This window comes from Malaclemys terrapin, chromosome 13 (assembly GCF_027887155.1).
Source record: "Malaclemys terrapin pileata isolate rMalTer1 chromosome 13, rMalTer1.hap1, whole genome shotgun sequence".
NCBI classification, from domain to species: domain Eukaryota; kingdom Metazoa; phylum Chordata; order Testudines; family Emydidae; genus Malaclemys; species Malaclemys terrapin.
In genome coordinates this window covers 21,708,628-21,830,523 of record NC_071517.1, presented here as the reverse complement: position 1 = coordinate 21,830,523, position 121,896 = coordinate 21,708,628, and the positions used below count along the sequence as shown (strand labels likewise).

At 45.8% G+C, this 121,896-nt stretch overlaps 1 protein-coding gene across 2 annotated transcripts; it reads left to right on the top strand.

Annotated features, from left to right (window-relative positions):
* The first annotated feature begins 1,681 nt into the window (after window positions 1–1,681).
* Window positions 1,682–60,198, top strand: CDRT4 (CMT1A duplicated region transcript 4). 2 transcript variants are annotated; one of them, XM_054046676.1, is made up of 2 exons: window positions 1,682–1,890; window positions 58,081–60,198. In XM_054046676.1, exons 1-2 carry the CDS (start codon window positions 1,782–1,784, stop codon window positions 58,554–58,556), a joined length of 585 nt encoding a protein of 194 aa, XP_053902651.1. In that variant the 5' UTR covers window positions 1,682–1,781; the 3' UTR covers window positions 58,557–60,198. The 2 variants fall into 2 exon arrangements, 1 of the variants encoding a protein (XP_053902651.1); XR_008446884.1 differs by lacking the exon at window positions 1,682–1,890 and adding an exon at window positions 21,843–21,903 and having other exon boundaries at window positions 58,081–58,152.
* Window positions 60,199–121,896: the final 61,698 nt, after the last annotated feature.

Genomic DNA, 121,896 nt, shown 5'->3' with positions numbered 1-121,896 from the left:
AGGCCACATTGTGCTAGGTAATGAAAAGACAGCCTCTGTCCCAAGAAGCTTGAAATCTAAACAAAGGAGCAGCGGGTGACGTGTCTTGGACACCATCATAGAGCCAGTCAGTGGCATAGCTGGGAACCCCTGCTCTGACTTCTAGTCCAGTGCCCTAGCCACTGAGACACACTGCATAGTATATCTACTTTATAGATGGAGAAACAGGCACAGGGAAGTTTGTGTGACTTACCCAAGGACTTCACAATGAGTCACTCACAGCACGTAGGATTTGTGTCTCTGCTGAACTGCTTTGGACCTGGTCCTTCAGCCCATGGGTCAGTGGGACTGTTCACAGTGCTGGAACTTGGCAGCCCTAACACTGACACACACTGCACAGCGCTTCCACGTGGGCGTAACGGCTGCCTGCTTCCGTGGAATGCCAGCGTTCAGTGGCAGCTGTGAGGGCGTTTGGCCGCACGTGTGGGAGTCTGGGAAAGGGAGAGCAGTGCCGACCCTGTCGCCAAAGTGCACATAGGAGCTGGGAGGATCCAAGGCAATGGCATCGGAAAAGTGCCAAGCTCCCAGGAATCAGGGCCTGCAGCAGAGCCAGTCTCTGGGCTGCCTAACAAGCATGGCAGGCCTGCAGTAGACCCTGAGATGTGGGAGGGTCCCGGAGCTCAGGCTGCAGCCCGAGCCCAAATGTCTACACTGTAATTGATCAGCCCTTTAGCCTGAGCCCTGGGAGCCTGAGTCAGCTGGCATTGGCCAGCCGTGGGTATCTAATTACAGGGTCTATACCCTGAATCTGGCTCTGAGCTGGGGCTCCAATTCCTGACTCATGACCCTGCTCTAAGCACCAAACATGACCATCCGCATCATGGGTGGTGCATGAGTTCTCCCTTTGCGCAGGTTAGCCATGCAGCCCTGCTCCTACAGCTCCTACCCCCCCCCCTGTCTGCCGGAGCCCCAAACCTTCTCCCAAGTAGTCTGAAAAAATCCTATACTAATTGTCTCAAGCCAGGCACCCAAAATTAGTGGATAGTTTTGACTTTAATCTTTCTGTGCCTCAGTTCTCCATCTGTAAAATGGGAACAATACCATCCCCACAGCTCACAGAAAAAAAGCAATTACTATTTGTGAAGCACTTGGATACTATAGTGATGAGTCATAGGCTGGGTCTACATTTAAAATGCGACAGAGGCACAGCTGTAGTGCTGCAGTGTAGACATGACTGCGAAGGGGGCGGTTCTTCAGTTGCTGTGTAGAGCCACCTCTCCGAGAGGTGGTAGCTAGGTCAATGGAAGAGCACTGAATGAGGCCAAGGTTCTGTGGAAGAAATATTATGTGATCATGTAATTAAAGACTATCATGCATACACCCAAGGGGTCTGAATTAAAGTTGCACAGGCAATCTTCATTCTGGCATTTCCTAATTTTTGAGTGTTTGACTTTGCAACATTAATAATGGGGTGGGTGGGTGTGGTGGGTCCCCCTCCCCTTGTATAATGTGTGTTTAAAGTCTGATCCAATACCCACTGCAGTCAGGGGAATGACTCTGATGAGCTTGTGTTAAGGCTTTGTGCCTGGTGGTGTACAAAGTAACTACCACAATTCCCTGTGAATGGTAGTAATGTGATGTCCCTATAGTAACACACATTGTTTACTGGCGCTTGTACAACTTCCTTCAATCTGCTCTCGGCTCAGAGACCTCTGAGAGAGGAAAATAGCTGGAAATGTTTTTGGTTGCATAGCAGTCTGTGATCAATGTTTTGCACCCCTCCTGCTTAGTGAGAGACAGAAATGGATGTTTTTTTAAAGGAAATCTTGGAGCCTTCTCAAAGGGATGCGTTCAACCACCTGACACAGATGGAAATGGCCACTGCTTACAACTTTAAGAACTCACTGAAAGGTAAGATGACTGCACTGTGGGTGATGTAGCTTGTACCTTCCCCGGTTCAATTCTGCTGCCATTGAAGTCTATGGCAACGCTCCCTTTGAGGTCTGTTGGAACAGGAGTGGCCATGCAAGCTCAAAGGTTAAATTAATCTACTGCTGAGCAAATATTGAAAAAAACCAAGCCTTCTAAAATGCAGTCAAACTTAAATAAAGCCACTTTGACTGTGCTCACTCCCCTTGTGTGCTCGCTTTCCACAGATACTCTACTGCTCACAGTTTACTAGTATGAATACTCACGGAGTGTGAATGTTAAGCAATGATCGGGGTTGGGGGGGGTGGTGGAGGAGGGGACACACTGAGATTGCTCAATTAAGGCAAACTGCAAAGAATGGGGCAGACAATCCCCCAAACTGGTGGTTATTCTAATACTCAGATTCACCAACCCAGCAACAAAACAGCTTCTACAATACCTTACTGGTTACCCAGAAGCCAGAAATACAGTTCCTTTAAAGCACCCAGTATTGAGCTCCCACCCAGACAGCCAAGTTAAATATGATGAAGATGACTGAAAATCTTGTTCATCATATAAAATGTTCTACCAATCCCAAAGGACCCACCAGGTCAATGAATATTTCAGATCTTACCCAAATACATGCTTCCAACCAATTCTTATTAACTAAACTAAAATTTCTTTAAAAAGAAAAGAGAGCTTATTGGTTAAAAGATCATTCTACATACAGATATGAAAAGAGTTCTTAGGTCAGTTTCATAGTAGAGATGGTGAGCTTTAGAGTTGCAAAGAATCCGTTCTAGAATCAGTTCCATAGGTTATATCCATAGTCCAATGTCCAATATCCAGGCTATCCAGAATGAAACTGGAGACCTCAGTCTTGTGACTCAAACTTCCCCTGATGAAGCTTAAGCAGATCTGAGATAACAGGATCAGGGCCTGAGAGTTCTTTGTATAGTTGTCTAGCAGCCTCCTGACAGTGTGCAGTCCTTGGGCGAACAATAGTGGCTTTGAAGTAACTTCCTATTTCCTAAGGCCCACCGGTGATTAGTTGCATGGATTAGCATAAGACAATTGCCCATCTCCTGCCATTTACAGGTAGTTTACTACATACTTCAAAGAGAAATGAAGACAGTGATATCACTACATTCACAGTTCATCTAAATGTTAACATCTCCTTTTGATCTCTGAATTAAAAGAATACAGTGATAGACAGGAACCGTTTTGGTTACATTGTCAATCTGAAACAATATATATGATTGTAAACACACAAAAAACACAATCATCCTCTACTAACGGTTGAATCTGGGTCAATTAGCCTGCTAGTTGTGTAACCCTTGTTGGCCCTGTGTCACATAGGCTATGTCTATACTTAACATGCTACAGTGTGCTGCTTTAGCGCTTCAATGTAGACACTCACTTCAGCAACTGGTGGGTTCTCCTGCCACTGCAGTTAATCCACCTCGCCGAGAGGCGGTAGCTCGGAGAAGAGATGAATTCGTCCATTGACCTAGTGCTGTTTATGCTGGGGTGGAGCAGCCCTTAAGCTCAACTGCTCAAATATTCACCAAAAACAAATTACAAAATATAGAGCCAACCAGGGACAGTGAGAATTGTTCACTGTGAACTTTTCCCTTGACTGTGCCCTTTGAAAGTTGTGCTGTTGTTTGTTAGTTCATTCAATCAATCAGGGAATTAAATCAATGCCATCTGACTTACGGAACTCAGCAGGAAGTTTGAATATGCACTAAAAGCTATTTGGAAATTATCTGCAGACCTATCATTATTCACTGATTAACTTTGTGATTCATTTCCAATATTCCGGGGAATATTGGAATTTGTTCATGGACAATTAAACAGAAAGAGGCGAAATTGATCAGATAAATTGCTTGTCACAAATCATTTGCCCACTTGTAAATTCTGCCCTCTGAAGTCCCTACTGTGTGATTGTTCCTGAGTGGAAAAAATTGGGCCCAGGAATTTATCTTATTCTACAGGGTTTTGCCAGTTAGGATCCAGGGGCGGCTCTATGTATTTTGCCGCCCCAAGCATGGCAGTCAGGCGGTGCGCCTGCGGGAGGTCCGCTGGTCGCGCGGATTCGGCGGCATGCCTGCGGGAGGTCCGCTGGTCCCACGCCTTCGGCATACCCGCCACCGAATTGCCGCCGAAACTGCGGGACCGGCGGACCTCCTGCAGGCAAGCCGCCAAAGGCAGCATGATTGCAGCCCTCACGGGGACCGTCAGCCCGTCCCCCGTGGCTTGCTGCCCCAGGCACGCGCTTGGAGCGCTGGTGCCTGGAGCCGCCCCTGTTAGGATCACAAGGTGTGTAACTTCCAGCAGATGGCATGATTTCAGTGTAATTCAGTATGTCTCAAATGAGAACCTAGCCCAAAGGTGTTTAACATTGATTAGTCCTCTCTCTAAGCAGGTTTAGTATGAACACAGTAGTGGTTAAACTTATTTTCACTAGGCAGGGTTACTGTCTCCCTAGCTAAGTGCATTGTTTTGTAGTTGATTCAATCCAGGGAGTCATATATCAACCCGTTATCTGTTTATTGCATGCTGTAAGAAGAGGTGCAATTGTTCTTTACTGGAAATCTGCTCCGTTGGCTCTCAATGAAATTGGAAGTAGGGATGGTGCCAGAATCTCAAAGCAAAGCATTGAGCTGGCAAGTCACCCACTATATGACTGCCATGTGCTAGGATTGATTTCATGGAAGGACAGATGCAGCCTGGCTTCCATTCCCACCGAAGGCCTTGTACGGCCATTATGTGGTTACATACCTCTGAGAATGTGGACAAAACTATTCTGCAGAGCTGCCAAGTTGCCCTGCGCTACAGAAACAGCAGCAGCATCTCTGCACAGTCTGCTGGGCACAGGATTTTGAAGTCAGCTGTTGATAGCAGCTTTTAGAGGAATGGCTGGGGGCGGGAGTGAGGAGAGGGGAAATCTGTTGTATTTGGCCATTAATGTCATGAAGCTATCCGTCCTAAAGAGAGGTGATATTTCACAGTGAGTACTGGTATTCCAGAAGTGGAAGAACACAACATAGCAAAATATGGGTGTGTGACTTATTGTTTTCATTTAAACATGTGCAAATACAGCCAAACGAGTGATGTTTGGACATCTCTACTCCAGACCTGTCTTCTATCCAAACTACTGTCTCAGCCTGTCTCTCTGGCATCTCCTTGTGGATGTCTAGCTGTCAGCTGGAGTTCAAAATGGCTAAGATTGCCTCTCTCTCCCCACCCCAAGCTGTCCCACTCCCTCCTACTGTGGATAATACCGCCATTCCACTTGTCACTGAGGCTTGTAACCTGGGTGTCATCTTCGACTCGGACTTCTCTTTAGGTCCTCACAGCCAGGCTGTCTGAGTCTTGGAGATTCTTTCAGTAGGACATCTAAGATCTGGCCTTTCCTGTCCATCCACACAGCCAACGCTCTCTTCTCCTGGCTCTCAGCTCGCTTTTTCATTATTGCAGCAATGTTCTCTTCGACCTTGACAAAGGCTGTCGTGTGCTGCTCATATCATTTAGAAAGCTGCTCCAACAGTCATTTTCCTTGCCCATCACTTGGACTATGTCATTCCTCTCTTAATGTCCCTCAACGGGTTCCCCTTTCTCTATTGCATCAGACCTATCTCCACCTACCTATCATCTCTCATTGGTTACTGAAAGGTCGGCTCCTGCTTCTGATCACCCGGTCATGATGCCAGCCTCCACTGCCTGCTTGTTCAGTGTTCAGTCAGGCACCTTTCTGCTTTCTCCGATGCTGCCCCACACACTTGGGAGGCTGGCTGAGCATGGCCCTTAGACTCTCTGTGCCTCAGTTTTCCGTCTCTCAAATGAGGATAATAGTATTTCTTCACCTGTAATTTGTCTATTGGGAAGACAAATTCATCAAAGATTCTGAGGCACTCAGACACTACAGGAATGGAGGCCGTATCCGGCCCTTAGATATCCAGAATGGCGCGTGGGTGGTAGTATACTGTCAACGACTGATAGAGAGTCAGAACATCAGCCCTGGAAGCTCATAGCAGCTCTAAAGCCAATGTAATGGTCCTTTGAGAATTTCTCCCATGGTGGGGCCATCCTCTGCGTGCTGCAGAGGTGCTGTGTAAAATAGTCATTTGTGAGAGGCTTAGAAGGAGACCAAATGGTGTGGGGGCTGAGTAATGGTCTACAGACCCGTCAGTCTCTCGGTCACTAGGGTGAATGCTGGGGACTAAAAGTAGTTACTGTTCAGTATAAATGAGTCTGTGCAACAAATTCAACCCTCGCCTAAGTCATCATCAGTAGGAGTTACACCCGCATGCTAATGTTACTGCATGCTTCAGAGCAGGCTGTCAGCTGGGGGGATTAAACCCAGGACTTGTAGATCTAAATGCACGAGGCTCTACAGCCACAAGTGAAAGAGCCAGCTGTGTTAGCCCAGGCTGTAGCAGCTCTCTGTGACCTGAGCGCCACACAGCGTGGGTGTGGGTTACACCAGGGATGAACTTGACCTTCATGGTGTGTGGGTATCTGCATCATAGAGCTCACTTCCATGACTGGCACTAACTAATACCCTTAGTCTCAGCACAGAGGGCAAGGGCTGGTGGTGACTGGCCAGCCCTGGTGCCGATGGAGACCGGGCAGTAAGGTGAGGATTGCTAATACCTGTGCTGAGGACAGAAGGCTGTTTGGCACCCAGCTCCCATTGACCTTCAATGAGATTTGGCCACATGGCAAATCCCAGCCTAGATTCACCAACAGCTTCAAAAAACGGAGAGCCTAGTCCAGTTTGTGTCAGTGGAATTAGAATGAAAGGAAAACTCCATGGAGGGCAGCTGAGATGAGGGAAACAAAGAGCAAAGGGAAGAAGAGCGAGAAGGAGTGTAGGACTTTCTCCAAGAGATGCTCGTTAGAAATTGGATAGATAGGTCCTATTGGTCCCTAGGAAGGGTCAATGGAAACAGAAGGAGGAACTCTCACTCAGGAGACCACTAACAGCACAAGACGTGATCCTGAGCCATCAGGCTAACGGGCTGCTGCTCAAGGCAATTCGCTTCAGTACCAATCAGTTCCCTTTCCCATTAATTTACATACATGATTTAAAGCAGCCCCACCTGTGGCCTTTTCTTTTAGTGAGTGCACATTGCAACAGTGCCTGGATGTCGTGTGTGTGTGTGTGCATGCACCATGCAGCAATTAACCCCAGCTTCAACGACGCAAGCACATATCCTAGAGGTATATCTAGGAGTAACACCTAGAAAGAGGGTCACAGTCATTGTACTGTCCATAGGCACTTTGGTCTAAATCCTCTCCCCAAAGCCCAACTCACTTGGCTGCACGCTCGCGGACTGGAGGGGGGAGGAATCTTTCCTCCCAGAAACCATGCCGCAGTAGCCCAGCGGTGAGTGTGTGACAGGTCCCCCTCAGTCCCAGATCTGCAGGGGGTATGAGTCTAGCTGTGGAGCCTTGGCTCTTTAACTGTAGCAGCTCATGCTTGTAGCCATGAAGGTTCCTGGTTCAATCCTGGTGTGTGGGTCAAGCTGGCAGCCATCACACCACTTTGCAGCAAATACTTCAGCCGAAGAGCTGGAGTAGTGGCTGCAGCCCCTCGCTATGGCATGGGGAAGGAAGGGGGGATCCACATAATAGCCTGTTGTCTACTCCTGCCCCCAAAGAACCACTGTGCGTGGCCACCCCAGGAGCCCCCCTGGAGCTGGGCCCTGTGGCACAGGAAGCATGCCTCCCTGGCGGTTCCTGCAATCTAGCCATGCACAGACGCAGCAGATCTGCAGGGTTTGCTCCCCCTCTCCTGCTGCAGAAGGGAGCAGGAGTTGGGCTCTTTACAATTGTGGGACCAGCTGGCCGAGGAAGGCAGAACCCAGCCCCCTTCCCTCATGAAAGACAGGCTGTCTCCAAAATCCAAACAGCTGGCAGCAGAGCAGTCACGCTCCGGACATCTTGAGGTGGGTGGGGCGAGTTTCTTTTCGACCACTTATTTTTCTTAGCTCACGTCGTACTGTACGCATCCATCAGCCTGCAGATGTTTCTGTTGCCACCCACGTGGTAGGGGTTATAATAACATTGTCTGAACCCTCAGGCTCAGCGACCGTGGGCTGCGGAACACCGCCTTAGAGAAAAGGATGCGCTTATAAAGCCAGCAAAGCCATTGGCATTCACTTAGCACGGCCAAACTTTACGGCTTCATTTGACAGGGAAAAACACTGGCTGGTCTGCTTGCCATGCGGCTTGCAATATCTCCCTAGAGGCGAGGTGTGCATAATTGCTAGGACACAACAGAGAGTCCATCTCCAAAGCCTTGCTGACAACCACTGACCGTCAGAGTGCTGGAGGAGGCAAATAACGTGTACCGTATGGAGAAAGATATTTGCATATGTTGTTATAAGCTTGGAGTCCTGCCCAGGGGGACACAGAAAACAGATGGTGCTAGTATTGTGACCTTGCGGCTAAGCTATAGGCCTTCACTGCCAGCCCCCTGACATCAGTTTCCTTCTTACACGGGAGGGCCTAAGCAGTCTGGCTCTCGGCCTGTTACAGAGGCCACAAGGCTGTAGCTAGTAAATTGAGGCACGTTTACCACAGCTTTGGTCGGTTCAGCTAAAGGTTTATGCCTCATCTAACAGAACTGTTGGGCCAGGTTCTCTGCTGCATGCAGAGCCAGATGCTATCAAGGAACGGGTTAATACTCCCTCATTCTCTGCCCCAGCCCTGCCACAGGCCACAATAGCCTGGGGGCTGCTCTGTTATACCAGCTGGGGACCATACACCAGTTGGAGTGCAGTGTGCTCTTCTGGTCTCCTCCTATACATTCCACCCCAACACACACTATAGACTTATCGACTTTAAGGTCATACGGGACCATCATGATCATCTAGTCTGACTCCCTGCATATTGCAGGCCACAGAACCTCACTCATCCACTCCTGTAATAGACCCCTAACCTCTGGCTGAGTTACTGAAGTCCTCCAATCATGGTTTAAAGACTTCAAGTTACAAAGAATCCACGATTTACACTAGTTTAAACCTGTAAGTGACTCATGGCCCATGCTGCAGAGGAAGGCGAAAAACGCCAGGGTAGCTCTGCCAATCTGACCTGGGGGAAATTTCTTCCCAACCCCAAATATGGCCATCAGTTAGACCCTGAGCATGTGGGTGAGACCCACCAGCCAGACACCTGGGAAAGAATTCTCTGTAGTAACTCAGAGCCCTTCCCCTCTTGTGTCCCATCACCAGTCATTGGAGATATTTGCTGCCAGCAGTCGCAACTGCGCCACATGCCATTATAGGAAATCTTATCATACCTCCCCTCCAGAAACTTATCAAGCTCAGTCCTGAAGCCAGTTAGGTTTTTTGCCCCCACTGCCCCCCTTGAGCGGCTGTTCCAGGACTTCACGCCTCTGATGGTTAGAAACCTTCATCTAATTTCAAGCCTAAATTTGTTGATGGCCAGTTTATATCCATTTGTTCTTGTGTCCACTCTGGTGCTTAAATTAAATAACCCCCTCCCACCCTGGTATTTATCCCTCTGATGTATTTATAGAAAGCAATCATATCTCCCCATAGTCTTTATTTTGTTAGGCTAAACAAGCCAAGCTCTTTGAGTCTCCTCTCATAAGGCAGGTTTTCCATTCCTCGGACCATCCTAGTAGCCCTTCTCTGTACCTGTCCCACCTGTGTTGGGGCTGCAGTGAGGAAGCATGCTCAATGAAGGACCCTCAGTTCTTGAACTCGCTTCCACCGCTGCTTGAGCAGTGTCTGAAGTGCATGAGTGTGAACCAGCTGGGGTGTAGATTCTAGTGCACATCAGCACATTGCCCACCAACTGTCCGTGTAAACCCTGCTGGTGTGCACTAAAAGTTCCCTAGCATGTGCTGACGTAGTCCCGTTTCACAGTACTATATCGATGCACACTAGGGAACATGTACTGCGCCAGCCAGGTCTGCACAGACCATTAGATCACGGCACGCTATTGTACATTAGAACTCACAGCCCAGCTGGTGTGCACTAAGACATGGGGTAGCCAAGCTCTGAGTTTGTTGGTCTATCTAATCAGACCTTTTCCAAAGGTGTCGTGTCTAGGAAAGATGGCTGTTTGGGAGGAGGCTGTTGGTTCCTTTAGTTGAGTGTCCATTTTGTCTTGTATTAATTAATGATGCCTTTGGTATATCAGCCTACAGCTGGTTGGGACTTGTATTCCTCCCTGCACCCTCAAATCCTGACAAAAATGAAACCTTTTAGTTTTCTTCTAAATGTTTCCATCTCAATTTTTGGAGGTTTATTTGAAAAACTGAAAAGTTTCTTGTTTTTTGGCAACTGAATTTTTTTTAGGGGTTGGTGTTTGAAAGAAAATCCCCAAATTTTAGATTTTAGTCATTAAAAAAAGTTGTATAAATTTCCATTTTGTTGACAAGCCACTTTTCATCAACCTCCCCCCCCAAAACCACAAATACACCCCCCTACCCCCCAATTTCAACACACAATTTCCAACCATCTACAATAGCATAAAGAGATCTATAAATGGCGTCCGTCCATTGTGAGTTCAGGAGCATCTTTTCTGGTCTTTTTACTCACATTTTATTTGTTCCAGGAAGTGGTGCAGATGCCAGAGAGGTGACAATGCCTGGATGATTGTCACTCACATGATCACTGCTGGCTTCTTGAGTATCTATCTTCAGTGGGTGGAATACATGAATTCAATTAGAAATGACTGACATTTTCCTTGTGACTCGAACACTTGCCAACTTACAATGTGCTTGTTAAGTGTTTGAAGCACACGCTCCTGGTGGAATAGATATTTCATCAAGTTTTCCTGTTGGGATTAGGTCAAGATTTCTCTGGGCTGGATTAAATAGGGAAAGTTTCTAACGTACTCACCTAAGCCATACTTCCCATCTACACAGCTATTTATACCAGTGCTAGCTGGGCGTGCAGTGTCTGAGCTCTACACGCTTCCATAGATGTACCCTAAGTGGGTGCTGGAAAGTAATATATTGAGGAGCTTGGAGACAGAATTTCTCTATCAACAGAATAAGTAAAGCTTGAGGGAACAGCAGTGCAAGGTTCTCCACACACTACTGACCATCTGCCTCAACCCTGACCTGGAGAAAGAAGCTCAAGGAGAAATGTTCAGTCATTGGTCTCACTGCTGAGACTACCTAGATGGGAGGATGGGTTTGGCAAGGTGGACATCCATCTGTTGAAAAATGGACCAGGACCTTGTATTTGTTATTCCACATGGGCCATCAAACGGACAGTCGCAAACAGACCTGGCTGAAAAAATGTCTTTTATTTCCCAGCGAAACATGTTGAACGAAACATTTTTATTTGAGATTCTTCAGGGGGTCTTTTGAAACTAAACTAAAAATGTTGTTCCATTTTGATTCAAATTGAAATTTTTGTTTCTTGTTGTTTTCTGAATACCAAACTGAAATGAAAAATGCAGTTAGAAACCCAACAAAGGTTTTGTTTAGAAATTTCCTATAGAAAATATTAGTCAAAAATGGCCCTTTCTTGCCAATATATATATATACAATATATATATTTTTTGGATAAAATTGCATTTTTCGGCAGAACATTCTTTGGGAGACAAAAGATTTTGATCAGTTTTAGTAGGAACTTTTAGTCACGACTTAACTAGATGGGATTCAGGCAAAGGTTTTATGTCCCATTACCAGAACCTGTGCTGCACCCTTCAAAAGCCTTTCCTGGGGAAGTGCTGCGTGTCTTCTGAGGAAGAGCCAGAGAGGGGAGACTTGGTAGATTGGACAGTTGCCTCGTAATTGGTGAGAGCCACTGATTCACATGTCTATAGCGATGTGAGCATGCATGTTTCGGCTTCATCAGACCACACACATCATTCTTTGCAACACATCTTCAGAAAGCTGTAGAGTAGCCCTATGGAGACAAGGCCTGGGAGAGCAGGGAAACACAAAATCAAGGGTAGGACTGGTCACATTTCAGAAAAGTTCTGTGGAGGGGAGTTGCCAGTATATACAATGTAATATGTTACTGCGTTCTATCCTGCAAAGTCAGGTGGTGGGAATGGAAGACATAGTGGGGCACATATACCCATGAAAAGTCTTGGAGGGGTAATTGTCCCCCTTGCTCTATATCAAATGATGCCCCTGGAATAGGATGCAGCCAAACTTTATTTTTTTAATTGGTCTTCCTGGTGCATTACAAAGGCAGAACATCTGACGTCATTAAGCAATTATTCCATTTCAAGACTGTGCAGGAAACACTTTGACCTTGCTTTTCATGTTCAGTCTTTCATGCCAGGTAGCTCAACTTGCCAAGGCACTTAAGGTACAGTAGGATCTGGCTTCACGCATAACTTCTCCATGCGTGGGAAGGTTGCTAAGGAGATATGGGTGGGGCGGTAGCTCTCCAGAACTCAAAAATTGTCATGTCTTCTCAATCTCACTGGTTTTCCCAGTCTCCTTTCCAGCCAGGCCCATTATGGTCATGACCCATTAAGCCCCATGGAACTGGTGTTTCATCACCAATATCCTGTCCTTATGACAGTTGTAAAGCAAATGGCTCACGTCGCCCAGAATACGTTTACTAGATCGATGTAAAGTAACGTCCTGACTGCTGATCCTTTGTTTGTGTGTGTATGGCACGGCAGGCAGGTTTGTTAAGAGGAACAACACTGCCCGCAAATAACAGAAATTAACCTTTCCCCGCTGTCTCTTGGGTTTCTTTCTGTTCAATATAGAAAAATCTCATGAGCCCTTCCCCAAAATTAGCTTCAATAAGCGTAGAATATGTATGATGAATGTCTCTGATTAATGTGTTTTATTACAAGTGCATTTGAAGACATGAATAATGTATATGTACTGGAGATGTACAAAAGTTTTGTACAACAAAACCAGGCTTGGGAACTTGAAGCAGATTCACTGATGAGTTTCATAGACTTTTGGTGATCCTGGCCTGAAGTCCGAGTTAAACTTAGGCTAATTTTAGCACATGTGGTCCTGTCTGGAAACCGTTTACATTGTGTTTTGCAAAGAGGTATGGACTGAGAAGCTGCTGGCTGTATGTGAGTTAGGTTTAGTCCAGTGTCTGGAATTGATGCTGCTGAAACCTTAGGAGCTAGTCTCATGAGATTTTGGCCCCAAGAAGCAGAAACTTCACCAAACCAGCTGGTCTCACAAAATCTCATCATCTTGGGTGAAAATCATGCAAGAACCCTTATTTCCAGGTACTCAGGGGCACATCTATGCTGGAATCAGAAAACAGGACACTGACCAGTTTCATCCAAGTTTCATTTTCAACCCATCTTCGGTTTTGTCTGATTCCACCTTGACACAAAACCAAAACTGGTGCTTCGGGCTGAGTTTTTAGGTTCATTTGAATCCCAGGCTCAAAGTCAAACACAAAGGGGCCAGAGCCTTAGCTGCAGTCAATAGAGCTGTGCTGCTTTACCCCAGCTGACGGTCTAGAGGGGCAGACTCTCCTCTCCTTCATGGAACTCCTTTGCTTCACACTGGTGCAAGCCATTGAAATTAGAGGAGAATCTGGCCCAGAGGGGGCACAGAACACACACATGCATACTCTGCAAACACAGATGCCTGTATATTATTCATTGTTAGGGTCTCATTGTCCTGCCTTTACTCGTACTGAGTAGTACCTTACTACGAGTGGTCCCTTTGGACTGTGTGCACTAAGGGACTAGTAGGGATGGCACAACTGGGCCCTAATGAAGGGCCATTCAGGAGGTGTAGTAGACGTAGCTCTCCATAAGACACAATGTAGTTCCTTCCCCTTTGTTTCATATTAACAAAGCATTCTTGGTCATGTCATACTACGTGTGCATTCTAACGTACATGACAATAGTCCCTTGTTTTTGCTCAGCGTGACGCCCTGAAAGTTCACAGGCTGTTTCTTACCAACCCATGCAAATGAAAATAAGAGCTGCTAGTAGTCACTGAATTCTGTAAACATACTAGCTAATGTCCTACAAGCTAAAAGAGACCCAGACTTAGGGTCAGGACAGACTGCTGTCAGTGGCCAGAGGCATGGGCGCCAGGTTTGTATAATTTTTGGTGGTGCCCAGAATGGGTCCAAGCAGAGATGTCCCGTCCATAGGATGGACTGGGGCAACCACCCCGGGCCTCATGCTTTGGGGGGGCCCACAGTTCAGGGGGACACAGGGTCCAGGGTGGCCTGGGGGATTAGTGGTGCCAGCACAGGTCCAGGGTGGCCTGGGGGACCTGGTGCCAGCAGCAGTGAGCGACCCAGCTCCAGTCTGCCCCCGCTCCACCCTCTCCCCACCCCCATTCCACCTCTTCCCCCAAGCACCCGCCCTGTCTCTTTCTGGCTTCCGCTCCCTCCCCTGAGTGACACCAGGAGCCGGCGGAGTGGGGTGGGGCCGGGTCACTCGCTGATGCCAGCACCAGGCCTCCCGCTAACCTCCAGGGCCACTCTGGCCCCCGTGTTCCCCTGAAGCACGCCCCCCCACAAAGCGCAGTAAGCCCAAACATTGGTGGAGCCGGGCCCATGTTTCTAAGTATTGGTGGTGCACAGGCACCACGGGCTCATGTACCTCATCGGCTATAGCCAGAGGGACACGTAGGCAACCTTTGGTGAGCTAGCTTTTCCCCATAAAAATGTAAATAAGGTTAAGTTATCCTGGAACACACCGGGACCCCATTTCCTTCACATTGGCTCTGGCACCATTGCATTACGGCTTGGATCCCTCTCAGCAAAAGTTGCTGAGCTCAGGGTAGTGCTGGCTCTGCATTCCTGGATGATGAGTGAGGGGTTCCAGTGTTTACTTTGAACACTGTTCCCTGTGTCTGAATCCACCGGGTGTTAAATTCTTCCAGATTTCTGGCTCTGTGCTGCAACTCAGATGTGGCAAGGAAACCGTTCTGCTGCAGAATAGGGAGGTCTCTGTATGAGCTGCTCAGCCGACTGCACCCTGATGATTCTTTGAGTGGAACACAATCGAGAAGGGATTCATTTAATTCTGTTATGCTCAGAGGCTCCATTTACCATTACATTTGTAAGGGGTATTGGAAGTGCATAGCTGAAAACAGGATGGACAAATCCCTGTAGAGAACGCACTATTGCAGAGTTCATTGATAGAGAAAGCTCAGAGGTGCTCACAGTGATTGTTCTTGTGTAGCGAAAGGCAGTATTTGGGAGGTGGTTTCTAGTGTCTTGAGTTTTACATTCAGACAGATCTGTCTTTTCCAGAGGAGAGGAAAATACACTGGAACCAACCCCTCAATGTGGCCCCTAGACTTTTGGGGTCTGAAATCCAGAGGCAAATATTGTGACTTGAGTCCATATTTCATAGGTTTGGGTCCTTGCGAGGGAATCAACAAAGACTCTAGTCAAGATTTCCAGAAGTGATCAATGATTTTGGAAGCCCAACTTCAGACACCTTAAAGGGACCTCATTTTCAGTAAGTGTTGAGCCCTCGCTTTCTCTCAAGTTGAGCAACCCAAAATCACCCGTTGCTTTTGGAAATGTCAGCCAGTATTTTCATTTGTCAGCACCTCTTTTCTGAAGCACTCTGTTGTGCTGTGTATAAAAATGCTGTTGTAAAATATATTGTATTGTGCTGGACTTATTTTAATTCCGAACACCCTATCATCCAGCGACAGGGGAGGAAGTGTAGGCTAGTGCTTAGAGCAAGGCCCTTGCAAAAAAAACTCCTGCATTCTGATTCTGGCTCTGCTTTGACTTGCTGTGTGACTTTGGGCAAATCATATAACATGCTTGGCCTCAGTTTCCCCATTTGTAAAATGGGAATAATTATAGTAACATTTCTGTACCAAATGGAGGATGATGTGAGGCTGAATTAAATGTATGTAAAAGACTCTGAAGATCTCTAAGGAAAGGCCCTGGGAAGTGCAAAGTGGTACTTTGTTGGTCCAGCCAGGAAAATGGCAAATACTGCAAAAAGAAAAAACTTTAACTTTACAGAGATATCCTATCTCCTAGAACTGGAAGGGACCTTGTAAGGTCATTGAGTCCAGGCCCCTGCCTTCACTAGCAGGACCAAGTACTGATTTTTTTTGCCCCAGATCCCTAAATGGCCCCCTCAAGGATTGAACTCACAACCCTGGGTTTAGCAGGCCAATGCTCAAACCACTGAGCTATCCCTCCCCCCTGAAAAAAAAAATCAACAGTTGTTCAAATTTGTAAACAAATTCAATTCACCTCTCTGTGCCTCTTTTGTGTTCATTTCCCACAAATGTTCTGGCAAATAAGTTTCCCAGCAGAAATGTTTGGTGGAGCCAGCAAATTTTTAAGTGACTACCTTAGAGAATATTTGCAGAAAGCTAATTTAGCATTTGTAATGGCGAGTATTCACTCTGGAAGCTTCCATCTGAGAGTCACGTTTATTCGGTTCTGCAACAGAAACATAGCAAGTGATCTATATGTCCAATCAAAACCGCTCAAATATGATGTATCTGACCAGAATGACTCAGAATATTGAATACTCACAACAAATTGCTGCAGGACAATCTATGGACCTAGAATCATCTGAGGAAATGAGTATGTATCCACGGGGCAAATGCACCTGAGCCCATCATTGATCTGATTGCAGATGGTTTGTAAGAGGCAACATTTGTCTGATAAATTATTATGAGTAGTCCTAAACTCTAGCTATAGCCCTTCCAGCTCTCTCTCTCTCTCTCTCATTGTGTGTGTGTGCGCGCACATGTGCATGTGTGTACATGCATGTATATGCTTTGCTTCTTCCTGTCCCCCTCCTTTCTCCACTGGGATCCGCGTCCTTGACACCCACTTTTGATGCCTTGGGTCCTTCATGGGGTTACACGGTATAAGCAAATCTTTTTTTGTTCAATCCACACATTCAAAAAGTTTCAGAGAGTTGCTGCCACCTATAGGCTAGAAAAAATACAGTAACAGAAGCATGCAGGCAGCTGCCTACTAACTTACTGGACAAGGACTGCTGATTTAAAGCTGGGCTTTTCCCGCAGCATTATCAAAGGTGGGCAGGGGCCAGTAGACAGGATGATGGGTACAAATGTGGCTCTCAATAGCTTCCCTAGGAAGCTGGGTTCTTTCATTATCCATCTTCCTCTCTGTCTCCCTTTCCCAACAAAATTAATTTCTCATAAGTGGGCAGCAAGGCAGAGATTGGCAAAGAGCCAAAGAAGCTCCACCTTTCTGGAAGCTTCTTCTTTTCTTTTCTTTTCTTTTCTTTTCTTTTCTTTTCTTTTCTTTTCTTTTCTTTTCTAGAGTTACTCCCTTCTGAGGGTACAGTGACATTAATGAATGGAGTCTCACTACCTGATTGTGCGCTAGGAAAGTAACACTAGCCCCATTTTACTGGTAGGGAACACTGAGGCACAGAGAGTTGCCCACGATCCTGCAGCAAATACGTGGCAGAGCTGGGGCTGCCTCTCAGCTAGGGGTGCTGGAATGAGGAGTGCTGGGGGTGTGGCAGCAGCCCCTGGCTTGAAGTGGTTTCCATCATATACAGGGTTTACAATTTTGTTCAATAGCTCTCAGCACCCCCACTATGCAAATTTTTCCAATGTCACGGCTCTCAGCTCCATGCCTTAACCACAAAGCCAGCCTCCCTTCCTTCTGATCTGATACTCTGCAGAATCCCAAGGATGCTCCCATCTTCCCCACTTTACTCCCCCAAGCCTGTAGATAGATCCTTGTGCCCTAGCCACTGCCTTTCTCTGCAAGAAGTTGACGCCATATTTTTCAAAACCCATCAGCGCAGCTCTGTGGTGCAGTCAGCAGGGGACACTGACGAGTGATGTGAGACAATCCCTTTATCTCAGAGACCCAGGGCTGATCCAAAGCCCATTGTGTTCAAGAGAAATCTTTGGATTCACTTCAGTGAACCAGCGACAACTCATAATTTATCAGACAAATGTTGCCCCTTGCAAACCATCTGCAATCAAATCAATGATGGGCTCAGGTGCAGCCTTGAGAGATGGGATTTGGAAATGACCCCACATCTCTCCCATAGCATATGCATAAAGGAGTTCGCCAGACTGGCTCAGACCAGGGTTCTGTCTCATTCAGTATCCTGTGTCTAACAGTTGCTTCAGAGGAAGGTGCAAGAAATCCCCACTTCATGGATAACTAAGGCGAAACCTGTGAATAGAGGAAGTTTCTTTCTATCTCCTGGCAGTTAGTAATTGGCTCATGACCCAATCTAGGAGGGTTTATACCCCTTATCAAATGTTTTCTTGTCAGCATAGCTGTGGATGTTCTTGTTATTTATATAAATGTCTTATCCTTTTTTGAACCTTTCTAATTTCTTGTCCTCTGTGATATAGTGTGGCAGGGAGTTCCACAGGCTCAATATGCATTGTGTAAAAAAATTTTTTCTGTTGTCAGTTTCATACCCCAGATTAGGCCATGGGCCCTTTATATCTGTAGTGGTTCAGTGGCACTATGCATCTGCCATCAGCATCCTACAATCTTTAAAATGTTTTAAATGTTTAAACGTTTAGTGCACACACACAAAAATCGAGCGTGGAGAAAATGCACCATCAGTGAAAAAGTCCCTCCTGGCCCCAGTTAGGAAGTTTGGTGACTCCCAAGAGCAAAGCTGATTAACTCTCCTTTCACTTATTAAATTCCATATAGCCATCCAGATGGGAGGAAAATGGGATAGCCTGAATCTGGTATTCTGGGCCCTGATTCAGCAAAACATTTAAGCATGTGCTTAACGTTAAACATGCTTCAGTGATCTGGGGGGTATGTGCTTAAAGTTCAGTTTGTGTTTAAATGCTGTGCAGAATAGGGATGGGATTATCCACGTGCTTGAAGTTAGCCATCCGCTGAAAGGCTTGATCTTGATCCATCGAAGCTGATGGAAGTTTCGACAGGATCAAGCCCTAAGCGCTTTGCTGAATTTGTCTGTCATGATCAAAGCTTTGAAATAGCCATTGGCTTGATGCACAAAGCTGAGTCCTGGATTCAAATTTACCCAAAGTTCTGGGTTGTTGGTTTGGACCAGTCTCTAAGTAGGAATAAAGCAATTCATAGCTTCTGGTATCTAAGGGAATATTGGATCCATTTCACAACACGTGGTTTCTGTATAATTTATGGTAAATCCATCAATGCTTTTGATGCTCAGTTACCAAATTTTATCATCAGTCAACTGAGGTCAAGAAGAGCACAGCGCATATGAGAAAAAGCACTGTTGAGTCTTCAGTGTCATCTCCTGAAATAATAAGAAAAACTTTCTTAGCCCTATCTTCACATAGACAGGCACAGAGTTGGAGAGAATTATCTGCTTGGGGCAAAATTATTGTCTGGCCAAGGATAATCTGGGACAGCAATTATTAAGGGGACCAAGCAGTAGTTAGTTTTCGTGGTCTGACCCTTCCCCCCATCAACCCAAGCTGTTTGTGCCCAGAGGCATCAAAACCAAACTCCCATGTCTGGGATCAAAGGAAGGATTTAGCTATGGACCAGCTGTTAAAACATAATAGCGGAGAGTTCTTTTTTGGTGCACCCCTCTCCTGTTATTGGGGCCTGTGCTTCCTGCACACCACTTCAAAATGCACGGCTGCTTCCATATGCTCTATTTAGGCCAGGGGCCTCTAAAGCCTTGGAAAATAAGGTAATTAAGAGGCTACCTTAACTAATCACCTTCACACATATCAATCGCTGGGCTCCTGAAAAAAAATAACATCAGCCTAACTCAGGGGTCGGCAACTTTTCAGAAGTGGTGTGCCGAGTCTTCATTTATTCACTCTAATTTAAGGTTTTGAGTGCCAGTAATACATTTTAATGTTTTTAGAATGTCTCTTTCTATAAGTCTATAATATATAAGTAAACTATTGTTGTATGTAAAGTAAATAAGGTTTTTAAAATGTTTAAGAAGCTTCATTTAAAATTAATTTAAAATGCAGAGCCCCCTGGTCCAGTGGTCAGGACCTGGGTAGTGTGAGTGCCACTGAAAATCAGCTCGCGTGCCGCCTTCGGCTTGCGTGCCATAGGTTGTCTACCCCTGGCCTAACTCAACAACTGCAGCTACTGTGGGGCTTTTCTACCTTAAGAATTTAAAACAACATTTATCCTCTTGTACAGACTGGCTCCTTGACTGGAGTGATGGCATGGAGATGCATGGAGAGAAAAAGGAGGGGCCTGCAGAGGCATAGATGGGAAAATGGAAACAAACGCACAAATTCCTTGCAGCTTAAACTGCTTCAAAAGCCCTTTGAGTCAATAAATGTGACAATCCATCTGGATAAACTGAACAGAATCGTTCAGCCTAAGGGAGGTGTCTCAGCACTGAAATGTGTGACACGTAGACAGCACAGATCCCTTCCCGAGCTATATTTGGGGTCATGCGCACGTATGGTTTCCCTTTATGCCCTTGCTGTTGTTTTCTATTCTTGTTTGTTGCTTAAGAGCGACGGAGCTGAGAGAGCTCCTTGTCGGGTTGTACTGTGTTTCCCAGAGGCGGGATCAGGGGAATGTTCTTTTCCCCTTGGGAAGATTAATTGATGAAGTTGACATTCCTGTTCTCAAGGCTAATTCGTCTGGCTACTGAACATTCCTGCTTCACATGTTTAGCATGACAGGCCTGTGTTATGGCCTCCCAGTATCGTCCTACTAAAAACAGACTCACACGCAACCCTATGGCTCACATTTCATACTACAGTCCAGCTATCCTGTGTTACGCAGTAACACGCACACACAGATTTTTAAATGTGTGCCTCTCGGGATCACGAGGAATATGTCAGTGACGTATGGTGGACTTTCCCTAGGTATATGTTGACGGTGATCAGAAGGGCAGCTAAGGAACGCTGTCACCGCTAACCAATGGGTCATTTCAATGAGCTGGCAGAAACCTCCATTGCTAGCTCTGGGCCAACTTCTGATACCCTTATGCATATTGAGTGAAATCCTGGATCCAGGGAAGTCAATGGCAAAACTCCCACTGGCTTCAGTGGCACCAGGATTTCACCTACTGAATAGCAACTTAGTCTGTAAAAAGTCCTGTTGACTTCAAGTTCTCAGAGAGATAGGTACTGCCCAGTGTGAGTAAGGGTAATAGAATCTGGGGCCCTCTGAAATTACCTTGATGGCAAGAATCAATCTGGAGATAACGAGGCTGATTCTTGCCTGCATATTTATATCTGCCTCTGGAAATTTCCATTACATGCGTCTGAAGAAGTGGGTATTCACCCACGAAAGCTTATGCTCCAATATATCTGTTAGTCTTAAAGGTGCCACAGGACTCCCTGTTGCTTTTTACAGATCCAGACTAACACGCCTACCCCTCTGATACTTTAATTCTGAATGAGGGTGTTCACACAAGGGTTTTAGAGAGTTGGCGATGCTGCCTCAGTGAAATAGAAATTGATGTGTTTGGTAATGTTACACCCGCATCCTGACATTCTTGGTGCTTCGTTGTAATATCTCACCACAAGGACCTCACCACAGCTCTTCCTCCACTGCCACAACAGGAGATGAAAAAAACACCTTCAAGGCCCAGTGGTGAATGAGCGGTGGGTGTCATACACCACTGAGTGCAGTGGTTTGTCCCCCTCTAAGGGGTTAAGGGAGCACATATAGAGGTTGAAGTTCTTTCAGCCTTGGATAACAGAGGTGTGGCTTTTAGCTCATGCAGTAGAGGCACAGGCATTTAGATGCTGAGATTTGGAGTTTGATTCCTACCTTCGATGATACACCCGAGATGTTAACAGGTTAATGTTGCCAGCAGTCTCCCGGGCACAGCTGTAGATTAAAAAGCAGCTCTGTTGCAGCAGGTGATGAAAGCAAGCAAAACAGCATGCTGGCAAGAGGGATTTTTGTCTTTGTTGTGAACCAATCAGAAAAAAATAGGCGGTGCAAATTTCACTTCCTGTGCAAAACTATTTCTGACACTCAAGCTGCAGTATTGTGTGCACCTGCTTCGCCCAACGGCCTGTGCGAGCCACCGTAAAAATTCCTTCCTGCTGGGAAAGCCGAGTCAGAACACCAATGGATGTTGCTCCCGGGCCTTGAGCAGAGGCAGAATGAAAGAGGTGGCATTGTAAGTACATCTCTCTTTAAAGAGCAGGAATCTCTGGCAGGGATCTTACCCAGCTGTCCTATCATAGATTCATAGAATATCAGGGTTGGAAAGGACCTCAGGAGGTCATCTAGTCCAACCCCCTGCTCAAAGCAGGACCAATCGCCAACTAAATCATCCTAGCCAGGGCTTTGTCAAGCCTGACCTTAAAAACCTCCAAAGAAGGAGATTCCACAACCTCCCTAGGTAACCCATTCCAGTGCTTCACCACCCTCCTGGTGAAAAAGTTTTTCCTAATATCCAACCTAAACCTCCCCCACTGCAGCTTGAGACTATTACTCCTTGTTCTATCAGCTGGTACCACTGAGAACAATCTAGATCCATCCTCTTTGGAACCCCCTTTCAGGTAGTTGAAAGCAGCTATCAAATCCCCCCTCATTCTTCTCTTCTGCAGACTAAATAATCCCAGTTCCCTCAGCCTCTCCTCATAAGTCATGTACTCCAGCCCCCTAATCATTTTTGTTGCCCTCCGCTGGACTCTTTCCAATTTTTCCACATCCTCCTTGTAGTGCGGGGCCCAAAACTGGACACAGTTCTCCAGATGAGGCCTTACCAATGCCAAATAGAGGGGAATGCTCACATCCCTCGATCTGCTGGCAGTGCCCCTACTTATACAGCCCAAAATGCCGTTAGCCTTCTTGGCAATAAGGGCACACTGTTCACTCATATCCAGCTTCTTGTCCACCATAACCCCTAGGTCCTTTTCTGCAGCACTGCTGCCTAGCCATTCGGTCCCTAGTCTGTAGTAGTGCATGAGATTCTTCCTTCTTATGTGCAAGAATCTGCACTTGTCCTTGTTGAACCTCATCAGATTTTTTTGGCCCAATCGTCTAATTTGTTTAGGTCTCTCTGTATCCCATCCCTACCCTCCAACATATCTACCCCTCCTCCCAATTTAGTGTCATGTGCATCCACACCTCCTACATTTGAGTCTAATCAACTAAGCGTAGCATTGCTGCATGCCAAATAAAGTTACGTGAGTGTCAAAGTCTGGAGCTGAACTGATTTCTTGGGAAGCAGAGTGGAAAGAAGTCTCAGGGGGAATCCCAACACACTAAAGCACTCTGTAAAAGCAGGCACGTTTGACACTCTGTCTTAGTCCGACGAGAAGGAACTGAGAGCTGGTCACCTCTGCAGTCCTATACATCCTTGCTATTGGGCTAATCCATGCACAGTTTTGCTGTGTAGACATAAATGAAGTAAAAGTCTCCTGCTCCACCTGTTTCCTGTCCCTTCTGGCCCATTTCCCTTCCACACTGCTAGCCAGAGCAGCAGTGGCCTGCTGGGGTTGAGCCCCTTCAGCTGAGCCTGAGGGCTATCCAGGCCAGCCTCCAGCCTGATTGAGTTCAGTACGGTCGTGGTGGGATCACCTGGTTTGCTGGAGGGAGCCAGCAGCTTTTAAGCTCAGCATCAGCAGTTGGTTGCTGGCTGCTCAATGCTTCTGCCCACAGCTGTGAGCTTTCCTGCTCCCGCCCTGCCCCTTCCTTGTTCCCTTCCAGGCTCCTGACTCCAGCTCTGAACCGTGGCTGTGGTTTCTGGTTTCCGACTTTGGCTCTGACCCTTGTTCCCCAGTTCTGGTTCCTGGCCTCCTCAGCCTGGTTCTCACTATTGAACAAGATGGCCAGTACCTGCCTCATAACATGGCCTCTCAGCTCTGCACAGTGATGCACCACAATCTGACCTTCAATGGTAACCCAGATGCAGAGAAATTAGGTGCCTTGCCCAAAGTCATACAAGAAGAGCCAGGAATAGAACCAAGATCTACTGAGCAATATTGGTGGTCTGTGATAGGCAGGCAGACTAGATGGTCTGCTGGTCCCTTCTGCCCTTAGACTCTATGGGTGGGCCTACACTGCGGTAAAACACCCATGGCTAGCACATGTCAGCGGACTCGGGCTGTGGGGCTATAACATTGCAGTGTAGATGTCTGTGCTCGGGCTGGAGCCCAGGCGCTGAGACTCCACAATGGCCGAGGGTCCCAGAACCTGGACTCCAGCTTGAGCCCAAATGTCTATACTGCAAGTTTATAACTCTGCAGCCTGAGCCCTGCACGCTGGAGTCAGCTGACATAGGCCAGCCCCGGGTCTTGTATTGCATTGAAGACATACCCTGTGACAGCAGTTCTCAATGAGGGGTACCCATACCCCGAGGGGTGCGCAGAGGTCTTCCAGGGGGTACATCAACTCATCTAGATATGTGCCTAGTTTTAGAGAAAGCACTAGCGAAGACAGTACAAACTAAAATTTCATAATGACTTGTTTATACTGCTCTATATACTATACACTGAAATGTAAGTACAATATTTATACTCCAATTGATTTATTTTATAATGATATGGTAAAAATGAGAAAGTCAGCAATTTGTCAGTGATAGTGTGCTGGGACACCTTTGTATTTTTATGTCTGATTTTATAAGCCAGTAGTTGTAAATGAGGTGAAACTTGGGGTACGCAAGACAAATCCAACTCCTGAAAGGGGTACAGTACTCTGGAAAGGTTGAGGGTCACTGCCCTCTGAGCCCCAAACTGTGACTTAACCCCAAGCCTATCCTTCCTCTCTGCCACATTTTGCAAGGAATTTTTTAATTTAGACCATTGATATTAAGTCACAAAGAAATGTAAAAACCCACAAATGTTCTTTTTCCGATTTAGTTGCTAGCATTTCTCACAGCATTAGAAATCATGCAGGCAGACATGGCACAAACAGGAGCAACTTGTGACAAAAGCCACATGTGGCGTCATGCCCCCGGCTATGGAAACCGACACGGCACGCTTGGACTGCTCGTCAGCAGAACTAGTGGGAAAAAGGTTTCTTTTTTCCATGGAAAATTTTGACTTTTCTTTCAAAAAATGAAAACATTAAATGAAAATGGAAAGTTCACATTTCTTGGTTTGGGGTTTTGTTTTGCTGATGAAAAATTGAATTTTTCCAGTTTGGGGGTAAGGGGTTATTTCTTTGATGAAAAGATGACGGTTTCCATGGAATCCAGACACTTTCCATGAAAATGTTTCTTTAGTCACAACCCTGAAGTTTTCCTTCAAATACAAATTTTTAACCAGCCCTACACATTGGCATTATTCACCGAGGATAGGTCCTGATACTGAGTGCATTCCATGAGCTGCTGGGGAATGTTCATTCCAACTGAAGTCATGAATAATGGCTAAAAGATGTCTCTTTATTCATTTAACTCTGAGAGTTGTCGCTCTACTTTGGAAGCACAAGGCACAACCTCACGATCAAGTGTGTATGTGCGTGTGTGTATTTCACTAGCTATTGCGCTTCAAGGGAAATTGAAGTGTTTGGTTGTGTCAGATCCACATCCTGATATTCTCAGTCCATGCAAAGAGTAAAGAACAACTTGAAGATTGGACAAGCCTTTTTCTGGAGCAGGGAAGGTTAAATGGGGGCTGGAGTTGCTATTCTGAATTACGTGACTGAATGCTGATGACTAGATGAGTAATGTATCAGAGGGGTAGCCGTGTTAGTCTGAATCTGTAAAAAGCAACAGAGGGTCCTGTGGCACCTTTGAGACTAACAGAAGTACTGGGAGCATAAGCTTTCGTGGGTAAGAACCTCACTTCTTCAGATGCAAGAGAAGAAGTGAGGTTCTTACCCACGAAAGCTTATGCTCCCAGTACTTCTGTTAGTCTCAAAGGTGCCACAGGACCCTCTAGATGAGTAATGCACTGCATCACAGTTTAACATGACTTGGTCTGTGTGTGTCTTTCCTTTTCAGAGAGCAAGAGACTTAGTACTGATAGGGCCGTATTTTTTAAGATTAGGGTCTGACCTAAGAAGACACCTACATTTAAAGTGGAATATCAGGGAACACAAGGGTTTGAATTATTTGTGGGATAAAGTGGACCTTGTTTCCTTAGTGAAAATCCTCCTGGCCTATCAAGGGAAATAAAGTGACTTGTAAACATGTCATCCACCATACTTCTAAAACAGTTTATTAAAATTGTTCTTATGGCAGGACACAGGGGTCTCTTTGAGATCAGGGGCCCATTTTGCTGGGTGTTGCACAGACAGTCTCTTCCCCCAAAGACCTCAGTCTGTAGAGATGAGACAGTCAAAGAGTGGGAGAAAGAAAGTCTCATTAACCCCATTGTAGGAGCAGAGGCAGGGAGAGATTAGGTGACCTGCCCCATATCACACAGGAAGTCCCTGGCAAAGCAGGGGTTTTATCCCAGGTCTCTGGAGCTCCGGTCCTGAACCACCAGACCATCCTCCTTCTCTACAATATAGTGTAATTTGAGATGGCCAAAAACAGTGGGGACACTCAGCTCTAGATCCATCCTTTGCAGCAAGACCATTCTCTGAGGGCTAGGTGGTGCCCTGAGGGCACAGCCCTGTTGGGGAGGAACAGGAAAGGCACACAGCCAGGGGAGAATGAGAGAACCACAGAAATGTCAGGCTGGAAGGGACCTCAAACGGTCAACACATCCATCCCCAAGGGCTGAGGCAGGATTACGCATATTTAGAATGCCTTCCACAGGGCTGTCTGGTGGATGGGGGAGGGCACAAACTACTACCCCCATGTGAGAGGTGGCAGCACGCTTCCGCCTGCTTGACTAGCCATCTCTGCCTGTTCTCCATCTCTTGCACCTCACAGGGAACTGGAGTGCTGCCCTTGTTGGACCCCAAGTGCAGGGTCTGCAATTCTGCCTGGCCCCTGGGCTCTCCCTCCCACACCCCCATGCCCCATAGTGCACCAGTGTAAGGCCTGGTCAGAATCCAACCCCAAGCCAAGTGCCAGAACAGAACATTGCACGTGCTCAGCGCGTCTCTGGGAACAGCTGCCTGTCTTGCCTCAGGGCACTCTGCATAGCTCCGTTGGTTCTCTGTTGCTGACGGGCTCTCATGCAGCATTCTGTGCCATCTTCTGATTGGCCGACAACAAATCCAAAACAGCCACCACCCACCAGCTACTGTATCGCTGACCCCAATGTGCCTGCTGGGGTTTATTTAAAGGACATTTTCCCCACACACACCCCTGCCACAACTGGATAGTCCACCCTGAGACTGCGCTATTAGCTCCCAGTCTGGAAAAACCCTTTCTCTGTGCACTGGGTACATTGTGTTGGACTATCAGAGTCTGGAGGACAAAGCAGGGGAGAAGAGTCTCTTAGCACAGTCAGGGACTCTCAAAATCAAAATTCCCAGCTAGAATAAGAAGCTTAGCAACTACATTCCCTTTAGGCTGGGGACTGAGGCCAAGTTAAGGACAATCACACACACTGTTGTGGTCTGCAGTGCTAGTCTAACCAGTGGAAACCGCTAGTTAGCCCTGCCAATCACATCCACTTCATTTTCTCTGTCTAATCAATATATAAATACCCAATGTGCACGTTGCTGTGGCATCACCATCAAGTTTGGGTCAGACCAAACTTGCAAGGGAATTGCTAGACGTGCTGCGTATGAACTCCTGCCCCAGGCTTCCCAGCTTTGCATGCGAAACAAGAAAACGTGAAAGGTCAGAAAAGGGGAACATCAGACAAAATGAAGGCTAGGAAGGATTTCTCCAGCTGCTAAGCAGGCGACAGCTAGCTCAGGTTTCCTGGTGCAATGTCTGAATTATCACTCAACCCATTCAGCACATGTCTAGATTTGAGCTCATCTAAGCAAGTTCTATTTGAATGAACTCAGCCAGAACAGGAAGCCTAGACAGTGTTATCAAGCTGAGTTTGGGTCCCAGCCACCGCATATTAACACTGGGAATTCTACATCGTTCTGTCTGAAACTCATTCACTGATTGCTACTAACTCCCATACTGTCTTCTTTTTCTTTTTTTTAACTAGTGCATGGGTGGGGTAGGTTGTAATTTGCCTTCATCTGAAAAAGAATATGCCATTTTCCTGAATAACACACTTACTTGGGTGGGGAATTGTGCTGTGATTATTGGTATTCGGAGCCATCAAACCAGAGAAAGAGACTCCAAAACATCCTCTTAGTTCTTGTGGGGAGCCTAGGCAGGAAGGAAAAGCAATAGTATTTGTTTATCTGGTTTTCTCCATGATAGATAACACATTGACACAAAACCTCAGCATGCCAGAAAGCTGCCAACTAAAAACAGGCTTATTGTTCCATTATACCATGAAAATAAATACAATGTCAAAGATATCAGGGTCGTTTTGAAAGTGGCACATAGGTGCTGGAACTAGACATGTGGGGGGTGCTGCAGCACCCCCTGACTTGAAGTAGCTTCCATTATATACAGGATTTACAGTTTGGTTCAATGGCTCACAGCACCCCCACTATAACCATTGTTCCAGCCCCCCTGAAGCGGCAGTTATGCTTCTGAAGCAAACGTGATTTAAACATTTATCAACACCCAGTCAAATTATTTCACAAGGGCAGCCTAATTATTTTATTCACCCTAGGTCACCCAAAATGCCCTTCATAGGTCTGTCCTTCCGTGGGCTTATCCACCAACTTATGTACCTCTTCAGAGTGGTTGGAAAACAGAATTTTCATTCACAAGAAATTCTGACATTTTGGGGAGAAAAGTTTGTTCTAAATCAGAACGGAAAGCCAAAATGTTGCTGTTTCCCATGAAAGGAAAATTCCCCAAAATTTTTGACTCAGGACCACTGAAATGTTTCATTGTGATAATGTTGAATCATTTCGTTTCCATAAGATAAAAATATTTCACTTCAGTAATGTCTAAACATTATAATATTGTATAAATATTGAATGTAATATATAGAATATTAAATAGAATATAACCAATGAATTTAAATGAGAAAGTCCAAACATCACCTTATCAAAATGAAATATGTTGACATTACTGAAACAATATGAGAGAGTTGAAATGAAAAGTGTCACCGCACACTATTACTGAAAAATTGTTTACTTTCTCATTTTTATCATATAATTATGAAGTACATAGATTGGAATATAAATATTGTACTTACCTTTCAGTGTGTAGTATATAGAGCAGTATAAACGAGTCATTGTCTGTATGAAATTTTAATTTGTCCTGACTTTGTAGTGCTTTTTATGTAGCCTGTTGTAAAACTGGGCAAATATCTAGATGAGTTGCTCTAGGAAGACCTTTGTGTACCCCCAGGGGTACGTGTACCCCTTGTTGAGAACCACTGAACTAGACTATCTCAAAGTGGCCCTACCTATATGGGCATGTCAAGAATTTAGGACTATGGGTTGAGGTTTTCAAAGCACTCTGGGGCATTTAGACATATCTCTTAATTAATAATAATGGAAGCTATGAGTCTAAATCCCCATGACTGCTTTTTAAATCTTAGCCATAGAATCTAGTTCTCCCCTTTACACCAGATTTACACTGCTCTTGCTCCATTGATTTTGGTGAAGTTATTCCAGATTTACACACTGATTCATTATGGTATAACTAAGAGGAGAATCAGTCCTATTATCTTTTCTGCAGAAGGATCCCAATACTGTTATTCTTTCCTTACCAGAGATCTTAGTCCAGCCCGTGCTTTGCTGCACATTGGGCTACCCACATTTGCCTGTCAACTGCCCTTCTCTCCGAAACTTCCCATTTCATGTTGAGGTGTTTGATGTCGTTCAGAACTGTTCATTTCCATATTATTCATGGTCTTCCTCTCTTTCTTCTTGTGTTTTCTGGCTTCCATTCAAGGACAGTATTTGGCAAGCGTTCTTTTTTCCATTCTCAGCACATGTCCCACCCACTGATGTCTTTTTTTGTAGATTATTTGTGAGAGGGCACCTTGTCCAGTAATTTTTCTGAGTTCATTTGTCTTCCTATCTCTATATGTTATTCCCAATATTCCTCTCAGACATTTGTGATGAAATGCATCCAGCTTTTGCGTATCTTTCTTGGTAAGTTGCCATGTCTCACTGCTATATGTTGTGATGGCGATACCAATTGCTTTGTACACATTCAGTTTTGTCTTGAGGGAGATGTTTTTGAGTTGCCAGATGTTTTTGAGTCTTCCAAATATAGTGTTTGCCTTCCCAATTCTTATTCTTATTTCCTCGGAACTAGTACCATCTTGGCTGATGGTACTTCCAAGATACATAAAATTGTCCACCTTCTCCAGTTCTCTTCTTCAATTTTGATTTCTGTCCCTGCAGTCCCCATTAGCAGGACTTTACATTTCTTTGTATTGTATCTCAAACTTATCTTCTCCATTACTTCTTTTACATGGTTTGTGCATTTTTGTAGTCCGTTGGCATCTTCACCGATAAGAGCAATGTCGTCAGCAAAGTCTAGGTCATGTAGGCTTGAATTGTTCCATTTTAGGCCATATATATCACTGTCACATTGTTTTAATCCATAGTCGATGACTAGCATAAACAAAAAAGGAGACAGGATGTACCTCTGCCTTATACCTGTCTTGATGCTGAATGGCTTATTCAACCATTTTCCATTTCAATGCAGCATTTTGATTTGGCATAGAATGCCTTCATAATGTTAATTAATTTTGTTGGAATTCCATATTGTTCCACAATTTTCCACATTGTTTTCTAGGGTGCAACCATTCCTTCTACCAATTGAGAGAATGGGGAGCTCATTGGAACCCTACTGCCCACCCACGGGGAGGAAAAGAGCAGGGTTACTCCCCATGTTTCCCCTTCCCCAAATGACAGCCTGTCCCCCTTTGGAGTCATTGAGCTCAGTGGGAATTTTGCCCTAATATCAACTGGATCAGAACTGAGTAAAGATGGCAGGACTAGGCTCTAAAATAACAACAGGGCCAAAAGACTGCAGGTGACAGTGGTATAACTGAGAGCAGACTGTGGCCCTCCGACATGACTGGAACTTGAGCATCAGGAATAACAAACAATCAGTACAGCTGGAAAACCACATGGCCAGAGCCTCAGCTGGTGTCAAGTGGCTTCAAGCTAATGAAAGTAGCAAAGTAATGCTGATTTACACTGATTGTGGATCTGGCTTTGAATACTTTAACCACATCTAATTTTTTTTTACAAATGTCAGGTGTTTTACATTCACACCTTCACTTTGGTCAGTGAGGTGCACACAGATTCCCCCTCTTTGGTTAAATATTTGACACAACCAAAAATCAAACTGATCCTACCTCATCCCCCCACCATCCATTGTTTTGAAATAACTCAACAAAGAACTTTTCTGTCAGCAACTGCGGATTTCACAGGCATCACACGTATGAGCCTTTTCAGAGGAAAGATGCTGTTCATTTAATTGGACAGATAGGACCAAAGTTTACATTCTACAGCTGTTCTCTGACCTGTGCTATACAGGAGGTCAGACTAGCTGATCACAGTGGTCCCTTCTGGCCTTGGAATCTATGAACCTGATGGTGACTGTTTACAAGTGCAAAGTGTGAGCCAGATCCCCAGCTAGTGTGTATCGGCATTGCCCCATTAGAGTGGTGCTGATTTATAGCAGCTGAGGGTCTGACCCATATTTCAGGTCACATGTTATGGTAATGAGACTGTTCAAAGATACTGGCTGATGGAAACCAAATAGTAAACATGCCGAGGGGAGGCCTGTAACGGGGGTATGTGGTTCTCTTTTCCTCTTTGTAGGGAGCAGGGAAATGTGTTTTCTATTTATCCTGGTGCCTACCCCATAAATAGTATTTGTACTGTGTGTATACCACAGACAGGCCTGAGCCATTGAGTTCAGAGCTACATCTGGATCTGGACTTTCTCTGCGTTCCAGCAAGTCCCATCAGGGGATTAGATCTGGGCCCTTCTCTGCGTTGGATTGGGGAGAAAGCACATCAGACCAATCTGTTTCTAACATGTAGAAGTGGCCCAGTGTCACAATCGTTGCAATGGAGGGGGATTCCCATAGCAGGCTGCTCAGTGGCTTTGGAGACACAGCCTGCAGCGGGACATGAAGGTTGTGACACTGCCATAGTTGCAGCTCCCAGAGGAGGAAGCATTGTGGCAGAGGCTAGGAAAGTGCCTTCAGAAGAGCTGGGGGGTGCACACCTCTCATGGTCACTACTATCCCCTGCCTGGCTCCCTCCCTCTCCCGTGGCTCTCCGTGTCTTCATTCATATGCAGTATTCCTGACTTGTGGAGCCATCACCTCTCGAGGTATGATATGATCTTCCATAGGCCCCTTGGGTTAGAGATCTGCTCAGCTCTAATTGAAAAGCCCAAGCTGGACCTGAGCACAGCCAACCTGAACCCACCCAAGAGCGCTGAGTCATTTTCAGAACCAACCCAACGCTTCCTCCTGTACCTGTGTCAGCACTGCCGCTGCCTCATCCTTAGGGTTCAGCCTGATGGGGGCTTCCTGTTCCTCATGCCTGTGATCCACCTCCGGCTGCCTCCTGCCCGTGGGGTCAGAGCAGTGGTGGCTCCGTGCCCCACTCCTGCTGGCTGCCGCCACCTCGCTGCCCTGTGTGGGCTGCGGAGTGAGAGACACAGCAACTTGTTGGCAGTCCATGCAGCGCAGCGAGGTGGTGTTGGCCAGCAGGAGCAGGGCACATGGCTGCCGCTGCGCTGACCACCTGGCAGGAGGAGGTGATCAGAGATGCCCCGACCTGAGCCCGATGCTTGTAGTTGGATCTCACTGGGGTTGGGTCAGGTTGCAAGACTCTACTTTGGGTGCCTGCTTTTATTGGCATCTTCCCCCCTGCCTTTGTAGCGTCACTCTTCAAGGGAATCTTATTAAGTCTGATGCCAGCAAGCATCTTTTTGGAGTGGGCTCTCTGTGTTCTCCCCTGATAGGAGTGGAGTCTTTGGGGACTTTCCATGACCAGTATCAGTCTTGTGCTCAGGCTCCAGAATGCAGAAGCCTTAGGACCTGTGGTATTTGGCTTTCCCAAGCCCATTGGGATGGACTCTGACTCATTTACCCTGGGGTAAATCTGGAGTATCTTCACTTATTATCAGATTCTGACCCTGTGTGTATATTGCTGGATGTCAAAAGCCAAAGAAGCCCTGGTACAGTGCTTCGGTGGCAGCAATTGACTGGGATCCCAGCAGCAAAAGGCAAAGGAGAGGAGTTAACCAAACCACAGGTTAAGGAACATGTTCTATTCAAGGGATGAGCCAAGATATGCATGGGTCTAACTTTGTCCAGTTTAAATCTCTTGAGCACTGAGGCTTCCATCGCCCCCAAGTGATGCTGACCAGCAAGGGGGAGATTGTGATGGAGAAACCCTCGCTGAGAATTTCCTGTCTCTTTCATGCTTCTCAACCTGAGCTCGGCATTTACAAAGCTTTTTGGCTGTGGGAATAGAGTGAACTTTCGACTCTTTCTGACTAATACTTAAGCCGTTATCCCTCCCAGCCTGTACTGACAGCTTGGTTTGCTTTTTCCTTCATTTTCATGATCTCATCTGATAATAAGTATGATCCTTACCAAATGCGAGACAACGGCATGATGATGGTAGTGCTTTCTAACCACCAGCCTTCTAGCCACTGCCTCGTAGGTAACATGGTCATTAGCAGCTATCTAGAACAGTGTCAGGGCCCCCATAGAAACACAAGGGCCTACTCCCTCACCCCAGGAGAAATTCACTGCTTCCTGCTCCTGGGGATCCATGAAGGCATAGGGCCATCTGTATGGAAACCCTGTGCTTCTGCACTGGTTTCTGTCTTCCCTCATCCTCCATCCTGCCATCCAGCCTCCTGGAAGTATGGCTCCTGGAGGGACTCCCCAGTGACCTCTGCCCATGATCCTTTTAAATTGGGGATGGGGCTCCACCATCTGGAAGGGGAAAGCTGGTAAGTGAGGTAAGGATGGTTTTGGGGGCACAGACGATGCTGCAAACTGTGATTAGTACTTAGTCCCTGCCCCAAGGGGCTAAAAATCTATCTTCTTGTTCTGTGTTTGTACAGCGCAGAGCACAATTGGGCCCTGTTCCAGGACTGGGGCTCCTAGGTAGAGCAGAGTTGGAAAAGGTTCTCCTATCTTATGAGAATTTTTGAGATTTAAAAAAAATTTCCATCTTGAATCAGGTCAAAATGTCAAAATCAAATTTGCCACGAACTGCTAATCCGAAAAGAATTTCGGGTTGAGTCAACCAAAATGTTTCATTTCAATTGCAACTTTAAAAATACATATTTTGTTTTGGTTTTTGTTAGGATAAATTAACTAAAATTTCAAAAAGGAAAGTCATTTCCATGGAAAAATGAAAGTTTTCATTTTGAAAATATTGAAATGGGATATTTTGACAATTTCAAAACTTTTTTTTTAAATTTTTTCCCCCCAAGTTGGGAAGTTTTTCAAAACCGAACCTTTCGTGTGAACAGTTTCACTTTCAAAGAATCGGTGTTTTCCTGCAAAAAAATACTGTCAGAAAATTCCCAACCTCCTAGGTGCTATTGCAATACAAATAATAAATAATCATTAAAACAACTCTGGGTATCCCCCACATATCCCACAGCCCTTCCCCTTTCTGTATCCTGCAGCCTGAACCAAAGACGTTCCCATGAATGTTCTTTCAAGAACCCCTAGGAAAGGAGAAGCAAAGCTGCACGTATCTCCCTTGTGGAGAAGGAGTGGGTGACATCTGAATGGAAAAAGCCTTTTAGGACTTAGCTACCTTCCTGCAAATGCAGGACCATATTTCTAGGTAATTAACCAGCCTGGTTAAAAGACACTAGCAAAGGGATTTCCCCAGGAAGCTATTACAACCTCCCACCTCATTCAGGTTCTTCATGATATTCAGCCCAAATTTTCTTGGCCTCGTTTCTTCCAAAGTTTCACAAGATTGTTGATTATTCCTGAAACAATTCTGCTCCTTCCTTGGGATTTACACTAGTTCCTAGTACCGGGCATTACAGTAGGATCATTTCCACACAGAACATGCCTAAGCACCCATCGACATGGTGTGGCAGGTAGGGGATCTCAGTGGTTGGGCTTTATGTTCACATTCTGCTTTGCGGCATTCTGCTGCCACTGAGCACTGGAAGAAAACCACACTGCTAAACTGATGGTTTACACAGCCCTGTTTGGATAGTCCCATGGTTAAATCTCAGGACTAAGACCGGAGAGAGCAGGGATCAATTTCTGGCTCTGCTACAGGCTTCAGGTGTGACCTTAGGTTCTCCTAAGAGTCATTTACTCTGTCTGTGCCTTAGTTACTGGTCTGTACAATGGGCATCATAATGCTTTCTGTCTCACTTGTCCATCGTTGAGAATGGGAGCTTGTTGGAAGTAAGGAATGTCTCTCACTGTGTGCACAATAAGGCTCTCCTTTGATTTTGCTTGTGTTATGGCTGCAGTCCCTTGTAATTGCATAGCCATCTGTTTGAGGTTTTCCTGTAGCATTCATCCCCATATAAGAGCAGTCGCTTCAGTGGGCATAAAACACGTCCTTTTAATTAATCAGGAAAAACTCAGTTCTCAGTCTGGATACCAAATGGCCTTGGTGGGCCAGATTCACCTCACACTTACTTTAAAGAGTCTTTATTTTGGAGGAGGTGGAAAACATTGTATTAAAACAAGACAATTTTCAGTGAAAAATGAGCCTAATTTCAAGGACAAATGGGCCAGATTCTGAGCAAAATTATGTTCACAGCAAAAAGTAACATGGATTATATGATTTGTATTTGTGTTCATTATTTGGTTTGTGGTAGTACCTGAGGCCTCAGTCAGAGATCTGTGCCTTACTGTGCCAGGCACTGTACAAACACACCATAAAAAGATGGTGACTCACAACCCAAAGAGCTTACAATGATTTGGTAACCTCTCACAGCCACAATTACAGTAGACCCTCAGGGTTACGAACATCTCGGGAATGGAATTGTTCGTAACTCTGAAACGTTCATAATTCTGAACAAAGCGTTCGGGTTGTTCTTTTCTGAACTGACCAGTCAACCGCACAGCTTATTTGGAACCGAAAGTACACAATCAGGCAGCAGCAGAGACAAAAAAAAAAAGAAAAAGAAAAGAAGAAGAAGCAAATACAGTATGGTACCGTGTTAAACGTAAATGACTAAAAAAAGGGAAAGCAGCATTTTTCTTCTGCATAGTACGGTTTCAAAGCTGTATTAAATCAATGTTCAGTTGTAAACCTTTGAAAGATTAACCATAATGTTGTTCAGAGTTACAAACAACCTCCACTCCCGAGGTGTTCATAACTCTGAGGTTCTAATAAGACTGGGGCTTTTCAGCTTGGAAAAGAGACAACTGAGGGGGATAAAATAGAGGTCTATAAAATCATGACTGGCGTGGAGAAAGTAAATAAGGAAGTGTTATTTACTCCTTCTCATAACACAAGAACTAGCAGTCACCAAATGAAATTAATGGGCAGCAGTTTTAAAACAAACAAAAGGAAGTATTTATTCAGACAACGCACAGTCACCTATGGACTCTTTGTCAGAGGATGTTGTGAAGGCCAAGATACTAACAGGGATCAAAAAAGAACTAGATACATTCATGGAGGATAGGTTCATCAATGGCTGTTAGCCAGGATGGACAGGGATGGTGTCCCTAGGCTGTTTGCCAGAAGCTGGGAATGGGTGACAGGGGATGAATCACTTGATGATTACCTGTTCTGGTCATTTCCTCTGAAGCACCTGGCATTGGCCACTGTCGGAAGACAGGATACTGGGATAGATGGACCTTTGGTCTGACCAGTATGGCTGTTCTTATGTTCTTATGTTCTACTCTAATACAGCAAGTGAGAGGGAGAAGGTAGCCCTGTGCTAGCTTTTTAGCTGTCACTTTTTACAACCATACTACTATGGAAATGATTCTTCTTTTCCTAATATTTACTGTGGGCCGCATTTCTCATGCTGCTGTCACATGCAGTTACAAAAACATTCTGCAATATTCTTCATGCTGAATTATGGTGAATGAGAATGCTCTGATTACCAGAGGAAGCCAGCCTGTAATGTGACTAGTTCCAGCTACATTGCTGCAATTCGGCCGTGCTAAGTCAGATCTCTGGTCTAATGAGGGGATGATGCTAAGTTTTTCTCAGTAGTAACCACCCCCTTGAAGTGTTGCCCAGGAGTTTCCTGGTTTCCAGTGCAGATTCTGGCACACAGGGGTGATAGGCAGTCACATTCTGCAATAGCTGATGTTTCTGAGTGGCTTCTGTGGTCAGCCCCAGGTAAAGTCCAGCCAAGAAGTAATGAGAAAATGGCTGGTTATGGTTAAGAATGAATCAGAGAAGAAAGGGGGCAGTTTTCTGCTCCCTGCATAGATCAACAAATGTGTTTATGGCCATCACTGTCCTCTGAGAATCCGAAAACAGAGATGTGTCCCCCAGACTGCGAATGCCTTTAACAAAGAATGAACAGATGCCCACAGCTGATGGAGTGGACATCAACACTGGCAACAAGAAGCATCTCAAGGAATTGTCAATCAGCCTCACCTCTGTCTTGTCTGGGTCCCTACATCTGCCAGAAAAGTGGAGAGCAAGGAAACGGGGCTGATGGAAAGGAGTCATAGAGTGAAATGTCACTTGCACGGTGAGCCTGCTGTGGTCCATACTGTCTTGTTCTCTCCCACAGTGCCAGACTTCACATAAATGAAGGACAACTGGGGATGGCAAGAAAAAGTCTTATGGCCCCCTTAGCTGAGAACTCACTGGAATCTCTCCAAGAGAGGAATAAAACTGTCCCGGAATGTAGAGAGATGGTTGGCAACCAAGAAAATGATTCGGCAAAAATTTCACTGGTGTTCCCAGGTTGCAAGGTTTGAAACTAACCAATTGTCTGTGTTTTCACAACTATTTCTGCCATATCTTTTACCAGAAAGTTCCTTTCCTTAAAAAAACCCCAGTTTTCTGTAAAAAGATGCAGTTTTCAGAAGGTGAAAAATTTCAATAGTAATCAGAATCATAGAATATCAGGAGGTCATCTAGTCCAACCCCCTGGTCAAAGCAGGACCTATCCCCAGACAGATTTTTACCCCAGTTCCCTAAATGGCCCCCTCAAGGATTGAGCTTACAACCCTGGGTTTAGCAGGCCAATGCTCAAACCACTTAGCTATCTCTTTATTTTGAAAAGTAATTTAAAGGAAAACTTCTATAATGTGGATACTTTTTCACAAATAGTTTTGGTTTTGAAAAAAGCCCATTTTTTGACCAAGTCATTTTTGTATGACAAATTTCTCTGGGCTCTAACTTTCTGGTTAGTAAGGTCCAATATTCTATGGCATGGCGTTAGAGCGGACAAAGGCCTGAATCCGGGACTCCCACAGCCTGATTCTCCATTGCTCTGTGTTTCCATGATCATTTGCACCAGAGCAAATGAGAGCAAAACCAACTGTACTGCACAGCTATTGGATTATTACAGCCCCTTTACACTGGCGGAACAGCTACCTGGAATGATGGGACATAGAGAATAGGTCCCATGGCCTCCAGCACCTGTCGCCAGTTTGCAATTCAGCACCAAAATGAATTTATGAAAAAAAAATAAGAGACATTGGCTGCTCATTTCGGAACAAACAGGGTTAATCACAGTCTGAATCGGAGCGGTATTATAGAGGCTTGAAAATCTGGGATGTATTAAAGCTAATCAAACTGGGAATTAGGAGGAAGAACCACGTCCAGCCAGTATGAGAGTTTTCTCAGGGCTCTAGAGCCCAACTTCTTCAAATGAAGCTCTGATCTGAAGTGGCAATGCCAGAATTTCTAACTGGGGCCTCGGGGAAATGAAGGATGAACAGGCTGATCTGTTTGAACCACCATGCTCGCCTAGCATGTAATTTTTAATGCCTCGATGTGCTTTCCCTGCTTGTTCCCCAGGCTCACAAAGCACCCATTGTTCAGCCTGCAGCAGCACTTCCTCTTTCAGATTGATTAGAAATTGTGCAGTCGCTTATTTTTTGTGGTCTCACGGCCTGATGGATGGGGAGGTTAGTGGCTCTGTAACACAGCAGAATAGCCCCTAGGTATATAAACTGCAGTGGAATGCCAACAGTCAAAAGCCAAGGAGACTCACTTCCTGAGCTTTGGGGCCCCTTGATCTCCTGAGGGAAGGAGAAGGAGTTTTCCACCTCTCGGTGATCATTTCCCTCTGTTGTGCTGCTTGGACTGTCCCCTTACAACAAACTGTGCCATTTGCTTTCCATTGGGGATACACCCCTCAAGTATCCGGGAGACAGCATGGCCTGCCGGTCAGAGGCTAGGATTAGATAGGTGTACTTGGTCTAAGTTTACTTGGTCCTGTCTCAGCACAGGGGAATGGACTAGATGGCCCCTCAAGATGCCTTCCAGCCCTTCATATCTATGATTATATGAAACCCAGGTTCCCCTCCCAGCTCTGACCATGTGACTTACTGTTTGACCGGGGCTAGTGACTCAGTTTGCCTGTCTGTAAAATGGGCATTATAAAATTGATATGTGGCTGTGACTGGCTTAATTAGTATTTGTAAATTGATTCTAGGCCCTTAGATGGAAAGTGCTGTAGAAGCGCTTGCTATTACCACGTGTTTCAGAGACGCAGACTCACAGCTAGACTGGAGAGTATTATTCCGCTAATTCCTTCTGCCTTCTACCAGGCTTAACTGAGAAAGTGAAATGTCAGGTCATAGTGTGGCCACGCGCCAATCACTCCAAGTATCATGTGATTCACTCAGCTACAAACACAATGCATTCCATTGTCCTTGGCATCTGTAGTCCCCATTCGTATCGTGCTGAAACTCAATTACTAACTTTTCACTGGCACTAGGGTCACAATGAGCCCTTACTGTAAGAATGGTGTATTTATTTTCAGTGTGTCTCCAGCCTCGTGTATAAACGCTATCCTAAACTGACCTTGTTTGCTAATAGCTTTCCTTGCTATAAGTGTCCAGCATGGAAGCAACAGAACCGCCAGGATGCGGCGCCATCCAGTGGTGAGTCAAGCGCCCCATCACGATCTCCAAGAGACATCAGGATGAGTGGCAGGGTGGAGTCCCCCCTCTGCTACCTTGTTCCAAACTCTTACAACCCTGAGGGAGGCAGGAACTCAGCCAGGAATCGGTCCAGTGCACAGAACTCTCTGTGCCCTTATCAGCGTGGACAGAAACCCCGTGTCGGCGCACAGGGCCGTTAACAGGAGCACGGCATATCCATCAGCCACAGTCTTGACGGCCTCTCCAGCCTCAGCCCCTTAGTCCTGGATTAAGGCACCTCCTTCTCTTTGGGCAGTGGCTGATTCCTGCATGCAGGAATTCCCACACTCAGGCTGCTCCCTGGGCCTGTCCCTCAGCCCAGAGCTCGGGCTCTCAGACTGCTGGGCCCCTAGCATGTCCCTCTCCTGCAGCCTGCACAGCTCTTTCTTGAACGGCATGCCCCTACTCCAGCTGGAGGAGAGCTGGCAAGATTTCCTGCTAGCAACCTACTCAGCCAGAGCTGGTGGGAGGGCAGAAGGTGAAGAGGCCAGCTTTTCCAGTCTGCCTGCCCCAGACGACGCAGGTCTCCAGGGACAGGGCTGCCATGTACTGATCTGAGCTGATCTGTGAAGTGGGGGTTCCTGGGTGATTTATAGCCACTTCTCCTGGGTGCCGCTTCCTTGCTTAACACATTTGTTGTACATTTACTACCATAGAGCAAACGCGTGTGTTGTTATTTATACCTCCATTGTAAGTGCCCTAATGGGATAGCCTGAGTCACACATACACTAGTGTACTTTTTGTCACTTCCAGAAGACCAACTGAACAAAGGGAAGAGAGAGATTGTTTGGCTGCACTCTAAGGAGTGGGATCTAATAGGAGAGGTGTTTGATATGGGATAGAATTGGATGGATCTAGATAGCATAGATCAACATGCAATAGGAGCGAGTAGAAAAATAAGCCCCATTTTACAGAGAAGTAATCTGAAGCAGAGAGTGCATGTGACTTGGCAAAGGCCAGCGGATGAATCAGAGAGGTGATAAGAACGCAGGAAGGCCTGGCTCCCAGTCCAGTTCTCAGACCACTAGACCATGTCAGATGCAACATGACAAAACATTGAAGGGTAAGATTTCAAAAGTGCTGTAGTGACTGAGGATTTAAAGTCCCCTTTCCGTGAGACTTAGGCACCTAAACAACTAGTTCACTTTTGAAAATGGGACTTAGGCTCCTAAATCACTTAGTTGCTTTTGAAAATGCTACCCTATAACTCTGAAGCCATCTGGTCTGGCTTACACTAGATGGTCCATTAGAACAGACAGGTGGCTGGGACAACTGGAGATTCCATAAACCATTGAATCTTTGGCCCGCCCCTGCTCCAACCTTGTGCACTGCTGTGCAAGAGATCCTGGCGAATGGGGCTCTGCACATACACCTCTTCCAGGGTCAGGAGCAAGACTGGCTCCTAAATGAATATCTCCAGTGCATTCATTCTCTTCTTTGCCGAGACTTTACATTAGCCATAGGGTTAGAGCTCAGCAAGCACACCCCACTGCCTGAAACAAGTCTAGACTCCCAAATCCGCTGTCGGCCAAACTCGCTGGAGCTCCAGAAGATGCTCAGGGCTTTGGAGCAATAATGGCTTTGCCTGGGTGGAGGCTGGTGGGGGTGGCAGCTAAAAGAGGCAGATACAGAGTCATATGCAAACATCTTGGCCTTTGCATCCTACTTTGTCTGTCGCTTTGGAGCACAGGACATTGTGTCTTGGGGAGAGAGAAAATCCACAGAAATTCCACAGACCCTTCCCTGGCCATCAATATGGTTTCTGTGTGTGGCTGTTATTTTGCTTCTCTTATACAGTGTGAGGGGGAAAAAAGGTCCCTTTGTGTGAGAACTGAAAGAAATAGTCCAATCCCACAGCCTGCCTGAAATCTTAATGTCAACTATTTGTCTCCTTGTGTTTTCAGATAAACAAGCTCTTTCCCTGGTATTTCTGACCACTCCCGGCCACTCCCCGAAGTTTTTCTCTTTGCTCTGTCCTAGAGGGCACTGGCTCACCACCAATGGGGATCGGAAAGCTGTTGCTGGCAGGGCCTATGCTGTAGTAGGATAAGCCTGTGATATGCTTTAGGGTCTTCTCAGGGCTGGTGCAAGGAAGTTTCGCGCCCTAGGCAAAACTTCCACCTTGCGCCACCCCCCCACCCAGCTAACCCCGCCCGGGGAGCCCGTCCCAGCTCACCTCTGCTCTGCCTCCTCCACTGAGCATGCTGGCACCGCTCTAATTCTCCTCCCCTCCCAGGCTTGCGACACCGATTGGAGGAGACTTAGAGCGGGGACTGTGTGCTCAGCGGAGGAGGCAGAGTGGAGGTGATCTGGGGCGGGGAGTGGTTCCCGTGTGCACTCCCCCTGTTACTGCGGGCGGCCCTCCGCGCCCCCCTCCGCCCCAGCTCACCTCCACTCCACCTCCTTGCCTGAGCGGGTTTTTAGGCGCCCTCAACCACTAGGCACCCTAGGCGGCCGCCTAGTTCACCTAGTGGTTGCACCGGCCCTGGGTCTTCTCCGAAGCCCACTCTGTCAGTGGGAAGGCTCCTGTCAGCTCCAGCGGGCTTTGGAGCCATGCCCTTTGGGGTTATTTGGTTCTGTTTTTAAAACATCAGGAGTGAAGTCCTGCCCCTGTAAGAATCAATGGCAAACTCTCCATTGACTTCAACAGGGCCAGGATTTTTCCCTACGTTTCAGATGGAAAGATACGGGTCCAGCCAGGGAACAAGACTTAGTAGCAAACAAGGAGGAGTGAGAGTCAAGCTCAGTTTGAAGGAACATGAACTGCAGTCACCACCTGTTTCTTGATTCAAGGGACTGATGCTCATTTTATACGCAGCTGATATGAATCAGCACAGCCACAGTGAAGTCAAGGGAGCTATTCTAATTGATGTCCAGTATCTCTTTTGACCATTCATTGGACATCAGACAGCACCCAGTCCCTAGCTAAGGTTCCCAAACAAAACTGGGTCAGAGCTTCCTCTGGTTTAAGTCAGTGCAGGAAACCAATGGAGCTACATTGATTTGCACCAGCTGCTGGTCTGCCCCTTCCGTTGTAGCTCCTATTTATACCCGCTCAGAACTTTCTGAAATGTTCCAGGAGGTTTCCATGCATGATGTCTGCCCCCATTTCTTTCCTCTCTCTTTTCTTTTAAAGCAAAGAAATTAGATACAATCCCCCTCCCACAAAGTTAATGCAGTGGCACGGCTGCAAAGCAAGACTAATGGATGTCATGAAATGCAAAAGTCAAGGTTCCGTGGCAACTGTTCATCCAGGTGCATTGCACAGGTGCATTTTTAAATGTTTCTTGTCTTCTAATGTATTAACGGGTAGATTGTAAAATATGTCCCATCAAACACAGAGGATACAGTGCATCCAAATTGCCATTGCTGTCAGAACTTTAACTTTTGCATTTCTTGATGTTTTCCAGTGTTAATTTTGTAAACCTAATGGCGCTTTGATATGGGATATTTTCATATGGGATATTTCTGATGGTGGTTTCTGGCCTTAAACTCTATGAAATACATAGTTTAACAGAGTTTAAGGCCAGAAACCACCATCAGATTATCTAGTCTGTCGTGCTCACGAAAGCTGCTGGAATTAAAGAGGCATAGCTGTGGAAGGACTCTATTGTATTCCGGTTCTTACCCCGTCTTTATCATGGTAATAGCAGAATACCCTCCGGGTCCGGCGGTAAGCGACCGATCTTCTGGGTCTTGTTTAGATGTGATAAATTGATCCCGGATTGATCCCGGAAGTGCTCGCCGTCGACGCCGGTACTCCAGCTCGGCGAGAGGAGTACGCGGCATCGACGGGAGAGCCTTCTTGCCATGTCTGGACCCGCCGTAAGTTCGAACTAGGGTATTTCGAATTCAGCTACGTTATTAACGTAGCTGAATTTGCATACCTTAGTTCGAAGTGGGGAGTTAGTGTGGACCAGGCCAGTAGTGCATTAAGTGACATGACTAACATCTGCCAGGTTAATGCTGGATCGCAGCGAATTGGTTTCATATAATCACAAGCCCGCCTGGTGATTATGTTTCACCAGTCAGATGCTGATTTGCACTAATGGGCCTGATCTAAAGCACACTGGAATCAACGAGAAGAAGGGTTCCCACTGAACTGAGCAGGTGTTGAGACCCTTCCAATAGGAAACCGGTAAAGAAAGAAAATATTTGCCAGGCTGTTGTCTTCCTATATTAATTTCTCACTGTGAGCTCGGACCCCAGGTTCAGCATTTTCCTCTTCACTGGGATGTGATGCTGGGCAGTAGACACACAGTTTCTCCTATGCTGCTTTGTCTGTCATCTATTCCTCCACTGGATTTTGTGAAGATCACTTTCTGTCCTCGTTACACAGCTTCCCAATTCACACTCATGGACAGGCGTTTGGCTGTGAATCAGTTTATGGAGAATTTCAAGCAGTGAAATCAGATGTATGAATAAAGGGTTTTTTGTTGCTCTTATTCCTTCATCAGCTTTATTCAGTTTCAAGCAATACTTTTAAGAGTTGCCGCTATATCTGGGTTGGCACTAAAAGGGTGGAAGCTTATCCCGTTAAAGTCAATAGCAAACTACCATTGACTTCAATAGGACCAGGATCAGATGCATAGGGAATTTCTTGTCAGTAAGATTTTAAATTGGCTTAATCTCCTGAAAAATATTACTGACATCCCTTTGTACACTGCTGAATTACAGAGGCAGAAAATGCATCACCTTGTTCTTGGAGTTTCATATATTTTGTTCAGGAACCTTGACGGGGAAAAATGAGCAGCTAAAACATTGCTGTAAAAACTAAGAACCAATAAATATAATCTCATATCTAGAATGAAGAAATGCTCCTGGGAAGATGGGTCCATTATATCCTCTGTAAAATCTAATCTATCCATCCCATGTTCATCATCAAGGTAGCTGCATCCGCACTTCAGAGAGTGGTTTTCTCCAGGACTGAAAGCATTGACAGAATCACAGATTTTCTTGCCTCTTTTGTCAGTTCTGCTGCAAGGCCTCACCCAATTTCTCACCCCTGCGGTACACTGAGGAAAACAAGGGATGTTTCCAGGATCCCAGAGGAGGACCAAATGGTTGGACCTAGGGCAGGAAGAAAGAAGTGAAGTGAAAGATCTGGAGTAAAACCACAGTTGTCACAAAGTTTGATCACATTTGTGATCTGACTGATATTCGCCATGACTCATCAGTGATTTCTCCTTCCCTACAATATTTCACAGGACAACAACTCCTTTCCTAGAGGCTGATCTAAAGAAACTGATTAAATTAACGGGTCCCTGAGTGGGTTCAGATGGGGGTTGAGTGCTTATCTGAGTTGCTTTGATCTGGCAATTACCTGGGGATTACCTGCATGCTCCAGCTTTGAAAAGATTGCAAGAGGAGATGTCCTAGCATGTTTCAGTATTTGTATGCACCATATATGGATTAATTCACAGGAATTATAGATTTCAATTGGATTTAAAATATAATGTCAATGAAAGACATTATGGCCCCAATCCAAAGCCCACTGAAGTCAATGAGATTTTTTTCCACTGCCTTTAGTGGATCAAGCCCTATATCTGAGCACTTTTGCAGTGTAAATGTTTGTCTCTCATGCAATCCATTAAAGCTACTCAAAAAGCAAATGTTTTTCATTAGTCTGATTTCTGATTCCAAAGCAAAACTAAAGTATTTCTCCCTCCTCTGCCCCAGTCTCTGGAGACCTGAGCTCTTTCTGATTAGCAGATCCAAACCAAGTGAATATAGAAACCACATGGGGAAAAGTAAAATAAATAAGAGATCAGCATTTGGGAGCCAGCAGTCCGTCAGAAGGGAGCAGCGAGAAAAACTGTAACTTAAACAAAAGAGTGAGCGAAAACTAGTTCTAATTATTCCAAGGGGTTTTTTTTAAACAAAAGCTTATTAGTTTGCAAAATTCCCCTCTGAAATTTCATTTCCCCCTCATTTGCTTTTACTACATGTTCTGGCCACTGTCAGAACAGCCTGATTTATAACTGACAGCTTTGGCTATTTTTCATACAAGCTCTCTCTAAATATAATAGTGTGAAAATTGTCCCACTGCCAGGAATTCCTCTTAGAATTATAACTTGCAGCAGTTGCAGCATGCAGAAAAGTGTCAGTAGCTTTATGATTTCAATGTTTTTCATAAAAAGCAAAATCCTCTTTTGGGGGGGAAATTGTTTCTCTTATCACTTTGATTACATTGACTATCTCAACATGTCCTGGGAAAACAAATCAATGGGTGTTACTGCACTGGTTCCTGCTGCCTGCAGTGCAGATTTTAGATTACAGAGGAAATGTTTATTGACCAGGATTTTTTATCTGCAGTTTTGTTCCTTGGGCTTCATTCCCATCCAATAGTCTCCTGAAACAGCTTGTAAAATAAATCAGCAACACAGACATGATACATAATGTGGTGTTTCTGGCTACAGGGACTACAACATGGAGAGCAGTGTATAGACAAAAAGAAGAACAGGAGTACTTGTGGCACCTTAGAGACTAACAAATTTATTAGAGCATAAGCTTTCGTGGACTACAGCCCACTTCTTCGGATGCATCCGAAGAAGTGGGCTGTAGTCCACGAAAGCTTATGCTCTAATAAATTTGTTAGTCTCTAAGGTGCCACAAGTACTCCTGTTCTTCTTTTTGCGGATACAGACTAACACGGCTGTTACTCTGAAAAGTGTATAGACAGGCAGTCAAGTGCTGCATTTTATTCAGTGAAATTTCAGCATTGGCCAAAAATTCGCTTTTTTTTTTTTTTTTTTGGTCCGGGATGGAAACTACACAATTTTAGCAGTGAAAAGCGTTGTCCACTGAGAGACATTTCTCCACCAATGATGCTGGCAGATTTCTCCATCTGTTCATGAAAAGGGTCTCCCTGTTTGTCTGCAACAATTGCTGGTTTTACAAGGCTCCACCATTGTTTTCATCTCTTTTTGTCAAAATTAGAGCGAGCTCTGAATCTCACGCCTTGAATCAGAGCACCCGTGAACTCTGGAAGTGTTTGAGCTGGACTTGAAATGGACTGCTCACATTCCAAGGTGTGGGAATATTTCTTCTCGCTTTTAGTGCCTTTGATTTTAAAGTATCAGAGGGGTAGCCGTGTTAGTCTGAATCTGTAAAAAGCAACAGAGGGTCCTGTGGCACCTTTAAGACTAACAGAAGTGCTCCCAATACTTCTGTTAGTCTTAAAGGTGCCCCAGGACCCTTTGATTTTAAACTTCCTAAAGAGCCTCTATTCTTGCTGGCTCATGGAGCCATTGGTTTGATGAGGAGCTTTGTGGAGATGATCACAATGGGCCAGATTCTGGGTGCTTAGGTGACACAAAACAGCTGTAAACCTGATTTGGTAGCAGATTCGACTGAACTGCTTGTTGTTTTGTATCACCAAAGCAGTGCAAAACAATTGGGGTTTACCAGTGAAACTGGCCTAATAATGGCCAGCCTAGTAACACTGTATCCAAACTTCCTAGGAGTAGTTGAGTGACAGGCAGACCATAACAGGAGGTTCCTAATTTGAATCTGCATTGGATAAGACTGCAGAAGTATGGATGCTTCCAACAAGTTCCTTTGCTATGTCTGTGTGCCTGTTGCACACTCAGGGTCAAATTGTGGGTGTGCAATGTGTGGGTGTGTACTGTGTAAGGAACCTTCCTCCTTTTGCACACCACATTCAAGGCTAGAGACAAATTGCAATCTCTGCACTATGCTAAGCTCGGAGGCTGCTCTCTGCCAGCGCCCTCTGTGACACAAGCCATCCCACGAGGGGTGTGGAAGATGCTCCATGGTCCCCTCTGTCCTGGCCAGCAGAGCTCACTGCTGAGGAGGGGAGCACATACCCTGCCCTCCTAGTGGTGTACTCCCCTTGAGCGCCATGGAGCACCAGGAAGCGCTGTCCTTACATCGCACACTCGAACGCAGTGTCTGTTTCTGTTTGTTGGAGCAAAGAAGCGAGAGTTCCAAATTAAAAACCTGGATCCAAGTATCTGTGAGCAGTGGGCAAGTCCCGGCAGATCCCCCAACCTGCATTCAAACTCTGGCTCATCCCTAGAATAAAGATCAGAAGACTGGGATTTGAGTGCCTGTGTGAAATGGACTCAGCTGGGGGCAAGAGGAACCCTTCAAGCAAACTGTTTTCTAAACAGAGAAAGAATCTTCAGTGCCCATAAGGAGATGTGTTTCCAGGAAGACCAGCTAGGGTATAAAATCTAAATCCTTGCAAAATGCATGCACATGCATTTAGGAACCCATCCTGCTCCCACTGGGTCAGGGACAAAACTTTGATGGGACCAGGATTGGCTAAAGCCCTTCAGGGTGTGTATGAAATTAGGTAGGTTTAGTTTGCTCAGAGGTTGAATTTTTGTTGCAAGCCCGGACTTCACGTCCCCAGTTAAAAAGTCTGGCGAGTTTCTACCTGCCCTGAAGGCCAATGCTCCCCAGGCCTATTATTAACAGGAGCTGTTCCGTGCGAGGGAGGCACAAACCTTCCATGCCACATTCTTCTTTGACAGGTTACTCCTGGAGATCCTCCATCTGCCAGATTGGCTGGGTGCTGCAGGAGAGGTGCCTTGTGCTGAGCTCTGGCTCATAGAGTTTCAGTCAGTTTCCTAAATTATTCAATTTAAATACAGGGGAGGAATGGGGGGGGGGGGAAGCTTCCCAGGAGAATAATAAACATCCGGGATAGATCCCTCTGTTTGGGAGAGATATTGAAGAGCATTTCGCTTAACTTTGCTCCCGCTGAAGTCAATGACAGCTTTGCCTCCTGCGAGTTTGACTTCAGTGGGCACAGAGTTAGGCCAGCACTGAGCGCTTCTGAAATCCCATTCGGTATGAATGCCGGGGAATGATACTCTCCTGAGCCTTCCCTGGAACCTTCCCCTGGGAAGGAGTTCTCAGGTCTGATTTCCAGGGCTTGCGTTTTCAAACTACGTTTTCAATAGCGCCTAAGGCTCCCAGCCTGAAAGTATTTAGAGATCTGACTCCCATTGATTTCAGTGGGAGTTAGACACCCAGATACCTTTGAGCATCTGGGCCTAAGTAGGGTGACCACATGTCCCGATTTTATAGGGACAGTCCTGATTTTGGGGGCTTTTTCTTATATAGATACCTATTACCCCCCACCTCCTGTCCCAATTTTTTACACTAGCTGTCTGGTCATCCTAGGCCTAAGGGACTTAGGAGCCTAACTCCTACTGCTTGCTAACAAGCCTTGCTGCCTTTGCGTATATCCATTTCATGGTCTCAGTGTGTTCAACCAGGTTCCGCTGCTGTCTTTAAATCTGGGGCTTTCCTGGGGTCACGTAGGAAATGGGGTAAATGCTTTCGGGGACGTCTCTTAACCTGTGAGATTTGATTAAAGAAACTGGCCAGAGACCTGCAGGTAGATTCCCAGAACCACACCTCAGTTTCCCACACTGCAGATATCACCCAGGGGAGGGAACTGGGTGTGGCCATGGGACCCATCGAGATGAGGGATTAGGATACTTGAGTATGTGCACGGGGAGACTGAAGGCAAGGAAAGTGAATTGGAAGCAGAGAAAGGATAGAATTGGAAGGAGGAGAGGAAGAAAGATGAGGCTTGGAGGAGAGAAAGAGAAGGGTGGGATGGAGAAAGAGGTAATGGAGACATAAGTTGTGGGGGAGCAGCTGAACTCAGTGGCTGTGGTTTATCCCAACAGCCAGGCTTTTTAGAGGTTTGATTCTCGCCGATTGCCAGACAGCTGAATGAAATGTTTCTGAGGACAGGACATGAGAACATGGGCCTTATTTCAGCTGTGGGGTGCAGTGGATCACAGGCCAAACCCAGCCCGTGGGCAGAGAGGCTCAGCGAGGATGCTGGGAGTGACCCAAATGAATATCCTGGCAGCAGTCAATGGGATTCCCCCAGCGCCGAACCAGCCTGAGCTTGCATTAGCAGTGTGTGCTGTGCTGGGCAAGGGTGTGTTGCTAGAATCCGCTGTAAGGAGAGAACGGGAAATTCCCATCAGGATGTACCTGGAGAGCTCCTGCCAGTGAAAAGCCAGCATTAGCATGAGACAGGAGACAGCTCTGTTAGGCTGCCCCGCCCCTTTGAGTAGTTCGTGAACTGTAGGGTTACCATATTTCAGCAAGCAAAAAAGAGGACGGGAGGAGCCCCGCCCTAGCCCCGCCCCTGCCCCTCCCACTTCCCGCCCCCCCAGAACCCCCAACCCTCCCCCCGTTCCTTGTCCCCTGACTGCCCCCTCCTGGGACCCCTGCCCCTAACTGCCCCCCAGGACTCCACTCCCTATCTAAGCCTCCCTGCCTCTTGTCCCCTGACTGCCCCAACCCTTATCCACACCCCCACCCCCAGACAGACCCCTGCGACTCCCACGCCCCATCCAACCACTCCCCACCCCCTGACAGCCCCCCCCCAGAACTCCCAACCCATCTAAACCCCTCTGCTCCCTGTCCCCTGACTGCTCTGATCCCTCTCCGCACTCCTGCCCCCTGACAGCCCCCCCCAGAACTCCCAACCCATCTAAACCTCTCTGCTCCCTGTCCCCTGACTGCTCCGATCCCTCTCCCCACTCCTGCCCCCTGACAGCTCCCCCCCAGAACTCCCAGCCCCCACCCCCCTGCTCCTTGTCCCCTGACTGCCCCCTCCTGGGACCCCTGCTCCTAACTGCCCTCCAGAACCCCACCCCCTACCTAAGACTCCCTGTTCCTTGTCCCCTAACTGCCCCCTCCTAAGACCCCCCCCAACTGCCCCCCAGGACCCTACCCCCTACCTGTACCCTGACTGCCCAAAACTTTCTCCACTCCCCCCAAAAAGCCCCCCCCCCCGTTTCTTGACTGCCACCTCCAGAACCTTCCTGCCCCCTGGCCCCCTTACCCTGCTGCTCAGAACAGGGTGTTGGGCTCTGTGCGAGCCAGACACGTGGCTGAGCTCCCCAGCACAACAAAACCCGGTCCCTGGCCCTGCACAACAAAACCCGGTCCCTGGCCCGGACCGGGCTGCAGGGGAGAGCTGCCCTTGTATCAGCACAAAGTGCTCTCGCTCCCGTTTTGCTACGCTGCATGGCAGAAACCGCTCCCAGTTGCAAAAGGGGAGGGCTGCACTTTGTGCTGATACACTTGCTCAGAATGCAGGGCGGATCCGGCTCCTCTACAGCTGCTATGGAGTCCAGCCCGGGACTTTCCTGCAGCCCTCCCAGCCGCTCGCTCTGCTCTGCCGGGGGAGGGGGGAAATCCCGGACATTGTGAGTGTTTTACAAATTCCCCCGGACGCTATTTTTAGTACAAAAAGGAGGACATGTCCCGGTAAATCCGGACGAATGGTAACCCTAGTGAACTGTTTAATTCTTGGGCAGCTACAGAGAAACCCCAGGCTGGGTTTACTAAGCACCTTCCAACTTCAGTGGCAGACAGGACTCCTGTCCGTGCCATGGGAAAAATCTCTTCTCCTAAATGAGCTCTGGGATGCATCACCAGATGCACCACAGAGGCAGCCCTTGGTAACAGCCACTCGCACAGTACATTTGTAGTGGATCACAGAGCCTTTTCTCTGTAGGCAGGGGGTTCAAATCCAGCCCAAGCTAGTAGCCAAGTCCAAGATGTTACCAAACTGATGGTTCTTCAGAGCCCTCCTTCACTTCTCCCTTAGGTGCAATCCCTCCAGCCCACCCTGAGCATAACCCCCCCACACTTAGCCCCCAGTCCTTCCATGACCCTGTTTCTCCTCAATGTGTCCCACACCAATGTATCCCTTAGCTAGCACCCTGGTTCATGTATCTGGTGTCCCTGGTGGAAATGTATGGAGGGACCAACTTAGAGTGACCAGACATCCCAATATTATTTGGACCGTCTCAATTTAAGGAGCTTTGTCTTACATAGGCAAACATTACCCTCTCCGACCCTCAAAAAAGAAAGTATCCTGATTTTTCACACTTGCTATGTGGTCACCCGGGGGGGTGCCAGCCTCTTCCTGGTGGGGAGCTGAGGTGGGCTAGACAAAAAATTGGGAGAGCTGCGCTATACATCTTGTGGGCACACATACTTTTTTTTTAACAATGGGGGGCATGGAATGTACTCTGGAAGGGTATGAGTTGCCCAGCTCTGAAGGCAGAACAGACAGCGGCGGCTGCTGGCCGGATACTCAGTTCTGAAGGCAGCGCTGCAGCCAGCAGCAGCACAGAAGTAAGGGTGGCGATGCCATACCATACCACCCTTACTTCTGTGTAATATTTGACCTTTGCTCTGGAAGGGGTGGCTGGGGGGGGGGTAAGGCAAATTTTGGGGTGGCTATAGCCCCCGCAAGCCTCCCCAGCCAATGCTGTCCCTGTGGTCACCCTAGACCAACTGCCAGGAAAAGTTATGGAAGCCTTGAGGAGTCAGACTGGGAATGGGTGTGGTGTTCCAAGCAGTCAGTGTTGTTCTCACTGCTGTCCAGGCTTGGAATGTAGCTTGTGTGTCATTTTGGTGGGTGCCAGTGCAGCGAGGACTGGAGGTGAAGGTCGGAGGAGAAACAGCTGGGAGAAACACCAATGATATAACAGAGGACAGAGGGGAGGTTTGGAAATCAGACCCTGAGGCCTCATCCCAGGTTTGTTTCACCTTCACATGCAATTCAGACACACACACACACAGAGAAATGGAAACATTCTCACTGGCCAACACCAAATAGCCTTAACTTTGCTTTGTAGCAAAACATTCCCAATACCTACAAAAATCTAAACCAATGCTTTCAATCTACAAGGGATAGTTCAGTGTTGAGTATTGGCCTGCTAAACCCAGGGTTGTGAGTTCAATCCTTGAGGGGGCCACTTCGGGATCTGGGGCAAAAAATCAGTACTTGGTCCTGCTAGTGAAGGCAGTAGGCTGGACTTAATGAGCTTTTAGGGTCCCTTCCAGCTCTATGAGATAGGTATATCTCCATATATTTATTTTGATTATAACTTTCTTTCCTAACTGTGCACAAAAATGAAAATGCCTTGCTCTTTCATCACACAGAGTGAAGTCTATGCGCCTATCCAAAGCATATGCAATTGCACAAAAGGTATTTTAGCAATTCAAGACTATAGGCTCTTTTGAAAACCTCGGCCAACATAAATATCATACAAACAGCAATGTTTTCCCTCTGATCAAAATAATTCCATGCAATCCTAATTAAATATCATGAGATCCAAAACTAGTATATGCACATATCTTCCTATCCCTAACTCTTACACATGACCATAAAGTTATCTATCCCCTTTACATCAAAAGAGAATTTGGCTCGATACAGTTTTTGGTTTAGTGCAGCTCAGATAAGTTCTCCTTTAAAAAAACAAGATAAATGTAATTGAGATGTGCACATGCCAAAGCCAAGTCTCATTGCTGTAATTTTTGTCCTTCCTTATTCCATCCCCAGCTATGGCTCGTTGCTTTCATTTGTTGCATTGTAAATTCCCTGAGGCAGGAACTATACCATGGCTATTTGTTCAGTCTTCAAATCCTCTCTCACATTTTCATGGGGGCTCTACAAATAACCTAAAAATAATCTGCTCTCCTTACTTCACCCTCCCACGGAGATCTTTGAAAGAAGGGCCCGTCGGCTGTCTCTTTACAACACCTACAGTGTTACGTTTTGATTTGCTTTGGTACTACTGTACATAGCGCTGACTGTTTGTGGCTCTCTCTCCAAGATGCTTGGAATGCAGCTCACAGCTGTTTCATCGCAGAGCCTGTGTTATGGGAACAGACTGTAAGTTTTGGATGTGCCTGTGTGGTGCATGGAGTTCTTTTCCATGGCCTTTGTTATTATTGTATTTAATTTACAGCTCAGTGTTGCGGAGTGGCTGGGTGCAGGGCTTTCAGCTAGAGTATTAGTTCTTCTTTTTCAAGACCTGATCCCTAGCCTATTGAAGTCAGTGGAAAGACTCCAAAGCGTTTTGGATCAGGCCCTTACTCCTTGAGCCTTCAAACACAGAATCATTGTTATTGCCTTTGGTGCAAATCCTTCTGCTACACAGTGGACCTCAGTCTGCAGGGCTGTCAATGCAACACTATATACATACACACAGTTTAAACACATTTTCTGTTGTGCAAATGTATCACATGCAACCACTGATTAGTAGCCAGACTCCTTGCTAGCAGATGCCTTTTGGTTTGCAAAATGAAGGCTGAATGGAGTTGCTTGGTGTTGTTTTCCTGGCTACATACCAGGCCAAAACTCTCATAAATAGAGCTGTTGGAGGGGGAAGGGGGGAGGAATGGGATTGTCCTTTTATGGGAAATTTCAACATTTTGAAATGACTTTCTGCTCAGAAAAGGAACGAAAAGTCAAAATGTCAAACTGAAAAGTTTCAAATTGGATATATTGGAATGGAAAAAGTTGATATTTTTCATCAATACAAAACAATTTGATATATCACCCTGACTTTTTTTTATTTTGGAATAGACAATGTCGCTTTGTTTCAAAAGGGTGATTTCAAACAACAGTTTTTGTTTTGATTCACCTGATCAGAAAATTGAAAATTTTCATCAAAATTGACATTGTGCTGTGGAAAATTTTGATTTCCATAAAACCACATTTTCTGACAGGAATTTTGTTCTGAGGAAAATTTTCATCACCTCTACTTATATATTGGTGGAGGAGCTTGCCTGTCTCCACACCATCTGTCTCTGTAGTAGCCCATCACTGTGGCATCTGAACAATAAGAGAGCAATTGGGGAGACCAAAGCAACCTCAACATTTATTTTACAAGTCCTCCTATTGCGTAAAGTATAGATTACTTGAACCTAGAGCTGAGCGAATAATTGATTTTTTGGTTCAGGGCCAAACTGGAAAGAAAAAGTGGTTCAGTTCAAACCAAAGCTGATTTTTTTTCACCAAAACCAAAACAATTGAAAAAAAACCCCTTTGTTTCAGGATGAACAGAAAGGTTTGTTTGACCCTCACGTGATTTTTTTGAGGGGGTCATTTAGTTTTGGGTCATTTTTGAATACCTCCCCTTATTTTCAATTAGCTAAATTTTGTAACAAAATGCTGTTTTTGAAATGAAAAGTCAAAGCATTTCATTTCAAAATGGTTGAAACTAAATGTTTCGACTTTTCGGGAAAAAAATTCCATCTTTTTTTCAGCAAAAACTCATTGCCAAATTCAATCTGAATTTGTGAATAGTTTCTATGGCCTGAAAAATGTATTCTTCTGCTAATTTACTATTTGCCCCCCCCCCCGTCTTTTTTTTTTGCCCACTTCTAGTTGATCTACTCACATTAGCCTCACTAGTGCTACCGAGAGCCACATCTGTACATCAGAGGTAAACTCAGCTCATGTGGTAACTACATGGGGATTCCACTCAGAAGCACTAAGGAAAATGCCTGCAGTAGACCTTGGACAGCTTAGTAATGCAGGGAAGGGAAGAAAACCTACAACACATGCCTTTGGGATGTAATGAAAGATTCTTCTGATTCTAATCAGGTGACTGAAATTAGTGTCAGCATTATCCCGATCAGAATGGGATTGCTGACAAGCGTGGAGAGAGCCAAAGGAAGGGAAGGGAGCAGCGGGAAGCAGAAAATAAAAGAGAACAGCAGCCAGTTATCTCAGTGACTTCCATGTTCTCCAGGGTGGGCAGGAGTACAGCATACATAAGAGCAAATTCCAGACTCTGTGCACCCTACATGAGACAGTATGTCACCAGGAGCTGCAGAGCAACAGAGCCAAGCAGTCCAGAGGTTGCAGGAATAATTATACAGTACAACTGCTGTTGGATTCTCTAACATTCTTGGAGCTGGGAATGCACAGAACGTGGGTAGGTGCTGAGCACTGAAAACAAACATGTTTTTTTTCTGGCACAGTGCTGTTCTGCCAGCAAAGTGAGCAGACGATAAGCTTGAGCAGAGCATGGTTTCCATTAATAATTAGGCATAGCAATGTTGCTTAGTGGTTAGAATAGATGACTAAGAGTCAGGACTCCGGAATCTGGCCCCAAAAGAGCATCATACAATCATGGAGTGGTGGGGAAAGGATCCCATTAGTCTGAGTTGCCTCGCCCGTCCCCCTGCCCACTGCACTCTTCTTGCCAATGGTCCGTTCTTCAATGCTTAGGCCAAATCTAGTTTTAAATATTGCTACTGTAGAAGCATCCCCCATTTCAGCGGAGTGATTATGCCACAAGGCAGGCCTGGTCAATGGCACCTTTTCCCAGCTCTCCATCCTCAATGACTTGCTTGTTTAACCAAGAGCAGGCTTTATCCTGTAAATATTTAATGGCTAATTACATAATTGTTGTGATTTATTATGCAGTGCTAGTAAAGATAAAGGCGATTACATGCACGCAGGAAATTCTATTGCTGCTCGTGGGCTGTGCAATTCTTAAATGAATAATTGCTGCCAGGCAAGAATGAGTTGCTTTTATGACAGGCTTTAAATTCAACACTAGAAGGGAAACGAAAAGTCTGATTTCTCAAGGCATGTTTGATGGGGCCATCAGGCCTTTTCAGCGACTTTCTTTCTTCTTTGGATTTTCTCTCCTATGTGAAGCTGAATGTGCACTGGAGAGTCTAGATCTGTCTCCTCTGCAGTTCAAGCTGCGATTGCAGCATAGGTAGGCATTCCTGGGCTGGCTTGACCCATGCTAGCATGGCTAAAAACAGCCGAGTAGATGAAGCGCAGTGGGCTTCAGCAACACAAATAGGTACCAAGGGTCCCCGGCGTGCTGGTACAGCCCATGCCACTGCATTTACATGGCTATCTTTAGCTATGCTCAGGGGCATGTGCAGGGGGCGGGGCAAGCAGGGGAATGGGCCTTCACAATTGGCAGGGGCATAGAACTCCTCTGGGGCTCGGGCGGGGAGCGTGAGCTCCACCAGCTCTGGGGCTGCGGGGGGAAGGAGGGAGGGAGGGCCAGCTCCATTGGCCGCGGGGGGAGACAGCTTCTCCAGGTGAAGGGGACGTGGATGGGGGTGGGGGTGGAAGAGGCAGCTCCTCTGGACACAGGGGGCACAGAAAGTGCCCCTCCACAAGCAGCCAAATTTTTATTCCTGTGCATGCCCCCATGCTAGTGTAGGTAAAGTTAGCACAGGTCTGTCTCTTCCAGCTGCAGGATAGATATATACTCTGACTCTAATCTCGCTAGTCATATCTATAGCTTCTAAAGCTTTTTGTTTTGTTTGTTGAGATACCAGAGGAGAAACTGTGTCTAGTGGTTAGAACAGAAAACTTGGGAGTTGGGAGATTTTAATTCAGGGATGGGCCCTGCTACTGATGCTCCGTTTGACCTCGGGCATGGGACAGCTCTGCAGAAAGGCTAAATATTGTTACGATTTCATTTTCTTTGCCTTTTTCCTTTTTGTTAATTGATACGTGAGGGTTCCAACTTGACCTCAGTTCCATATTGCTCTCGAGAGAATGCTGTTTGGAATAGTGAGAACAACCCATGCCTTCAGTGAACAATAACACCTAGCTCTTACATAGCACTTGTCATCAGTAGATCTCAAAGAGCCTTACAAAGGAGGCGAGTGTCATTATCCCCATTTTACAGAAGGGGAAACAGAGGTACAGAGCTGGGCAGTGACTTGCCCAAGGTCACCTGGAAAGGCAGTGGCAGAGTCAGGAATAGAATCCAGGTCTTCTGAGTCCCAGTCCAGTGCTCTAGCCATTAGGTCACGCTGCTTAGATGGTAGAGTGATAAGTGCCTTAGATAGGTAGCTTATTTTTAACATAATTAAGCAAGGGGCGATAGGCCCCAGCCGCTCAATTGTTTCCTAGGGCACAGCTGCAGTCCCTATGTTCTCCTGAGTGCACGCCTGGCTCTCTGATACTGCCTGGTAGGTTGCTGGACAAACCAAAGAGAGTGGGGAAGAGGTAGGGCCTTGGCAGAGCTAACTGGCCATGATGGAGGGGAACTTGCGCCCCCCACCCCCAGGGGTGCTGCAGGCAGGAGCACTCTCCCTTCATGTTGGGCAGCTCTGGCAGATCTTGTGCCTTCTGCTGCTCCCACTGAGACACGAATCTGCCTCAGTAAAGGTGCAAAGGAAAAACCTTCCATGCCCTACATGGGACCTGTTATCTGGTGAGGGTCAACCCTGCTGCAACTCAGGTACCAATGGCAGTACCAGCAATGGGAATCTTGCAGCAGAGTAGGTGCTGGGCATTGCACTGTTTGCCCTCCAAGCTCTGCTCACTCTGATTGGTTTTGTCGGAGTGGTGGGCTCTTAGCTCTGGCAGTTGTGGGTGTTGCAGATGAGCGCACTGATTTCTTTCCGTATTGGAAACCAAGCCTTTCCTCTTTGCACCTCTGGGAGTGCTGTGGTGAATTCAGGCCTTTCTCTGCTGCCTCCGAGGCAGTCAAAGCAAAGCAGAATGTAACTAGCTGTGCTTGCTGCATTCTAAACTTGTCCTTATCTCTTGGGTTCCAGAACAGAGTTTGTTCTCGGCGAATATCGGCCTCCCCAGCCCTTTGATCCGCCGCTGCCGCCAGTGGCCAGTCTACACCACTCTCACGTCTCCGATGGTCAAAATGCTAGTTGAGCAAGATGAGCTGAGGAAGGCTGGGTCCCAAGGAACATCTGAGGAATGCAGACAGGGAATGGGCAGCAGCAGGAGCAGAGGGGGCCACACACCAGGACGAAAGCCAAGTGATCAGTCTCAGGAAGCAAGTTTTACTGGGACAACCCAAGAGTCGTCAAGGACAAATGAAGATAGCAGCCCCCTTAGGATTGCCAGGGGCTCTCCAGCAAACACTGAGGGCTTGTTTTTCCAGAGTAGTTCATCCTCAGTGGGCCCCCCAATTAAAGGCAATAAGGTTATTTTCTCCAGTAAACCCCCCTTCCGTGTGCTACCATATGGCTCCCAGATGTCTCCCAGCAAGCAGAAATCAACTGCCTGCAGTTAAAAAAATAGATCTCAAGTGTTCTGCTTCACCACTCTGGACTGCATTAAAGTTCATCTGCAACTAACTGTTCAGGGGTTGGTTTGGTTTTTAATCATATCCTTAAAAGCCCCACTTGAACTCGTTTGGACGATGGCATGAAGGGTAGAATGATGCTTACGCAGCATACAGAATGCTGTCTTAGGAAATGCCCTACAACGGGGTATAATGTAGAACACAGCATACAAATGTTTACGCATGTGCACACAGATCTACACGTTCTGGACCTAATTCTCTGCTCCCTTGCACCATGTGTCCTCATTTGCATCCCCACAAAGTGAGCGTAAGATGCTACTATTCCAATCTAGCAATGTTTTACACTCATTGGACTGGTGGAACTGACTTTTCACTGGTAGGTTTGAGTAGGCAAGGTAACGGTGAATCAGACTATAATGATCATAATAATTAATAATGAATAGTGTAATAAACTGGCTCTTAGAGTATTGACTTTAGGCGAATACGGCAAGCCTACATTAAAGCACATCAAAATGGAGTGAGTCCAGCAGCCCATTTATATATTTATGTGAATATCATCCTATAAAGAGTCAAAGATTCTCCATTGCCCTGTAGCTTGTGTGGTCATTTATGCCAGAGCAAAGTGGGTATAAGATACTACTTAATCAGAACAGCCTGACTCTCATTTACATTAAGGCCACTTTACATCACTCGGGCAGTGTAATGTGATGGTTGGTTACACTGCCCAAATGGTGTTGAGTGGCCTTAGTGCAAACGAGAATCAAACCCAGCCCCTTTGCACTGGTGAAAATCACTAGCACAGGGCAGGGCAATGGCTGATCAGGCCCGTATTCACTCCGTGTCACGAGAACAGATGTTCATCTTGTGACGTTGCACCCCATAATGCTTTATAGAAATATGCTTATGAATGTAAATATGCCATAACTGGAATATGTTTTATGCTACATATGCCATGTAACATATCTTTGCAAAGGTTATGATCTACTGAATATATTCATCCTATTTGTATGCATGTATCATTTTTGTATTCGAAGTTATGAATACTGGCTGTGTACTTGTTTGATTTTAAGTAGCCTCAGTGAAGTATTTGGTCAGCTTCTTGAGAAAAGACTATTCTCAGTAAGTGTCCAGGCAAGAAACACTTAATCTGACAATAGACTTTGATGGACACCAGTCCACATCTGAGCTTTCCTGGGAACATTCCTGTAGAGAACTAAGTCATGCATGGACATGTGACTTGCCCAGGTGACTCCAAAACTCCATCTTGTAGAGGGGATTCTACACAGGGGGATGGAGGGGTTTCCATGCACAAGCGAGAAACTATATAAAGTCCTGGGAGACCCCTCCATTTTGTCTTCAGCTGGCTCAAGAGGTAGCCTCTCCACCCCCAAAGGATACCTGAAAGAAACTGGAACAAAGGACAATAACCACAGGTGTGAGACTGATTGCTGGACCCAGACTAGAAGGAGGCTAGTCTGTAAAAGAAGCTTATTGGAACACCTCTGAGGGTGAGATTTCATCTGTAAACACTTTCTTACTGTATTAGGCTTAGACTTGCGTGTTTTATTTTGCTTGGTAATTCACTTTGTTTTGTCTGTTATTACGTGGAACCACTTAAATCGTACCTTTTGTATTTAATAAAATCACTTTTACTTATTAATTAACCCAGAGTATGTAGTGATGCCTGCGGGGGGTGGGGTGGGGGGCGGGAAAGCGGTGCATATCTCTCTATCAGTGTTATAGAGGGTGAACAATTTATGAGTTTACCCTGTATAAGCTTTATACAGGGTAAAACGGATTTATTTGGGGTTTGGACCCCATTGGGAGTTGGGTATCTGAATGCTGGAGGCAGGAGCACTTCTTAGAACTGTTTTCAGTTAAGCCTGCAGCTTTTGGGGGACATGGTTCAGACCTGGGTCTGTGTTTGTAGCAGGCTAGTGCCAGACACGGCACTGAAGTCCCAAGCTGCCAGGGAAAACGGGCTCAGAGGTAGTCTCGGTACATCAGGTGGCAGTTCCCAAGGGGGTTTCTGTGATCCAACCCATCACACATCTCTGAAATGCTCCCCCGCAGTTCTAGTTAGTTATTTTGCACTGAATCCTATTTTGGGGTGGTGGTAGCGGAAATGAAAGATCTACCTCCCAGTTCTCCCTGCAACCTGGGGCTCATTGTAACTACTGACTTAAACCACTTTCTCCATCATCTTTCTTCCCTGGAGGAATGGGCTGCTAATTCTGCAAATGCAGGAAACCAGAGCTATTTATAATCAGCTCAGCAAGCAGAAAAAATACAGTAGGAGGCTAAAATCATCCCTAAATCCCAGAAATAGTGGCTGAGGTGACTGAAAAACACTTTTGTTTTCCTTTTGCATGAGTGTGCGTTTGTGCATGTGCGTACACTCGTGTGTGTGTTTGAATTTAGTGCTGGTGAAAGGACATAGCAAGGCATCCATAGCAATTGAGTTCTCTTCAGACAGGAAGTGTGGTCTAGTGATTAGAGTGCTGGATTGTCTGGGACCTCTTCTCTGCTTTGCTGTTGATTCTGTTATATTTGCAGGTCACTTAAATTATCCATGCCTCAGTTTCCCTGTCTATAAAATGGGGATCACAATATTTAACTGCCTGACCGGAAAGTTGTGGAACTGATGGAAAACTTTCCGACAGAAGTTTTCTATTGGAAAATGCTGAGTCATTTACATCAAAATGTTTCATGGGATGTATTGGCTTTGTTGAAATTTTCAACAAAAAATATTCAAACTTTTGTTTTGATAAGGTGGAAGCATTTTGTTTTTATAATATAATATAATATAATAATTAATAGGGCTTTTGTTTTTCTGGGTTTATCAATTTCATTGGGGGGGGGGCCATTTTTAGCAATTTTTGATTTTTATGTAGCTGTCCAATATTCGGTGTGTGTTGGGGCTTTCTGCTTGCATATGCTGTGTGCAATGAATAATCTCTTGGTAACGTTCCCCAGTGCGCTTTAACGAGGCGCCGTTTCAAACAGCGCTACATTAAACCACACTGGGGAACTTTCAGTGCGCACCAGCAGAGTCTGCACAGACCAATTAACACACAGCACATTAGTGCACTTTAGAAATCACACCCCTGTAGTCCGTATTACTGCTCTGTGCAGACAAGATAAAAATAGCCATTTGGGGGGGTTTTCTAATGTTTATTGGATCAACACTGCTTTCTTTGTGTGTGTGTGTGTGTGTGTGTATGTGCGTGTGTGTGTATGTGCGCGTGTATGTGTGTGCATGCGCACCCAGGGTGATTTATCTGTGTTTATTGGCTAAAACCTAAAATCAGAAGCCCTAACTAAATATAATATAATATAAAAGTCAAAATGATAAATATGAACCAAAGTGCTTCAACCTTGTTGGCATGAAACGTTTCAATAAGGCTATTTCATTATTTCCTAAATTCAGTTTTTCAGAAACTTCATGTCACGGGAAATTTGGAAACTTGGACTTTTCATTCTGAGTTGGGACGAAGGGAAATTTGGAAACGTCGGAATGTCTCACCGAACGAAGTTTCAGCCAGCACTATCCATTAGCATTGCTTAAATACTTTGAAGGCCTGATCCAAAGCCCTTTGAAGTCAATGGAAGGACTCCCGTTGACTGCAATGATTTTATATTGGGGTCTTCCATCTTTTAATGAAACTTGCTACAAGAGGGCAAGGTTTTATTATTTATTATCCAGAATTGGTAGGGCTCTGCAGCAGCAGTGTAAGCCCCTCCATGCTGCCCCATCCTCCGTGTGGACAGGGGATAGGTTACGGTTGTGATTGTTAACCAGGATGTCAATTAGGGCCAGTTAAGTTGGTGTGTTTTGTGCTGTGGACGCTTATCCTCTGGCAACTGGACTGAGACCTAGTAATGATTTTTCATGTAGGCCACTGAACTGCCATCAAAGAGTGACAACTTTCTGTGAACTTACAGCCATATCCTAAGCTGGATACAAGCTCTGGATTCTGCTACCAATTCTCTGAGCCAGCCAGTCCCTCTGTTAAACTTTAGTTCTGGTGAAAACCTCCAAACGGACAGGCCTGCAGGCTGTAGTTCACTCTTGCTCTACAGACCAGACTCAGCCCCGACAGAAACAAAGCTTCCTCACACCCCACCACCATCCTGCCTCAGATTTGGACCTGGACAGATGGCGCCTTTCACAGAGGAAAGGGGAATTCACTGCCTGTGCTTCCTTAGTTCTTGGCACCTCTGCTGAGATTGCAAGTAAGAGTGCTGCTTGGAGCCAGTTATCATGGCAGTCTGTGTGGGGTGGACACCAGTTCACCAGGAACTGACAGAAAACTACCAAACAGAGAATGTAGGCCAGGATTTTCATCTGTATCCAAATCCTCCTGGAGTTGGGCAACCGAACGCCTTAGGCTCCTCTGAACATCTCAGCCTTATTTCACAAAGGCCACAGACCAGCTGTCGGATAACAACTTCCAGTTCCTACCCGCCTGAGCTGGCTTTGAATTAATGATGTAGAGGTGAAAAGTCCCATGTTCCTGTTACCATTCTCCTGTTCCAGCCAGGCCTACGTGGTAATCCACACAGTCTATAATTCACTCATTCTATATGCCTGTGTGTATGTAGTAAAGTGTAGTCCACTGGTTAGCACAGAGACTTAGGAATCAGGAATCAGCGGTTTTATTCCTGGCTCTTCCACAGCCTCTCTGGGTGAAAAGAGGCAAATCATTTTGCCGCTTTGTGCCTCAGTTTCCCCAACTTTGAAAGAGTGCTAACAATAATTAATAATTAACCTGCATCTCAAGAAGGCCCCACTTCATCAAAGCACTTAAGTACGTGCCTCCCTTCACTCATATGCTTAAGTCCCACTGAAGTCAACGGGACTTTGGCACGTGCTAAGCACATGCTGAATCAAAGCCGAATTCATTTGTGTGTGTAAAGTGCTTAGATAGCCCCAAGTGAAAGACGAAATAGAAGTGAAAACCTGGGGCATAACATAAAATATAGGCCAAATGAAAATCTGGACTTAGACAAAAGGAAGAGGAGACATACCAATCTACCAGCTTTTCCCTCTGTGCTGGATGGGTAGTGGACAGAATATGCAATTTAAAAGAAAAGTTACTGTTTAATGAAGAACAATCAAAAGTCCCTGAAGCCATCGATATATGTGGCAGCACCAGTCAGTTATTGTAATATAAAATCAGGGGCCCCAAAGCTAATTGCTGCTCTAAATGACGCTCATTATGTTGTGACTGCTCCTGGCTCTGGTATATTGAAAGCAGATGTTCATCTCATTAAACAGATGTAAGCCAGGTGCCGCCTGCCTTGTTTCAGTGAAATACTGGCTGATTTCACATAAAGGTGAGTGTGGTCAAATTGACACTTACACACCCCCAGAGGCAAACAGCAGGGATTTGGAATGATGGCCACTGGCTTTTATTTAGGACCCAATTTGGGTTGTTAGTGTTACTTTGAGAGCTGGTTGGCACTGAGGGCTGGACACAGATGAAAGCAGTTTATAGCTTCCTGGTTCTAGGCTGCAATAGCTGAGGCAGGATCTTTGCTGTGCTCTCAGCTAAAAGTAATTACATTGTGATACTGAGCATACCCCTTGCACTTTCTTTGTTAGGCCCTCGCAAAAGCAAGCGACCCACTTGTGTGCATGCAGACTCTCCGGGGGTGCCCACAAACTGGATAGCGGAGCCATGGATGGCAGCTCCATCTAATGATGGTAACAATTAGAGTGGTGTGGTTGTGGTGCTCAGGGAATATGGAGAATGTATTGTCAGTTTGGGTTCAGGTGGGGTTTGTAGGCCTGGGTTTCACTTTGTTTTTTATTCCAACCCATCCAAAATTTCAACATCAACCAGTCAAAAAAGCCACATTTTGACTAGCTTGGAGTACAAGTCAGGTGGAATCTCTGAATTTGGTGTGGTTTCTGGCCAGGACCGGCTCCAGGCACCCGCCTACCAAGCATGTGCTTGGGGTGGCACCTGGAGGGGGGCAGCGCTCCGGCTGGTCGGGGAGAGCAGGGCCGCGGCTGGACTAGCCGCCCTCCCCTGCTGCGCTCCTGGGGAGGGGGATGGCGGGAAGCTTTTTTGCCTGGGGCGGCAAAAAAGCCAGAGCCGCCCCTGTTTCTGGCTTCAACTACAAAGCAGCCTGCAGTGTAGTCAGCAATCCATATCATGTCACAGGAAATCTGTGAGGTCCCAGATGGCAACCTAGCCTTGTCTACAGTAGAGAAATTTCCTTCTAGGCTAATCCTGATTCACTTGGTGTTGGCAATCCTGGGAGCCTAGGATCCATGGGCCACTAGCAGATTCAAACACCACATCTACAGCTTGTCAGGAAATGTTTTCAAATGATTCTGCAGAAAATATGCTACTTTTTTTGTTTTAATTGGCTTGGGAGGGGGCTTCACTGAAGGGGGGGGGGGAAACAAAACCTCCTCTCCAAAAGCAAACGGCAACAGACATTTTGTTTTCAGTTTGCTTGGTGAAAACCATTTCTTGTAAAAATGCCCATTTTGTGGGGGAAAAAAAAAACATTTTTGGAGGGTGGGGAGGAGTTTTGCTGAAAGATTCCCCACCAGCTCTAGTTGTGTCATCTAACTATGTGCAGAGAATGATCTAACTGGTACAATGGTGACAGCCCACTTCCACCAGCCTTCCCAGTGTTTCTCACACCAGTAGATTGCCAACTCTTTGGGGGCAGGGTGTTTTTGTTCTGTATTTGTACAGCACCTAGCACAGTGGGGTCCTGGGCCATAGCTGGGGCTCTTAGGTGCTACCATAATGCAAATAATAATAATAATAAAACTGAATACGTGTCACCAATGGAAGGACATTTCTGCCAAATGTCCCTAGTGTGGACAAGACTAGAGGGAGCCACAGGGTCTGTCTGTGGCCATCAGTCTCATAAAGAATCCCAATTTGTATTCATTACAAGTGAGTTTTGTCTTGACTCTTCTCTACCAGGAGAGAGATTACACTCAGTCCAGGTTCACTGGCTTGCCGAAAGGTTTCTGAATAGACCTTAGGAAAAAGACCTCAGAAAATATCTCACCTGCCAATAGAAATCTCTAGTGAGAAATCTGAACTGATCATTTAAGATGCTGAACGTTCCCCGTTTTCTCATGTTTTCAGCTTTTAAAGCTGTGGTTGTCCTGATCCAGAGCAAATCCTGGAGATCACTTAAGAGAGTGTGTAGGGGAGGGCTTTGGAGCTGTGTATGCAGTGCTTTGCTTCCAGATTTTGAAGATAGTTATCATGACTGGATGGTCCAAGACTTAGGGTGTGTCTACACTTGGAGCTGGGGGTGCGATTCCCAGCTCCCGGAGATGTCCCTGCACTCGCTCTGATCTAGATCGTGCATAATACAGAGTGTAGCCGCAGCGGCGTGAGCAGCGGGAGGGGCTAGCTGCCCCAGGTACAGACCAGTCTGAGACCACGGAGGTACATGGGGCAGCTAGTCCTGCTGCTCATGTTGCCATGGCTATGCTATTTTTAGAGTGCTCGCTCGGTCACAGTTCGCATGAGTATGTCTCCTCGAGCGCCTCCTTATAGCGGGTAGGGAAGGGCCACCTTGTTAATTAGCTTGGAAAGATTGAAGGGTTAGCAATAAGATACTTCAATGCCTTGCCATGTGGGGGTGGTACCTTGGGCATCTCTGAAGCATAGCCATTCCCAGACGAATCTCAGGTTAGCTGCACAACTGTAAAATTTCCAGCTGGGAAAGGTGAATCCCTCATTGGCCATATAAGAAGCCAAAGCACTAAATAGACTAAGCCTGTGTCCTTGTGCCTTGTCTGATAAATGACGTACAGTGCAATTTTTCCTATATCAGACTGGAGAAATTACTGGTGAGACTAGAAGCATGAAACTTCTTGAGTTAATAAATGCAGCCACACAGAGATAAAGGGAGATGATGCCACCTTGAAGGTCTAGTTTCAGCTTACAATGTGAAGGAGGAATAGATTCACCATTATCGATTTAGTTAAATCAGGTGTATTTTATGCTAACTACAAGTGATAAGAACCTTAATTTTGGCATGAAGCAGGGTTCATTGGAGAAGACTGAGTAAGGTGCTTTCTTACCATCTAGCTGGAAATCGGAGTCATCCAAGATGGAAAAAGAGATGAGAATGGAACCAAGGCTTGCACTTAGCTGAAACCAGGCAATGTAACACCAAACCATTTAAGCAGCCTGGAGTTCAGCCAGATGACCTGTGGTTAGTCGGACTCATCTCTTAGAAACCCATATATGTTGATTGACGCAACTGGAGACAGTGAGCTAGGCAAGCGCGGTTGCTATTTGGTTGTATCTGGTGTGATAGCCTGCATGAGTATTTTCTCCAAGAATTACAGGTCCCCAAAGGGAGTAGTTCAGCATACTCTAGGTTAGAGAAATTCTGAGGAAAGAGGTCTCTGAAAGAGGATAAGGAAGTAGGAGAATTTCTGGGATGGCGATGGGCTCATGGTAGACTAAAAATAACTAATTCCACCAGCAAACTAGGCCATGGGATTTTGAATTAGTCTCTGTAGCTAATCCAGGTCTTTATCTTTAAGGGCAAGAATGTAGCTGGTCCTGCCTGGATATGAAATGGAGGGAAAGGTTGAAAAAAGTTGTCTTCCCTTTATGCCCAGCTCTCTAATTGGGAAACCTAAACCTAGTGTTGCATGGACACCTTTCAGTGCAGACCAAGCCAGTGAAAATTCAGGCTTTGGGAGAGGTATGGGGAGATTGTGAAAAGCCACGTCATGCCTGTTCTTCAGGTTCACCTGGCATTTTTCACAGGAACAAACCCACCATTTTCACACGTGAATTCGTCCCACACAAAAGTTGGTGGCTCTTCTCAGGCTAAGTGGCCATCTTTTTTCCCGGCCCCTGAGACTGTGCCAGAGTGCTGCTATGCCGTTCCGCGTCTGCCTCCGTAGGAGCTTGGTATGATGTCAATGTTTCGAGTGGGTGAAGCAGAGGAGGCAAAAATAGACGTTCAGACATTTTTCCAGCTCTGCCTGCTTGAAAGGGAATATTTATAGTTCTGTGCATAAACACAAGCTCTCTTGTGCGTCCGCTACCAATGGCATTGTGCATGTCTTGCCAGAACATTATCTTGTTATCCCATCACACACTTGCCTTCTCATCTAAGGCCTACTCTGAGCCCGTTTTTCCTCACCGGCAGTAGGAATCTTTGCAGGTCCCTCTTCCCAAAGCAGGCTGGGCAGCATTGCTTTGCAAAGGGTGCTTCTTCTTTGGAGCGGAGTACCCATAAAACTCCATTTTTAAAAACATCACATCAGCGGCTTCATTATGGGCTGGACCCTATGAGGTCCTGAGCACCAGCTCTGCATTTCCCCTTTTGAGGCATCCAAAAATGGAGGTACCCAAAGTGACTAGGCACTTTTGTGAATCTTGACAATCTCTGGAGAGCACCTGGTACCAAACAAGCAGATGCAGCCCCTGTGACCCCAATCTAATCAGGAAGAACAATCTGAACAGAAAGCCACATACTTTGGGTTGATTTTTTAATTGCGACCACAAGATGTGACTCGTGGTCACTAAGCCGAATAACCGTACAGAAGCTGTCATGCCTCGTCTCAATGCTGCAGTGGTTATGCAGGAATGATGAACCCTAATGTGGATTCAGTGCTGATGAAAGAGGGTGAACAGATATCTCTGCAGACTGACATTTTCTCTGCATGCACAGGACCGGCACAGCTCAGGCCCCAGTGGTGAAAGCTTTTTTCTTCTCACGTCCGAGTATCTCAAATCCTTCAGTGCCTGTACATATGAGACCAGAGCCTCAGCTGGTATGAATTGGAATATGGCCAATTATTTTATATTAATCTGTAAATGAAGAACTGTGATCTACCCACCTACATCACTATAGTGTCTCAGTGCCTGCCATGTAAAATCATTAGCAAAGTCCCTGGTGGATTTCATGGAGTCTGTAGCACTTCTCCCTTTATGGGTTCAGAATTCTGCTTGGGGTAGATGGGGTGTGAGGTTTTTTTTTTTTTTTTTTTTTTTAAGGGGAGATTGGGAATGAAACGGGAGTTTGAATTATGAGCATCATGTATGTGGAAAGGTTTTCTCAAAGAGGAAGACTTTGCAACGTTTCCTGACACCAGTCAGACTCTGGATTGGCCTGATCTCCTCTGGAAGCTTGCCCCATTGCTGGATTCTCTCGACCCACGAGGCTTTGTCCGCAGCTCTCCCATGCTTTGTCCTGGGTGCTCTGATCTTCATTGTCCCAGAGGAGCCTAGTTGTTGTCAGGGTTCATAGAGCGAAATCAGTCTTTGAAGTTGCTGTAACCCCTGACTCATGCAGGCAAAGTGCGGAAGGAGCGTATTTGCAGAAGTGCTGGAAAAATTTGTATAGTGGGGGTGCTGAGAGCCATTGAACCAAACTGTAAACCCTGGATATAAAGGAAACCACTTCAAGCCAGGGGCTGCTGCAGCACTCCCTGCACCTCTAGTTCCAGCACCTCTGTGTATTTGGGAAGCAGAGTGTGATGGCCGAGGCGAGGAGCTGAGGCAAGCCTTTCCTTGTTTGGAGGAATGTACATGGTACTGCTTTCCAAGGCAGAGCTAAAAAAGGGCTTGCCTGTCTGATGCATCCCTTCTGTTTACTATGCTTGTAACAGCTGATCCCCCAGAACGAGGGGAAGGAGGGTCATGGCAAAGCGAGGGAAGATGAGACTCATTTGGTAAAAAGATGTGTAACTTCTCCAGGCAGTTGCCAGGTCAAACTGCTGCCACCCACAGCACTGTACATCCAAATAAAGCAAGCGGCACCTCTCCAGAGGCAGTCCTGGCATTCCTCAGGGAAGCAGATTACAGCCCTAATGTCAAGGTTTCTATTACAGCGGGCACAGCGGCATGCAGGGGAACAGGCTGTCAGATGCTCGGCATTCTTTGCCCTCCCAAATGGAGGAAGTTGTAGGAGATGCACGTGCTGTTCTGTCCTTTATCCATACCCTGTTCCTTGCCCAAGCCTGGAATCTGGGAAAGGGACAGAGATATATTACCGGGGGCTAGATCTACAGCCCGTGTCCATTGACATCAGGTTGATTTACATCAGGGGAGAAATTCCTGTGCTCCCTGCACAATCAGAAACGGGGAGGTGTTATTGGGACCTCTAAATGCCAGCAAGATCTGGAGTTTAAAACAGCAGGGGAGAGAAGGAACATGCCAGCAGACGTCTGTCATTATCAACAGAGATGATGGACCTGTTCCTTATTGATCATAGAAGCAGTGTGACGCATACCCTCTCCTCACTTCCCCTGCACCCTCCCCCGCAATCCTGGCTATCTTTGTCCTGCATCTGGCCAGGCCCCTGTCTAGCTGTATGTGGTCTGCGACGGAGAGGGCAGTCATGCCATAGAGGACATTAACCCCATGCAAGTAAGGAAGGGAATCCATGCAGCAGCCTGTCTGCCTAGTTAACCACTAGATCATTTGGCCCAATGGCCCTTTCTGCTGGGTTAGGATTGCTCCATAAGTTGCTATTGATTGGTTTCTATAAACAACCCCTCTGACATCAGCAGGTGTCCAGGGTGACCTGTGATGGCACTGAACAGAGCCATAGAGTAAAATCGCCTTTGAATTGCAATCACGGTTCTCCATACTGGGTTTTGTCACCCAGTCCCACCATCGGCACATACTGGCCCTTTAGCAGAGTGAATGGAATGCCGCGCTGCTGCAGCTATCAAAAGAATTCCACCCTCCATATTGGCGCCCCGGGCCCTGTTTTTGCAACCTCAGGAGATGGATGGCATTCCAGCCACCCGCAGAAGTGATCCGTCAGCTAAAAACAGCCGGAGGACCGGGTAGTGTGTAAATGAGCTGTGTGTCTGGCTGTTGCTGCATCCTACACTTGCTGCTGCAAAGCAGAAAAGGGAACATAATACATTACGTTTGTGCAAGATGCTTTGTTTCTTCCCGGTCCAGTAGGCTGGCAACTGAGGCCGTTTTCTTTTCTTTCATGCACTTTAGACTACACCCTAGCTCCAAAATATATATTTATTAAAAGAATAAACAGATGATTCTTCTTGCAAATTAAGGAGAGGGGCTATCCTGAGTGGTACTGGGCACTTCCTAGAAGGTGCTGGCCACTCTCACCGAAGGCAAGGGAAGAGGAGGGGGCTCAACCCACGGCAGCAACAAGCCCAATGCCTTATTTCTACTGTTTATTTCCTATCATCCTAGTTAATGAAACCCAGGGGGTTATTTGTCTGGATGCAATCAGATGTCAGCTGTGCAGGGAAATTGACCCAGGCAGGTTGCCAGTGTATGGATCGGGTTACAGGCACCTTGTCTATTGCACCGCCCAGCTATGCAGGGGCATCGTTGCATCACCATGCAGAGGGGTTGGAGAGTGGGTCAGTGGCAAACCAGCTGGGTACTGGACTGCTCTCAGCTACTCTGCTGCAGAGTCTGAGGCTCTGTATTTTGGGGGGACTTGGTTAATGCTTGATTTTAATTGATCTAGATGTAGGTCTGGGCCAAAAGCTGCTCTGAAGACCCCGACTTTTGGGGGTGCTGGTGGCTGAGAACCTGAGCCTGAATCAACATTTTCTCTCTCAAAGCTCAGTTCCACAAATCCTGAGTGTGAAGCTGTTTCAATGGGGTCCTGGGTGTGAATTACGCAGCCCAGGGCCATCTCCGATGCTCACCTCACTGGGCCTTCCTTTCTGTCTTGAAAGGAACCCATTAAAGGGTTCTGCCAGCTTGATTCCTGGAACAGTCTAGCTGTCTTGTATCAAATTGCCATTGATCTCTTACATATGGAAGTGGCCTCTTCCTCTTAGCCGATGCTCTTATTAGGGCCACTGGGAGCATGTAGCGTCTGGGCTGAAATACGCCCCCAGCACGTAAACTCTGTCTGTGGCCTTAGGAGCTATTCTGGGCTGCCAGCCAACCTCCTGAGGATGGATTAATGGCAAAGTACAATGAGCAGAATGAGGGCTCTCACGTCTAATGGAGAGCTAATCCATAGCGAGCAGAGTGCCTGACTGCTGATTCAGATCCTAATGGATAAATAGGAGCACTCGCTGCACTCAAGTGTCTAGACGGAGCAGGGCACGCGTAGAGAGGTGTTGCTGGGAAAGGCCAGGTGACTTGCCGTGGAGAAGTGTGGCAGCATTTCCACTAGAAATCCCCCTGGCTTGGGGAGTTTATAATATAATGTCCAATATAACGGTGCAGAAATGACTGGGTGAGGGGCCATGGCCTGGATGATGCAGGAAGTCAGCCTAAAGGATCGTAGTGGTCCCTTCCAGCCTTAAAAAACTCTGACTCTATGGATAATTGTGATTCTAATGATCTGCACTTCCTAAGTCTGAAGATCTCAAAGTGCTTTCCAAATAAGTGAGCAAAGCCCCACAGTTGCCCTTGGGAACTGGGATATGATACCCACCCCTTATGGAAAAGGATTATAGGATTTAATACAAGATGGTCACCTTTCTATAGGGTATTTTTTTTAATGCTGCTGTAGAACACAATGGAGAAATATATCCCTACTGTGGACTTCTACAGGAGGGTCCCAAAAACTCATCGAGAGGATCTCGTATATTATTCAGTTCTGTAGGCTTTTAGAGTCATTTTGTCTTAGAAACCTGCTGGCTTCCTTTCTGAATTCAACTTCTCTGCAAAGGTATTTTGCAGTTTCAGCTCAGCATTTCAAATGCTGGGTAAGTTCTGGGTGAAGGCTCATGTTCCCTATTTTGTCTGAACCCCTTTCCTTGTCCCCCAAAGAGACTATGGCCCTGTGGTTAAAGCATCAGCTACAGAGGCACTTGAACACCTAGATTCTAGTCCTGGCTCTGTCATGGACTCAATTTCTCCATTTGCAGCTGGGCAACCCAGGGGTACAATTCTGGCCCCATTGACGTCAATGGGAATTTTGCCACCAGCTTCAATGGGGCCAGGAGCTGATTCCATGTTTCTGAGCAGCATTAAAGGCAGAGGTTTGGTTTCATTTACTCTTTGATTTATATTTTCCTATAGAGAGAAGAATTCCCTGGGGTGAAACTCTCCCTTCTGCAGTTGGGCCAACAATACTTCAGTCCTACTCGAGCCTAGACCCCCCCCCCCCCCACAAAGGGGCAAATTTCACTCTGTTTTTGTTTATACAGCGTGACGTTGAGCTGATTTTTACGCTAATCAATGCCGGCTCTGAATAGACTCCACCGCAGATCAGCTAAACGCATCCCCATCCTCTTCCCTCGCCAAACAGACCGCAGCTATCCTGTGTGCAGTAGTGGAAAAAGCCCCTTTCCAGGAAAGGGTTTGATCCTACTGAGGCGCTGATGGCCACCTGGCAGCTGTTGGAGTGACCTTCGCTCCCATGGATTTCAGCACCTCCCGAGAGGCACTCAGCGCTGGGCAGGATGGGGCCCTAAGTGAAAGAGAGGCCCAAGCCACAAAGTTTGGATCTAGGATGTGTTCACCTGATGTGAACTTTCCCCAAGTTTGCAAGAGTTCAAATTCAGGGCCGTGGTTCAGATTTATCTCTAAACTCCGATGTCCCGGTGCTGAGCACGGAAGAGAGAGAAAGGTTACATTGATATTGAACATCAGTGTTTATGAATATAATAGCCCCAATTCAGCAAAGCACTGAAGCGCATATTTAGCTTTAGGCATGCGTGTAGTTTCTTTGAAGTCTATAGTATTTAGGCATGTACTTAAGTGCTTTATTGAATCTGGGCCTTAGAGAACAGGAACATTACATCCAATCCATCATCTCAGCCCTACATGAGAGTGGGGGGGGGGGGGGGGAAAGGCAAATGAAAACACTTCTCTTCCACTCTGAAATCCACTCCGCCAATGCCGCTCCGTACATAGACTGTTGCAGTTTCATGCCATTCGTTGGGGGGATGTGACATGCTGCGCAAAGGGGATGAAAAACAGTGTGCAGTACATTTCATGCAAACAATTGCCATCACTTCGTTCTGCGCTATGTGTGGATATAGAAATTTAGTCTCTCATCAAACATCCATTTGCATGCCAAGAAGGAGCGAGATGTTCCAGGTTTTCAGTGCAAATTAATGTACATCACAAAAGCATTTTTAAAAATAGTCTTTCTTGTTTTGTTTTATTGCTGAACAGTAGGACAATTTTGAGTGGAGACCCATAACATCTTGCAGGTTTTACATACATTTCAACCATTTTGGAAAATGATTAAAACGTTTTTCAAAAGTTTCAAATTTCTCAAAATTTTAATTTTTCTTTCATGTTTTCTTGCTTTGGAGACTTGGGCTTCTGACCGATATAAACACCACTCGGACAAATCTAGTGCTTGTAATTTCTAAGCAGGGATAGTTAATCTTCTATAAAAAGAGGCTAAGGCCTTGATCCCTCCATGTGTTTAACTTTACGCGCATGAAGCTTCCATTGAAGTCAATGGGACTACTTACCTGGGTGAAGTTAAGCAAGTGCCTATGTGTTTGTAGGATCAGATATTATCTTGGGTGCTTATCTGAACTGAGTCCCGAAACGTCATCTGACCGAGGGATGGGTGACCCCTTCAAGCTCACACTGCCTTTATCACAGGCAAGTATCTGAGAGTCTTTTGCAGATAGTAATCCACATATCTTCACAACCTCCTGTGAGGAAGGGAGGAAAACAGAGGTGCAGAGAGGTTCACTGGCTTGGCCATGGTCACACACAAGTCACCTCTGCTTGGTCCCAGTCTTTTATCAATAGGATCACAGAAGGTTTTGTCCTTGTTGCTGGGATATAGACGTGAGTCTGTGGTTTCCCCATCTGCTGCTCCACAGGAGAGGTATAAACGTTCACTTGTGGGTAGAGCTGGTCAGGAAATGATTTTTTTCCTTTTGGAAAAATGTCAGTTTTTATTAGAAAACCCAAATAGGTTTGGTTTAGTTTAGCTTTTGGCCATGGAAAATGTTTTAATTTGGGAATTTCTTTCTTTCGGTGAGAACCTAAATGTTTTCACTGAGAAATACCTCACCAATCTACTAGAATTCTTTGAGGGAGGTCAACAAGCATGTGGACAAGGGGGATCCAGTGGATATAGTGTACTTAGATTTTCAGAAAGCCTTTGACAAGTTCCCTCACCAAAGGCTCTTAAGCAAAATAAGCATTCATGGGATAAGAGGGAAGGTCTTTTTGTGGATTGGTAACTGGTTAAAAGATAGGAAACAAAGGGTAGGAATAAATGGTCAGTTTTCAGAATGGAGAGAGGTAAATAGTGGTCTCCCCTAGGGGTCTATACTTGGCTCAGCCCTATTCAACATATTCATAAATGATCTGGAAAAAGGGGTAAATGGTGAGGTGGCAAAATTTGCAGATGATACAAAACTACTCAAGATAGTTAAGTCCCAAGCACACTGCAAAGAGCTACAAAAGGATCTCACGAAACTGGGTGACTGGACAACAAAATGGCAGATGAAATTCAGTGTTGATAAATGCAAACTAATGCACATTGAAAAACACAATCCCAACTATACATATAAAATGATTGGGTCTAAATTAGCTGTTACCATTCAAGAAAGAGATCTTAGAGTTATTGTAGATAGTTCTCTGAAAACATCCATTCATGGTCAGCGGCAGTCAAAAAAGCGAACGCAATGTTGAGAATCGTTAAGAAAGGGATTGATAATAAGACAGAAAATATCATATTGCCTCTATATAAATCCATGGTACGTGCACATGTTGAATACTGCGTGCAGACGTGGTCGCCCTATCGCAAAAAAGATATATTGGAATTGGAAAAGGTTCAGAAAAGGGCAACAAAAGTGATTAGCGGTATGGCACGCCGTCCATATGAGGAGAGATTAATCAAACTGGGACTTTTTGGCTTGAAAAGAGATGACTAATGGTCTGACCCAATATGGCCATTCTTATGAGTTTTGAGATCTAGGGATGAAAAGTGCTATATTAATGATTGAATATACCTGTATCTGCCACTGGTATCAATAACCCATCCTCGTTATATTATTTCCCACTATTGATGAGTCAGTCTTTCCATCGCTCCTTGTTTGCAAACACACCCCACCCAGATGCATGCATGCAGTTTGGATGAGCAGGCAGAGATGGTTTGAATAGACAGTGTTGGTTAGGCAGCTTCCATTGAAGCAAACAGGGTGGCAGGGATTGTTCATCAGGATTCAAACAAGGCAGGAGGGGAGTTTTCATTTATAACTCAGTTTGCCCTGTCCTCGGCAGCCAACGCACACAATAAGACAGGAGATGAAGCCACTCTGAAACAGGAGCCTTTTTCATTGACATCAAGGTAATTCTGTAGGTTTCAGTGGCGTGTTTCCTGATCCTTACTAGTGTAAATGTGATCAGAATTGGGCCCTTCGCCTCAGACTCCAGCAGTAGCATTAATGAATGAGCAAACTCAATGTCTCTACAGGAGGGTACAACAGGGGATGAGCAGCTGCCGCTTTTAGTTCGGCTTTAAATCCTGCCCCCTTTTGCTCCACCCAGCAGTCTGTCTGATTGTCTTAAGGAACGACTTGCTCCTCTGAGGGAAATGTGCTGGAACATTAAGGCCTTGCTCCTACAGCGGCCTGGCCCTGGTGGCTTCCTGGTGTCCCACTGAAGTCAGTCAGGCTCTGCAGCAGTGCACAGATCTGCTCAGTGGATCGGATTGCAGGAGTGATGTTTAAGCTCCTTAATTACAATGGCTATTTCTGACCCTGTAACTGGTGGTATTTGTTTTACTACAAAGGGACTTCCTTAGGGACACAGGCAATGCAACAGGCTTGCGTTCAAGCCAATGAAAATGGCTCCATCCTGCTCTGATCCTGTCTTGGAGTCACAGGTACAAGAGTGGGAGAAGTAAATGTTCAGAGAATTTAGGTTGGAGCTGGAGTGGGTGATGGGCAAAGGGTTAAGGGACATGATGGGGATGCAGACCTAATTATTTCTAAGCATCCCCTCTCCCTGTAGGTCGGATCTGCTGCTTGCTTTCGAGCAGTAAAGGGATTTTGCGTCGCTGAAGAAGGTGGGGTAGGGAGAATCTGGTGGAAATGCAAAATGTAGGGTTAAAAATCAGTGAGAGGAAAAATGTGTCTAACAAGCCAAAAGCAACTTTGAGGAGATTAGCAAGCACACAGAGAGGGAAGGCTCAGCGAGAGAAATCCCATAGCCTCATTGGAGAGAAACCGATCCCCTCTGTGTGGGTTTAGAACAGCAGCCAAGCAGGAATCAGATAAGGGGAGGATTTTCCTGTTTTCATAGCACAACAGAGCAATGTGGAAACATTAGAAGCGGAGGAGGAATTTACCAGGGTGAATTTAACCTGGCTAGGGTTCCTGGTTGCAGAAGCTGGAAATGGAGCAATCCAGCTGTTGGCAGATGAAATCCAACTGTCTTGTGTGGGACTGAACCTCGTTTTAGTTCTCTATTAAACTCTCTCTCTCTCATGCCGCTATCCCCATAGTACCTAGGCAATGTGTATAATTTAAAAGGTGTAATTTCCATGTTAAATGACCATACTGTCCACTCTTCCCCTATTATTCTGTTTTCTTCCTAAGAAATTTTATTTTATTCTGGTTTGAATAGAATGTAAGCACCATTGTGATGAAGTGTACGTACCCCACACCAGGCAGGAAGGGGTTTTAGAGCAGCGTTGGGCTCAGGCAGCCCTGTCCCGATGCATCTGCGAGGCATACTAGTGTCGCAGAAGGATACTGACTAAGGAGAAGCCAAGTTTACAAGGGCCAGACCTGGGAGGGGGTCAGACCTCTCCAGACTAGCTCCCAGGGAGGAGCATTGTGGAGGAAGATGCTGACCGATGGTTCCTGTGAACCCTGCATGACAGGACACTGAGCCCGCTACGGCTTGTCAGGGGTCCCTGAAGGGAGGAAGGCCAGGGATGTGTTTGGACTATTTTTTGTGTCATGCCTTTCCTTTGTTACTGTTCCTCTGAGGCCTGAAGAAGGCCTAGAAGCAGGCCACAAGAAGAAGAAGCCCAAGGAAGAAGCTGGAGCTCTAAAGTAGCAGACCTTGCCTGGTACAGGGGTTCTGGGCTGGACCCCATGGCAGAAGGAGGGATTGGGTTCCCCTACAGGCCACCAAGCAAAGGCCTGGTGAAGGCCCTGGAAAAGGGTCCTAAGGCCTAGTGGACCTAGAGTCTAGGGTTACCATATCTCATAAATAAAAAAAGAGGACCCTCCACGGGCCCTGCCCCCGCCCATTTCCCCACCCCTAGCCCCGCCCTAACTCCGCCCCCTCCTCCCTCCCACTCCCAGCCACGAGGAAAGGGCTGCCGCAGTGCTACCGGCTTCAGGGTTTGCCGGGCAGCCCCCAGACCCTGCGCCCCCAGCCGGCGCTTCCCCAGCGCAGCTGGAGCCCGGGAGGGGAAGCGCCCAGCCAGGGGCGCAGGGTCTGGAGGCTGCCTGGCAAACCGTGAAGCCGGTAGCGCTCGGGCTTTGGGCAGCCCCTATGCCTCCAGATCCTGTGTCCCCAGCCGGGCACTTCCCTTCCCAGGCTCCCGCGGCGCAGGGTCTGGAGGCACGGGGGCTGCCCGAAGCCGGTAGCTCTCGGGCAGCCCGGCTCTTAAACAGAGTCGAAGAGTCGGGGAGGAGCAGAGCCGCCATTTTCCCGGACATGTTCGGCTTTTTAGCAATTCCCCCCGGACGGGGGTTTGACTGCCGAAAAGCCGGACATGTCCGGGAAAAAGAGGACGTATGGTAACCCTACTAGAGTCAGGCTGGAGCTCTGGCACAAAGCTGCTGAACTGTTACTGGACTCGACTCTGGCTTACTCTGAAAGGGGTGAGGCTAAAGAGTGACCTGGCCAGAGGGTTGAGTCATAGGACAACAGGGACCATCACCAGACCTGAGCAGCCAAGTGGAGGGGCTACAGAGAGAAATACCTTAGAAGGCAGCACACTGGTTGGTGAGTCGCCTAGTCACAACCACGTTATCCAGTAAATGCCTGGGAGGTGCCATGTGATGTTGTTGCTTAGTGTACAGGATTTACTAAGTAAGTACATCCAGGAACTGGTTGGCTCAAGTACTACGTGCATCTCTCTGAGTCTCTCTCATCTAATTCATCTGCCAGTCTTTCCAAAGTGTGTGTAGCTATGGAAAAGCCTACTGCAGAGCGAAATTTTACTTGTCCTGGTGCTCTGTTCTGCTTACAGTGGAGTCTAAGTTCATTGAAATGTGGTGGTGCAATTTGGGATTTTCTCCCCATGTACCACCCCTGGGGATTGTTGAGCACCTGCAGTTCCCATTCATGTAATGGGAGTGTCTGGTGCTCAACATCTCTCCAGGGTTTGGCCCTATAAATGGAGTTTCACTATAACCAAGTTGTGGGTGAAGTTCTGAAAATGAGTGGGCAAAAAAAGGACCATAGGAAGAGAGGCCCTTGGCTTTTTGTCTCATTAAGGTATGGAACTTACCTGAGGCGATACAGTAACCTGGGTGCAGAAAATGTACCCAGGATTATAATGGATGGATGTCACCCGTGCTGAAGGTCCATCAAATGTCATCTGCACAGACAGCCCTTGGCAGAGTGGAGAAGCTGTAGTTAGCCTCCACACCCTATGTGCACAGGGGAGTAAGACACTGTGCTGGCTCACAATATGTTGATATGTGGAGGAGCACTGGGGACAGGCTGAGGAAGAGAATCGGTGCTGCCTGATGGCCTGTATACAGGGTGTGGATGAGAAGCAACCATGCTTCCATCCAGGGAGTTAGAGCAGTTGCAGAGGGTTGGAGCTCCACCCCCTTGCCTTCAGCCCCAGTAGAGTTCCTTTTCCAAAGGGGAGGATGAGGGCAAATTCCGGCCTCTAGGGGTCTGCCCCTCGGGACATTAACGTTGATGTCTCCATGTGAGAGGGAACATGTTGTGCAATGGATAGTCGAGATTCAAGCTGCACTGCCAGTGTTCAGAGCACCCCGCCTGAAAGGGGATACTCCATGAACTCACCACCACGTACTTGGCCAAAGAGTAGATCAAAACCAGATGAAGAACAATTCTGAAATAATGATCCCCCAAGCCCCTAGCTGAAGCTGGGATTATGTGTGTTTTGGGTCCGAAGGAAATCCCCTGTCTGCTGTTTCCCTTTGCCAGTTCTGAGCTGGGATGAGATGTGGGGTGTTTGTATGTTGGGAAGCGAGAGGTTCCCTGGGCGGCCGGCTGGAGAAGCCGCAGTCTGCTGGCCCCTGGCAACTGGTGCTGCTGGCCCTGGGCACGCCCCCCCACGCTCCCCCGGTGCTCCCTCCCCAAGATTTAATCACAGGTATTTTTAGTATAAGTCATGGACAGGTCACCAGCCGTGAATTTTTGTTTATTACCCGTGACCTGCCCATGACTTTTATTAAAAATACTCATAAGAAAATCGTAGCTTTAGTTATTAGCCACAGCAGCATGGGGAGCATGCCAGCCCATAACCCAGAGGTCACAGAGCTGAAACCATAGTCTGCTTCCTTTCCTTGTCTCATTGCAGTGAACTTTGGAACGGATAATCAGAGTGGAAGAGAAAGGGGGGTGAGGGTCCGATCCTGAAGCCCTTACTCAGTTTTTCCTCCCCCCGCACTTAAATCAGTGGGGCCCTCTCTCCACTAGGTGAGATTTCCATAGTTGCCTAAGGACTTTGGTTGCCCAATTCCAATTATCATGAATTAGAAGTGTGTCTAAATCTCTTAGGTAGCTTTGCAAATCTCAGCCCATAAGCTTATGTGGTTTTGACACCAGGTATATATATACTAGGGAACTAGAGGGATCTTTATGGAAGAAAGAGAGGAGGAGCTATTACATGTTTATATAGTACTCTAGGGATACCATTTTCAAAAGTGACATAGTCACTTAAGAGCCTAAGTGTCATTGCTAGTCACAGTGCTTAAAGCAGTCTAAAAAAGTGGTGGTGGTGGTGGTGGGGGGGGGTCTATCATAATCTGGGAGCAGCAGCCTTGGTAAAATATTGCTTAAAGTGCACCACTTGGTGACCTGGTTCAATTTTAAAAATATATATATTTTTGCCAGGTCTGTGACCGCTTGCACCTCCCACCCACACACTCTGTAAACACAGGGAAGTCAATATGATTTAAGCTTCTAAGAGCCCAAATCACTTTTGAAAATGGGACCTAGCCTCCCACATGACTTAAGCGCTTTTGAAAAATCTTACTCAAAATAAATATCTCAGTTTAGTCTTTCAGTCAAATCAAAACACCCAACTTGCCACCCAGGAACCATATTTGGAAAGGTCCTTGGTTTGGGCTCTGTGGACCATACAACAACCTGTATGATGAATAAGACCCTATCATAACACGGCTATGTCAGAAAGTAGCGTGAGTGTTGAGGGAACACATTCCAATCCTGAAGTCCCTATGGAGGTGAAAAGTCTATTGAATAAGGCCTATAAGGTCCTATATAAACACAGACACCCATGATAACCACTACATAAGAGGTACATCCAATATATAGCTACCAAACATCAGCCATCCACTCTGTTGATGTTTTCCCCCACCCCATCTGTCTGGATTTGGTTTTCTGGTATTGCCCGTCACCATAGTAGCTAAGACATTTTGGCTCTTAATTTTGTGAATGGAGGTACTGGTTACGAAAAGGAACGACTGAGAATCCTGACATAAGACAGACATAGCAGACAGGTGTGCGAGTTTCTTCTACATTGCTCTGTCAATTCACTGCAGTCCTGACCTGCAGCATATCCTGCTATTCTTGTCCTGGTCTGCTCATGGATAGAGATTGCCAGATGTGTGGTCGTTTTATGACGTGTGCAAATAAAGATCCACCAAGCTCATTTTTTCACGCAGGCAGGACTGGACCTCAGGTCTCCAGGATTTCCACTGCAAACCCTGATAAAGCAGAGATGGACCCCAACTGGGAAGTTTGGTTTCAAATCCAAAGTTCCCCAGAATGAAGGGACTGGAGTTTGGATCCTATGTTCTGAATTGGGTCTGTCTTGATTTTTTCTTAATAATTGATGCATGTTGAGTTAGTAAACATGAACACGCTCTATTAATCCAATGTAAAGAATGACGCAGAGAACAACTACTTAAAAATATACAGTATTACCATGAGGGGCCATATTGTGAGTCCATTACTTGCACTGGTGAGGAGTTACACTCACAGTCATCCCAGTGGCTGGTAAATATCAGCTCAAGGTTGGAGAAGACCAAGGGGACTACCTGAGTGAGCAATTGCTCACCAATGGGAGTAAAGTGTCCACAGGCTGGTTTAAATGACCTTAAAATAAAAGATGATGGTGATGGAGTGTAACCCCATCCTCGCTCTGAAAGAGTGAATTGGAGCAGGAGAGCCCAGTTAGGCCACTCGATGGCACCTGGAAGGCAGGCCAGGCCTAATTAAAGAAGAAGTCCAGCTGGGCAGGAACTGGGTGGGGCTATAAAGGCAGGAAGTCTGAAGCAGAAGGGGGCAGCAGGAAGAGTGGGAAAGGAACTTAGCAACCCCTCTCAGGATGTAGGGAGGCTGTGGCAAAACTGGCCAGGTAGAAAGAAGGCTTTTGTGGTGTCCCCGAGACCAGGGTAAGAAACAGCTCCACCAGAGAAGGCTGAACCTAAGAGTGGAAGGTGATTTTGGAGGAGCTCTGCAAGAGTAGGACTCTCATGCAGGGGGCCTCAGGGAGTGGCCCAGTGCAGGGAGCCACTTGCAGGAGCCCTGAGGGATGGCTTGTGGTTGGTAGGAAGTCCAGGGAGGCCGTTGCAAGGAGTCTGAGGGAGCAGATCTTGGTTGCTCGTTACAGGGTCTCTGGACTGGAACGCTGTGCAGAGGAAGGGCCTGGGTTCCCCTGGGAAGGTAGCATGACGCCCCTGAGAAAGAGATATGGACAGCTGAAAAACCCTTAGAGGAGGGGTATAAGGCCCACAGGGCCCAGAGCTGAAGGCAGATGACCAGAGATAAGGATTGAGACTATTATTGTGTTGAACTGTGTTACTCCGAAAGGGGTGAAATTAAAATGTGACCTGGCTGGAGGGCCAAGTTGCAGGAAGAGGCAGTTCACTGCAGGACCAGAGTGGCTGTCAGCAAGGGGCACTAGAGAGAAAAGAGTTGTTTCGCCATGCCCAGAAATCAGGGGACATGTCTGGTGAGTGCACTCGTCTGCAACACGACATGTTGCAGCACATAGCTTGGCTTCTGTGTCATGCTGGGTGTGTCTTTGTGGCCCATCCACAGGGAAATACTTAACCCAGCCCCTGTCTATGGCAGGTTTGCACTCATAGGATTGACCACAGCAAGTATACGTGTTTTTTTCTGCTGACTGAAGCTGAGTTGAACACCGTCACGTTGTGGTTGCATCACCCTGGCACCAATCTATTCTCACTGGAAACTATAAAAAGCCTGACACCAACTAAAACCACAGCTTAGTTCTTGGAGTTCATTAAAAGGAAGTTTCACATCATTCACAAATGCAGGGCGGAGAAGTAAGGGGTTCGATGTATTCGTTGGGTGGGTTTGAGTTGCAGGAGGGTGACAAAGTGTGGGGGTCAAAGAGAATGACTAGGTTAGGATGTGTGTGTGGAGGGGTGTTTGAGAGGGACTGTGTATTCGCTATTTTAAACACTAATCTTCAAGCACAATGTATTAGTGGCCCTCAACCTTTCTCTGTGGCCATTTCCCAAAGTACCCCCCTGACAGCTCTGCCTGAGACCTGGCCTTGTGCAGAAGAGGTCTGTGCCTACAGGAGATGTTTTCTCCCACCAGCTTCCAAACAACTTTTAAAGTCTTTCCCTCCTACTGTCGGCTGATATTTGCCTAGCCTGGGGAGTATATGCAGATTTAAAGGAAGGAATCAGTGAGGGAGGGGAGGACAGCGTGAAGCCCTTCGAACCCCTCCATCCTGCAAACTCCCATTGGTCCTAACAGCATTCTGCAATCCCCAGGCAATGATCTGCTGCTGATACAGTAGCAGCGATTGTGGTGGCATCTAAGAAGGAAGCATGACCTCCAGGGGCAGAGGTGTCTCTGTGTATTATAGCTGCTGACAGAGAATACAGGAACCTGAGTTATGGCTTCCAAAGAGCAGTGAAAGTGCCACACTTTAGTATCATTAATTCCTGCATATTGGCATTACAGGAACAGCTAGAGGCCCAGTCAAGTTTGGGCCCCCATTGTGTTGGCACTGTACCTCGGCTTGATAAGAAGGAGCCCCTGTCTCAAAGAGCCTATGGTCTAAATGGATGAAATGGGGGAGGGGAAACAGGCACGACGAGGTGAAAGAAGTTGCTGAAGGTTGCACAGCATATGAGTGACCCAGACAGGAGTAGAGTCCCGGTCTCCTGAGTCCCCATGCAGTGATCTATCCACTGCACCATACTGTCTTCTACTGTGCTAGAGGTGGGAGGGATTCCCTGAGTCTGAAACTCCCCTGGTGGCCCTGTGGTTAGTGCCCTGCCAGAAGGGAGACCTTGGCATCATTCCAAGGTCCCGTCCCTCTCTCCTTCCTGGGCTGGCAGAAAATGGAAGTGCTGTGGCGTCAGATTTTCTCATTTCGCCATTGCAAACCCTCTTTGCTCCCTCCGTGGTCGCAGCGTGATCTACTGGGGATGGCCATGGAGCACAATTTGTACTTTGCTGGCAGCTGTTGTTGCAGCTGCATCCTGCCAGTACGGTCCCTCAGTCAGAACCTCACAAAATACCAGCCTGCTGATCGTGTGGTTTGAATGTAACTGTCATCCACTTGGGCCACTAGAGATGTGACCTTCCGGAGTGGGGCCAAGATCTGGGAGCTCGCCATGCAGAGAAAGGAATGAGCAGAAAACAACTGGGGACACAGGCCTGTTTTGATACACACAGTGCTTACTGTCTTTAACCTCTCTGGCACTTTGGATGGCTGTTCCTGCCTGTGGCATCTCTGTTTATGTCACTGCACTATGAAGTGAAACCACATGACCGGCAGCCTAGGATTTATCTGCCTGCCATGAGTAGGACAAATGACACGCTGCATTGTAATCTTTTGCCCCAGCTTGCATCTGGGAAATCCAGCTCTGCATATCTTGAGTCTTGCTGTAAAGGCCGGTGACACATACAGAACTCCCCTCCCCTCACCAGTTTTTTAATGAAAAGGGTAATATTACAAAATCCACAGTATATATTTTGTGGCAGTAATTTACCCTCTGGTCTGGCCCTGGATATGCATGGACCCTGCCACCTATGGGTGCCCTGACTGGAAGCAAGCCTTAAAATGATGTTTTTCACCATCCTGTTAACCTACACGTACTTGTGTGTTTCCCATGACATGTGAATACCTCCCTCTGCCTGGGAATTGCTGACCTGGAGTCTCTTAACTTGTGTCTTCCAGCACAGAGAAACCCACACAGAGTCCATACATCTGAAAATATTCACATCACGCAGATGGTACCTAGATATTCAGGCAACTTAAGCATGTGCAATACTCTTTAAATTGTCAGGAAATACTGGTAGCAGCTGGAATACCCTGGTAACAATAGTAACATCTAGCATATCCTGATAGCAATGATAGCTCCTGGAATACATTGATAATCCGACTATCTTGGTAACAGTAGTAACATCTGGAATACTATGTAGCACATGGAACATCTGGTATACTCTGTTGAGCAATGGTAGTACATAGAATGCAAATAAGTGAGTGGAAGATTCTGACTTGGTAGCATTTTGCACCCACTCTGCCCTCGGTGGTGTAAACGATGACACAAAGTGCAGGGCAGGGGAGAATCGAGACCACCAGTCTGGTTTCAAATTTGATAGTTGTCAGTCAATGCATCAGAAATGAGGAATCATGATTCTGAGGCCATGTAAACCATCACTGATGCTAAAGAAATCCCACCTCCATTTCACACTTCCTGTCTCAGGCATTCTTCTCCTGTCCATCGCGCTGGGTTTCAGCCCCAAACGCTGTCCCCGGTTGGGTCTTGACTGAGCAACAGGCTTATAGTCATATGACGTGTTGGTGAAACAAGAGCCAAAGGGTTGTGAAATTGAACCACAAGTGCCCTTAGTGCTCAAGGCACTTGGCTTTGGCTTCCCCTGACTAGGCTACCTGCAGATACATTTTTTTTTTTTTGAAAATTCCCAGTTTTTCCCTTTTGTTGTCAGAGGAACGAGTTCCATTGTGTCCCACTCATGGATTTTATCTTACTTTTAAAAATGCCTTGCGCTGTGGGATCTCAGAAGATCTCAGCCATCTACACAAGGCAGGGCTGAGCCTGGTCAATACTTGCATGGGACATTTCCAAAGAGAACCCGGGATGTTTCCAGAAGTGCTGTAGCCAGCAGTTTTTCTGAGTCTCCTCATTGAACCAATTCCTCAGCAAGGCGCTAGGGGGTGCTATTCTATTAAAGGTATGGTCTTTCAGAGGAGATAAAGAATCCGGATCCTGCCCACTTGTGGACATTAAAGACTCCAGCACACTTTTTTGGAAGAGTCGAGTTGTTAAGCCCAGTTTTCTGACCAAATTCCAATGCTAACTCTCCCTTTTTGTACTGGCTAACTTTCTGCTGTCCTCTCTTCTGGCTCCAAACTAATTAAGGTTGCTGTGTATGGTTAAACAGCTGCTGCGTTCCATCCCAGAGGTGTCTGCATTTTATTTCTGGGGCATGTGTAGCACAGCTGTAGTTTGCAAAGCCATTTTTTGGAGGAAAGGCACGAACTCTGGAAAATGAACTGCCGGGAGCAATCCTGGGTTTGCAAAGAGGCTGGCTGAATGATTAACTGGGGATTTCCCCTCTCTCCATTCTATATGTGTGATTCTCTCTCCTGCTCCGGCCCCTTTATACTGAATCAAGGCGCCAGCATGACATAAAGGGGTTCTAAAATCTGGCTGGTGAGAATCCACACAGCAGGAACTGAGGAAGATAGCTGGGGGCCTGGCTGGTTATGGCAGAGTTATGTCTATGGGAGAGCAGTAGATTGTGGTGCTGTGGAGAATTTAGGCAACACTTTTGCCCATAAGCACATGAGGACTGGCTGCGATAATTTAGACAGTGCCCTCAAGGCAGTCTAAGTTACACTGGGGCCCTGGTTCTCCAAAGTGGTCCAGACTCAGGAGGGTGCAAGGGTAGGTGAGATTGCCTGGGATGAGAATTCCATGGCACAGCACGCTGCCTCTTGCCCTATGATTGTAAGTTCTGTCCCTTTCACTTCACAGTGCCCTGCTAGTCACAGCCACACAGACAGCACCACGAACAGCAGCTACAGTGAAAGGAGGGCAAGGGGGGTAAAAATGAACACAAACTGTCTATGAAATGTCAGTATGAAACATAAAAGAACCGGCCTTTAAGTGTGAAATGCAGGCAGCTCCTCAAGCTGTTGAAAACTGAAATGTCTCTTAACTGGAGATTTGCAGCTGCTGTAACGTTTCCTTAGCCTGTGCTTCAACTTGGCAGCACAAATGTCAACAGTCCTGGATTTTTTCCCCCATTAAAATCATGATATGCTTGACGCCCAGTGCAACGTGACACAATGCCCACTAAAGTCAATGGAAAGGCTCCCATTGAACTTCAATGGTGGTTGGATCAGCTCCATTTTAACCTACATAAAAATGACCTTCCGTGGGAGACCTGAAGAAGAGTGCCATGTAAATTCGAAAGCTTGTCTCTCTCTCCCCAACCAAAGCTGGTCCCATAAAAGATATCACCGCCCCCACCTTGTCTCTCTAATTCCATGGTAGAGTCCATTGTAGAATCAAATGTATTACAGCCATCCCAGTAAAACTCCTGAGGAAACGGAAGGAGATCTCATTTAGGGAGTGCATGTGTCTTTAACCAAAATGTCCAAAGATGCTTTTATCCCTTTCTTTGGGTTTACTTTATATGATTCCCTTTTACCATACGACTAGAACTTCATGCTCAAGGCTTCTTGGCTTTGATTTTCTTTCACAAATCATGTCTCCTGGGGGGAGCCCGTTTAACTAAGACAATCATTTGTTTTGGCCGTCACTTGTGGGTGCGGACTCTTGTTTGTAATTTAAGCCTTTCCAGAGATGTACTAAAAGTTGAACTTCTCAATCCAAAGAGGCAACAGGGCCCTAATCGTTAACCTGAGCAAATAGGTTGTTAGCACCCATCAGAACAATAACAACCAAATGAAACAGCTCTTTGGTGCTTTGCAACCATGCCCACCCAGGAGAATATTCCTTCACACTGCCACGAAGCATAACTAGCCTAAAGAAAATGGAGCAGGGAGGCTGGCTGTAATCAGTGCGTTTGGGAGTCACTGATTCTTAAACATCTCTCAGGCCAAATCAAGACTTTGCTGGGATTCACTGCAGCACGAATTCATCAAACAGCAAGGGCAGGGCATGTATCATTTAAGAGACCATGGGGGCTTTGTCCAGCTGTCCATTAACAAGGTTGGTTTAAAAGCTTTTTGTGTTTCAGATGAGACCAGATCATAGAATCATAGAATATCAGGGTTGGAAGGGACCTCAGGAGGTCATCTAGTCCAACCCCCTGCTCAAAGCAAGACCAATCCCCAACTAAATCATCCCAGCCAGGGCTTTGTCAAGCCTGACCTTAAAAACCTCTAAGGAAGGAGATTCTACCACCTCCCTAAGTAACCCATTCCAGTGCTTCACCACCCTCCTAGTGAAATAGTTTTTCCTAATATCCAACCTAAACCTCCCCCACTGCAACTTGAGACCATTACTCCTTGTTCTCTCGTCTGCTACCACTGAGAACAGCCTGATTCATCCTCTTTGGAACCCCCTTTCAGGTAGTTGAAAGCAGCTATCAAATCCCCCCTCATTCTTCTCTTCTGCAGACTAAACAATCCCAGTTCCCTCAGCCTCTCCTCATAAGCCATGTGCTCCAGCCCCCTAATCATTTTTGTTGTCCTCTGCTGGACTCTTTCCAATTTTTCCACATCCTTCTTGTAGTGTGGGGCCCCAAACTGGACACAGTACTCCAGATGAGGCCTCACCAATGCCAAATAGAGGGGAATGCTCACATTCCTAAATCTGCTGGCAATGCTCCTACTTATACAGCTCAAAATGCCATTAGCCGTCTTGGCAACAAGGGCACACTGTTGACTCATATCCAGCTTCTCGTCCATTGTAACCCCTAGGTCCTTTTCTGCCGAACTGCTGCCTAGCCATTTGGTCCCTAGTCTGTAGCAGTGCATGGGATTCTTCCGTCCTAAGTGCAGGACTCTGCACTTGTCCTTGTTGAACCTCATCAGATTTCTTTTGGCCCAATCCTCTAATTTGTCTAGGTCCCTCTGTGTCCTATCCCTACCTTGTCAGCATATCTACCACTCCTCCCAGTTTAGTGTCATCTGCAAACTTGCTGAGGGTGCAGTCCACGCCATCCTCCAGATCATTAATGAAGATATTGAACAAAACCGGACCCAGGACCAACCCTTGGGGCACTCCGCTTGATACCGGCTGCCAACTAGACGTGGAGCCATTGATCACTACCTGTTGAGCTCGATGATCTAGACAGCTTTCTATCCACCTTATAGTCCATTCATCCAGCCCAAACTTCTTTAACTTGGCGGCAAGAATACTGTGGGAGACCATATCAAAAGCTTTGCTAAAGTCAAGGAATAACACGTCCACTGCTTTCCCCTCATCCACAGAGCCAGTTATCTCCTCATAGAAGGCAATTAGGTTAGTCAGGCATGACTTGCCCTTGGTGAATCCATGCTGACTGTTCCTGATCACTTTCAGCCCCTTGAAGTGCTTCAAAATTGATTCCTTGAGGACCTGCTCCATGATTTTTCCAGGGACTGAGGTGAGCTAACTGGCCTGTAGTTCCCTGGATCTTCCTCCTTCCCTTTTTTAAACAGGGGCACTACATTAGCCTTTTTCCATTCATCCGGGACCCCCCCGAATCGCCATGAGTTTTCAAAGATAATGGCTAATGGCTCTGCAATCACATCTGCCAACTCCTTTACCACCCTCAGATGCAGCGCATCTGGCCCCATGGACTTGTGCTCATCCAGCTTTTCTAAATAGTCCTGAACCACTTCTTTCTCCACAGAGGGCTGGTCACCTCCTCCCCATACGGTGCTGCCCAGTGCAACAGTCTGGAAGCTGACCTTGTTCGTGAAGACAGAGGCAAAAAAAGCATTGAGTACATTAGCTTTTTCTACATCCTCTGTCACAAGGTTGCCTCCCCCATTCAGTAAGGGGCCCACACTTTCCCTGACCTTGTTGCTAACATACCTGTAGAAACCCTTCTTGTTGCTCTTAACATCCCTTGCTAGTTGCAACTCCAATTGTGATTTGGCCTTCCTGATTTCACTCCTGCATGCCTGAGCAATATTTTTATACTCCTCCCTGGTCATTTGGCCAAGCTTCCACTTCTTGTAAGCTTCCTTTTTGTGTTTAAGATCAGCAAGGATTTCACTGTTAAGCCAAGCTGGTCGCCTGCCATATTTACTATTCTACACATTGGGATGGATCATCATCAGATCTGGTTGGAAAATTTCAGTGGAAACAAAATTTTAGTGAAAAATGGAAACAAAATTTGGTGAAAATGTTTCGTCTTTTTATTTGTCCTTTTCCCCAATGGGTTTGAAAAATAACACTGTGACTTGGCCATACCTGAGGTCTCAAACAACTTACAGAGCTGAATACCCCACAGGATGTTGTGAATCCAGCTTAACATCATCCCATGAGGTATTTCATATGGAGAAACCAAAGCTGTGGGTCAAAATCTGGATGTCTCTACTCAGTTTTTACAGTGCGGTTGGCTCAGATCTTGTCCTGACATCACTGACCCAAGCAAGTCTGTGGCAGCGCCTAGACCAGAACTCAGACCTCTTCAACCACAAGAACGCCCTTTCTCCTGGTATAGTGGTTACAGGGGCAGGCGAAGAACAAGCAAAGCACCAGGCTCTGCTCTTTTGGTGGGTCCACATCTCCACTCCCAGGGGAGGCTTTAATAGGATGTTTTCATGGTAGAGAATGAGAAAACCTCACGACTGGTCAGCACTTTTCCGGTGAGAAACACAGCATCTCTCTATGTTGTCAGGAAGAGAATGTATTAACGCAGGAGCTATCAAAACTGTTCATAGCATGGCCCATATCTTAACAGAGAGTCTCATGAACAGCACTGGTTGGAAATTTTCAAACTGCAAACAGTTTGGCATTATTTTGCAAAAGGCTGTGGAAAAAATGTTTTGCTGCTTTTCAATCATTCTTTAGGCTGGTCAAAAATCTCAAAGTTTAAAAAAAAAAATCCAAACCCTGGTAAATTGTATTTTTTCTTTCTTTTCTTTTCTTTTTTGTATGTGTGTGTGAAAATGTTTCATCAGTTTCTGACCAGCTCTCTCATGAAACATCTCCCCACCCATTCTCCATCACATAAAATATCTCCCCTTCTGTGCTCAGCCATTGATTTATAGCATTTAAGGCCAGAAGAGACCATTGTCTAGTCTGACTTCCTGTATGAGAAGCCAGAGAATTTCACCCAGTTACCATGGTACTGAGCCCAATAACTTGCGTTGGACACATCCCCTACCATTCTTGCTTGTACAGACCACCCCTGTCTCATACCTGACTGAGTGGCCCACCTCTTCTCCTAGCCATGATCGTATGGACACTTCTGCTCTGATTTGATTTCCCCTTACTAGTGCAGGCAGGGAATTCTTTCCTGTGAAATGTACTAGCCACGCTGTGGCATAGCTTTTACCATGCTAGTTAGCCTACGGCTCCCTTGACATCACATATATTACAATATGGTGGCACTACATTATAACACCCATTCTATGACAAAGTTTGATGGTGCTGGTGTGAATGGGCTCAAACCCTTTCCTAACAATTTTACAGCTATTCTAAGCCCTGGGGCCCTGTGAAGGAATAACTAACTCCCATCAGGTGTGCCCCCAGGTGGCAGATAGGGGAATGTCCTGCCGATGTGGGACTGCTATGAATATCCAATAAGCAGTCATGGGCCAACTGGTGGCAACTCTCAGCAGGGCATAGTGGGGTAGCTGATGGCAAGGTTGCCTGTATAAAATGCTATGTAGGCCTTATGGTGAGAAAGCCAAGGTGTAAACAGGCTGCCTTAAAATAAGTCTTGCTGGGACAGGTAGAGTTCAGTCGCCTCAGTAGGCAGCTCACCTCGGAGAAGGGAAACACTAATTTCAAACTCAGGATGTGGATGTGAACAGCTGACCTTTAAAGCTTGTCTAACTGATATGCTCATGTGAACATGTCCAGTGGAGAACTGAGAGTTATATAGATAGCACGGCCTTTGCACTGATTGTGGATGGAAGATGACCAAGGTGGAGACCAGGGCTTAAATTCAGGTGGAGCTGTCCGGAGCAGAGCTCCAGAAAATACTTTCAAGCCCCCTGGAGTTTTTATAAGGTGTGGAGAGGGGATATGGGGGCCTCCAGGAAATACTCTATGAGAATTTAAGCCCTGGGGGAGACCAAAGATTTGGTATATGGAGCAAATATCAGTGGACCTTAGAGAGATCAATTTGCATGACAGCCTACAATCATGAGTTCCAGAAGGCTATCAAAGTCACCGACCCCGAATAGGGAAGTGACAAGAAAGAAGCAGCAGCAGCAGATGTTCTAAAGCCCTTGGGCCAACTTAGAACCTGCTTGGTCTACATGGCCTCTTCATGTATTAGAGTTAAAATTACTATTTTTATTAGTTTTCATCTTCAGCATTATTATTACTGTACATGGAAGTTTTTTTATAGTGGCCAATATCCAACTACCATGTAGCATGGATCTGTAACGTGGTCCCATCCAGGCTGTCAAGAACATATGATGTTATAAGACATACAGCACTGTTGTGTAACAACATGGTGTCCCAACTAGAGTGGATTTTTCAGTTCATTGGAATTTCTGAAAAATTAATCCCAACACATTATTTTTATTCCAAAATAAAAAAAAAAAAATCAAAATTCAAACCGAAACGTGGAGAAAATAATTAGTTTCATTTGACAGAAAAAGGGGAAAAATATTTTTGAGCTTTTAAAAATATTTTTATGAATAAGATTGAAGTAAATTTGGAATCAAAAACTTGTTTAGAATAAAAAAAATCAAAGCATTTCAATTTTGGTGGAATTTTATTTTTAGGGTCATCCCCCTCCCCCCCCAGTTGAAACAATTCAATTAAATTGACATGAATTTGTTAATACCCAAATCTGGGTATTTTTGGTCAAAAAAAAGTTTCAGCTGAAAAATTTAGCCTGGCTCTTGTTATAATGCAGCATTCTTGTGTTACAACATGGTGTCCCATTCCCAACACAGTATGAGGGAAAAGAAAGGACCTAGAGTGTTCTAGCCAAACAGAGAGGAGAAATGTCCACCAAGTAGGTGGCAGTTGTCTAAACAGACTAACATAATCACAGGTGAATGAATCTCCAGAGCTCATTGGGAGTGCAGCTGCTTGGCACGCTTTTGAATGTACAGAAGATTACATCTGAATTTGTTTTAGGAGGTTACAACCACACATGATATCAGCCAAGGTTAAGCACAAAGCCAAAGAAAGAAAGATAAACAAAAACTCAAAGAAAAGAGAAAGACCAAGCCTGATACCAAGGAGGAGGGAAAGATTAAAGTCAAATAAAAGAAAGACACTGAAATAAAAACTCAATAAAAATAAAAGTTCAGTGTTGATCACAAAACAAAAGCATTAGCAGAGTTGAGTGCAGGTCACAAAGAGATTTAAGGAGATGAATATAAATAATTTGAAAAGATTTGAGTTTTATAACAAGCTATTTATTGCTTTATATTCTTAGGTAGGAAAAGGTTTAAAAATATAAATAAAGGGAGATGTGGGGTAGGGTTGAACACATAGAATGATTGGTCTTCCACCTACCAGAGTGGACCATACGTTGTTGTAGAAGGAACTTAATAAAATGAGGGACCTCTGGGTAGTAGAGTACTCTCTAGTCATCTGCTAAAGCCCATGGAGTCTGGTTTTAATCTGCTGTCACTATTGTCCCTTAATATGCAGGGCAGAAGAGGGCCAATTGAATGGGCTTAGAACATGGTTCTCAGAGAAAAGTCCACCCTACTCTTGCCTTAGAGTCCTGCATTTAAACTTGTTTGCAGATAGCATGATTCTGCTACTAGTGTGAACTAGTGCTTCCCAAAGCATATGCTGTCTTAAAAGGGACAGCAGTATCTGGTAGAAAGAAACCTAGTCTACTCTGAAATATGCATTTTTTTTTGTGTTCTATAAAAGAAAAAAAGTCTTTTGTTATTCAGCTTTTGCCACATCCCTTGGGACTTTGGTCCACTTATAAGCAATAATAAAATACAGTAAAATAATACCTTGCATTAATACAGAACCTTTCATCATGTGGGGACTCAAAGACAGGCAGGCTCACTTCGCTCACCTCTGAAATGCAACCACATCTGGGGTAAACGCAGCAACTGTTTAGCAGCCCACTGCATTGCTACACTTCACTTTAGGACATGGAAGTAAAGAAGACAACTCTCCTGTTGGAACAAGTGAATGTCTTTTCTCAAAGTGGATTCCTTATAAACTGGTCTGTTGGTGAGAATCTCTCTAAAAGCCCCTATGACTAAGACGACTTTCCTCGCCTCACTGATGTCTCAGTACAATATTTGAACCACTGCCATTTTCATTTCTTTTTGAATCAGGGATAAAATACAGCTGCATTACTCTCTTCCACCCATCTAGTGGATTAGCTCACGGCAAAATAATGCCTCATGGAACTAGGCATTTTTCTGGTGAACTGAGGCCTGTAAACGGAATTATCACCACTTCAGTGCCTACACCCATTGCATCTGGGTGGGTCTTCACTTAATGTCACAGGTAATAAACCAGCAGCTTGAGAGATGCTGAATGCTTGCAGGTTAATATGTGACCTTCCTTTCACAGTCACACCTTGGTTACTACTTTCCATCTCAGTGTGACTCAAACCCCAGTCATTATGCCATTGCCAGCTTTCTCATGCAGCATGACACACATGAGGGACTGGAATTTGGTCTCAGGTTCAGTTATCCCAATAAACCAGTGTTTATCATGACAAAGTGGAGAGGCTGTGCAAACATGCTCCCACCCTGGAACTTTCCATCTTTCATGCTTATTGACCCCTTAAATGAGCCTCATGCTGGCACTGCAGGACAGTATCTGGGGTATAATTGGATGGTGAGCTTTGTTTTTAACAAGGAAAAATTTACAGCTAGTGGTAAAATGGATATTTTTTTCCTGAAAATTCCAGCTTTTCATCAAAAATTGTTTTTTTGGGTTGGGGTGGGGGGGCGGGAAGAGGTGAAACTGCCAAAAACAAATATTTTTGATTTTATTTTTATCATAAAACCATTCATTTTTTGGGTTTCAGTTTTCTAACCTTGTTTGCCTTAAAAAAAAAATACCATCCACAAAAATTTTCTTGGAGTCAAAAGCTAATTTTCATCTGGAACAAAGTTTTGATGGGAAAAATTTCAACCAGCCCTCAAAAAGTATTAACCTGGTTCAGCTATGGGTCAGATTCACTGCAGCTGGAGCAAGGATCTCTATATTACAGCTCCCTGCACCCACCCTGACCCCCATGTAGTGGGGAAACTCACCCCACAGGAGGATAAGCAGTGAGAGTAGCTTTAAGATATTGTTAGGGCTTCATGGAGCCCACCGGATGCGTGGAAAGGATGGTTTGTTCTACTGCAGCCCTTCCCTTTGCCTGCTGGACTTTCTTCTCTGGAACTCCTATGTCCAGGTTTATGCTGGCAGAGATTAGGGTGAACCCAGGTTGAGTATAGCCTTGGCTCCTTGGTCAGACTACATCTCCCATGATGCACCACAGTCTCCTCTTATGGTGAGGGGAGTTGCATCATGGGAAGCTCTGTCCATGGTGCATCATGGGAAATGTATTCCAGCTAGGGGAGCCAAGCTCTTAGAGAAGAATGAGGACACAAAGAAACCGAACTACATCTCCCATAAGGCACTGTGGTGGGATACCCAAATTTGAAATATTTTGGTTTTCGGGCATTTTGGTTTTTCAATGAAAAGTCAAACATTTCTGTAGAAATCAGACACTGTGCATGGAAAATTTTGTTAGTCGAAAACCCTATTCAATGGAAAATTGAAAACTGGCTATGACATTGCACTCCATAATGTTTTATGGAAATATGCGTATGAATGTAAATATGATATAACTGGAATATGCTTCATGCAAAAGGTCTCTTGTAAGGTATCATTACAAAGGTTATAACCTACTGAATATATTCCTCTTATTTGTATGCATGTATCATCCTTGTATCTGAAGGTAGAAATATGAAATATAATTCTGAGGTCCTATTGTAATTATGCAAAGTGTGGGCCATTAATGGTGATTTAGAATCTTGATGGCTCCCATTGACTAGGACAATTGGTTGTAAATTGTTTATTTATCTGCAAGCCTTCCTGTATATGTGCCGGCCAGCCCTGGAAGAATGGAGGGGGGGTCTCACAGTGACATGTGACCATGTCATCTGATACTGGAATCCATCTTGAACCTGGTGCTTTTCCATTTAGAAGGAGGAGTGGGGACCCAGAAAGACAAAAGATTCCCGCCTTGTGCCAAAAATATAAAAGGGGGTGGAACAGAACAAAGGGAGCTTCCAGTCATGTGAAAACCCCTAGTTTTCACCTAAGATCCCTGCTGGAACAAACAAGGATTTTACCAGGGAAAGGATTGGGCCCAGACTAGGAAGGAGTCTAGTCTGTGAAAGAAGCTTATTGGAACATCTCTGAGGGTGAAATTTACCTGAACTCAGTTTCTAAATGTATTAGGTTTAGACTTGCGTGTTTTGTTTTATGTTGCTTGGTAACTTACTTTGTTCTGTTATTACTTGGAACCACTTAAATCCTATTTTTTATACTTAATAAAGTCACTTTTGTTTATTGATAAACCCAGAATAAGTGACTAATACCTGGGGGAGCAAACAGCTGTGCATATCTCTCTATCAGTGTTATAGAGGGCAGTCAATTTATGAGTTTACCCTGTATAAGCTTTATAGAGAGCAAAACAGATTTATTTGGGGTTTGGATCCCACTGGGAACTGGGCATCTGGGTGCTGGAGATAGGTGACCTGCTGAGCAGTTTTTGGTCAAAATCTGCAGCTTTGGGAGCGTGGCCCAGACCTGGGTCTATGTTGCAGCAGGCTAGTCTGTCTGGCTTAACAAGGCAGGGTTCTGGAGTCCCAAGCTGGCAGGGAAAATGGGCTCAGAAGTAAATTCAGCATGTCAGGTGACAGTCCTAAGGAGGTCTCTGTGACCGAACACGTCACACTGGCCCTACTAAATTATCCCTCTTTCTCTCTGTCTGTCTATCAAGGTTTTTCTAAGGTGTTTTGCTGTGGTACATACACCCATTTAAATTAATTGCCAAGCTCCAATTAATTTCAGTGATGCAGAATTGTGCCTACTCTAACCTAGTGTTACTGCAGCCTTGTCCGCTTGTGTGCCATCCAGCATCTCTTTAATGTAGGCTGAAACATGAGAGTGTGGATAGGAAGAGTAGCACTCGTTGTGTAAGAATGTGGGGCGTGGCTGCGAGAGCAAAGGTCATCCTCTATACTGGAAGGTGGGATTCTGGGCTGCACTGAGACCAGTACTGGGGCATTTTAGCTGTTGCTTTGGAAATGGACTGAGAAGGTTCTATTGACCACGTCTCCCTTTAGAACAACATTCCCCTGGCCAGAAAACAAGGTGACCAGAGACTTAGATTGCAATTTGGGGCCGGATCTGAAATGGAACGACACATGTTTACTTCCATGGACTTTGGATCAAGCCCTGACAGCATTAATCCAACTCCCTGTTTTTTTGTGGGGACGGCAGAATTAGCGAGGGCACCAAACAGATCAGATTGAAATGGACCTTTCTTTGCCGGCTATCCACTCAGACACATGTCAGACACACAGGCTCTCTCTCTTGAAAGTTGTCTGTGTCCCAGATTGAGTTTCAGTCAGATGCAGCTGGTGAGGGCTTTTGGTTTAGAACACAAATCTCTGCTAATTAGCTACACAAACCCATCTCCCTTTGTCTACAACCACCCTGATGCAGCATCAACTCAGATGCTAACTGCACTCAAGTTACTGCTTGCCGGGGCAGTGCCAGTTGCAGTGGGCTCATGATGGATTGCAAAGTGAAATGTAAGTGAATTAGGAAAGGCAGTTATGTAATTAAATAAAATAGATGGCGCAATTAGATCTGCTTTGCATGAATGCAGTTTTGGATGCAAGCCTACAGCTCTGAGGCTATGCTTATTAGTGGAGTTTCATCTTTACAGGCTTGGAACCACCTAGCTCACAGATGAGTAAATCTGTAATCTGTGTTAGGTCAGCAAAAGCTATTGAAAATAGAGAGGGCCTGATCTGACTCCGATTGAAGTGGAAATGCTCCCATTGATTTCAATAGGCATTGAATTGGGAACATGCTACTAATTTCTACTCTCCTGGTGTCACACTGTAAAATACACACAAGTTGGTCTGTTTTAGAACTAGGCCAGAGACACCAAGTTTGGATCTGAATGTCCTCTCGGATCAGGAAAGTTTGGGTCCAGGGTTTGCTTTTGGGCCCAGCTCTGCCCCTATGGGGCAGATTCTCCTAGAGAATTTTATAGGAATGAAATCTATAGGACCTACAAAGATTTAATAGTGAATCTATAGAAATTCGATAGAAATTACTCTACAAACCTATGGAATTTCAAACAGAAGAATCATCTTTCCATAGAATTTTTTTTTTTAATCGCCCTATAGAATCCCATGGTAGGGAAAGAGTTCTGTATTAATTCAGAAAACCTACAGAAGTGTAATCATTTCTATTACATTCTATAGGAGTAGTTCAGTTTTAATTCCCCACCCCATCATTTTAAGTAGGAAATCCACTTTTCAAATGTCTTAACAGGAAGGTCCAATTCCATATCTGGATACTCAAACTCACACTTACCCATATAAATCACCTACATGCCGATTCGACCATCCAAAAGCAGGGTGTGGGTGTGCTACTGAGCTTCCCCACATTTGCAAATTGCAGCTGGGGATAAGAATACTTAACTGCCTCACACAGTTGTTCTGAGGCTTCTAATTCATTAACAGGAAATATTTACCCCTGTGCAGAGTGCCAGTTTAAGGGCTATCCACCTCTTAAGCCTTATAGGTTAAGTTCAGGCCTTATGAAGCCGGTGGCAGTGTTGCCATTGACTTCAACAGGGCCAGAATGACACCTTATGGGTTTAAAGGTTGCCTGGGCCTTGTGCTGGTCCTGCGTGTGGGGGCATATTTCGTCCCCTGTGTGGGGGTGTATTTCATCCTCCTATTTATAAATTGTTTTGAGCTCCTCTGATGGAAGGTGCTATTGAGGCATGAGATGCTAGCGTTACTAAATTCAATTAAAGAATTAATGAATTATTTTATATTGTTGGAATATTGTGTCAGTTGGAAATCTTCTGACAGAATCTCAGAAACCTGCCTGATTTCCTGGCAGCTTGCTCACCTCCACGGAACTCCAAGGTCTCACCAACTCCCAAGGTCCCCAGCGCCTTCAGGCTCCTCCCAGCAGGGTCTCATTTTGAAATGATCAAAAGGAAAAGTTGTGATTTTTCTGAATGGTTTTTTCTCCCCAGATTTCTGTTTCATGGAGAGCTTCAAAACTTTGGGGAATGAAAACAAAATTTCAAAATTTTGAAACACTCCACAGTGCAGAATTACCATTCTCCGCCCAGCTGTAATCCTTATCCCAGTATGATACAGGCAAGGGGATTAGCGTGTATGGGACCCCATAGAGTCTGAAATGAGCCAGTGGCCTAGAGGTGTTGATATAATGTGTGTGACACATGAAATGTTGGGCTAACCCATTATTTCCACATGCTCCCAGGCACCGTTAGCAGATTATCGAAGGGAATGTATCCATAAAGGTCTGACTGATTTGTAAGGAGACTCAAACACACAGGTGTATTTATCTTGGCTGCAAAGTAACCATTGTTTTTCTTGCTTCATAGCGGTCACCATAATGGGTTGGCACGGTCTCTGTTTTCTCAGTTGTTGCCTTCTTACCAGCACAGGCAAACAGCACATTAAATGTGCTGGGAAAGTAAAGGAGAGATGAGATAAGCTGGGGTGGGGGCAGCAGCTCACCTCTAACCCACAAGTAGCAGGGGAGTGGGGGAGGCAGCCGAATTAGAGCTCTGCACTGGTGCCCCAAGGCAATAAACGGATGAAGCGGAGTGGTCTAGTGGTGACAGTCCTAGCACCATACTCAGGAGACAGCCACAGACTCTTCGTGTGAGCTTGGGCAAATCCCTGAGGCTTTGCATTCACTGCAAGAAGAGCTGTGCTTTTTTCACCTTGCATTAGCTATCTTGATGTAAAATCCTGGTGGAGACAAGGCACAAGAAATTTTTACCTCAGCGTAGCCAGTCGAGGTCAACTCTGTATCCCTCACCTGGGGTTTCCCTAGATTAGTTATATCGAGGTTAAAAACTACCAGTGCCTCTTCTCCACTAGGATTTTACATCAAGACAGCTGTCTTAAGTTAGCTATCTCCAGATAAAACGCACCTTTTCTCATTGTGAAGACATCCCTTCAGATGCTCTGTGCCTCGGTTTCCCCACCTGCACAATGGGGATAACAGTACAGACCTGCTTTGCAAAGTGCTTTGAGATCTACGGATGAAAGGTGATGTTTAAGAACTAGGTGTAATTGTTGGTTTTGGAGGAAGCTGAGTTAGGCCAATGCTGGGCACTTCTGAAAATCTCACCCCCATCTGATGGGGCAGATGAAGTGTTAGAAAGTGTTTGCAGTTCCCTGGGAAAGAAAAATGTTTTCTCCCAGGTGGTCTAGATACAACAGAAGCCAAATATGGGCCTATTTAACAGAGCCCACTCACTTCTATGTACAGTTCAGGTGTTATACAATTTTCCACTCCGATGGGAATAACCCAGTAAACTTCTACAATGCTGAGACCCCAACTTGCTTTGCAAACACTCATTCTCCCAACGCTCCCCTCATGACTATCCCCATTTTACCCATGAGTCACCCAGCGAAGACCCAGAGCCGTGGAGTTGAAGGAATCTGTACAGATAAGCTCCGAACCAACAAAACCTTTCAACATGGGCTTAACTTTAAGCATGTGAGTTCTCCTGCTGAAATCAATGGTCTCCTCCCGTGCTCGCAGCTAAGCAGGTGTGTAAGTGCTTTTCTGGATCTGGGCCATAAGCAATAATCTCAGCATCCTTTTGCCAGCATAGAAAATATCCAGAACGCCTCATCGTAGCAGCCTGCTTTCTAGACTCTATCTGTAGAAACTCCCACTGGGCTAGAATTCTCTGCTGGAGCTTTCAGACAGAGGCTGTTACAAGCGAGCTCTCTTGGCTTCTGAGCTTGGCTGATGGCTCTGATGGAATGCACTAATTGCTCCTGGAACAAAAGCTACTTATGCTTCTTTCGGACCACATGGCTCTTCTGTGCTGATTCTTCACAGCCACTGTATGAAAACTCCCATTGTTTCCCACCATATGCTCTGCGCACATTTGTACTTTTGCTGGGGAAGGACTTAGGTTTTATCCTTTCTTGCTCCGCTCTGTTTATAAGGCTGTTTGTAGATGCAGAGGGACCTGTCAAGGGAAGCCTCCCATCCCCTGGTTTTTCCCCCTTGTCTTCAAGCATAGATAGCTTTCCAATGTGGATCCTGTCCCTATGGCTATGGAATAGCTCCTCAGCTGAAGATCTGCCTCTAGGTCTATATTTTGTAATATTCTATTAGCAATTGATTCTGCAAGCCCTCAATCTGTGAATTCCCGTTGACTTCAAAGGGAGTTCCACGTATCCTGGCATGAAATACAGCATGTGAGATTTCAAGGGCACTAATTTCTGTGGGGGAAAATTCAGGAGGTGGGTTGAAAACAGGATTTATAATGGGAAGCTGGTTGAGAATTTGCTGATGAAGCATTTTTTGGTGGTTGAAACGGAAACTTTTCACTGGAATGTACCGGGTTTGAGGGGAAAGTTTTCTCAGGTCCAGGATGGAATTTCTGGTCAAAACCAGAGAGAGAAAGAGTGGGCTACTCTAGAACAGCCAGGAGCCTGGTAGTGAGGGCACTCACACATGGGATGTGGGAGACCCACTTTTAAGTCCCTGATTTGCCATTCTCCCACATACTAGGTGAATAACGTAGTCACCGATCTGTTGGCTATTCTGGGGTGGATCTCTTTCCTCTTCCTTCCCCCTTCCATCCCCCAGAAAAACTTCAGAAGGTCTTACTTGGTTTCATCACAATGCAGAAAGGGAGCACAATTGGAAATCTCCAATAGCTTTGTGGGATGGGAAATCCATTTCCCACGAGTTCTGCACTAATGTATCTTCTCTGTCTATCTATTGTAACAAGCTTATCTAATCTGGATACCCTATCCCTTCATATAGCTTCAGGATCTAACTATCCAGCTAACATGTGTCATCATAAGTTTTCCAAACTACTGTGTGCACTTGTTCTTGCTATTTATGCTTGGTTATTATTTCTCCTACCTTATCTCGCCACTCTGAAACCGTAGGCATTTTTTTCCTGCGGCATGCTCTCTGGTATTGCAAGCAATGACACAAGCAGGATGCTATCTGCTGACCTCTTTCCACCTTCAGTAAGCAGTGGGATTATCAAGAGATTGCCCTGCACATTCTGGTTTCTCTTTACATACGCATCACTCCCGAAGACGTAATTGTACCTAAGGACTCAGAGCACTTCGACATTGGGGGCTAGCTGCTTCTTAAACAGGCAGTGATGTAACACTTTTTCCAGCTGGGCAGTAGAGAGCACTGTACCTGCTACTTGTACAGGGTTACATATGCTGAAGAGCAGATGGGGACAATACAATGGCCATGTCCCATGGAAAGAGAACAGAAAAATCACAGCATTTCATGTCCTGGCTGGATGGACTGTGGTGGGGTGGGAGAACCCACACTGGAAATTATGCTTTTGAGTTCAAATTACCACTGGAAGTTTATGTTTGTCTAGAATCTGTGCTCAGGTGGAGGAAGAACACTCTTTGGCCAAAAAAAAAAAAAAGGGCAGGGGGACAGGAAATTGTTTCTGAAGGAGCCAGTTTACTTAGCCTTGGTCTATACTACAGTTAGGTCAACATAGGGCAGCTTACATCAACCAAACCCTGGAAGTGTCTACACTAAAATGTAGCTCCCACCGATGTAACTCGCTCATTACAGCAACTTAATAACTCCACCTCTGCGAGAGGTTTAGCGCTTAGGTCGATGGAGTCAGGTTGATGCAGTGTCAGTGTAGGCACCGTGTTGCTTACATCAACTGTTGTTGCTTTCAGAAGCCATCCCATAATGCCCCACACTGCAAGCACTCCTGGTGAGGACGTGCATCGCCGACCCAAGGAGCATAGTCAGTGCTTAATTTGTAATGAAAAAGGTGCCGGGGCTCAAGCAATTAGGTGCCAGGGCACAAATAATTATTTTATATTCACAACGGATGCAGCAAGTCCAGAGGTGCCAGGGCTCAGCCTTGGCTAGCCCTGGCACAAATTAAGCCCTGCACGTAGTGCAGACATGCAAAAGCAATTTAACTACTGCAGTGGCTGTACGTCAACATAATTTAGGTGGACTTAATTTTGTAATGTAGACTTGCCCTTAGACTGTACTCTCTTTGGGGCAGGGACTATGTTTTTGTTTTGTGTTTGTACAGCTCCTTGCACAATGGGCTCCTGATCTAAGAGCATGGCTCTGAGGCACTATTGCAATAAAATAGTTGCCTCTGCCACATGATGTGCTGCCGATATTTTAACAAGGGGATTTCACAAAAATATCTCCCCTTGAGCTTATCTCCCAGGGTGTGTATACTCCGAGAGCGGGGGAGTGAGGAACTGGATGATTTCTTGGTACGTTTCCATGTTTAAACAAAAACATAACCAGTAAAGGGGCAATGCAGCTTGGCAAACAAAGCGTCTATGAAGTGCGCTGCCAGGAAAAGTTTATACTAATCGGACAGCAGGGTGTTTAACTTGCGTCTCTTAAATCTCTCTGAAGACCTTGTTGACAGAAGTCCAGAAGCAGCCACCTCTACCTTTTTCCCACTCTTTTTTTTTAAATACCTGACACTTGATTCATTCCAGAGGGGAAAATTAGCCCTTCCAAAGTACTTTTCTGAGCCTTAGGATGAAGCAGTCTTTAACAGTGAGATTACCCATTTTATGATAAGTGGGGCTGGTAGCATCGCCTGTTATTAAGGTGATGTTTATAAGAATCTTTTTCAGTTGTTTATAACTTGGCCAGACTTCAAGCATTGGGGCTGAAATTTTCCATGCTGGGTGTCTGACTCAAGGTTGTTTTTTGTTTTGTTTTGTTTTTAATTTCAACCAAACTGATTCAGCTGTTTCAGAGAATGAGGCTAGAGAAAATACATTGCCTGCTTTAAATTCAGGGGTGGGGGTGTCTTTGAAAAGCTCTAGCAACCCCATGCTGGGGAGCAGGTACTTGAAATTTGGCAGACAGCTGGTCTTTGTGACAGGGATGTGCCTTTAGCTACCCCCATGAAAATCTGCCCAAATTTGGCTACGTTATAAGCCTTTGCAAAATTGCAGTTCACACATGCTCAGAAGGTGACTTGCTAGAGCTTTGCAGCTAAAAAAATTGAAGATTCCATGTGCACTGAGCATGCTCCAGCCACTATGCAATTGCACCTTGGGGCTGTTGTGGGCTACCCCAGGGCCAGGTACCAGACCTGAAAGTAGGGAGGCCATTTATCCTGGGTTTTCAATGACACCCCCCTTCTGACACCCAGCAGCTTGGAGGAGGAAGCTGCCTGATTTAAGTGCAGAGGGCACAAGAGCCAGGGACAAGGCACCTGGAGTGGTGGAGACACATGGCTGGGGCTGCAACTTCAGGATGAATTTGTTACCTAGACCTGAATCTAAAATTTGTTCTGGTCTTTATCTGTCTAAAGCATCATAATGAAATCTTAGTTTGAAACATTCCCAGACTTGTGGTGGGGGGCGGGATATTGATTTAGATTTGAGGGTTACAACTCAGGCTGTGGTTGGTGGTGGTGGGGAATGCTCCAGTTTGTGTTAATTAACTAGAATTAATAATGGGCCAGACACTGAGGTTCTTACTCTGTTTTTTCCTCAGTCCTCCCTCAGGCACGCTCTGGCCAATTCCCCTGGAAGAGTGCAGTTTCGGGCCCTCACTTGTGCTTCATTCTTACTCTTGCCTTCTGGCTTTCAGGTGACCGGACTAAGCTAAATGGGCAACGTTTCCCTTTAAGGTTACAAGCTGGCTTGATGTCACAGCGCTTGTGCTGTACTTAAATAAACCCAAACCTATTTAGAGAGTCACTCTCCATTTCCCGTTTCCTTAGGATTAGCATAGGAATGTGTCTCAACAGCTGGAGTAACCTGCAGAAAACCAACACCCATATTTGGTGCCTGCATAAGACAAAGATTTGGCCACTGGCTTAAAATGAACATTTTCCTTGACGTCGACCTGCCAGAATGAGGAACAAAGAAGACTCTCTCTTGCGGGAGAGACAGGTCACGTCAGTATTCGAGGGCTGTTACTGGAATGCTACATTACCCGTGCCTGCTTTTAGGCAAGCCAATTTTTTTTTAATTTAGTGCCTGGATATCACAATTATAGGTTCTTTATAAATAAATGAGGAAGACAGACAGACCACAGTACAGTCCTGTAGCTTCAATTTCCTCTTACCCTCTAAGAAGAGAGTATATTTTTTCCCCAAGAACTCAGTGTTACTCAATGGAATTCATCCTGCAGAACAGGTAGGATATTTTAGGCTAAGATTTCAAAGCCACATAAAGGATTTGGATGCTCAAATCCCATTCCTTGGGGGTCACTTAGGTGGCTTTGGAAATTTTCACCTCAGTAGTCCAGGGTTGAAGATTTCCTCATCTCAGAGTCAAACACTTACTGGTGAGGATGGATGAATTTATCTGGATAAAACACAGGTCAGAGCAAATCTGGACCACATCTGGGACTGCAGAAGAGTTCAAGTCACATTCGTGTCAAATGTTTATAGTTGATATCTTGTTGCCAAAAAGTAAGGTACACTTTTTTGTTGCAAAATGCCCTCTATTCTTTGTAGCCTGGTGTCAAGCAGCCAGAAGTCTAAGTGCTCTCACAGTAATAATAATGCCTACGTCTTATATAGCACTTTTCATCAGATCTCAAAGGTCCATATCCTCAGAAGTATTTAGGCTCCTAACTCCCATTGATTTCCAAGTGCTTTACAGAGGCCAGTATCATTATCCCCATTTTACAGATGGGGAAACTGAGGCATAGGGAGGGGTGCTGACTTACCCAAGGTCATCCAGCAGGCCAGTGGCAGAGCTCGGAACAGATCCCAGGTAGACTGCCAGGCCACAAAAATGGAAGCCAAGTGAGGCCCTTTTGAAAACAAGGCCCAAAGTAGATGCTAATTGTATTCCCATGGTTCTGTGTGCCTTGGTTCAGAAGCAGATGCATCATAATACCACTTGAGAATGCACAGATTCCAACACCAGAAAGGACTGTTATGATCTTCTACCAGGTCCTCCTGCATAACGCAGGCCAGCGAATTTCACCCAGCACTTTCTGCATCAAACCTAATAACTTGTGCTTGACTTAGAGGATGTCTTTTAGAAATACATCCAATCGTATCCCTGATCTAATGCACCCCTCTCTCAACTAGGGAGAATGTGAAACCTCACTAGAGGCTAAGCTACAGTGGCAAAGACACCAGCCCAGGTGAGGGGCTCAGGTGAGCATCTGAACTTTAGACACTTTTCAAGTTCACTCATCACTGCAAAACCAATTTTTTTAAACACTGTGCAGTCAAGTTAACTGTTTTGCTTCCATGATTTCCAGGCAGCAAGTCATAGACAGTTGCTGGCTTTTGATCAGTACCTGCTTCAGCTGTGGTGCTATTTCTTGCCTGATGCTGAACATCAAAACACACCTAAACCAAAAGCCCAGAGCCAAACAGCCACAACCTGTGGGAAAATTTGATCTGGTCTGCACGGCTTGGCCACCTCTCTGCTAATAATCAATCAATCATCTGAATTCTCTGACAAGAATGCTCTTTTCATAAATGTGTTGCCGCTGTCCTCTTGTTTTCTCTGGTCTTACTTTCCCCTTCTATTCCCCAACCCAGCTAGGGGCGTGAAGTCAATGGGAGTTCTCTGTACCATGTGGAGGAAGAAGAGGGCCCTATCTGTTGTAATCCCTTGTCACGTTCTTCATTCAGATTGCTCTGTAAGAAGCTTGGGGGGAGTGAGGCAGTGTGGTCTAGTGGACAGGCACAGCACAGGGACAACAAAACTAGGTTCTAGTCCTGGCTCTGTTATTCATCTGCTTCCTGTTGGGTAAGACCCTTAATAATACCTACCTCTTACAAAACACTGTTCATCAGTAGATCCCAAAGTGCTTTAGGAAGAAGCATTATCCTCATTTTCCAGATGGGGAAATTGAGGCATGGAGAGATGATGAGACTTGCACAAGGTCACCAGTAGAGCCAGGAATAGAACCCTGTTCTCCTGAGTCCCACACCAGTGCTATAACCACTAGGCAACACCACCTCCTGTTACACCATTTGTCTGTCTTGTCTATTTAGACTGCCTCTAATGATGCCCTTGTGCAGCCTCCAGGCAATAATAATTGTCTTCTTCCCTTCTGTAACACGCTGTGCACACCAGTGTGTTAGGAAAATAAAATAGTGATCAATAATACCCGGGAGTAGGTGTGGCCCTTTCACTGAGTGCTGCCCTGTGGTACTTAAAACCAAAATATTATTTATAGATATGGTGGTTTATTTGTCTCTGACCAACTTCTTACTTATCTTCACTGCCTGACTTCCTGTGCACATGCTCTTCCCAGTAACGTCATTAGGAGTGCCCGTTGGCAATGATAAGCTGTAATGCCATGGTGGCAGTGAACCCACCACATGACTGAATTCATTACCGTGCCGTGGCCATTCCGCTCATTTGTATAACACCCTCCCTGTCGGTGCTGCTTTGCTGTGCCTTAGACAAACCTTCTGAGCCGCCTAGGTTCACCGAACTGGGCTGGAGACCCTGCAAGAACCTGCATTCTCATAAGGCTCCCAACATTTCGTGCCTTTAGCTGGGCTGAAAATAGCACAAGAGCAGCATTTCCTTGCTGAACGGTGGGATAGGCACTTCTTTCTGGAACCGGTATATGTAGGGTGACCGTATTTCCCTGTGCGGAATATGGGACACCTGGTAAAATTACTTGTATTCAAGTGAGATCAGTGGCAATCAATCAGAACTATGCAGTACAAACGTTCAAATTAACATCAAGTTGACCGAGCCTCCGTTAAAAAGAAACACTGTGTAGCTGGATTCTTTTTATTTACCTTCTTATCTTTAAGCCTTTTGGATTCACACAGTGAGGGCTGACACACACCCCTACCTTCCCCCCTCACATACACAGGGAGAGATGACACACACACATGCCTGTACACCTCTCTCACATAGGGGTGGTGACTGACCAACCGACCTGACCCTCCCTGCCGCGCACTCTCCGCCCTCCATGCCTGGCTGGGCCTCCGGGACAGACCCACCTCTCCTGGTACCTGGCTCTCTGTCTTCCTGAGGCAACACGTTGTGGGGGCACGCAAGGTCACATGCTCCCCCCCCCAGATTTCTGCCAGGGTTCACACCAGAATGTGGCCAGCAGCAGCCTTTCGGCCCTGTGTGGGCAGGAAGGGACGGGAGCTGCTTCCAGCCGCTGGGGAGGAGCGTGTGGGAAGGGATGACCTGGCGCGTCTTTGCAGAGCTCATTTCTTCTGCACGCCCCCTCCACCAGGTGGCTGGAAGCAGCTTGTCCCTTCCTGCCCCCACAGTGTCAAAAGGCAGCTAACACCTCCAGGCTGCTGCTGGCCACCGACATAACCTAGCCACCTCCTGTCCCCCAGCTACAGCGCAGGCAGAAAGGGGATAAGCCCTAATGATGCGTTGTGCACCAGGGTCCAGGTAGGGTGACCAGATGTCCTGATTTTATAGGGACAGTCCCGATTTTTGGGTCTTTTTCTGATATAGGCTCCTATTACCCCCCCACCCCCGTCCCGATTTTTCACATTTGCTGTCTGGTCACCCTAGGCCCAGGGAACCTGACTGCAGGGGCTTCAGTGAACCCGGCCAGAGAGGTGGCTCAGTAGGGGAGGGTGCCTAGGGGATGGAGCAGCCCCATACTCCATGGGAGCAGGACTCAGGGTGGGGGACTTGGGGGTGAAGAGGGTGCTAAGCCCTGCCCTTTTGGCTGCTGTTGAGCTTGCAGGTTCGGGGCATGAACAGGCTGGAAATTTCATCCCCCTCTTCCCTCCTCCATTAATTTAAAAATTTAATTTCAAGAGTCGGCACGCAATGGGGACTGCGCTGATGGACCAGCAGGGGGAACAGCTGGCTCCGCGCGCTGCATCTTCGCCCCATCCCCAGCCTTGCATACCCACCCCCATCGTTGGCCACTGGACCCCCCCAATCACTGCTGGTGGGCAGGCGGTTGGCAAGCAGGGATCTGGCCAGCAGCAGGACCCACCAGTAGTGATGTGGGTGAGTTAGATGATATGGTACAATTTGCTCATTTTTAAGAAAAAGTCGGGACACATGTAGGATGGCTTAAATATGGGATTATCCATTTAAAAATGGGACATCTGGTCACCCTAGGTATGTGTAGAGCAGAAAACAAGTAGGGAGGGGAGAATGGTCCAGTGGTTTGGGGTGGGGCTCACCTGTGATTAGGAGACCTTGGTTCTAGTCCCTGCCCTACCTTTGTGACCTCAGGTGAGGCATTGAGTTGATTAGTGTCTCCGTTCCCCATCTCTAACTTGTTGATAATAGCACTTCCCTATTTTACAGGGTGCTGGGAAGAGAAATACATTAAAAGCTCTGAGGTGCATGGCTACCATGGTGATGGGGCCAGATAATTTGATTTTAAAATGAAGAGAATAAAGTTAATCAGATTTTTTTAGGCATCTCCATAAAAGTTCCATTCTGGTTCATTCTGAGGCTTTATCCAAAATGGTTCACTCGTCCGTTGCAAAAAGCCTAGACGCTTGCTGATTATGGGCCACGCTGTCAGCTGGTTTCCATCAGCCCAGCTCCGATGACTTTACTGGAGTGGTGCCGATTTATACCTCAGTATCTAGGCTATGTAGGTCCAGAGTGGACGTGGAGATAAAATATCAACCTCATTACCCTGCAATGTTAAGGACAAGTTGTATTGTGGAGAGGCTGTTTTGGTGCTATAGTCAAGTCAGCAAATAACTCCACCACCCATTAACAATGCAGCCTGACAGCCAGAGCTGAAGTGAGATATTTGCCAGATGCCCAAATTCCAGTGAATAACTCCACGATCCGAGGAAGCTAGAATTCTAGTCGCTGTCTGGTTTTGTCTCTAAAGGTTCAGATGCCCCACTGTAACCAACCCTCTCATTGCTGGGGCGTTTCTGGGTAAGAGATGTTAGCAAAGGAAAAACCTTTGAACCTATAACTGCTAATCACTTGTTGCCTTAGGAACGAATGAAATGCACACAGCCATTCTGGATTCTTGTGAGTAATAAGTCCATAGTCTAGTCCCAATCATCAGTTCCCTTCATCATTGTACATCAGTTCACATACACGGTATCACCCTCCTGATGCACCGACGAGCCCAAATCCCTCACTAGTCATGACCTTTCTGCATTTGGTTTCTTCTTGGCTCCCAGTAGAACAGAGGCATGAAAATGACATAGTTCCCCATGTATACAGTAGCACATATACAGGTTATTATTAGAGACCATCTCATCCTTTCCATCTCATGCTCAGCAGGGAGCATAAGATGGGCCATTACAGATTCGCTGGCATAGGGGAGTCGAGCATTTGCCCCTGAAACCTGCTGGAAGTTGGTTGTTTGATCCAGTGTAGTGTACGCACAACTGGATGAACAGTGGTATTCTTGCAGCATTTTTCATCTAAGGTTTACAAACATGATTTAATGAAGCCAGCAAACACCCATGTGCTGTAGAGAAGTAGCGTGGGGCAGTGTCTGGGGGGCGCTGGACTGGACGGAAGCAAACATGGGTTCTATTGTGGGCACCATCACTGACCCGCTATTAGAGAGATGAGCTGGGTGAGGTTATATCTTTTGTTGGGCCAAGAGACAAGTTTGCAAGCTACACAGAGCTCTGCTTCAGGTGTGGGAAAGGCCTCCAGTGAGTCATGGCTAAATGCATGGAGAAGACAAGCCCTAAGTGACTTTCTTAAGGTCACAGAGGACATATGCAGTAAAGCTAGGAATTGAACCACAGTTTGCCAGAATTTCAGACTTGAACCCTCACCACTGGACCATCATTCTCTCCAGCTGCTGGCCCCCTCCCACTGTAACTGCTACGTAGTTCCCTTGCTATATTGTAAGGGAGGGAGAAGAGCAGATTTGGCTGCTCCCATCCATTGCCAGCTGGGCTGGGGGAGCTTTAATGACAGTGGACCCTTGATCTCCTTTGAAATAACCCGTTCAGCCCACAGGTTGGAAAGGCTGGACTACTCCTAATGTGAATGGGGCAGTGGGGTCACCCAGGAATGGCCGCACGATGTAGGGAATGTTGTGAGTTAGACTTCAGAGGCTATCCGAGGCTCCAAGAGTTTCAAAGCTGGAACTGGTACAGAAACAACTTTTCTTGACAAAAATTAAAAGAAAAATAATTTTCACCAATTTTTTTCTCTGAAATTTTTCATCAAATAAACCAATCCTCCCCCCCCCACCAAAAAAAGTATTTTTTGAGGGCTGTGTTTTTTCAATGACCTTCCCCCCCCAAATGTAGCTGAAAACAGATTTTTTTCTGAAAAAAAAAAATCTATTTAGTTGAAAAGCCACTTTCCACTGAAAAAATGGTTTGATGGAAAATTTCCGACCAGCTCCATTCAAAGCTGCTAATGGGAGGGAATGAATAAAACCTATGGCAGCTAATCAAAACAAACAACATAAATATTACTCGACTTCAGTCATTCCTAGCAGCAGAGTTTAATTACCTTGTCCTGCTGTTGGGTCCTAGAATATGCCAGGCATGTCATAACCATCTACTAAACATGGAGCTAACAAGTTAATTTGGTTTATCCAATGGCCAGAATAAAAGCCCTTCAAACTGGGGTCTCCAAGCTGAGGGTTTCTCAACATTCTTCGGCGTCCTTTAAAGGAAGGAAAGTATTCCAGCATTCCGACCAAATCCCCTAAATATCCATTGCTAAACATAGCCCTTCCATATCCCAGCTCAGGATATTGCCATGAGGAAAACGAATTTGGGGAAACCGCAAGTGCTTTCCATAAATAGCCCAGGTTTAATTGTTAAGAAATGAGTTTCAACCCTGACCCCAGGTGATCACGCCCTAAGCATCCAAATCAATTCTGACTCTTTGCCAAGGGAGGCTATTGTGCGAACATGGGTGTGGCTGCTTTGTCATCTGGACCTTTGCACACTTGGAGCTGCCAAACCATCTCTGTTTGGCCTGTGACCAAAGTTTCTTCCTGGAGTCTAGGATTTAAGATGCTATTCATTAAAAATCAGCTGCAAAAATCAGCCAAACTGATTGCAAAGATTTCAAGTAGCCTGCCAGCCTCCCATTCGATACACAGTTCATCTTAATTTGATTACATGGAAGGTCTGGGGTAGCAGAACTGTAATTATAATCCCTGCACAAATTTGCAGGCTGAGATGTACCTGGGAATGTCCCAGACAAACTGTCTGTGCTGCCAGGCAGAAAGAGGAGAGTTAACCCATGAGAAAATGGCCAGGTGCCAGGAGGATGATATCCCAAAATTGGTGGTTTTGAGGGCTTTTGTGAGTGATTCTGGTAGTCCAGGGAGTGGAAAGAACTTCCTGCACAGGGGAGCTGGGGTGAGCCATGACTCCAATCTGGATCAATTTCCCCCTCTTTCACTGCTATGAGCCCCACCCTCAGACTAGGAAAGCACACTCCAAACAATACTCCTGCTTGGTGCCAGCTCCTAATCTGACCACTGGACACTTTCCACAGAGAGTGGAAGTGATGAGGCCTTGGGACCGGATGAAAGTCATTCTCTTTGTTCTAAGGCAGGGATAGAGGAGAGCTGTATTTCCATGTCCTGCGACATAGAGTCTTCCTAGATGAGTGAGTATACTGCCACAATGCATTGCCAGCCAGTGCATATAAACACACCCTTGCCAGGAAGAGATCCCACTTCAACTTGGGTCTCCCAGAGAAATGTACTTCCCCCGGGATGCCCCAACTTTCTTCTTTGGCAACTTGCCATGATCCCTTAAACTGTAATTAATTAGCCTAACCTAGAGCATATTTCAGATGTCCTGCCTTTGTTACAAAAGGGCAGTGCAAAGAGAATACAGACCCTGGTCTCAATCCAATGCTATAGGTGGTGCAGCTGTTCCCCTCCCCTGCATCTCCATCATGGGTCACGTTTTGGCCACCCCTGCCCTAGCAGATGCAAACGGACTGGCCCAGGTCAGGAAAGTAGCACTGGGCTTATCTAAGTAAGGTTCCCTTTGGATTGCAGCCAGAGGAAATGACAACGCCTTGGATGAAGGGCTGCAGTCACTTGGATATCAGGGATAATATTGTGTGATCATCTCTTGGAACCGCAAATATTTACCTCAACACATATGGTGAGTCATCCCTGTGTCCTTGTGGTTTATGGCTACAATACTCAAGCTTCATTAGAGTAACTAGCCGGGTCAGTCAGAGATGAGGCCACCTCAGACCCTGAGTCAGGAAGATGATTAAGAAAGGGCCTAAATTTAAACCTGAGACAAGGTGGGAGGGGCGAAGTAATATCTTTTATTGGACCAACTTCTCTTGGTGAGAGAGACGAGTCTGTGAGCCATCCCATTCACTGTGCCTTCTCGCGGGTTTATCAGTTAGCATGTTACTAGAGCTAGTTAGAAATTTTTCATTGAAACAGTTTTTCGACAAAAATGTCATTTTAATTGAAATCAAAATATTTTTCATTTTGGAAAAAAGAAATGAACTGTTTTAATAAGGTCGAAACACTGCATTCTGAAGGTATTGAAACCAGACGTTTCAACATTACCAAAACTGGGTTTGTTTTTTTCTATAAATATTTTTGTCAGAATTGACTCTTATTTATTTATTTTAAATATTTTTGACGTTTTTGGAATGGGACGTTTCAATTTTCCATTTTGAAACAAATTTTTGAAATGCCGTGTGTTGTTTTTTATATAAGTCGTTTTTAAAAGTCTCAATTGGAGCAAACTATTTTGTTTTTGTTGAAATGGAATGTTTTGATCAAAGACATTTTTTTTTCCCCAGAATTTTGTTTTGCAGGAAATTTCAGAATTTTTTGTTTTCAGTTGATTTCAGAGTGGGGCAAAAAAGTTGAAAACTGTGGAATTTCCTGTAAGACTGAAATTCTGGTTCCCACCCAGCAACTTTAACTACGTACCTGTATGAGAGTCCCAGCCTATGGCAGTCAGTGATCAGCACTTCTACGACCAGATCTATCCTTAATTTGGTCTGTACCCCAGAGCTAAGGCATGAAAAGGGAAATATTTACTAGTCATCCAAACCAGGCAGAAAAGTTTAAATACTGTATACCGAAGAATCCATTGTAGACTTTATTCCCTCCGCTAGTTACATCAGTGAAGTCTGGTTTAACTTTATACATTAGACTAGAGTGAATGTAATTTTACATACTCAATTTTGTTCTTTTAGGAAGAGATGTTTGACTCTAAAGTGTGTCCATTGCAATAACTGTGAGATATTCGTATCCTTTCCTTTACTGTATATGAACTGCATTCCTGGAGCACCCCAAATACCTACTGAAGCCAGTGGGACAAGGGTGCAGATTCAACTCCTGTGCCCTTGAAAATACAGAGGGTTTTTATTGTTTTCATCCAGAATTGGTCTGAGAGCACATCTTGTGTCAGAGCCAAGTGTTCCTGCTTCCATGGTAACTTCTGTCAACAGGACTGGGGGTGGCCAGGAGTTGGACACACGTTTTTACTGTTTAATGAGCCCTGCGTAAACCTAATCAGGTGCTTAAGTCACAAGACTAAATTCACAGAGGTGCTTGCTCAACTCACTTGAGCAAGAAATATTCACTGCTGGGTGAAATCGCTCCCTCCAGGAGCTGGGGCGGGGGTCACAGCCCAGTGCTCCACAGCTGCAACCGCTCATCACCCCTTGCATGGTGCGGGAGGGTCACTGGAGCCTCATAAATGGGGATCACATGGCCATGTCCCTAACCTGCCCCCATTGCTGCCCTCTGTGCTGGCTTATTAAAGAATTTGGGATCCAAGATTACAATATTGCTAAGCACAAGTGTTCAAAAATCACAAGTCAGACCCCAAAATAGACTCATAGACTTAAAAGCCAGAAGGGACCATTGTGATCATCTAGTCTGACCGCCTGCACATTCAGGCCACAGAACCTCGCCCACCCGCTCCTGTAATAGACCCCTATCCTCTGGCTGAGTTACTGAAGTCCTCCAAGCATGGTTTAAAGACTTCAAGTTACAGAGAATCCACCATTTACTCTAGTTTAAACCTGAAAGTGACCCATGCCCCATACTGCAGAGAAACCCAAAACAAAACAAAACAAAACAAAACAAAAAAACTAACAACAAAAACCCAGGGTCTCTACCCCTCTGACTTGGGGGGAAATTCCTTCCCAACCCCAAATATGGTGATCAGTTAGACCCTGAACATGTCAGCAAGTCCCACCAGCCGGACACCTGGGAAAGAATTCACTGTAGTAACTCAGAACCTTCCCCATCTAGCATGAGATCAGTTTAAAAATCATGAGATTTCTTTTTTTCGTACTTTTTTGGCCTTGTAATTTGCTTTCCAGTACTTGAGGCTGTAGGGTGTGTGTGTCACATTTTCAACCTTTTCCTTATAACCATGAGGTCTAGAAATTTACTTTTTAAGGAAAGCTGCACTTCTCATGCAGTCACAGGACACCAGGAGCAGGGGCTTTCAGAAATACCTCAAATATTGTGATGCTTGCAATAAAACTGCAAGAGCTGGCGACATTGGCAAATTAATCTTTCTTTCAGTCCACTCTGATGAAACAAGGGCAGTAAGAATTTACAAAGTGTACAGTGCTCACTTTAAATTTATTTTTATTACAAATATTTGCATTGTAAAAAAACAAAAGAAATAGTATATTTCAATTTACCTAGTACAAGTACTGTAGTGCAATCTCTTTATCATGAAAGTTGAACTTACAAATGTACATTGTGTACATTATGTATTTATGTACAAATTATGTACAAAAAATAATTGCATTCAAAAATAAAACAATGTAAGACTTTAGAGCCTACAAGTCCACTCAGTCCTACTTCTTGTTCAGCCAATCACTCAGACAAACAAGTTTGGTTGCAATTTGCAGGAGGTAATGCTGCCCACTTCTTGTTTACAATGTCACCTGAAAGTGAGAACAGGCATTCACATGGCACTGTTGGAGTTGGCATTGCGAGATATTTATGTGCCAGATGTGCTAAAGATTCATGTCCCTTCATGCTTCAACCACCATTCCAGAGGACATGCGTCCATACTGATGACAGGTTTTGCTCGATAAGCAGTGCGGACTGATGCATGTTCATTTTCATCATCGGAGTCAGATGTCACCAGCAGAAGGTTGATTTTCTTTTTTGGTGGTTCGGGTTCTGTAGTTTCCGCATCGGAGTGTTGCTCTTTTAAGACATCTGGAAGCATGCTCCACACCTCGTCCCTCTCAGATTTTGGAAGACACTTCTGGTTCTTAAACCTTGGGTTGAGTGTGTAGCTATCCTTAGAAATCTCACATTGGTACATTCTTTGTGTTTTGTCAAAACTGCTGTGAAAGTGTTCTTAAAACCAACATGTGCTGGGTCATCATCCGAGACTGCTATAACATGAAATATATGTCCGAATGTGGGAAAAAAGGAACAGGAGACATACAATTCTCCCCCAAGGACTTCAGTCACAAATTTAATTAACACATTATTTTTTAACGAGCATCATCAGCATGGAAGCATGTCTTCTAGAATGGTGGCCGAAGCATGAAGGGGCTTATGAATGTTTAGCATATCTGGCACATAAATACCTTGCAATGCCAGATACAAAAGTGCCATGTGAACACCTGTTCTCACTTTCAGTTGGGACATTGTAAATAAGAAGCAGTCAGCAATATCTCCCATAAATGTAAACAAACTTGTTTGTCTTAGAGATTGGCTGAACAAGAAATAGAAATGAGCGGACTTGTAGGCTCTAAAGTTTTACATTGTTTTGTTTTTGAGTGCAATTATGTAACAAAAAAATCTACATTTGTAAATTACACTTTCACGATAAAGAGATTGCACTACAGTACTTGTATGAGGTGAATTGAAAAATACTATTTCTTTTATCATTTTACAGTGTAAAAATTTGTAATGAAAATAATAATATAAAGTCAGCATTGTACACTTTGTATTCTGCCAAGTATCAAAGGGGTAGCCATGTTAGTCTGGATCTGTAAAAAGCGACAAAGAGTCCTGTGGCACCTTATAGACTAACAGAAGTATTGGAGCATAAGCTTTCGTGGGTGAATACCCATGCATGCGTCTGACGAAGTGGGTATTCACTCACGAAAGCTTATGCTCCAATACTTCAAGCTTATGCTCCAATACTTTTGTTAGTCTATAAGGTGCCACAGGATTCTTTGTCGTTTTGTATTCTGTGTTGTAATAGAAATCAATACATTTGAAAATGTAGAAAAACACCCAAAATACTTTATAAATTTCAATTGATATTCTATTGTTTAACAGTGCGATTAATCACAATTAATTTTTTTAATTGCAGTTAATTTTTTGAGTTAACTGTGATCAATTGACAGCCCCGCTAGACATGCACTCTTTTAACAAATGAAAGCTGAGATTCTAGCCAAATTGCATGAATCGAGAAGCTGGGGGGTTAAGAAAAACATCAAATATCATGAGAGTCACAATAAAATCACAAGAGTTGGCACCAGTTCTGATACCTGAGGGTATCTTCACAGCCAAAAATGACCTGTAAGCAGCAAGTCTCAGAGCCCTGGTCAACTGACTTGGGCTCCCACTGCAGGGCGAAAAATAGCCGTGTAGACATTCGGGCTCGGGCTGGAGCCTGCGCTCTCAAACCTGGCAAGCAGGGAGGGTCTCGGAGCTTGGGCGCCAGTCTGAGTCCAAATGGCTATGCTGCTATTTTTAGCCCCACAGCATGAGCCCAAGTCAGTTGAGCTGAGCTCTGAGACTCACGGCTGTGGGGTTTTGTTTGTTTGTTTGTTTTTTTGTGCTGTGTAAATGTACCCGTAGACTCCCTATGGGTATATGGGTGCACTCTTGCAGAACAGACTGCAGGACTAGGGGCCAAGAGTATGACTTCCTGTTGCTTAGAAAACTGCAGAGAGCTGCCAGTTACTTAGCAGAGTGGTTCTATCTGCCCTGCTGAATAGCAAGTATTAAATGCTTGTTAGAAGAAAAATGAGTCTCCTGCTTTTATAGCACAACTTCACAACTGGGACAATTTCTGTGGTCAGGTGTGTTTGCAGGATTTTGGCCTACCACCAGGCAAAACTCACTGTTTGGGGCCAAGTTTCACTTTATATTTTGGGGCTTACTCTAACAAAACTCAAGGTGGGATAGCAAAGCCGCATGAACCAAAGAGTGAAAAATAGTTTGCATTCAGCTTTGCAAAACTCACAGGAGCTGAAATTCACGCTCCGGAAACTGGGACCGATCAATGGGGAAAACGTTAAGATTGATCAAGCTGAAAACTTCAAACCACTCGGAGGTTTGTTTTAAAAGTTGGGCCAGATCCTGAGCTGTTTCTATGGTCCCCTTGCATTGCTGGAGTGGTGTGTAAAGTCAGATCTGGCCCATTGTCTGCCCTGGTTGTTTGCATACAGGTGAAAAATAAATGGCTTCTAATGACAAGAGAGGAAATGACACTCTTACCTATCTACAACTTCAAACACTCATAAAAACATTAATGACTTGTGTGTATCAGCAAATAAAGTCCAGCCAGGTAGATAAGTTCCATGCATTGCAGCTATTGCTTTCTCCCATATAGGAGCATAAAGGCCTAATTTTCAGATATATAAATGATTAGGGTTACCATATGTCCGGATTTTCCCGGACATGTCCGGCTTTTTGGGCTTCAAATCCCCGTCCGGGGGGAAATCCCAAAAAGCCAGACATGTCCGGGAAAATCGGGACATGCGGGGCCGGCGGTGCTGAGCCGGGGGCCGGAGGCCGGGGCCGAGCCGGGGGCCGGCAGTGCCGAGCCGGGGGCCGGGGGTGCCGAGCCGGGGACCGGGGGCCGGGGCCGGGCCGGCGGTGCCGAGCTGGGGGGGCCGGGGCCGGGCCGGCGGTGCCGGGCCCGAGCCGACCCAGGCTGGAGACGCTGGGGGGGCCAGACTGGGCCACGCCTCCTTCCCCCACCCCCCGCCCTTACCTGCTTTAGGCTTCCCGCGAATCAAATGTTCGCGGGAAGCAGGGGAGGGGGCGGAGTTGGGGCGGGGGCAGGGCTGGGGGCGGGGCCGGGGCCCCGTGGAGTGTCCTCTTTTTGGACACTCCAAATATGGTAACCCTATAAATGATCCTTCCACAGTTGGTCAGAGTGACATTACCAGGATCAAGCCAGAAAATGCTCTGGCTGTAAACCAGCATAGGAAATTCTTAAGCCAGCAAGATCCATAAAACGCTCGCTCCATTATTTTCGCAGCTAGCTGTCAAAATGTGCATTGGAAAAGCAGCTCCATGGTTTTGATTTTCTGGAGTAATCCCCAGGAGACAGGGTAATTTCACCTACTGTTGTTTGCATTCAGACCACCCAGAAGGTATAATAAAACTCCCAAATGCAGAGTGCACTTGCAAAGGAAACAGGAACAGAAATGGTATAGTGCAATAAGGAAGCTGTTGGGGTTGCTGTTACGATGCCAGGTACCTCAGAGTGCCTGACACAATAATGAATAAATCCCACATTATTTTCTTCTCAGTCTGAATCCAAGTTTTTGGTCATCGACGCAATGATACTGGATCTTATCAGTAATTTACCTGCTCCAATAGACTCTGGAAACATATTTTCCCTGGTACAGTATAACATAGTCAGTTGTGTTTCAGATAGATATGCTCCCTGTTATGTTTTCCACACGCCAAGAGCAAATGACCTCTCTGGGGAGAACCTGATTGACCTTTAGTTTAGTTTACTTTAGTTTAGGAGAATAACAAAGCAAGAAAGAACAAAAATAAAGACTCTTTGAGACAGGGCATAAAGTGTATCTCTGCTGACTGACTGCACCGAACCGAACTCAAAATGGCTGCTTCTCTCTGCTGACAGAAGCGATGTAAAAACTTGGTGCAAAGAAAGCAGAAGGAATACATTGTGGAAAGGTGCCAAAAGCCACACTTTAGCAAAGCGTAGGGGTGTTTGGATCTGCGGCTCTGGTTCAGATCTCTGTCTAGGCTTTGTTCACTCCCGTTAAAGTCAATGTGTTGTCTGTGTAAGGATTGCACAGATTGACCCGGCAGAGTGTAATAACATTATAAACTGTAGCATATTATTATTATTATTTACTAATTGCCATGGTGCCTCTCACAGAGGCATCCAGGCTCCTGAGAAACAGTCATGAAGAAACCAAGGACCCAGCACTAGGTTTGTCTCATGCCTGTAGAATTCTGTGGTGCTTTTTTATAGATACTTCGCTTTGAATCCACATTTACTTTGCGCCAGCCTGACGGTCTCTTTATAAGGCATCGTTGCTGATTGCTTTGATGTTCCCACTAAAAACTCTTACGTGAAAAACCTTCTCTGGAGCTTTCCTGACTGCATGTCCCCACTATCCCTCCCCTGGGACCTGCAGACAACTGGACTAGTGACTCTGCCCCAGGCCTCTTCCTTTCAAGGATACTTTCCTTGTGTGTTTAAACAGATCAGCCAAATAACACTGTGGGTGGGTGGGACTCCACACCTGAGATATATTCCTCTGTTTCTCTCCTCTCTGTGAGTGGAAGGTATAAAGAGCTACAGTACCCTATTTATATGACACAGCTGTGTTGCTTTCTAATGTAATGGCCAACAAGCACTGCCATTAAAACCACACTAGCAGTCAGGGTCAGTGCTGTGCAAGGCTGCAGTATTCTTTGCACGGGGTGAATCATTTGTGTTTGATTTTGGATTTGATGCCGCAAACCCTGTTACTCATACAAGTAGCCCTTACTCACATGACCAGTCACAGGCTGCACAAATGAGTGAGGGTTTGCAGGATGGCTCTCTGCAGCCCTGATTGTACAAGCTGGGTGGACCCCGGTGGAGGGGACCTATGAATGTTGCTGGGTCTCCTTAATGATGCAGCGGTCTGAATGCAAGCCTGGAAGTTCACAGTAATCCATGCAAGGCCAGGGGCAGTGGCACAAAGTCCGCTCTGGTCCCTGGTGGGTCCCCAAGCTTCCTGGTAGTGCAGTGTCATTGGATTCTTAGGGACTGTGTAGATCAATCTCTGATAATTTTCATATAACTTTACATTGTGCCTCTTCGTATAACCTTGTGGTGGGTCTACCCACGTGTGACCTCTGTTTTCATGGGACTTTGTATCAAAGCCTCATTTAGAAACTTTGCATTGCCCCTGGTATAATATTATAGCCCCTAAGGATAGAATAAGATAGAAGAAAACATTCTTTTTGCTAGCAGTAGAACAAGAGCTCTCCCCGCCCCCACTCTTAATCAATTGCCCTGTTGAATGAATGAGGTGTGGATAAGCAAGGCATGAAAGGCAGCACCTCCAGACAGCCTCAACTGTTGGAGAGTTTCAGAGTAACAGCCGTGTTAGTCTGTATCCGCAAAAAGAAGAACAGGAGTACTTGTGGCACCTTAGAGACTAACAAATTTATTAGAGCATAAGCTTTCGTGGACTACAGCCCACTTCTTCGGATGCTGGGAGCCAGACCCAGGGACAATAAAACGTGTCAAGTGGGCTCATTAAAGACAAGCAGACATACCGACGGCCTCGGGGGTTAGAAGCAAGCACCTTCTTTTGGAAACACCCTCTTTGCAGCATTGGGACAACACTCAAAAGAAAGCAGCACAAAGAACCAATGAACACAAACACAGAGTTTGAATCTGGTATAGATTTGCATAAAAGGAAAGCTGCTATAAAAGTGAGGTGTCTTGCAGAGGACCCCGGGTCTCGTCTTGTCAACATGGGAGCATCGATCCGGATCGGCAGAAGCCCGGCTCCACTCCCTCCCCCATCTAACTCACCTGGCCAGTGAAGTTAAGGGAAGCAACTAATTGGTAACAACAAGACGGAATGGGTTTGTGTGTGTGTGTGTGTGTGTGAGCGTAAGTGTAATATATTATATGCATATAATACAGTGTTAATGAATACATGTACTACTAATAAATGTGGCGTTTTGCCTTATTCCCCCTGAAAAGATCCTGTGCAGTACTTTAAGTACAACAACTGCAGGACTAGA

What these genes read in the sequence shown, in the direction of transcription:
- CDRT4 (XM_054046676.1), top strand. Translation starts at nt 1,782, where the DNA reads ATGGATGTTTTTTTAAAGGAAATCTTGGAGCCTTCTCAAAGGGATGCG. An exon ending in CTTTAAGAACTCACTGAAAG is followed by an intron (nt 1,891 to 58,080) that starts GTAAGATGACTG and finishes CTTGGGTTCCAG; the next exon opens with AACAGAGTTTGTTCTCGGCG.